The sequence below is a fragment of the Pinus tabuliformis genome, chromosome 8, assembly GCF_031772625.1.
Source record: "Pinus tabuliformis cultivar Carrire ecotype Pingquan chromosome 8, CPIR1, whole genome shotgun sequence".
Lineage (NCBI taxonomy): Eukaryota > Viridiplantae > Streptophyta > Pinopsida > Pinales > Pinaceae > Pinus > Pinus tabuliformis.
In genome coordinates, this window is record NC_142294.1 from 1,871,598,689 (window position 1) to 1,871,742,867 (window position 144,179).

A 144,179-nucleotide genomic window follows, 5' to 3' on the forward strand; every position below is an offset into this window, starting at 1 on the left:
ATGATGAATATGCTCCTCAAATCCATATTAACCTTGCAGAGGAGTCAGAAGCTATTTTGGGAGAAGGCAGAGTTCAAGTTCAGCAGCCTGAACCCAGTGATCAGCTTGCTCATTTCAGCTATGAAGAGGAGGAGGAAAATGCATAGAATTTTGTTTTCAGCAAAGGAACTTTGCCCTTTTGTTTCGAATCTTTTCAGTTTATTAGGGAGAATTATCATGCAGTTTGTAATCAAATGTCAACAAGTTTTGATATTGACCATCTAGAGGAGAGTCAAATCCTTGCTCATAATGCATTACCTCTAGTTTTGCAGCCCCAAAATGCCACTAAATGTCAGATTTCAGAAGAAGACTTGAAAGAAGCAACATATCACCAAGAAGCCCCAGATGATTCCCTGCTGCTTTGTTTTGAATCTTCTGAGTTATCTAAAGAAAAGGAGGAGCAACATGAGCTAATCTGCCAGGTTCCATCTCAGCCTGTATGTAATAAATTGCATGGATCATTCCAGGTTCTGTATAATCCATCAACTGACAGGTTGAGTAATGAAAGAAATCACAATTCTTCTCCATTAACAGGCTGCAAGGCTCAATATCAGGATGTTGGTAACTGATTCCAAAGCATGATAGCTATCCAAAGCATTTGTAAAGTTGTTTAAATCAGCCCAAGAATTATGTATATATTTTGCAGGACCCTTTTGTACAGTTTCTAGATTCAGCAAAGGAGATCAACAATTCCCTTTTCTTCTCAAAAGTTAACAAAGCTATATCTGATTGCAAGATCTCCATTTCAAGCACCAACAAACACAAGTAGCAAAGGTCATTGATGTTTATAATGCTTAAGTGGCTGCATTGGTTGTTCCATTTCACCTAACCAACAAAGAAAGTGCGGATTAGAGTAAGTAGGTAGGATTTCAGTTTTCTGTTTGGATAACAAGCTTGTTGCAGTTGAAGCACGAAGTGAAGGCCCTAAGCTCTTCAAGTATGCTGTCATGTTCATAAATAAGACAACCAGCAAAGGGAAATTTTTAGAGTATTGCAAAAATTGAGTATAAGGCCATCTGACCTGTTGTTCTTGACTTTTCACAAGGAAAAGCCATCCCCAAGTGGAGCCACTGTTAGCCTCCTATTCCAATAGGTTTCATATTTCATGATTGACAGTGGAAATGCCAAAAATGTTCATCTTTTCCATGCTGCAAAAGTTCCATTTTTGAAAGATTTCACAGTTAAGGGAAGGCCAAACAGCTTAGTCTTGGCCTCCCTAGGTTTAAATTTCTTGTTTTAGAAGATAGAGAATAAAGATCTGTCCAAACTGTTTAATCTTGGCAGATTATTAGATAGGTAGAGAAGCTAGGGTGCTCAACAGCCTAATCTGAGCCCCTGGAAGATATAAGGATAGATTTAGATAGGAGGATAGCCAAAAGAAAAGAAGAAAAGTTGGGTTTGCTAGTTCAAATGCACCCAAACAAAAAGAAGACAAAATGCTAGGTAAGTAGGCTGGGTAGTCAGTTTTGAGGTTGCAGAATGATGAATTGTGATAAGTTTTGTGTTTCAAAGTGCTAATCTACTTCAGATCACAAGTGCAAGGCAATTTTCCCTTGGAGCAGCTCAAGCGAGGCATGACTAACTTCCCTTTCTTCCTTTCCCCCAAATCATTCACTAACTTCCCCTAAAGATGTTAAGATCTGCTTAATATCTTTAAAATTCATCATATTCCATAGCATTTGCCTAAGTAAAGATCTGCTTTACTTAAGGATGCTTATATTTCTTCTACAGGTCCTGTTTCCCCTTTAAAGCCTAAGATTTCTATCCTTAGCACTTTCTTCACAAAATTCATATTAACTCCTAACTCTATTATGTAAATCCCTCCTTATTTCCCCTTCCCATACTAAAAATATAGTAAAAATCCCCATTATTTACATATCCCCCCCTCTGGTTGAAATATAACCATAAATATTGTTTAGGAATTACTAAGTTTACTTGAAACTTAGTAAGAACCCTCATTTTGCTCATTTAACCATCTTCCTATGCATTCGGACCCCTTCCGATGCATTAACAACCCTTCCCAATGCACATAAACCTTCCTCCAATCTCAGTTTTCCCTTCTCCGATCATAAAAAATCCTTCAAAGGCATTAAAACCCTTCTCCGATCATTAAAACCATCCTCCGATCTACCCTGACCCCTCCGACGCGATATCGCTGTCAGAGGTCGCAGCAGTGTTGGCCCCCTTATATATATTATGCCCCGATGACAACTCTTCCGATGCGATTATCGCAATTGGCATGTCACAAAGGTTGTGTCCCCGAATACATGCCTCCACTACCTTCCGAAGCGATATCGCTATCGCATCCGAAGCGATATCGCATTGCAAATCATTTCTATCGCAATACCCCTTTTTCACCACATATCTCCCTTTTCTTTGTTTTACCGCAAACCTTGCTTTTATCGCAATTCATCATTTTTTCCGCAAATGCATGCTTTATCGTAGAACATATGTTTTACCGTTAATCCATATATTTATCGTTAATCCCCCCTTTCCCGCTTTATCGCAATATCGCATCGCATATATATAAAGCCACACCCCTTGACCTCCGCCGACGCAATATTGCGATCGCACGGCAGCTGTCCGATCTGCCCTCAGATCAACGACCCAGATCTTATCGCATCGCTCCCATATCGCCATCACATATATAAAAGCCTTCGCTCCGATCGCCCCCCCGATGCGATATGCCGACTCATCCTCAATCGTCCGATCAGCTCTCCCAGATCCGACGTCTATTATTGATATCGGAGCGCCCCCGACGTGTGGGAGTTAGCATCTGATGGAGGGTGGTTTTACCGCTGTACGCGGGGACACGTGCCCTATTTTCATTGCATCGTGCCTCCTCTTACACATACTGCCCCCGTACAAAAGGTGGTCCGATGAAACCACTTACCATCATCTGCCTGCGTCCCCATCCCACTACCGTGTCCTGTGCCACGTCATTGCCCCAGTCAGCTGCCACGTCATCTTGCCGTACCTAGGACCTGCCATGACGTCATGCTGACGTCATCACAAAAAAAGCGCGCCAAAATGCCGCGGAAACCCAAATTTGCTCCGGACAGCGAGCTCGGCCCCAGCACAGTTATCTTTTTGCAGATCTTCCGCCAGTTTTCAGTATTTCTTCATTTTTGTTGATATTTTGATCGGCCAGCGCCGAAACTCCTCCAAAAGCCCGCAAAAGCACCGCAGCAGCTATTTTTGCCATAAAGTGGTGGGCAAGGGCGATTTTGCAGAGTCAAAGTGTATCAGCGGAGAGTTAAAGAGTATCAGTTAAAGAATATCAGTGGAGAATTAAAGCCACATCAAAGGAACATTAAAGAACATCCAACAAAGTCAAAGAGTATCAGTACAGAGTTAAAGGCTATTAAAAGCTAAATCTAATCAGGATCGATAAACATTGAAGCCCTCTAAAAGGAATAGATCAAATTTAAGCTGAGGAACAGTTATTGCAAATAGACAGCACAGAGCTCAAAGGACACCTCAAAGCCTCGTTTTTGATGTTGTTGCCTCCAACGCAGCATTAGATAGATATTTTTTGCATTTATTTCAGGATAAGTTAGGTTAATCACAGTTATTTCCCCAGATCTTCCCTGAGATCTGTTTTGTAGATATTTTTCCTATAAATACCACCCTGAGCGATGTATTAAGGGTTGGTTGGTTGGTAGTTTTCTTGATTCTAGACTTGCGTTGTAAGCCTGAGAGTTTCTATAATCAAAGATTGCTGGAATATTTGCTTCTGAACTGGCTGGTTGTGGTTTTAATGGCTGAAGAGCTTAATATGGAATTCTCGTGCTTCCTCATGGTTCAATAAGTCTTTCCTACCTCTGTTTTTTAGTTTATATGTGTCTGTATCATCTATATATCACAATCTAAGCTGCAGAAAGAAAGAATAGCTCAGAACTCTTTCTATATGCTCTGTGCTCAATTTCTGTGGTTTTATATGTTTTCCTCTGAATTAGTGATGAATATGCATACTTAATTGATCATGTTTAAGCTATTTCTCTCATTTTTGAATGCTGTCTAGGAATCCTTCATTGCTCCTATTTAGCCTTCATCCACTTTCCCTCTTTGGCTGGATGAGAGATCCTTAATTGCCTCTCATCCCCTGACCTCCATTTCATCTTAATTCCAGCATTTAACATTGTGCCATGTGTAGCTATCCTGCTCTGTATTCCTCTCTTCTACCAAAGAAAACACACCTATCAGTTCACATTCATTAACTCCATGCTCAATGGTCTGAATTTCTCATCCTTTACATGCCAACTTTGTCTGAAGCATCAACCATCCCACCAAACTTAATCAAACCCATGTTCATCATAACTAGCCTAAAATCACCCCTAAAACAAAGCTAAATCATAAAGAGAGAGCCCTCTATGATTGCAGGTAGGCTAGGACCTGCAATCCAAAGATTGTTCTGTGGTTACCTCAGCCGTATTCCCTTAGGAGTCAAAGGGAACAACCTGAGTGATAACAGTTGGTAAATGTCTCCTCCAGCTAGCATGTGAAAGGTATCTAGAAGGTCTTCAGGGACTTCTCATAGCAGAACCAGCTTTAGAGATTCAGGGTCAAGTGTGCACCTGACCCGTTTATAGCTAAGTTGGAACCTTTCCTCATAGTCCTCTAAAGACTCATCATTTCCCATGGTCATCCGAAAGATTTCTCCCTTGGTTTCCTTTGACCTACAATAATCCTGGTATTTGTTGTTAAAGGCTTGCTGCATCTAAGCCCAAGTAGTGATACTGTTTCTAGGTAACCCCATGAACCAGCATAATGCTGCATCCTTGAGGGTAGAGGGAAAGAGTTTCAACTTTTGCTCATCTTCTGTATAGTCATAGGTTCGACAAAGGACAACAAACTCAAACAGGAAGGTATCAGGGTCTTCAGTGGTCAATCCATGGAAATGAGGTAAGGCTGAGGGACTGATGTTCTTCATTTTCATGTCCCCATTGGTCTCTCGGATGGGGAAGGTACCTTCTATTCTCTCTTCATCGTCTCTACCATTTCTGTTTTCAGCCATGGTCTCAAAAGGAATGTTTTCTTGCTCTTCTTCTGTTATAGGATCTTTGTATATCTCATGAGGTTCACCTATAGGTTCTTCTGGATCACTGCCACCAAAGAAGAGAGAAGGGTGACTCAGTGAAGTGGTGGGGGTGTTGGGTAGGAATTTTTTGGTATTATCTCTGTTCCTACGAGGCATGAAAGGATTTTTGGTTGCTTTTGCTTTTTTTTTTTTCTGCTTGTACCTGCAAAACTGAAACAGATGGAATTGCAACTAACTAAAATCTATCTTGCAGAAATGGAAATACGGAATTGAAATGAAAGTAGGAAAATACTAATCTACTTTGCTGAAATGAAATTGCTAGAATGAAATGCTAGACTACGCTTGCAGAATTGAAATTCTATTTTACGCTTGCAGAATTGAAATTGCAGAATTGAAAGGCTAATCTACGAAAGTAGGAAATGTCTATTTTACTTTTGCAGAAATGAAATTGTAGAATGGAACTGAAATAAACTATTTAGCAGAAGATTAGAGTAGGAAAATAGAAGAAAAGTAGCAATCACAAATACTCTGACGCTTCCCCGGCAACGGCGCCAAAAAGAGTGGTGAGCTCCAGTATTGTAGCAATAATGTTGTAACTCCTAGGACTCCCTTCTTTACTTTTATCAACCCGGTAGTTCGTAACAAACTTGGAAGCGACGGTGCTGTATGCACAAGTACTAGCTCTTGCCGTAGCTGTCACTTGGTCAGCTGACACAAGTCCGCTAGGGGCTTAAGCCAACTTCTATGAGCTCTGAGAAGAAGCTTTTTAACTGATGGAAGAAAGCTAACTCAAAGAAGGCTGAGGTACTTGCAGAAAGAAACTAGAAAGCTGAAAGGAAACGTAACCCTAGCAAACCCTAATTTTACCAGCTATCCATACCGATGCAAGCTACTGAAAGAGATGCCATTGATTTCTAGGAAGGTAAATACATGTATCTAAGATATTTCTACAGTAACATCTGAAAAAAAATCTTTTTGTATTTTTGAATAAGTTGTCAGAATTATCATGCATGCAATTTGACTGTTTTGACTGTGCAGAGGTGGATTGGCGAGGGGAAATGCTTGGATGAGGTCAGGAAGGTTCAGAGAGGTCCTAAGGGGTCCCTAACATCCTTCCAGAGAGTTTTACAAAGTTTCTCTATCAATAAACCTCATTCGTGAGCTTCTACAGGAAGTCTGCAGGGGTTCTATAGGATGTCTGTGATTTTCTACAGGATGTTCTGTAACTTTCTACAGGATGTTCAGAAATGGGATTTTGGAGGATGGATGGATGGAGAAAGATGAAGGAGTGGGTATGGAGGTAGGATAAGGGTTGGAGGTGGTCCAGGACTTGGTGGATGGAGTTGAGGATAGAGGTAGATGGCTGGATTTGTTCAAGGAGGACTGAAGCAATGATGCACAAAAACTAGGGTTATGTGAGCAAATGGAAAACGTAAGGCTAGAAGCTGAGCTAAGGGATGGATCAGATGGATTTGATGGAGTATGGGTAGGTGGAGGAGTGGTACAGGTGCTCTACAAGTCATTTTTCCAACTGAACCGATGAAGACTTGTAAAATCAAAAACCTAGTTACATTGACCTAATCTGATCTAGCTGTCAGTAAAAAGAATGAACAGAAGTTGAACTGCAATGAAACCATGTATACTAACTCATGCAACTAAGCAAGCAAAAGTCTCAACTTGTAACCAACTTCTATACATGAAAATCAAACACTAGTGGTTGCATGGCAAAGAAAAATCAGTTTTTTGTGGGCAGCAAGGTTATCTTGATCACAGCTCCTGATCCCACTGAGGGCAAGGTGAAACTAGAGATGGTTGATGGCCCTTTTTTGAAGCTTTTCCCTGTAAACAACCTATCAACTAAATCTGAGCATCAAAAGTATTTCTAACCATTAACAGTGACCTAGTTAATCAGCAAGATTTAATCTACTTTAACAGAAATAATTTTGCAAATGCATGAAGAACGAATAACAATACATAAAGGAGGCCTTAGCACTCGGGTTCGGCCCAACCCCAAGAGCTGCAGGCTCCTATAAAGAACTCATATCTGATGCCAAGTAAGACTACTTCTCATTACTCAAAAATAATCATCACAAGAAAGTTTGTACAACAGTAGCTAAGAAAAACGAGCTGAAGAAAGGACAGCACTATAGTGCAAATACCAACAATTCCAAAAGTAAACTACGAAGGCTGAGGTCTTCTTATTTATACAATACGAGGGGGCTAACAGCCCTCCTAGATTCAAGGGACTCGGCTGTTCCAACTGCTAGTAGACAGTCACTCTTCCCAAAGCTGCTTGGCTGCCTTTAGAACTCGTTTTGGTGGCCTATTGAGCTCGGAGTTGAGGGTGGAGATTTCGAGGAAGGGCCATTTAATGCCATAGACAACCTCCCTATGAATCCTCACCTCAAGCTTGGCTGTCACCTAGGCCATAATTGCTTGGTTTTGCTCCAAAATTTTTCCAAAAAACCTGAAATGACCACGTATTAGCCTCCTAGGTAGAGTGACCACCCTTATTCATTCAAATAACATAAACATACTAGAAAAACATGCATAATCTATGAAAAATGGAGGATTGAACAAGGAAAATTAGGCAAAATAATCCCAATAAGTTACCCAATTCGGGGCTCATCAAATACCTTTACCATGAAGTATTTGAAGGCCCTTCTCTCCAACATGTCCAAGCCTTTGATGCCACATCATGGGCTTCTCTCTGGAGACCACTAGATTTTCTGTTCCACTTTCAGGAACCACGAAACTGTTGCACCCATCAACAACAATGCTACCTTGTAGCTTGTACAAAGTTCCAATCTAAACTCCCCACATCAATACCAGTGCTCCCTGAACCATCTTGTAGGTATCCTTCTCGAACACTATTTTTGCACCTGCATCATTTAGCTTGCTTACAGAAATCAGATTTCTAGCCAATGCAAGAATATGCAGAACACCCGGAAGTGTTCTAACTCTTCCACCTTGCAACTTCAACTTTACTTTTTCAGGACCAATGATTCTGGCCTTCCTATCATCCCCTAAGAAGACATCACCACCATCATATTTCTCATACTCGCAAAACCACTCTCTATGGGTGTGAAGTGAAAGAATGCACCTGAGTCAATCAACCATGCCTCATGATCTACATGTGTACTTGAAGAAGCCAAGTACACATCCTCACCTTCATTGGAGGTGGTTTTCACCTCTGCAGAAGGAGCATCATCAGATCCCTTTCCTTTGTCAGGAGCTTTATATTTACAGTGCCTTTTGTAGTTCCCTTCCTTTCCGCATTTCTAGCAAACCACCTTTAAAGGTTTTCCTGGAGATTTAGATCTCCCACTCAATGACTTATTTTTGTTTCTTTTCTGTGACCGTCCTCGTACAGACAAGGCATCACCATTTTGGCTCTCCATATTTTTCTGTCTCATCTCCTCCGTCAGCAAGGATGAGACTATTTCATCAAACTGCAAGGCAGTTGCATTGCTACCTATTGCAATAACCAAACTATCCCACAAATTTGGTAGAGAACAAAACAAACTAATGCACCTATCTTCATCTAAAATTTTAATATCAACAGATAATAACTGACTTACCATAGTATTAAATGTGTTCAAATTCTCTGTCACTGAGTCTCCACCTTTCATCCTTACGTTATACAACTTTTTCCGTAGGAACAATTTATTCACCAGAGACTTAGATTGGTACAAATTCCCTAACTTGTCCCACAAAGCCTTTGTTGTAGCTTCCCTTGATACATTCAGCAATACTGAATCTGAGACACACAATCGTATTATGCTCTTTGCCTTCCGATCCAACTTCTTCCATTCTTCATCAGACACTCCTGTTGGTTTGGTACCCAGACCTACTGCGATCGCCTGATCTTTATCCACCAATAGATCCTCCATCTTGAGTTTCCACAACTCAAAACTCTGACCATTAAATTTCTCGATCTCTATGTTTCCACTGCTCGCCATCTTCTTTCACCACTAGAATCGATCTCGCAGATCTCCCACTGAACAAGGTCTACCACAAGCCTGAGAAAAACCCCTCAGCAACAAAGGTGTCCACTTGAAGCCAAACCAACTCTGATACTATATGTAGGTTTTAACCCCGTACATAAATTACCTACATACGAATTCTAAAACACAAAAAATAAATAATGCGAGAGAATAACACATAAAACACATATACACAGAGATTTTCCCCTGGATCCCAAAACCTGGACTACTAGCTTGATTTTTCATTATATTCCTTTCAATGTTGCAATACATATTTATACATGTCGAAGCATCCAATAACATGGACAGAAAACCATTGCGTCCAAAACCATGTGCGAAAAATCATGCACAAAACCATAGGTAGGTCCACCCAACCTAATATTGGGTCCAAAAATAATCTCCTCGGGGCACTACCTCGAACCCCATAGAGTGGGGTTGCCTGCACCCCTAAAACCCCCTATGACCCACCCTGCTATGCAATCGGCACAATGAAGCGAGGGCTCCGCCCCCCTTCTAACCCCCTGGTTAACTACGTGGGCTAGTAGTGGAAAGAATATAACACAACCCAGCACAACTTCAGATGCTGCCTTCACATAGCCCTATTTGGGGACCGAACAGTGTTATTACCCAAGTCTTTACTCGTAGCTCGATATTAGGTGATTAACTGATTTTATTTATACCCTTTTAGTTATACTTAACAATGTTCACAATTCATATAAGTGTGCGCCGTAAACAAATAGTATAATTGCAAGTAATATCAAACCTGTAATAACTCAGAATAGATACACATGATTCAGATAAAACTTCTCTTTATTATTTTCTTCCTTCTATTATAGACTCAACCTTACCCTGCGCACTCAGCTACAGTGGTCCGCGCACTTAGCTGCGGACTATACTAGGGCTCTGTGCACTCAACTGCAAAGCCTCTTCCTACTACTATGACCCAAGACATTTAGACTCATATTCTATCCCTTCATTCCTTCTTATGCATTTCTTTTCTACTTTACAACTTAGAGACTCGCTCTATTTATACAATCCCATGGTCTACGGACCATGGGTAGGCCGACACTACATTCAAAACTTAGGGTGGAAAACCCTATGACTCTAACATACAATTCGTGCTCTGCGCCCGCAATTCATAGAGTTTTTACAACAATATTACTCAAAACTTGGGCTTTTAGCCCCAAAACATTTTGTGGGGGAACTCCATGCCCAACACTATTGTGTGAAAAGTGGATTATGTGAATACATTAATGTCCTGGGCTACGCGAAGTGGAATAATTTACAAGAACGAAGGTAGTGCAGAACTAGAAACTAGCCCCTTGATTTCACCTCCGCAAGGGAACGAGGAAGAGCTCGCGAAGGTCTCTCCGTGAAGTGCGATCCAATTGATAAGACAGAGGATTCTGCGCATACCACCCCCACCCACACCTCTACTCGTTTCACCTACCTTGCCTCCATCTTGGCCCATACCACCTCCGCCAGCACAACATTTTAATATGGAAATCTCAATAAAGTTTCCTATATTCAAAGGAGTGGGAAATGAAGATCTGGACCAGTTTTGGTTTGTAGTAAAAGTTTTCTGGGAAGCACAAGGAGTAACAGACAATAATATCAAAAAGGTAACATTGGTCAACACTCTCCAGGATCGCGCACTAACCTGGTACATTAAGCACTCAAATGACCATCCGAATGTAGGAATCATGGCGATCCAAGCTGCGCTAACTAGGGAGTTTAGTAAGACGAAGTCAGAAGCACAGTCAATCATTGGATTCAAGGAGATTACGATGCTACCAGGCGAGACTCCTTGGGAGTTGAATTAGAGACTGAAGTGCACAATTTGTGATGCTAACATGACTTTGATGAATGGGCAGCATCACAAATGGTTTGTAGCATTGCTACCACCACATTTGAGGAATGCGTTGTGACAACAGAGATTGAAAACGCAGGCTGAAGCTTTAGAAACCGTGATGAGGTTGCATGAGACCCCAATGCAAGATCCTAATTTAGGAGTTCAGCAAATCCACGTGCAATTGAAAAAATTATGCCTTGAGATGCAGAGTCTGAAACAAGACAGGATAGCTCGCCCAGAAGTGCACGACGAGGTATGGTGCGTAAAGTGCAAAGGTTAGGGACATGACAAGGACCACTGCCCAGTGTTTGCAAATTACCTCGTGGGAGGAGGACCATTGCCATTAAGGCCGGAGGCACAAGCAGGACCTAGCATAGCACCAATGTTGTGGTGCGTGATTTGTCAAATAGGAGGAAAGCATGATATGGACCACTGCCATTTGTTGGAGAAGTACACGCAAAATTCACAACAGTTTTTCTGTAATTTCTATAGATCAGTGGGACATGATGAGTGCACATGTAGAAGTTATGAGCTGATGATGGATAGGACTCCTGCCAATAGAGTTCAGGCCGAAACACAGCCCCTTGACTAGAACGCAGGGATGGCGCAAACTAGATTTTAGGGGTGCCGACGAGGCCAAGGTGGAGGAGGACCTGGAATAGGTTGCGGACATTTGATATGTTACAATTGCGGAGGGAAAGGACATTATGCCAGTGATTGTACAAATCTGAAGCATCCATCATGCTTGTATTATACATTATTTGATCATGACACTAAGGATTATGCCACACTAATAGTGCGGATGTGCGATAAAGGAGTGTTGCAACCTCCCCCAACTCAGAACCTGCAAATGATGAGGTCTGAGCCGTGCAAGGAAGAACCTAATGTGAATATCATGCTCTGAAGTGGAATTACAATAGGAGATGATAAAGGAAAATAACCAGTAGAGGATACCTGGGATCGCAAAGCTCCGACGAAGGAAGCGGATATTGATTTGGAGCACGGTCGAGAAACTTTTATGGAAGCTAAGAAGAGCTTTGCTGATGCCTCCACTTCACGAAGAAAAGATAGACCGAAGCTAGAAATGGACCCATCAATGCTCATGTTGTTCCTGGAAACATGCATGAAGCTACTGCATGACAGTAAAGTTGTAAAGGGATTGCAGGAGCTCATTAATAGATGTGTTGGGACTGCACAAGGAGAATCGCGCATGGTTAGGAAAATCGAAAAACATAAGACAAGAACTGGAAGAGAGATGAGGCTAATTGCATAGATTGGAGAATGCAAAATGGATCAAGTAATTTTGGACCCAGGATCAAATGTGAACGTTCTGCTGAAGCACACATGGGAGCACATGGGGAGGCCTACACTGCAATGGTCTCCTATTTAGCTACACATGGCGAACCAACAAAATATTATACCCCTAGGAAGATTGCAGGGAATTATAGTGGACATTGAAGGAGCGAGCACGCTAGCCAATTTTGAGGTAATAGAGATTGTTGATGACATCAATCCCTACCCCGCGCTCCTCGGAATTTATTGGGCCACTGACATCAATGGGGTGATCAACATGAAGAAGCACAAGATGATCTTTGAAAAGAAGTCTTTGCGCGTAGTGATACATTTGGACCTTGCTGAAGGATCACACTACACTAAGCTAGTGCGTGACTATGAAAGCGATGATGACTTAGACTACATCTACAAGATAACTACATGAGAACAAGACAAGGTAAATCCTACTGCAGATGGACGAATTTCATGGGAGCACGAGAGCTCCTGCACCTGAGATTTAGATGAGGAAATAGAGCACTGGCAGAATAGGTTACATGAGGTAACCAAACTAAACTGTAATATGATGACATGATCGTTGTACTTCGTTTCAATGGAAATGAGGGATCTACCTACTTATGATGGGTTAGGTGAGGTAAATGCTTTCTTGGACAAATTTGAAAGGGAGATACCAGAGTAGCAATGGTTTGAAGCATTGAAATGGGTGTTGTGCGCTATGCCCGCGAGATGGTAGGGTATGCACAGAGAAAGCTTTGAAGACTGGCGCGCCTATAGGAGGGTGATGTGCACATGGTTTGGGAAGCCTATAGTGCAATTAACCAATGAATGCCATGGACAGGATGGCCCGCGCGTGCATCTATCTAGATGTGTACAAGAACACACCAAACAACCTGCGTGGATACACATGAACTCCTCGTTAAAAGATATGGTTAATAAGCATGTGTTTGGGGGGCACAAGTATAAAAATCCCCTCGGGTTGGAACAACAAAGTGAGCGGAAGGTGATCACACAAAAGGTTATCCATGCAGAAGCATTTAGCGAAGTGTGCGAAGCATTGAACAAGATATGTAACATACATCGAAGTGATTGGGACCTGTGCATACCAACAGTCCTATCGGCTTATAGGATGGTGTGCAGGAGACTGATGAAAGAAACGCCTTCTAGGCTGGCTTGTGGAGTAACCACTGTACTCCTAATGGAGTACCACAGGCTTGGTCCATGCGTAGCAGCGCCGTGGAATATGAAGGGTCGTGGCGCCCTGAAAAAAAAGGATCATGCAATTAGAAGATATTGTAGAGGAGTGTGTGGGCCTTGAAGAAGAAATCTAACATGCTAATATTAGGCTCCAAGAACTCATGAAAGAAAGGGTGCGATTAAGGGAGAAAAGCGCTTGGATAGAAGCATAAATCAAGAAGCTTGAGGAAGAAATAAAGGAATATTTTCTCGATAAGAAAACCAGGGTGATAAAACAAGGTGCGCACGATCATGTTGATAAATTTGGGGACTATCACTGAGAGATGATCAACCTGATGCCTTGGATTGGACCAGATATTACTAAATGGGTCAACCATGGTGGCGCGCTACAGATGATAAAGTGCATGACGTGGCCAATAACAATAAAAGGTGGGTATTTTCCAGTAAAAGTAATGAATGACTATATGAAACCCTACACAGGTGGCGCAGCCACCTAACTAGCTGTGGGAAGTACAGTCTTAGCACACTAGGTAGTTGAAAGGAGGTGCGGGACTATAAACTACTTTTCTCAGGAGCTATGTAATGTTGGAGTTTCGCACAGGAGTAAAGTGTCACAAGGTTCGCAACCGTGCAAGGGGGGCTACGCTGCCATGCAGGTTGGCTGGAAAGTGACCATTGGAGTCACTATTCACGATGTGATGCTCGACTTGAGACCAAAGGGGGTGGGCGGAAGGCATTTAAAACGCACTTTATGGGCAAGATTTGGGAAAATATGCTGCCAAGGGAGCATTAATGAACCGAATTTGGGGGGAATGGTCGAATTCAAATTTAAATAACGTTATAAATTACAAAGGGCTTCCCAAAAAACAACACTTGGTCATTTGCGAATTGAGCTATCATATGCCCCACGTATTCTAAGCAGAGACTTGTTTTCCCTGTGTAGAGTGTTGATTGAACCCCTGATTTAGTGTTTCAGATATTTTTGGACCAACAATATGGCCGCATCAGAAGAAGCCAAGGAAATTACAGAGATGACTGCAGAATAGGCCACGCAGGCCCTGACTGTGGAAGATGCCCCTGAAGGCGCCAGGATTGTGGTAGAAATCCCTAAATCACCACGCACGCTAAGGCCAAAGAAGGATAAATAGTCGATGATTCCAGTGTGTGTGTCCTTGCATAACCCATTGCATACCAAATTAATGATGGAGGAGAAAGGAAAGCAATTAACTTGGAAACCGACAAGGAGGAGGAAGACCTGGACGACCTCATAATTGAAGAAGATGAGAATGATGGCATGGAGGAAGAAACCAAGCCTGTGCACCCTCCAACCAAATTGCCCACGTATATCCCTCCATGGAAGGGGAAGGTTAAAGTGCCCAAGGACCTCGATGAGAGCAAGAGCTCTCTCCAAACTTCGCTCCTTTAGGCGACATCATCTTTGAGGGAACACACCTGGGACAGGCGCCTGTGCTTGAAATTTGAAGATTGGGATCTCGCTAACCATGATAAGTTCCCTCATCTAGAGATGACACAGCTCATGAAGCCCAATCAAAACACCGCAGCAGGGGTTATCGAATTAGAGCCATGAAAGTGGTTATGCAGAGTAGAAAAGGCAAGGTTACTAAACCTGCTCTGGGTGTCACATTTCCACCATGCCCCAATAATGATATTCATCATCATGCAGCTACTCTGCCTGGTGCATGGTGGGTGTTTGTGGCTGGAGGAGCCCATCCCCATCACGGACCACTTAATCCATCGCATTACCTGACTCCCATGCAAAGAAGAGGACCCCGCAGACGTCTCAGAGGGAAAGAGCAGTGACTTGGCCATCATAGAAGCCATGAAGAAGACATACAAGCTGGAAAAGAAGAAAAGGGGCTACGCCATATCCAACATCAACAACAAAGCAGTTAAAGTGGAAACCCAGATACTAGCAAGTAAAGTTATACGCAAGTGTCATGCGGATGAGGTACCCGTGCCAGTGGTGGCACTTGCTAAGCAGTGTGTGGAGGGGGTCCAGTTTAACTGGTCTGAGTTCTTATGTAAAGAGTTCTTGGAAAATTGTCACGAGGCCCAAGAACAAGGAAAAACGTTCCACTATGCATGGATTCTACTATCCATAGTGCTGGTGGCAAGGGAACTGCCAGAGGACAGCCAGTTCCCCACAATTGATAGGTATCTGCTGAAGGCCGTGAAGTACGCTTCACTGTGGGCCACGAAAGACATGAACCAAATCCATGACAACAAGATATTCTTGGTGTTCATGGAGATGAACATCAAAATGGGGATTAACTGCAAGCCGCAGTTATCACCCACTATCTACAACAGCCTGCAAAATTTTTCAAAATTTAAAGCAGACTTCCACAACATATATATCAGAGCGCGCAAAGACTTGACCAAAAAATGGAGCGAGCTACCCTTCATAGCCACAGATGACGTAATTTTCAATGTACTGGAAACATGGTCATCGGAGTGGCGCGCCCCAGACATCGCGATAATGGAAACGTCTCCTGCGCAGAAGAAGAAAGACGAGGCCAAACCACTCATGGGACAGTTGGCAAAAAAGAGGAAGCAAGAAGCAACGGCAGCAAAAGCGCAAGAGGCACAGGATGTTGCGCAGGGAGCAGCAGCAGCATAGGAGGCAGTTGAGAAGGTGCACGAGGGCTAGAAGTCACCTTTGCATGGGTAACAGAAAGAGATGGAAACAAAGGAAGAATAGGGTGGTGTGGACCCACAAACAGCATCAACACTACTGAATCACCAGCGCCCGAGCGAGCGAACAGGGCTGCATAAGAAGGTGAAAGCCTCTAAGCTATCAATCAACCTGATCACCCTTACTAAGGGTGATCTACACAACATAGGAAAAATAGTGCATGAACTCACCACCGAGGCCCTCTAGAATTTCGCAAAGGAGAATCAGATTGTGCTGGGGACCCTCAGAGCGCAGATTCAGGAGTTGTAGGTGCAGACTCCTCAAGCTGGTACCCTTTCAAATAGTCTCGCAGTAGGGATAGTTGTAGCCGAGAAAATGCTACGCGCTTGGATGACAAACACCATAGTGTTGCCAAAAGGGCACTGGTTACAAAAAATGAGGCCAACAAGCCTACAGCTAGTGCACTAAAAGGGATAGGGATCAACATGGTTGTGCTCCTGCATGAGATGCTCTATGTGCTATAGGATGGGATTACTACAGAACTGTGTCTAGGGAGAGCCGCACGTTGCAAGTGTTGAGCAAGCAAAAGATCAACAAGGAGCAATAGATCTTGTAGCGCGATGAAGCGATGTCATAGAACAGGAAGATGGTACAGGTACTGGAAGAAGCCTATCAGATGGTCCCTGAGATGTCCATCCCAACAGAGGCGCACATCCATAGATTAGTAGCAGGGATGCACGAGGCATAAGAAGAAATGACCAAGGTTTAGCTGGAGCTAAACCTTTAGATAGCAGAGCTGCAGTTGAAGGCGTAGCCATCCACTCCTCCAGAAGTAAGAGAACAATGCGCCAGCACTATTACATCAGGGATGGAAGAGATTAGCAGTGCAGTAAGGGAATGCACCAGAATGTTGGAGGAGTCATTCCAGGTCCTCACTACTCTGCAGGAGGACCCTAACATCCAATGCTTTGAGATAGAGGTGCGTGATCTCCAGTAGTAGTATGACAGCCTCAAAGGGACCGTGCAGACGGTGGACCTCACTCAGAGGCTCACGCGAATGCAACAGGACAAAGTGCTAAAAGGGTAGGTGACACAACACGGCACAGAGAAGTAGTCTTGAAGGTGCGCGTTCAGCCTTCGATCGACGAGGTCTTCATCATTACAGCAACAATTAAAGGCAAGCTCGCACAAATGCAGGGGACACAAGAGCAGATGCAGGGAAGAAATTCCGACACCGCGGTCTCAGAAAAATGGGTACAGGAGATTCAACAGGTAGTCTTTTAGTGCATTGCCGACCTTGCAACGGTTCGAGCAGAGTTTGAGGGACTCCGCATGAAGATCTCCCCACTGACAGAGTGACTCGAGGGTGAGTCACGATGTTTGTGTTGGGGGCCTATTGGGCGTGGAATCCCCCCAAGGCATGTTTTTGGGCTTAAAGCCCATGTTTTGACCAAGTCCATTGTAAATACTCCGCGATTTGTGGGCATGAAGTGCGAAGTCATAATAGAGTCACAGGGTTGTCCACCCTTTTTTGTAATGTAATGTCGGCTTGAAAGATACCCATGGTCTGCGGACCACGGGATTGTATAAATAGATCGAGGCTCTAAGAAAATAAAAGAGAAGCATGATGAGTCTAAGGAAGTGATTGAGTTAAAGTGTAAAGTGTGTCTTTGGGTTGTAGAGTAGGAGAAGGCTCTACAACTGAGTGCGCAGAGGCCTAGTAGTCTACAGCTGAGTACGCGGACCCCTGCAGATGAGTGTGTAGGGTAGATTGAGTCTATAACTGTGGGAAGAATTAATAAAAGAGAAGTTATACCTTATTTCCGTGTATATTTTCCTGTTTTATGTATTACTGGGTATGAATTTCAGGTTTACTATTTATTTGTTGCACAAACTCATATGAATGTGTTGTATAAATAAATATAACATAAGGCATCCATTTACGTGAAGATAACTAACCGATGTAAGAATAAAAGTAAGATCTCATGTGTGAATTAGGGAAATAGTGCAGAGAGATGCTCCAGCAGCGCGGAAGCCCCACAACCCTTGGTTAGGGTTGCACGAAGATGAATATATCGGGGCGCGAAGGCTAGGGAAGTGCGTGAAGTAACCTGTGCACAGGGACTAATAGTTCGATTGAATCAACCCCTAATATATCTCAAGGGTGCGGAAACCTGGTTCTAGCACCCCCCACACTACCTCGAGTGAGACCTTAGTCTACACTCTGCGGACTGTTGCCGAAAGGGCCAGTAGTACACAGAGTTTTTTGGCTAATTAACTCCAAACCTGGGTCAAGCCCCAACAAGCCAACACCCCTCCCCTTAATTCCACTTTCCCCCTTATTTCATTCCATTTCCCCTTCCCAAAACCCATTTCCCTAGTGTGAAACCCACTCCCATCACAAATAATACCCCCCCCTTATTAATTTCCCTTTTTTCCTTAAAAACCCACTAAAACCCCTTTATCCTAAGTTTGAAACGTTAAACATGTCAGGCCCCATTGAAAACCCTCCCTGATACCATTTAAACCTAACCCCTATGTTATTTTCTAACCCATAGTCCCATTGTATATATTTAACCCCTCATTTTTATAATTCCTCGATACCCTATTAACCCATCTCATATATCAAAATCCCCTAATTACTTTCTAATTAATTACATTTCATTGTAATTAAACCTGGCCCTACTACCCAACTCCGCCCTAGCAACTCCACCGTGCGATAGTCATCTGATCTCCCACCACCAGATCTGATGGCTCATATCCATACTACGCAATCCCATCGTCTGACACTTAAAATCCCAAAAGCACGTGAGATTCACAATTTTGGCCGATCACTGTTTCGCTACATGGCAGCACCACGTTGTATCACATGCTCTCGAAAACTACCGCCCTCCACCAAAAAATGGTGCGATATGGCATAAAACTGCCTCCCCACGTAAAAGAAAACCCCTCACTATTCATTTGTTAATCCCATGCCAAAATCTAACCATTGTTATTTAAAAGCTGAAAAATCCCCCTTTTCACTCTTTTCACTGATTTTTCATTGCGAACACCTCTGTCAACCAATTCCAACGCCCGGAAACCTTGTTCAACCGTTTTCAACCCATTTACCACCTGAAGACCCTGAAGATTGCGAATAGAAGAAACACACAGAAAATTCAAGCTTCAGAAACCTTTGTTGCTACCATACAACCCTGATTGCACACCAAATATCCATTTTCCAAGTATTCTTGAAAGATCTAGAACGACCCTCTGTTTAAAGCTTTGCACACTAATTAATGAAAGGTTAATTAATTAAATTAATTAAAAGACTTGGCCAAACTAGAATAAACCCACTGTGCATCCAAGGGCCCTTTTTCTGTAGATTATATTCGCCTTTCTGACCATTCTAGATCCCCTAAGCTTACTCCTGAGCCATAAAAAGAATAATTCAATAGAGCAAACCGAATTATGGATTCCAAAATAATTCTTAGTGAAAAACCCCTACAAACCCCTCACATGGACATTGACCACCTCCCATTGGTAGACAAATATTTCCAAATTAAAGACCCAACCACCTCTAGCCATCTGTTAAAACTCCACTGCTGGAGTAAAGATAAATTCCTGAACCAGAATGATGACATTCATCTATGGGAATCAAATTTTCACAAATACTTGTTCCCACAGGTATACCTGTTCCTCATCCACTTCTGCCAAGCTTGCTATATCCCAAGTCAAAAGAGCCATAGTCTCTCCTGACCATCATATTTTATTTACAATCATTGCTGAGTCCATAAATCAAATGTTGCAGATCCAGCCAAGCCCAAATGAGACCCCATTTTCCATTGAAGCCTTACTTGACCTTTACATCAAGCTGGACCTTCCCAAGAGGGACCAAATCTTTCAAACATTCATTTTATAAGAGTCTCATACTCCTAAAGACAATCCTCCATACTCTAACATTATCTTCTCTGAAAGAGCCAGACAAATTGTAACCATGATGTCTTGTATCCTAGGGTATAACCCTGATGAATTTGTAGATGAGCCTGTATTTGCTTTCCTATCTATTGTTTTCCCAAGCAAGCCTCAAGATGCAATTTTCAATTTTTCCCAGTTCTTGGCAGATAGGATCCATGATCAATTGATCAGACTACCAAATGAAAGAGTATTCAAATACTCTTCAGTATTGTTCCACATGTTCCTGTATTTCTAGTTAGACAAGTTTCCAGTCAGCATCCAAAAGTTGGACACTAAGGGCCATCCAATATCTGTCATATTTTGGACATCCTTAATTCAAAAAATTTCCACTGTTTTCAGTTATAAAGAGTTCATTGATTCCTTTGTTCATCGCGTTGTAAACATGTTAACTAGTAGCAATCAACCCATAATCAATGATGAGATAAAAACAATTTTGCAGTTATCCAAAAACAATAGAGTAGGACCACATTGAAATACGGATATATGGATGCCAACTCACTCCTTATAAGCTGTGTAAATACCTCCCCATGAGGATATTTGAATTAGAGTATTTCAGGAAGATCATAAACTCGGATGAGGTCAATTTTTTGTCAGCTAGGAAGAAAACACAGTTCAAGATCAAAAACCAACTGGGCCCTTTTATTTGTAATAATAGGGAAGTCGAACAAGAAGCAGACAAAATTTTACAACAAATGAAGTTCAGTAGCAGTTTCATGCGGCAGTATGACCCTAATGGATTCATAAACAAATTAAGGCTCAAGTTCAAATTAAGCCCTTGTATGCATGATTCCAGGCTAGATATTGAAAGATATGCCAACCAGTCAGAGTGGTTGAAAAATACCTTAATAGATGCAGAAAAAAAGATAGATACTAGTTCCTTTCTACAAGTTCCAACCCTATAGGAACATTTGGGTATTAGACCCATTCTACAGACTCCAGCCATGCAAGATAGAAATGTAAAAAGAACCAAGGAAGAAGGCTATAGCTCTGAAATGAATCCTATAGATGACAGGTTTGAAATCATGTATAGGAAGAAGCCCAAGCTTAATCGTATAAATGAGCAAGAGGAGACCATTGAGATAGTTGAAATCATTGATACTAACATAGTGGTTGAAAAGAGTAAAGCTTCTACAATTTCAGAGGAAACTCATCAACCTTCCACCTCAAATACTCACATTCTTGAAAAGCAGCTTAATATTGAAGTCTCTTCATCGAGTAAACTAGTGGATAAAGAGAAAGATACAAAAGATAAGTACAAATAAATCAAGTTGAGGAATGAAGCATTGAAGGCTGAAACATATGCCCAGTACTTCAAACAAACACTTGGAAATCAAATTAGATTAATGTCAGCCTTTGACATTAAAACTGGTAAAATAAAAATGACCTTTTTACAGCCTACAGGCCAACAGCCTAGATCATTAGCAGACTACAGGGAGACATAGTTTGAAGTTTTAGCCAAGGATGTTCACCCTATTGATCAAATTGAATTCCATAAGTAGGCAGGTGAAATGATATACTCAACAATGACCAACAAGGTCATGAGTGTTCAAAAGCTTCAAAACTATCTAGACAACATCACAATACAGTTTAAGCTATAGAAAGCATCATCATAAGAAAAATATAACATAATCAAGTCATTAGAAGACTTATTAATTGAAATTGGATATAATCCAAATGATATCAAGGTTGCAGAAAAACTAATAAAGAAGAAAAATGAAGACATTGCTGCCTTGAAGAAACAACTGAAATTTCCTCCTTCTGAACATCCACGGACCAAGGATGTCCTAGAAAGCCAAACCCAAAAAGATGAGATGATGGACCTCATTCTCCAGCGAAATTCTCAATTAAAAGAAATGGAGAAGGAATTGGATGAGTTAATACAGTTGAAACAAGCCAGCCTTGAGACAGCCACAGCCACTGCTATTCCTACAGTCACTACAGTAGTTCCTTCAACTTTGTCAGCTTCATTGGCCCCAACAGCTTCACCAGCTATAACACTGCCCCTTGCATCAACAACAGGTTCAAAAACAGCAATAGCTCATCCAAGTGATGAAGCAAGTAAACTAGTCAAATCCATGGAGGACATGTCCATTCAGACCGCTAAAATAAATAGACTTAACAAACAGATAAGAACTCTAGAGGATGAGAAGAAACTGGATCAAATTATGCATAAAAATGAAATACAGAATTCAAACAGGTTGGCTGAGAGGATAAAAAACTTAGACAAGGAATTAACATTGAAGGAGCCACTTGCCCAAGAAAAAGAGTAGCTATGGGCCAATATCATTGACAGAGCCATTTATACAAGTTATCTTTGAACTAAATGATTTAGTCAAAGAGGCTGGTGATGCAATTTAGAGGGTTAAGGCCAAACTTGGAAATATTGCAAAATAAGCCTCAAGAATAATCCAATTCCTTAACTCTAAGAATAAATATGAATTGCAGGAGCTTGACATAGCTGACAGAACTAGCACTATACTAGAGGTGAAGAAAGTAATCACCAAGAGGAACTTGATGATATAGCTTGAGGACAAATGCCAAACCATGGAGCTAGCTATAGGCAGGTTCATGGTCAAATTTGATGCTTTGAGGCAGAAAGGTCTTCCAAATCCATTGGTAATAAATGACAGATTAATGCCACATGAAGACTATAACAAGAAAATCAGAGAAGTGGCAAGGGAGCAAGCCAATAGTTCCTCTATAAAAGGGATGCCTACAAGAAAGGTTCTTTACCAGACTTTTGAGAATGTCTTTTACCTCCAGCATGAGGTAAAACATATTTTTGTAAACAAACCCACCTTTGTAAAGTACACAGAAGCTGATGAAGTCTACAAAAGAATGGTAAATATTAAATTACCAGATACAGAGACCTGGGAAAAAATAAATTATTTACTGTGAAAATGCAAGGTAAACAATGGATACAAAGCAGTGAAAGAAAGTAAGTAGGTCAGCTAAGTCAAAGAGTATCAGATGAAAGAGTATCAGTAAAAAAGGTGAAGTAAAGGGACTGCCAGTGTAAAGCAATGGAAAAGGAGAAAAAGCAGCAAAAGATCTGACAGCAGAGCCAAACAAATAGGGACAGCTTGCAACAATTACATATCTGTCTCTATCTTCTTGCATGAAGATTTTTCTTTTTCCTTGAATAATTCCTAAAAAAGGTTTGGGATATTTTGTAATAAGTTTTTGTATAAATACTTCATAATTCAAAGTATTGAGTGTGGATTGCTTAACATTTCTATAGTTGTAATTATCTGAAACCTAAGGGTTCATTGTACCATGTTTTCAAGTCAGCAAATTGGACTGAGTAATAAAGGCATTGCATTACAGAATTCATGTGTTGGGCCACCTCAATGAAGTATTTTGTGTTTGTCAAATTGTTATCTTCTTAAGTGTTTCACATGCTTGCATGTTATCTAAATTGAATGAAATAATTGGAATATTATTACAGAATTTGTTTAAGTACACTCTGTCTTGAACAGTTATTCATTTTAATGTTCTCTTCTGATACCGAGAGTAGGGAATCCTTCATTTCTCCCTAGTTTCAATTGACCTCTATCATTTCCCTCATTATCCGGTTTGAGGAATCCTTAACTTCTCCTTGACCCTGATTCAAAACCACTTCACCATCCAGCCTAAAAGATCTGAATTTACTCATCAACCTTGTGCTATGAACACTATCTTTAGAACTTGATTCAGTCCTTTTTTCTTGACACTTGACCCCATGGCTCAATGGTAAAGGAAATTCTTCTATCCATCTAAGTCAGTGATTCCACCACCAAAACAGAATCAAAACCTAATCAAAGAATAAATAACTAGCCTAAAATCAATTAACTCAACAAAGTTAAATCATCAAGAGAGAGCCTTCTCTGAGTATTAGGAAGGCTAGATAATGATCTCAAAACTAGGTTTGTGGTTACCTCTAATATTTCTTTTGACACAAGATAACAACTATAGGGAAATTTTAGAGTGATAACAGAGGGAATATTATTTGTTACAATTTTGGAGGACTAGGAAACTATGTTCAAGACTGCCCGAATCCGACACGGTTTTCATGCCGCTATTGTACTCAGTTTGACCATGTGACAGAGGATTACCCTATATTTTTAGCCAAAATACGTGAGAAGGGGGCGCAGCCTCAGCAACTAACTGATAACCTGCAGATGATGAGGGATGATCCTTGCAAAGAAGACCCCAAGGTAAATATTGTGCTGCAGAGTGGAGTGACGACTGGTGAGGATAAGGGGAAGCAGCCTGAAGAATTCGAGTGGGTCCGCAAAGCACCAGAAGAGGAGACCAGGTTTGATCTAGAATGCACAAAAGGAACATTTATGGAAGCAAAGAAAAGTTTTGCTGAGGCCTCTACCTCAAGGAGTGAGGAGAAATCGGTTGAAGAAATGGACCCCTCCATGATTACCACATTCTTGGAGACCTGCATGAAACTGCTCCACGATAGTAACGCTATGAAGGGACTGCAAGAGATGACCAATAGGTGTGCTGGCAAGGAAACCACTAATGAAAAACTGCTTGTAGTTAGGAAGCTTGGTAAGCATAAGGAACGAACTAGACGTGAGATGAGACTCATCACACAAATAGGAGAATATGAAATGGACCAAGTTATCTCGGACCTAGGGTCCGACGCGAATTTTTTGCCAAAATAGACATGGGAAAGAATGGGGAGACCTACGCTACAATGGTATCCGATTTAGTTAAGGATGGCGAATCAACATAAAATCATCCCAATGGGGAGGTTGTAGGGGGTAACAGTTCATATTGAAGGTGCGAGCGCACTAGCAGATTTTGAAGTGATAGAGATTGTGGATGACAACAATCCCTACCCTACGCTCCTTGGGATCGATTAGGCCACTGACATGAATGGGGTAAGTAACCTGAAGAAGTGAAAGATGATATTTGAGAAGAAATAGCTCCACGTAGTCGTACCACTGGACCCTGCAGAAGGAGTGTGTTATACTAAATCGGTCTGCGATTATGGAACTGATGACGATTTGGAACAAATTTACAGGATAACGGTGCGAGATCAAGATTGGGTGAATCCAACAATAGAAAGATGTATTGCATGGGACCGTGAGATATCTTTCACATCAGATTCAGATGAAGAACTGGAGCACTCATAGAATCGACTGCATGAAGTATCTACGCAGCGCTATAATATGATGACCAAGTCATTGCTCTGTGTATCATCAGCGGTAAGAAATATGCCTTACTGTGATGGGTTCACTGATGTTGATCACTTTTTGGATGCATTTGAAAGGGAAGTACCAGAGAAGCATCGATTCCAGGCATTAGATTGGGCGTTGCACACTATGCCCGCAAGATGGTGGGTTACACACAAATATAGTTTTTATGATTGATGCAAATATAGGAGGATGATGAGGGTACACTTTGGTCATCCGAAGGTGAGATTAACAAAAAAATATGATGGGAGAAATGATCTACGCGACCATTTAGCCAAATGGACTCAAGTATATGGAGTGAATCCTCAACCAGAAAGGGTCCATCTGTTTTTTCATACATTGGATTTTATACCAATGAATTTGTACATGGAGACGAAACTCTAACATGGCACCGAGGAATGGGATATTTTGCGCCAAGGATTTTTGATGACGTTCAGTTTTGAGGGTGGATATGAACCTATAGACGAAGCATTATAGGAGGTTAAGACAACAATTTTTAGGATACCGCAGGATCCTCTAGATTTGATTCAACATGATTGGACCACCTAGTCGAGCCACGCGCTAGAGTGCTACAATGTCACAGCAGAAGAAGAAGATAAAGACCCGAGGAAGATTAATATTTTGGAGACTGAAGCACACTATGAAGTTGAAGGACCACAGTTATAATATAGGACATAACTGAGCCACTCAAAAACATGCAGGTGAACATTGGCATGGAGGTAGAGCCGAAGTTTGCAAATATTGGGGACTACTAGGATGATGTGACAGTAGATAAGGACACTGAACTACTCCGCGAATATCAAGATCTGTTACCCACAAAGTTTTTAGATTTGAAAGGGATAATAGGGGACCTGGGTGTCATGAAGATCACCCTAAAACCAGATGAAAAATCTATGAAGCAAAGACCTTACCGCCTCAACTGAAGTATAAAGAAAGGGTCCTCTTAGAGTTATACAAGATGCTTGCGGCAGGTATTATTGAACCAATGGAAGAATCTAATTGGGTAAGCCCAATAGTGGTTTAGGAAAATAAGCAGAAGGAAGAAATAAGGATGTGTGTAGACCTCTAAAAGTTGAATGATGCCTGCGTGCATGATCCCTTTCCAACTCCATTCACTGATGAGGTCCTGGATAATGTTGGTGGCCATGAAGCATATTCATTCGTTGATGGGTTCTTGGGTACCATCAGATCAAGATCGCATCGAAGGATAGAAGCAAGATGACCTTCATGACTGAATGGAGATGCTTCAAGTATACAGTGATGCATTTTGGGTTGAAGAACGCACGACGATCATTTCGCGCGTAGTCATCGCAGCGTTCAAGGATTTCATTCATAAATTTTTGGAAGTATACTTTGACGATTGGACAGTGTTTGGACTAGTGAAGCGCCATGGGAAGTCTTCGCTTGATGCTAGATACATGCTGGAGGTACCAGATCATGCTAAATCTGAAGAAATGTTTGTTTTGTGTCCCTTTTGGGATCTTGTTGGGTCATGTGGTATGTAGACAAGGCTTCATGGTAGACCCTCCGAAGATCGCGGTCATAATCAATTTGGAGGCACCAAGGAGTGTGAAACAGTTGTGCGCAACATTGGGGCATACATGATACTATAGGAAATTCATCAAGATCTATGCCCAGGTCACTGTGCTAATGGAAAAAATGTTAAATAAGGATGTTACGTTCTATTGGAATGAAGAATTCCATAAGGTCTTGGATGTGCTAAAGGAGAAAATGGTCACCGCGTTGATCCTAATATTCTCGGATTGGAAGAAGGAATTTCATGTTCATGTGGACATGTCATGTATTGTGCTGGGAGCAGTACTGACACAGGTCGGTGAAGGGGACTTGGATCACCCTATAGCATTCGCAAGTAGAAAGTTGTCCAAAGCTAAGAAAATTTATTCCACGACAGAGCGCGAAGGACTAACTATTATTTGTTGGGAAGACATTTTAAGATGTATACAAACCATTCGGCATTAAAATACCTGTTCAGCAAGCCTGTGTTGGGGGGGAATATATGCGGGTGGTTGTTGTTGTTTCAGGAGTATGATTTTGAAGTTATTGTGAAACCAGGACGCTAGAATGTTAGACCAGATCATCTGTCGTGCATTAAAATAGGAGAGGAACCTATGAATTTGGAGGAAGGACTACCCAACATGGAACTCTTTGCAGTACACATCACGAAAAACCACTTTGAAGATATTATACACTTTCTGATGACAGGTACGGATCCAGAAGGATATACAAGCCAATAGAAGAAGGAACTGGTGGTGTGCGTGGCAGAATTTTCTGTCATTGCAGAGCACTTGTCCAAAATGGGATCAGAAGAAATATTGCGACATTATGTGTCAAAGTTTGAATGAAACAGCATCCTCATTGAGGTTCATGGTAGAGCCGTGGGAGGTCATTATGCCGGAAAAGCAACAGTCCAGAAGATTATACGCACTGGGATATGGTGGTCGACCTTGATTAAGGATTCAAAAGCATATTGTAGGGCATGTAGGACATGTCAAAGGACTGGTAGACCCTCGTGTAGGGATGAGATACCATTGAATCCACAGATATCGTTACAACCCTTCGAGAAGTGGGCTATTAACTTTGTAGGACCAATTCAGCCTCCAGGAAATAAGACGGGTGCGCAGTACATCATCACCATGATTGAGTACTTAACTAGATGGTCAAGAGGTACAGCCTGCAAAGGACCGTACAAGCGCGACAATAGCCAAATTCATATTTGAGTACTTGCTGACAAGGTTTGGTTGTCCAAAACTTTTAATGAGCGATTGCAGTACACACTTTCTTAATGAGACGATTAGCATGATGATAGAGGAATTCCAGGTATACCATCAGAAGAGCACACCAAATCATCCATAGGCTAATGGGATGGTGGAAGCATTTAATAAAATATTGGAGAGTGCACTCACAAAGGTTTGCGATGCTCAAAGAAACAAATGGGATGTTCGTGTGTCCGCGGTTTTATGGTCTTATAGAACGACTTACACGAAGTTGACTGGACAAACGCTGTTCAGACTAGTTTATGGCATGGAAGCTATGATGCCAATGGAGTAAATTGTACCTAGTCTGCGCATAGCAAAATTCACAGGAATGGAAGATCGCGGAGCCTGGGAGCAGAGGCTTGCACAGCTAATAGAGCTTGAAGAAGATAGATTTCTAGCTAGATTCCATTAACAAGTTCAAAAGGAGTGCAAAAAGGTATGGCATGATCAGCACATCAAATTGCAAACCTTCAAGGTAAATGATTTAATTCTATTATATGACAGCAAGTTTGATAAATTTCCAGGAAAATTTTGGATGCATTAGCTGGGGCCATATGTCATCAAGGAGATTACTGATGGTGGAGCAGTTTAGTTGGTAAAGTTGAATGGAGAACCATTTCCAGGGTGGGTGAATGGAAATCGATTGAAGCCATACAATGGCAATCCAACTAGATGACTACATGATGAAAGCACAGTCTTAGCACTCTAGGTAGCTGAAAGGAGGCATGGGACTATAAACTACATTGCCCAGGTTAGGGAGCTGCGTGATTGGGGAACTGCGTGGAATGGAGGAATGTCATAGTGTCAGCTGAAATGTGTGGGAAGCTGTGCTATCCAAATAAGGGACTACACAGGGTAGCTGGAAAGTGACCGTTATGGTCATTATTCATGACTTGACAGTGGGAAAATGGCTAAATGGAGTGGAGGGCCAACATTTAAGTCAAAATTTAAGGGCAAGATCTATGAAAAAATGCCGCCAATCCAGTATTTATGAATGAATTTTAGGGGGAGCGGTCGGATTTGAATTCAAAAATTCCTATAAATTATAAGTGCTTTCCCAGTGAAAAACACTTGGAATTTTGAGAATTGAGGTGTTGAGCTCTCAGGTGCGAACGAACCGTGAGAAATTTGAAGCTTTGATAACAAGTTCAGTGTTTGAGAGGATGCCAAAAGAGATGTAGGAGTTGTTGTCCAGTATTATGTCAGCGCCCACAGAGACTATGAGTGGAGGAGAAGCAATGACAACTGAATGGCCCCAGATGTAGCAATGGCAGCTGAGGGAACTACCCCAGAAGTAGCAATGGCAGCTGCCCCAGAGGTTGAGAGCATCGAAGTACCGTAGAGTTTCCTAAGTCACCGAGGACGCCCAGGCCGAGGCCTACGCTGATCCAAGAGGGTCCAAAATCAAAGAAAGATAAGCAAAAAGTGCCACAGCTAGTGCGTGCATCACCCTAAAGGCACCCGCAGAAGGAAAAGCCTACTATGCAGGAGAAGGGAAAAGCCCACCATGAGGAGATCCCTATGGATGAGGAAGACATTGACATTGGGGTGGAGGATGTTGACGTTGAGGGGTCTGACCCTATCTCTAAGCTTCCCGAGTACATTCCTCCATGCAGAGGCAAGACAAAGGTTCCAAAGGACATTGATGAAAACAAGGTCGCACTACATACACCCTTGCTGCCAAACAAAATCGCCTTTGAAGGACCGCGCCTAGGGTGCATCCCCCTATTAAAATGGAGGATTGGGACTTGGATGATACGAAGTGCTTTCCCCACTTAGCCACATGTTGGGCATGGAATCCCCCCAAGGCATGTTTTGGGGCTTAAATCCCAAGTTTTGACCGAATCTTGTCGTAAAGCTCCAAGAACTGCGGGCGCGGGGCGCGAAATTATGATAGAGTCATAGGGTTGTCTGCCCTAGTGTTGTAATATAATGTCGGCTAGATAGACCTACCCATGGTCCGCAGACCTTGGGATTGTATAAATAGAGCGAGGCTCTAAGTGTAAAATAAAAGGAATCGAAGAGGAGAAAAGGATAAAGAACTGAGTCGTGTCCATAGAGTAAAGTCTAGGTTCGGGTGGTAGAGTAAGAGAAGACTATGCAGCTGAGTGCACAGAGGCCTAGTAGTTTGTAGCTGAGTGTGTAGGACGGAGTCGAGTCTGTAACCGAGAAAGGAATTAATAAAGAGAAGTTTGGTTATAATTTTGTGTATCTGTTCTTGGGTTAATACTTACTTGATATAATATGCAATTATACAGTTTATTTACTCCGCGCATCTGTATGAATGGTTTATGTTGTTAAATATAACTTAAAGCACTCAACTAACTAATATTGGAAAATAAAAGTAAGATCTTGGGTAATAACATAGAGCGCAGCGTTCAGACCTAAGTAAGGGTTGTGTGAAGGTCGAACATCAAGCAGCGAGGTAAAAGAAAGTGCACGAGGGGAGCTACGTGCAGGGTCAAACCTCAGACCAGTTGACCTCATCAAACATCTCTAGGGTGCAAAAACTTGGTTCTAGCACCCTCCCATACTACTTCAGGTAAGGCCTCAGTCCGCACCCCACGGACTATTGCCGAAAGGGTCAGTAGTACCAAGATTTTTTTGGCTAATTAACTATGAACCTGGGTCAGGCCCCAACAAGCCAACAAATGGTTCCATTGTCAGGACCGAGATCTGCATAGAGATGTTGGATCTCGTATCACTGGAATCCGACAAAGAAAGGAATTGAAGATTGGTTGGATAGAAAAATTCACGAGTTTGCAGCATAGGAAAACAGGAATCCATGACTATCAAAAGAAGAGTGGTTAGATTTCTACTTGTATACAAAGATCCATGAAATTTTCTTTGCATCCTTCCCAACTGAGTTGTACAAATGGATCACGAAGCTAGAAAACAGTCAAGGAAGGTGTAGACTCGACAAACCTATTGTGTGACCCCAAAATTGGTAAGCAGACTAGAAGCATTGGAAGATAAGATCACGTGCACTGTGGATCACTGGCTCAATCAAATTATAGGAGGGTTTATCACCGATTTCACAGTAGATACTTCAGTCAACTATAGCGAGGCAGAATGATGCTTCCTCAAAGGACCGCGAGGTAAGTAAGTTAAATATTTGAAAACTTAGATTAAAATGCTATTGTGTGAAAAACGGGTTATGCGAATAAATTGATGTTTGGGGCTACGTGGAGCGGGAGGATCTACAAAAATGAAGGTAGTGCAGAACTAGAAACCAACCCCTTGATTTCACCTCCACGAAAGAGCAAGGAAGAACTCACGAAGGTCTCACCAGGAAGTGCGATTAGTTTTTTAAAGCAGCAAATTCGCGCACACCACTCCCACCTACACCACCGCCAGTTTCACCATCTTCAACCCTATCTTCACCCTACCAACCCCACCACCACCACAAAGAAATATGGCAAGCGCAATAAAGCTGCCAGTATTCAAGGGAGTAGGGAATGAAGACCCGGACTAGTTTTGGTTCATGGTAAAAGCTATATGGGAAGTGCAGGGAGTCATGAATGACAATATAAAGAAAGCAATGCTGGTCAGCACTCTCTAGGATCACGCACTGACGTGGTACATTAAGCATTCTAGTGACAATCCAAATGCAAGGATCACAGATACTCAAGTAGCATTGAACAAAGAATTTAGCAAGTCGAAGTCAGAGGCACAATCAATCATTAGGTTCAAGGAAATCGCGACGCTACCAGGCAAAACCCCATGGGATCTAGACCAAAGATTGAAGTGAAAAATTCATGAAGCAAACATGATGCTAACAGATGGGAAACACCACGTGTGGTTTGTAGCATCATTAACGCTGCATCTAAGAAACGCGTTGTCACAACAAAAGATGAACACTCAGGCCGAGGCCTTGGAGGCCGCGATGAGATTACACGAGACCCTAATTCAAGACACTAACCTGGGATTTCAGTAGATTCACGCATAGTTGCAGGCCTTGTGCTTGGAAATGCATAGTTTAAAACAGGACCGGATAGCCTGACCAAAGGTGCATGATGAAGTTTAGTGCATAAAGTGCAAAGGCCAGGGACATGACGAGGATCAGTGTCCAATGTTCACAAATTACCTAGTGGGAGGAGGACCAATGCCCTTGAGACTGGAGGCACAAGCAGGACCGAGCGTGGCACCTGCATTATGGTGCACGATTTGTCAGATAGGAGGGAAGCATGCTACATATAATTGAAATCTATTACAAAAGTACACAGAATTCACAACAGTTGTTCTGTAATTTCTGTAGATCTGTAGGACATAATGAGCATAATTGTAGGAGTTATCAGATGATGATGGATTGAACCCGCACCTACAGAGTGCAGGCTGAAACATGGCCCCTTGAGCAAAATGCAGAGTTAGCGCGAACCAGGTTCCAGGGGTGCGATCGAGGCCGAGTAGGAGGAGGACCAGGAAGACGTCGCAGACATTTAATATGTTACAACTACAGAGGGCTGAGACATTATGCCCGCGATTGCACAAATCTAATGCAACCCTCATGTGTGTATTACACAATGTTTGACCATAAGGTGGAGGATTGTCCCACACTGATAAAAAGGTTGCGCGATAAGGGAACACTCCAAACTCCTCCAGCACAGAATCTACAAATAATGAGGTCTGAGCCGCATGAGGAGGACCCTAACTTAAATATCGTGCTCTAAAGTGGAATTACAACAAGGGATGACAAAAGTAAGTAACCTGAAGAAAGTACTTGGGTTTGCAAGGCTCCGATGAAGAAACCAGAATTTGATTTGGAGCAAGCTAAGGAGACATTCATGGAAGCTAAGAAGAGCTTTGCAGATGCTTCCACTTCAGGAGGAAAAGAAAGATTGGAACTGGAAATGGACCCATCAATGCTCACTACATTCTTGGAGACATGCATGAAGTTGTTGTGCGACAACAAGGCTATGAAGGGACTGCAAGAAATCATCACTAGATGTGTTGGGACCACGCCAAGAGAACCGCGCATAGTCTGGAAGCTCAGGAAGCACACGACACGAACAGGAAGGGATATGAGATTGACCGTGTAGATCGGGGAATATGAAATGGATCAAGTGATTATGGATCTAGGGTCGGACGTGAATGTCCTACCAAAGTAGACATGGGAGCGTATGGGTAGCCCTGCACTACAATGATCATCTATCCAACTATGAATGGCGAACCAGCAAAAGATCCTACATATGGGGAGATTGCAGGGAATCACAGTAGATATCAAAAGAACGAGCGCGCTTGTAGATTTTGAAGTAATAGACATTGTTTATGACAGCAATCCCTATCTCGCACTCTTGGGAATAGATTGTACCACTGACATGAATGAAGTGATAAATCTGAAGAAGCGCAAGATGATCTTTGAGAAAAAGTCACTATGCGTAGTGGTACTTCTAGACCCTGCAAAAGGATCGCGCTACAAAAAGCCAGTGTGCAACTACGACAGCGATGACGATCTAGACTGTATCTAAAAGATAACCGCGTAGGACCAGGATAGGGTATATCCAACTGTGGATGGCAGAATCTCATGGGGGCACGAAAGCTAATGTACCTCAGATTCAGATGAAGAAATAGAACGATGGCAGAACCAGTTACACGAGGTAACCATGCTCCACTGTAACATGATGACATGGTCATTGCACTGCCTGACCACAGAAGTAAGAGATCTGCCTACATATGATGGGTTGAGCGAGGTGGATGATTTCCTGAACAAATTTGAAAGAGAAGTACCTAAACAATAGCATTTCGATGCTTTGAAATGGGTACTGCACGCTACACCCACAAGATGGTGGGGTACACACCAAAGGATTTTTGAGGACTGGCACGAATACAAAAGGATGATGTGCATCCAGTTCAGGTAGCCTCAGATGCGGTTAACAGATGAGTATGATGGAAAAAACACCCCGCATGCCCACCTTTCTAGATGGGTATAGGCATATGGTGTGCAACTTGCACGAAGACACACCGTCCTCGCAATAGGAAACACGACCGATAAGCAGGAGAGGGCAAGACAAGGACATGAACAACCCCTCCGTTTGGGACATGGAAGTAGGGAAAAACCAAGTGCGGAGAGGAATATCCACGCAGAAGCTTTTGATAAAGTACGCAAAGCACTAAACACGGTCCACCATGTGAAACAGGCTAACTGGGACCTGTGCATGCCAACGGTTCTCTAGGAATATAGGAGCATGTGCAAAATCCTCACCATGTGGGCACCCCCAAAGCTAAGGTATGAAGTAAGGCTTTCAACCCCATGGAACATGAAAAGCCGAGTCCGCGCATAATAGCACCAGTAGACATGATGGTTTGTGGAGTCTGCAAAGAAAAAATAACACAGCTGCCAGAAGCAGAATGCATGAGACTAGAGGAAGAAATCAAAAGGGGAAACCTTAGGCTCTAGGAACTGGAAAAAGAAAGAATACGGTTACGAAGGAAAAGCATTCTGGTAAACGCGAAATTCAAGAAACTGGAGGACGAAATAAAGAAATATTTTCTCAACAAAAAGACCAGAATGGTAAGGCAGGGTGTGTATGATCATGAGAACAAGGTTGAGGCCTATTGCCACGAATTGATCAATCTGATGCCTTGGCTTAAACCGCATATTGCTAAGCATAGAGGCTGTAGTAGCACGTTGTAAGTAGTAAAGTGCGCGATGCCAGCCATAACAAAAAAAGGTGAGAATTCTCCAGGAACTAGGATGGATGATAGGATGGAACTTTTCACAAGTAGTGCACCACCTGAATAACCAAAGGAAGGACAGTATTAGCACTCCAAGCAGTTGGAAGGGAGCACGGGACTATAAACTATTCTACCCGGGAGTTGCGTGATAATGGAGGTGCGCGCAGAAACAAAGAGTCACAAGGTTCGCGACTACGCACGGGGGGTTGCGCTACTGTGTAGGTTGGCCAGAAAGTGACCATTGAAGTCACTATTCATGATGGGATGCTTTACTTGAGGCCAAATGGAGCTGGCGGCAGGAATTTAAGATGCGATTTATGGGCAAAATCTGGGAAAATATGCTGCAATGGGAGCATTAATGGACCAGATTTGGGGGGAACGGTCGAATTAAAATTCCAAAGGCACTATTAAATATAGAGGGCTTCCTAGCAAACAACACTTGGCCTTTTGCGAATTGAGCGATCGAGCAGAACCTTGACTGTCATGCATCGAATGTTGATTGAGCCCCTAAGTTCACGAGTGCCAAATTTCCAGAAGAATACAATGACAATAGCTAGGGATGTTATGGAGATAACATAAATACCGTCTGATGAGGCCATGCAGGCCTTGGTTGTAGGGGATGCCCCGGTAGGTGCTAGAATTGTGGTAGAAATTCTGAAGTCACCACGATCCAAGAAGGACAAACAAGCAATGGTTCCTGTATGTGTGTCCCCGCGGAACCCTTTGCGCACCAAGCTATCGATGGAGGAGAAAGGGAAAGTAGACACTATAGAAACAGACGAGGAAGAGGAAGATCTGCAGGATCTTACCCTCGTAGAAGAAGAGGATAAAGGCATGGAGGTGGATAGTCAGCGTACGCATGTTGTAACAAAACTACCCACCTATGTCCCCTGTGAAAAGGGAAGGCGAAAGTTCCCAAGGACTTGGACGAGACCCAGAGCTCGCTCTAGACCCCGCTCCTCCTAGATGGAATTATGTTTGAAGGTATGCACTTGGGCCATGTGCCGAGCCTGAAATTCAAAGACTGGGACCTCACTGACCACGAGAAGTTCCGTCATCTTGAGACCGGAAATCTCATGAAGTAGAGCACAGCGGGGGGGATGGGGGGTGACAACATTAGAGCCACGGAAGTAGTTGCGCGGAGTGGAAAAGGTCGAGCTACTAAACCTACTCTAGGTGTCGCATTTCCATCGTGCCCCAATAACCATCTTCATCATCAAGAAGTTGCTTTGCCTAGTGCATGATGGATGTTTATGGCTGGAGGAGCCCATCCCCATCACGGAAAACTTGATCCATCACATCTCTCGGCTTCCATGAAAAGGGGAGGACCCCGCGGTAAACAGTAGCTCAGTGCGCTGCAGACCTCCGCGCAGTTCGAGAATAGTTGGCACGACTCCACGCAAAGATCATTGCAGTAACAAAGTGACTCGAGGGCGAGTCACGATGTTTGTGTTGGGGGCCTATTGGGCATGGAATCCCCCCAAGGCATGTTTTGGGGCTTAAAGCCCAAGTTTTAACCGAATCTTGTTGTAAAGCTCTGTAAACTATGGCGCGAGGCGTGAAAGTATGATAGAGTCACAGGGTTGTCTGCCCTAGTCCTGTAATGTAATGTCAGCTGGCTAGACCTACCCATGGTCCACGGGCCATGGGATTGTATAAATGGAGCGAGGCTCTAAGTGTAAAAGAAAAGCAATCGAAGAGGAGAAAAGGATAAAGAACTGAGTCGTGTCCATAGAGTAAAGTCTAGGTTCGGGTCGTAGAGTAGGAGAAGGCTCTGCAGCTGAGTGTGCAGAGGCCTAGTAGTCTGCAACTGAGTGCGCGGACCCCTACAGCTGAGTGCGCAGGCGGAGTCGAGTCTGTAACCGAGAAAGGAATTAATAAAGAGAAGTTTGGTTATAATTCTGTGTATTTGTTCTTGGGTTAATACTTACTTGATATAATCTACAATTATATGGTTTATTTACTGCGCGCATCTGTATGAATGGTTTATGTTGTTAAATATAACTTAAAGCACTCAACTAACTAATATTGGAAAATACAAGTAAGATCTTGGGTAATAACACAGAGCGCGGCATTCAGCCCTGAGTAAGGGTTGCACGAAGGTTGAACATCAAGCAGCGAGGTACGGGAAACTGCACGAGGCGAGCTGCGCATAGGGTCAAACCTCAAATGAGTTGACCTCATCAGGCATCTCCAGGGTGCGGAAACATAGTTCTAGCACCCTCCCATACTACTTCGGGTGAGACCTCAGTCCGCCCTCTGCGAAATGTTGCCGAAAGGGCCAATAGTATCGATATTTGTTTGGCTAATTAACTTTGAACTTGGGTCAGGTCCCAACAAGCCAACACCACAGATCAACTCATGCACCACATCTTCTACAAAGACTCCAGTGTGACCATGTTGGAGCTAAGAAAGTGGATAAAAGGGGTGGATAAGGCGGGTATGTTAAACATGTTGTAGGTACTGCATTACAACCGCACACCCATAACCATGATAGTGATCAAGCAGCTATTGTGATTGGTGCGCAATGGGTGCTTGTGGCTAGAGGAGACGATATCAATCACTGACATGCTGATCCATAGGATCACTCAGCTGTTGCACACAGGAGAAAATCTGGCCATGGCGTTTGGAGGAAAGACAGGTGAGCATGACCTCTTCGAAGCTATAAAGGATAGATTTAAGCTCGCAAAGAAGTCATGCGACTACTCCATCACTAGCATAACCAACCCTCTGGTCAAGGTAGTTGCTTAGATCCTGGTAGGCAAGATTATGCGAAAGTGTCGCACAGATGAAGTGCTAGCACCAGTAGTGTCTTTAGCGGCCCAGTGCACATAGGGTGTACAGTTCAATTGGGCACACTACCTCTGCAGTGAGTTTCTTGCTAACTATAGAGAGGCGCAGGATCAAAGCAAGACATTTCACTACGAATGGTTATTGCTATCCATAGTGCTAGTCGCGTGGGAGTTACCAGAGGATAGTCAATTTCCTCCAGTGGTGTAGGACCTACTCGAAGCGGAAAAGTTCACTTCCCTCTGGGCTACGAAGGATCCCCAAAGGGTCAAGGACAGCAAGGTCTTTTGGATCTTGATGGAGATGAATATACACATGGCCATCAACCGCAAAATGCGGTTGTCACCGACTGTTTATGATCAACTGGCAAAGTATGTGGAGTTCAAGGCAAACTTCCATCGGGTCTCCATCCACGGGTGGAAGGATCCTAAACAAAAGTGGTATGACCTTCCATACCTAGCCATAGATGATGCGATCATAATGTTCCTTGACCCCTAGCCAATAGATTGGCGCACCGCTTCAAACTTGACAGTTGGGTCTAGCAAGCCTGCAACATAGAGAAAGATGGAACAACTAGCAAAAAAGAGGAAGAAGTAGGCTAAGGACAAAGCTAGGGCAGAGCACACTACCGAAAAAAAATCAGAGGAAGAAGAGGAACATGACTCTGACAGGAATCATAAGTCACCTTCCCGGAAACAGAAGAGGAGGAGGAACAACAGACAGGGCAGGGAGGAGTGGACCTGGAGACTACTCTATTCTAGATTAAGTGCAACAGGGAATCATAGAAAGTAGGGCCATGGAAGAAGTCCAAGGCCAGCAAGACTTCCCTTGACCCAACCACCTTGACAGAAGGTTTCTGAATGACATTGGTGATACGATGAGTGATGCCACTATGGAACTCCTACAATAGTTCGAGAAGCAGCAGAAGCAGGCCTTGGGTGCCATTCATATGGGTATGTGCGAGCTGCAGATCTAGGCATCACAAGTGCAGAGCAGTGTGGGTTGAAGTAGTGCAGCATCAACCGGCTTGGTGTGTGGTATAGTTGAAGTAGTAGAAATGGTTCGCCCCTTGGAACCTTGATTTATCATGCTGCCAAATGGAGCGCTGACCACGGAAGCCGAAGATGATGAGGCTATTATTTGCACCCTCCAAAGGGTTAGGCTAGACTTGGTTGAGCTTCCACGAGAAGCCCTTCACAACCTGTATGATGGTGTGATCGCAGAACTTCGGGCTCGAGAACAATGAGCATTGAATGTCATCAGTGAGCAGAAGGTGAAAAACACCCAAGTGTTTGCTGAGAATACTTATGCCATCGAGCTCTTTAAGGCTATCACAACAAATAATGAGCACACAACCAAGGTAGTGGCTTAGGCATGCAAGTCTATCCCCAAGCTAGATATGCTTGAAAATGCACCTGTGGATGAATGAATTCAGAAGCTTGCTGTCAGAGTGCATGAGGCAAGATCAGAGTTTGCCAAGGTTCAGTTAGACCTGAACCTTAAGATCACAGAACATGCGTTGAGGGACTAGCCCTCGACTCCGCCAGAGGTAAAGGAGCAGCGCAAGGCCACTGCCAGAGATGTCGTAGCCACTGTATATAGTGCAATGAAGGAGTGCACAATGCTCTTTGAGCAAGCGCTTGAAGTGGTTTACAATTTACAGGAGGATCCCACCTTGCAAAGGTTGGAAATAGAGGCCCGGGAGCTACAGCAGAGATATGGTGAAGTCAAAGCGATGATGCGCACCGTGACCCTTATGCAGAGGCTAGCAAAACTGCACGAGGCAAAGGTGCTAAAGGAGCAGGTGGATGCAGCGCAATGCAAAGAGGGAGTCCTCAAGGCCAGAATAGGGCCTTGGATTGATGAAGCCTATGCGCTCACAACCACCATCGAAGGAAAACTAGCTAGTGTCTAGAGAACACAACAGAAGGTACATGCAGATGTCACAGGGCCAGTGACGGAGTAGTTGGTTGACCATATGAAGCAAGAGGCAACACAGTGCACCACTAAAGTTGCAGTGCTACAAGTGGAGCTGGGAGGTCTTCGCGACAAGATATCCATGCGAGTAGAGTGACTCAAGGGCAAGTCACCAAATTTGTGTTGGGAGCCTCCTAGGAATGGGTCCCCTAGGGTAAATTTTGGGGTTAAAAGCCCAAGTTTTGGGGCTAAAGGCCCAAGTTTTATGTAAAGAATGTGAAGTCTCCAAATTTTTTTCTTGCAGAGCACGAATATGTAACGAGTTACTAAGGGTTTTTCGCCCTTCTCTTGTATAAGTCATGTTAGCTTTAGAGATCTACACATGGTAAGAAGGGAGTCCTAGAAGAGTCTAAGGAAAGTCAGTTGAGTCTTGTTACGCTTTATGCATGGGTCTATGAGAGCTAAGTGTGAAGAGTCTTAGCATAGGAAGAGGCTCGACAGCTGAGTGTGCAGAGGCCTCAGGTAGAAGTCTGCAGCTGAGTGCGCAGACCCTTGCAGCTAGGTGTGCAGGGTAGTCAGAGTCTATACTAGATATTGGAATCAATAATAAAGAGGAGTATTCTGAAATTACCTGTGTATTTTAATTCAATTCATTGCATGTGCTTATGTTATGTTGAATACTGGGTTTATGTTTTAATGCTACTCTAATGCATGAATATATATGTTTCTTTGTTTTATATGACCGCAAGTAGAGATATATGTTTACGCGATGCTAACTGTAATGCATGTTAAAGTAACTAATCCTGAAGTGAATCTGGGTAGATACAGAAGTAAGAGTAACTACAGGGGTGTGTAAATTCCTTATCTATCTATTTAGGGCTCACGAAGGACGACCAGAGACTTTTGCAGAGGCTTTGAGGATGAATAAGAGAAGTAATTTGATGAGCCCTAAATGTCTTATTGATCTATGCAAAGGAAGGTTAGGGCAATTAGCCAACATCACAACCATCGCAGGGTGTGTAAACTTGGTTCCTACATCCCCCCATACTGCTTCGGGTGAGACTTCAGTCTGTGCTCCGTGGATTGATGCCGAAAGGTCCATTAGTGTAGGGATTTGCTTGGCTGCTTAATGCTGAACTTGGGTCAAGGCCCATCAAGCCAACAGTCAGCTCACTAGAAGTGTGGACTGTGCTCTAGGAAGTTCTGGTAGTTAGTTTCCCATCCTCCCAATGAAATTTGCTCAAATATTCCAGTCAGTCACCTAGGTGTGTTGCATGTTAGTCCTCAAGTTGCTTTGGTTTTCAACTGACAATTTTTTTTCCTTGAGTGTTGCTCTGTCTCTAGGTATCAAAAGTGTTGATCAGTCTCTTAGCCATATGGGTACAATGGCTTCCAAGAGGGAAGGGTCAAAGGACACCAGTGAGAGCGTAACTGGAGATGTGGTTGAGAAAGTGTCTATGAGCTTGCCCATATATGAAGACAATAAATTGTTCATAGACAAAGAGATCCAGATGAAATAACAGGAAATCAATGAAATATTTTTAGGAACCTTTGATGAAAATATGGAGGATGCTGAGTCTATGTCAACATTGTTGGGTTGTGTTATATTCTTTCCACAACTAGCCCACATAGTTAACGGGGGGTGGATCCCCCACTTCGTTGCGCTGATTGTGTAGCGGGGGGGGTGTGGTCACAGGGGGTTTGAGGGGTACCCGTAACCCCACTTTATGGGGGTCGGGGCAGTGCCCTCGAAAATTTTGGTTTTGGGCCCTATGTTAAGTTGGGCGGACCCACATATGGTTTTGTCCATGATTTTCACACATGTTTTTTGGACGCGATGGTTTTCCGGTCCATGGTTTTGGACGTGATGGTTTTCGGTCCATGGTTATGGACGTGATGGTTTTTGGTCCATGGTATTGGATGCTTTGGCATGTATAAATATGTATTGTAACATTGAAAGGAACATAATGAAAAATCAAGCTGGTAGCGTCGGTTTTGGGATGCAGGGGAAAATCTCTCTGTATATGTGTTTTATGTGTTATGCTCTCGCATTGTTTATTTTCTGTGTTTTAGAATTCATATGCAGGTAATTTCTGTATGGGGTTAAAACCTACATTTGGTACCAGAGTTGTTTTTGGCTTCAAGGGGATGCCTCTATTGCTGAGGGGTTTCGCTCGGGCCTGTGGTAGACCCTGTTCAGTGGGAGATCTGCGAGATCGATTTTGGTGGTAAAAGAAGATGGCGAGTAGTGGAAAGATAGAGATTAAGAAATTTAATGGTCAAAGTTTTGAGTTGTGGAAACTCTAGATGGAGGATCTATTGGTGGATAAAGATCAGTGGATCGTGGTAGATCCATGTACTAAACCAACGGGAGTGTTCGATGAAGAATGGAAGAAGTTGGATCGGAAGGCAAAGAGCACAATATGATTGTGTGTCTCAGATTCAGTATTGCTGAATGTATCAGGGGAAGCTACAATAAAGGCTTTGTGGGACAAGTTAGGGACTTTGTACCAATCTAAGTCTCTGGTGAATAAGTTGTTCCTACGGAAAAAGTTGTATAACCTGAGGATGAAAGATGGAGACTCAGTGACAGAGCATCTGAACGCATTTAATACTGTGGTAAGTCAGTTAGCATCTGTTGATATTAAAATTTTAGATGAAGATAAGTGCATCAGTTTGTTGTGTTCTCTACCAGATTCGTGGGATAGTCTGGTTATTGCAATAGGTAGCAATGCAACTGCCTTGCATTTTGATGAAATAGTCTCATCCTTGCTGATGGAGGAGATGAGACGGAAAAATATGGAGAGCCAAAATGGTGATCCCTTGTCTGTAGGAGGACAATCCCAAAACAGAAACAAAAATAAGTCATCAAGTGGGAGATCTAAATCTCCAGGAAAACTTGTAAAGGTGGTGTGCTGGAAATGCGAAAAGGAAGGGCACTACAAAAGGGACTGTAAATCTAAAGCTCCTGATAAAGGAAAGGGATCTGATGATGCTCCTTCTACAGACACGGTGAAAACCACCTCAAATGAAGGTGGGGATGCGTACTTGGCTTCTTCAGGTACACATGTAGATCATGAGGCATGGTTGATTGACTCAAGTGAATCCTTTCACTTCACTCCCCACAGAGAATGGTTCTGCGAGTATGAGAAATACGATGGTGGTGATGTCTTCTTAGGGGATGATAGGAAGGCTAAAATTGTTGGTCGTGGAAAAGTAAAGTTGAAATTGCAAGGTGGAAGGGTTAGAACACTTCCAGGTGTTCTGAATATTCCTGCATTGGCCAGAAATCTAATTTCTGTTAGGAAGTTGGATGATGCAGGTGTAAAAACAGTGTTCGAGAAGTTTACCTGCAAGATGGTTTAGGGAGCACTGGTATTGATGCGGGGAGTTCGAATTGTAACTCTATACAAGCTGCAAGGTAGCATTGTTGTTGATGGGTGCAACAGTTCTGTGGTTCCTGAAAGTGGAGCAAAAAGTCTAGTGGTCTTCGGAGAGAATACCATGTTGTGGCATCAAAGGCTTGGACATATTGGAGAGAAGGGCCTTGGAATACTTCATGGTAAAGGTATGGTAGAAGGTATGAGTAATAGCTCTCTAGAATTTGATTTCTGTGAAAATTGTGTATACGGGAAGTAGAATCGGGTGAGTTTCCCCTCTCGTGGTAAGAGGGCAAAACAAATATTAGAGCTTGTGCATAGTGATGTGTTTGGACCTGTGAAGGTTCCATCACTGGGTAAGTCTATATACTATGTATCATTTATAGATGACTTCTCAAGGAGTACATGGATATATTTCCTTAAAAAGAAATCTGAAGTCTTTGACAGGTTTAAAGAATTTAAGGCTCTGGTGGAAAACCAGATAGAGAAGAAGATAAAGGTGCTGAGGACAGATAACGGTGGAGAGTTTTGCAGTAAGGAATTTGAAGAATTCTATAAGAAGTGTGGTATAGCATGATAGAAGACTACTCCATATACACCTCAAAAAAATGGATTTGCAGAAAGAATGAACAAGACATTGATGGAAAGGGCAAGAAGCATGCTCAGTGGTGCCGGGTTAGGACAGGAATTCTGGGCAAAGGCAGTGGAGACAACATGTTACCTGGTCAACAGATCACATTCATCAGCGTTGGAAGATAGAACTCCACAAAAGGTATGGACCAGTAAGAAACCCTCTCTTTCACATCTCAGGGTATTTGGATGTGATGCATATGTACATGTTCCAAAGGAGAAACAAACCAAGTTGGATAGTAAATCTGAAAAGTGCATCTTTATTGGGTATAAGGATGGTTTAAAGAGTTATAATCTTTGGAACCAGTAACAAGGAAGGTTGTGTACAACCGGGATGTGGTATTCAGAGAGGTGAAAGATGTTATTAAACATGAAGTCCAACCAAAGGAACCTGAGAAGATAGAGTTTGAGCTAAAGGAGGAAGAATCAGACTCTACAATAGAGGAGGAATTAGTAGATGAAGAGCCACAAACTCCAAGAGTGAGAAGATCAGTTCGAGAAAGAAGACATCCAAAAAGGTATAGTCCATCTGCTTTATGTTTAAATTTTGCTTTATGTATCACTGATGATGATCCTAGAACTGTGAAGGAAGCAGTAGATTCAGAGGATGGAAAACTCTGGAAAGAGGCCATGGTTGATGAAATGGCATCTTTGCACAAAAATGAGGCTTGGGATCTGGTGGAGTTTCCGGCTGGAAGGAAACTCATTGGTAGCAAATGGGTGTTCAAGAAGAAGACAAGTGCAAAAGGATAGGCGGAGAAATACAAAGCTCGATTGGTAAAAAAAGGTTATTCCTAGGTGCCAGGAATTGATTTTGGTGATATTTTTTCTCCTGTTGCCAAGGTAGGTTCTATTATATTGTTATTATCTGTTGTTGCTGCTTTTGATTACGAGGTAGAACAGATGGATGTGAAGACAACATTTCTTCACGGGGATTTGGAAGAGGAGATCTACATGAAGCAACCTAAAGGTTTTGCAGTGAAGGGTAAGAAAGAACTGGTATGCAAGTTAAAGAAGTCTCTGTATGGGTTAAAATAGTCATCAAGGATGTGGGATCAGAAATTTGATACATTTATACAGGGACTTGACTTCACCAGAAGCAAAGCAGATCACTGTGTGTATTTTAAATTAATTGGTGACTGTGTTATTTATCTGGTCTTGTATGTGGATGATATGTTGCTAGTTGGAAATGACAAATATATTATCTAGCATTTGAAGACCCAATTGTCCTCCAAATTCGACATGAAAGATCTTGGTACTGCAAACTATATTTTGGGCATGGAAATTAAAAGAGATCGCCCAAAGAGGAATCTCTGGTTAAACCGAAGGAAGTATGTCAAGACAACACTGCAGAGGTTTAATATGCAAGATAGTAAACCGGTGAAGGTTCCTATTCCTGTAGGTGTGAGGTTATCTGCTGAACAGTGTCCCAAGACACAAGAAGAGGAAGAGGACATGTCCCATGTTCTATATGCAAGTGCAGTCGGTAGCCTGATGTATGCAATGGTCTGTACTAGACCAGACATTGCACATGCAGTGGGAGTATTAAGCAGCTTTATGTCAAAAACAGGGAAGGAGCATTGGACAGTAATGAAGTCAGTTTTTAGGTATTTGCATGGCACTAGTGATTATGGTTTGTGCTACCAAGGAACACTAGGATTGGATGGAATGTTGGATATTCGTGGCTTTGTTGATGCAGACTGGGCTGGAGATCTGGAACAAAGAAGATCTACAAGTGGGTATGTGTTTAACCTATTTGGAGGTGGAGTCATTTAGATGAGTAAGAAAAAATCTATAGTGGCACTATCAACTACAGAGGCAGAATACATGGCAGCCACTCATGCAATCAAGGAAGTAGTTTGGTCACAGAGATTGTGTTCAAGTATGGGGTTAGTACAGGGAGCTATAAGGATAGACTGTGACAGCCAAAGTGCAATTTTCTTGGCAAAGAACCCCACATATCATTCAAAGACAAAGCACATTGATGTTCAGTATCACTTTGTGAGGGATATGATAGAAGACAAAAAGGTGTTGCTGGTAAAGGTGGACACTTTGAAGAATACTGCAGATGCATTGACAAAATCTGTGAGCTCTGAGAAGTTCTCTTGGTGTAGAGAAACAATGGGTGTTTCAGGGCTGGAAAAATGACTAAGCTCTCTTGTGGCCCCCTATGGAAAGAAAACAACAAGTGGGAGAATGTTGGGTTGTGTTATATTCTTTCCACGACTATCCCATGTAGTTAACGAGGGGTGGATCCCCCCCTTCATTGCGCTGATTGTGTAGCGGGGGGTCACAGGAGGTTTGAGGGGTACCCGTAACCCCACTCTATGGATTCTGTGGCAGTGCCCCAGAAAATTTTGGTTTTGGGCCCTATGTTAGGTTGGGCGAACCCACCTATGGTTTTGTGCATGATTTTTGTACATGTTTTTTGGATGCAATGGTTTTTCGGTCCATGGTTTTGGACGCGATGGCTTTCGGTCCATGGTATTGGATGCTTCAGCATGTATAAATATGTATTGTAACATTGAAAGGAATATAATGAAAAATCAAGCTAGTAGTCCCGGTTTTGGGATCCAGGGGAAAATCTCTGTGTATATGTGTCTTATGAGTTATGCTCTCGCATTGTTTATTTTCTGTGTTTTAGAATTCGTATGCAGGTAATTTCTGTACGGGGTTAAAACCTACATTTGGTATCAGAGTTGTTTTTGGCTTCAAGGGGACGCCTTTGTTACTGAGGGGTTTCGCTCAGGCCTCTAGTATACCTTGTTCAGTGGGAGATCTGCGAGATCGATTTTGGTTGTAAAAGAAGACGACGAGCAGATACACAAGTCTGGCTTGTACCAGATTGCATGCAGGTATCCCGTGTTTCCATGCACAGACATGATCCAATAGATTGTCTCGCATACTGATGCAAAGACAATGGTGTTGAGTAGTTTCAGTGGAACAAAACTTGCTACCTTCAGGGAAGAGAAATTTTTGTAGATGGATCACTTACCACAATCGGTGGTCACAATGGATGCACCCTTCACCAGACCCAACATCAGTGCAAATTCAAGAGACATCTTGAAGAGATGGGTGAAAGAGCCATCTAAGTTTAGGAAAACACCCAACCAAGTTTACAAGACAAGGCTATTATAGAAGGCCTCTCATTTCTTGGTCATCTTTGCATGCCGCTTATATGTCTAGGAGAGTACATAAACCTTCCTATAGAGTTGGGTGATTGTGTTGAATCAAGTGCTGAATGAAGGAATACCTTTAAATTGGTCTGAAATGTTGGCTCTCTAATTGAAGGGACAAGTAACAGATGCCCAAAATCCACCCAAGGGTCAGCAAGTAAATTTATTCATTTCCGCTTACATACTTGATGCAATCTATGCTCATCAGCAGTTCCTAGGCTTGGGTTGGGCATGGAAACCTTGAGAAACCTTTGTGCGCACCTATTGTAGGTTGTTCTCTAAATGCAACTTCCATGGAGTTATTATACAACTATCAGACCACTTCGTCACCTTGATGTACAGGATGATCTTTGAACAGGATCTGCCTTGCATTTCACAAGCAACGATGGAGGCATTGGTTAACAAAGCAGATCGGTATGCATCATCCCTTGGCACATTCACCCATATGTACATCGTGGAGAAGGATCCACATGTTTTACGAATTTTTCCATGGATAAACTAGTCATGCAAGAGGTTTCATACCACATCTCAACAGGGTTGTCAACAAGATTTCACAAGAAGAAGAAGGCACCTTGGCCCGCTCTTCCTTTTTGGATTGGGATGTATGATATCCAAAATCTCAAGCATGATGAGGCCGAGACAGAGGAATTCAAGAGGTTCACCTTTGGTACCAGACTTTTTAATCCATATGACGCACATTTCGTAGTGAAGGACCATTGTGCGAGAATGTATCATCCTTGGATCCATAGGGCGTGTCATTGGCCTAAGGAAGACCCATGGAGATATTGCTATAACTTCTCAAGGCTCAATGAACCGATCGGAATGGTTGTAGATTGGTTAGCAATGCAAAAGGCAACGACATATGAGATAGAAACAACATCAGCAACAACAGAGGGTAGCAGACCTGCGCTTGAAAAAGGCAAGAGGAAGGTTGCTGAAAACGCCAGGGCGGAGCAAAGCTTCAAGTTCAAAGAAGTTCCATTTGTGTTAAGAGAAACTTTGGTTATTCAATCAAAGAGGTAGCAACGCGACAGAAGGATTGCACAAAGGTAGAGGGAGAAGAAGAAGCTGGAGGAGGCAGGAAAGGAGTTGCAGGTGTCGAAGCAACAATTCAGGGAAGAACAAGATCTGGGCAGAAGAGAGAAGGAAGTGCAATAGGAATAGGAACAATAAGAGGTGCAACATATAAACATTGATGAAATTGTGCCCATCTAGGATAATGATTCATTCGAACAGCTGGAAGATAGCAAACAGGGTGAGCAGTCGCAGGAGCAGGACTTTGCTCAGGAGATTGAACAGATGTTGGAACAGGTGGACACGGATGTGGTTAAGCCAGATCTATATCAAGACATTAACCTCATGCCTAAGTACCAAGAGGTCACCCCACTGACTTCACTAGATCTGGGAGCATGGCAAGTCCCAAGTGATCAAGGAGACACTAAAATCCTTGAGCACAATCGAGAAGAAAATTTGCACAGCATATCCTTCGATGAGTCACAACATAGAGTTGTGAAGTCACGCAGAGTGCCTACTCTAAATATCCATGTATTTCTTACGCAGTTTGAAGACCGAGTGATCATGTCCAATATGCACAAACATCTAGTTGCATTGGTCGATTCTACCAAGGCATATGTTGAGGCCACCAGCTCAAGTGTTAGATTCTTGATAGTTGAGAATAAGTGCATGGCTAAGGAGCTACAAGCGGCCAAGCAATGAGAAGAGCAAGCTATAACATCTGCCCTAGCAGAGTTGAAGAAAGTGATACTTGATGAAGTATCATCTCTTGAGATAGTCATGCGGAAGTTGTACTTCAAGTTCGTCACCATGCATAAGCCAGTTGTCCATCTTAATGGTTAGCAACAACAATACGCTAGGAGAGCTCGCATTTTTCAAACATACACACTGTTGTCAATCACATGAAGATATGGACAATGAGGTACAAGGGAGCGTCGTTGCACTTGCCAAAGATAATGAATCCAAATGAAGTGGAGTTGAAGGCACACATTTGAAGTTAGATCCAGAACTATGAGAAACTCCCACAGCTCATCACCAGGTTACAAGCTTCACATGCATGAGTGTTTAGGAGCATGGATGTCATTTTGCGCACGTATGCAATTCCATCCATTTCCACACTCACCGAGGTGAAAGCAAAGAACCAAGTCTGACTGGTGTTGGACATGTACTTCGATCAATTGATGCACATAGCCACTAGTGCAGACTTGCAGATGATCGCAAACACTATTCACTAGTATGTCGCTAGTCTGGCTGGACTAAAGACCATGATGCACATGTTATCTGATAAGTTGGACAGAGGTGCCAAATCAGTGTACCCGGATGCAATAGAGGCAAGAGTTCTCTTTCAGAAGGATGTCACCACGGAGTACACGGACACCATAATAGACTACCAAGCTTGGCATCAGTTCACTACCATCAATCATCAAGAGGATGTCGACGAGTTAGTCTTCCCACAGTTGTCTAAGTCTTAGTGATGTCTTGTATGGCTTACTCAAGCCCATTTTTGTCTCACATGGGTACATGTGCAGATTGTATTGTAAACATGTTGTAAAGTGAAAGACCAAGTGTCAATAGTAGAATTTAAAAATCATGTGTAAGTTGAAGAGTCGTGAAGGTAGGTGAAGAGTCACAAAGGGGAATGTCAAGTGTCACCCCATCTTTCTCTATTTACAGAACCTCATAACTCATTGTACAAGCTTTTGGGAGCCAAGCTTCCTATAGGTATAACTTAGAGAAAGCTTGGAGTGTATTGTAACGAGCCTTGGCTTCTCCACAGTGCAGAGCTAGTACATTTCTTTAGAGGAGCAGGCAACAATGACTGTAATGTTCTGTTATTGTGGCTAGTGGTTGTCATGGTTGTATGTATGATTGGATCTTTCACTCTTTTAATATAACAGAGCCAACAAGTTTCATGCGTATATTGTTATTGTAGTTCGGCTATCCTGGTTACTCTAATGATATATGTAGCTGTAATTTACGCATGTATGTATGGACTATTCTGTATGTCTTTGTATGAATCTTATCAAAGCGTGTTGTTGGTATAACTCATCACCTTGGATTCTCAGCTATCCTGCTTTCCATCTCGTGAAGTCTTGTAGGTTGTGTGTTCCATTTCAAGTTGCGTGCTATCATAGTCTTCTAAGCGGTGCACATTTCCCCCCTTCCGTGTGTTAGAGCCTTTCATGCACCTTCCTTGACTCGCTGCAAGGTCACACCCTTGCTTCCAACAAGGACATCTTACTTACCTCTACGCACAACCGCGATCAAGGCGATGTCGTACTACCCATTGTTGGGACTCCTATTCCAAACGGTCTAAGGTCTAGTTGGGACTTCTTACAGAGGAGATCCCCTGACATGTTGGTGGGTCCAGCACCATCAACAGTATCATAAAACGTTGTGAGACTCTTCTCTAAATGGTTGATGGTATGTGTCTACATTCATATTTTGTAAGGAAAACAAACTATTTCGATATCTCTAACTTACATCTTATTTGAAATTATATGTCATTTATGTATTAACGATCGTTGTTGGTTGTAAACTATTTTCCAATCAATAAACAGTTCTTTTCTTTCACATGTATCTTTATTAAAATAACGTTGACATTCTTCTTATAAAGATTCAAGTAACTTATTTTTCTTGTGACGGTGTTTTGTGTGCATTATTTGTAAGTATTTCACAAAGCTATTTTTACTTGTATTATCAAAAGTTATATCGATTTTCTTAACCATATCATAAAGAAAATGAATATAATTTTCTTAAGCATATAATAAAGCAAATAAGATGGTAGCCAAAGTATATACCAAATGAGACTCCTATTCCAAATAATGTAGGTTCTAATTGAGAAATTACACCAAAGCCCTATACGAAACATTTGGCCATGCTATCAACCGATTGAATTTCAATGAGATTGAATGCAGCGTTGTGAGGACGAATATAACAATCTTCAAATGTCATGAGACCCAACTAACTTTTAATCGCACATGAATCAAAATTTAAAATAATACTTCAAATAACTTTTAATATCACATGAATACAACTTCAAAATAATACTTCTTACCTCGATCTTTAGGCTTCGCTGGGGTCCACAACATAAATTTTATGTGGATGATCTGGGATCCGGATGATCCAAAATCTAGATGGATCTGGATGTACCACTTTTCCTTTGTGCCAGATGCATTTGGAGCCGGACCTAGATGTGCATGTCCCGCATGTGGGTCCTACACCAGATGCCACTTCGTCTAAACTTTATATCTGCCAGTGAGGGAGTTCCGGTATTATTTCCTTCTACACAATCTGGTACATGTTGGATGAAAGATTACTTCAATTAACGGAATTCACAATGGAAATCTCCACGATTTCGTTTAGCGACAAACTTCATGTAAAACTTGAATTCAATCCTTATCTATAACTTAAACCATTCTCTTGATTCCATGAAAATATTGAAAGCTATTGCACGAGGGTTTTAGAATTAATCTATGTCTGGTTAAAGAAACTAACACTTCAGCCCAAGCTGAAATCTAAGACTTCAAAGAATCTAGAATACAAAGATTTATAAACACATGTTTAGTGCGCAAGGGCTTTTGAAAGAAATCACAATTCCAGTAATTTATCAAGAGAAAATTACAATTAGAAAGTTACATGTTTTATTTATAAAAGATAGGAAATATGCAATAACAAAATAGGGAGGTTTCTTGCCCGCAATGCCTCTCTTGAAGTTACACCTAGTAAGCATTTTCTATAAGCCCTCTAACCCACTTATTACATGTGTCCCAACAAAGGAACACATCAACACAACAAAACACCATTTAATAGTAAGAAACTTTTACTAGGATGTAATCGCGTGATAGTTTCTTTCATCAAAAGAAATCTAAGGTACATTGAAAATATTATTAGATCCATTCACATAGAAATAAACAAATCAGCTTTAGGCTTATGGATGTATCATTGCATTTATTTTTCATTTCTGATTCACGACTTTGGATAAAAGGCTCGAAACCTCAATTAATATAATGGTAATTGCCACTTTACTAAAAATAAATATATGTTTTTTTTTAATTAATATATATTTCTATATGATAAGCTTTGGTTTTATTACTATTATTATAAAAATGAGAGAGAATTTGGGAGCGGCAATATTTTAGAATGGAAAGGTTTTGGGATTTTTTTTTTTAAATCAAATTCTTATTCATAGTTTCAAAAGGAAATACATCAGAGGAAAAACAGACGTAGTCTCACCTTGACCAGGTTTGATGACTACCACCAAAAGCATATGACAATGAAACAAAAAACCAAAGAGAGACACATTCCACAATTTTAAAGGCCATAGGCCCCAGTAAACAGATAGAACATATAAAACACGTATCCATGTTGGTCGTCAAATGTGATGGAGGATAGGTTGTCCATAGTTGTACCAAGAGGTGGCAGAGGACGAAAGGAGCATTGGACATGCTCCTCGAAATGGGCTATCTAGGCCTCCAGTTTCTTGACCTTCTCTGATAGCAAATTCTGCCTACGCAAGACCACCACAACATGCTCTCGGGTATGACATTGGAAATAATGCATTTTGTTCAGAGTTGTTATCAACTCAGTGTGCTCCTCATGTGTAACTAGGTCTGAACTCTCGAGACGATCCATAATTGATTAAACCACATCTCGTAAGTGCTCCATGCAACATCCTTGTCGCTGACTGCGACCACCCTGATGCACTGACACACAGCGCCCAAAACCACCACGATGAATTGAACACCCTCATTAGAGAATGGGCAGAGCGAGGCGACCCTGACTCCTAAATGTTCTCCCGCATCTACCACCTTGAACTACTAACTCCGCACATCTAGAACGCCCTGACCAACCACCACCTCTACCTCCTGAAGTCGCGCAACTCGAACCCTCTCCACTTAGACCTTCCGGACTCCCTCCACCGATACCAAACACTTGCTCGAGTCGAGGATGGGACTTAGCCACACCTGGCCTGCTCGAATTAGGGTGCACCTGGGTTGAGGACCGCCCTAAGTGAGGAACCAACTACATGCTTAAAACCCCAACACCACCTAAGCGAGATGAAGACAAACCTTCCAATAACTCCCAAACAATCCACGCGGGGGTCAAGACCACCAGCTTTGGTTGAGCCTCCTCTCCCTCCAGTACCAAGCACTCACAACTTACAAAGCTATTTCCCACCTCGAACCAGCAGTGTAACCTCCCTTGATGCGACCCGTCACAATTCTAGAAAACCAAAACCCACGACAAGCTCTCCATTGGCACCACCCCATAGCCTAGGACCCTGTGAACTAGCTGGGGAGGTGCACCTCAATAATCCTGCTCCACCAAAGGAAAATTGGCAACCAACCTAGACTAAAACCACACCAAACAAACTAGAAGCCACAAAAAACCACCCCTGTCAAATGCACATACACCACGTTCCTTGCAGACTTGCTCTTATAAAGCCGAATTTGACAATTGAGAACTACCCACACCCACCAGCAGGGGTGGAACCTTCTACGACAATTCCGACCCTTCGGTCGACCCAGAAAAACTCTACATGACCCTCCTTTTCTCCCAGCACTCCACACACAGACTCCAAAACACTCTCTGTTGCAGAATGACCATTGAACACCCCCGTCACTTTCCATTACGTTAATGTGCTCACCACCCTTCGCAAGACCCAATGTAACTTGAGGTTTCCCACGCCGGTATTTACTGTCACTCATACTCAAGGTAATATGGGAGGGTCGTGAGGCCAACCTGCCATCTTGTAGCCACGTGCTTTCCATAGGCACCCATGCCTCTTCTCAGGAACATCCTCCTCTCCATTCCTCACCCTATCAGGGATAAGGCTCTTGAAAATTTAATGAGTATAGAAATACAGTGAATTGTAGTGGGCAATGAGAATGTGAATAGATTAGTCATCTTAGATTATTATTGATTAAAGGACTTGTGGACACATCCTGAAACTAGTGAATGAGGAGGGAAAAAATTATTCACTAATGGCTACTCAAAAGGATAGGAAATTATTGTGTATTATATTTTACGATTTTTGGATTTAATTTGTTTATTATCATTAATGTTTGTGTGTGTGTTTTTTTTCATTATAGATTAAAATACTTGTGGACACATCCTGAAACTAGTGAATGAGGAGGGAAAAAATTATTCACTAATGGCTACCCAAAAGGATAAGAAATTATGGTGAATTATATTTTAAGATTTGTGGATTTAATTTGTTTATTATCACTAACATTTGTGAGCGTGTTATTTTTAGCATAGATTAAAAAACTTGCGGAAACATTGTGAAACTAGTGAATGTGGAAGGAAAAAATTATTCACTAATGGCTACCCAAAAGAATAGAAAATTATGGTGAATTATATTTTTGGATTTTTGGATTTAATTTATTTATTATCATTAACGTTTATCTGTTTTTTTTTTTAACATAGAATTAAAATTTTAAAAGATAAGTAGATAAAAATAATAGAAATTAAATCTTAAAATTAAAAAAATCAAATTAATCCTAAATTTTATTGTTTGATAATAAAAATATGTAAATTCAATAAAGTTGATTAAGGATAATTCTATTGATTTATTTTTTTCATCCGTGGATATTGAAGTATATTTAATAAGTTTGTTAGGCTTCATTTCCAACATAGTTTCTTAATATTGTAGTAGAGCTAGAATTTTGTAAATCTTAAAAATTTTTTGTAATTATCTCTAAACAAAATGAACATCATTCACTTATTTACAATTATGTTTAGTATGAAATACTGTTATCTAAAATTTATCCCTGAAAAAAATTGACACTCATACATTTACATAAAACTTAAAATAATAAACTTAAAAAACGAATAACAATCATCAAAATTTTACTAAAAGTTGAACGAGCTTGAAATTCCAAGTCTAGGTTTGTTCATACTTTTCTCTATTTGATACCAGGAACCAGTGACAAAATAATTATATCTTTATCTTAAAATGGTGATATATGAGAATTTTTCCGATATTAATTCCATTACTTTTGATATATATAATCAGATAATGATATACAATAATTTTTCCTATATTAATTTCACTAGTTTTTACATTGAGTGTTTTATTTAATTACATAATAATAATATTTTTTAATTAAATATATATTAATGATTTTTGAAAAGTTAATTTATGTAATTTATATATAAAATGTTTTGTTCCATTAAACTAACTTAAATTTATTTTAATTATGTTAATAAATTAGTTCATTTTGAAATAGGGATTTTATTATTTTAATTGAATTTTTTATTTTAATTATGTTAATAAATTAGTCTATTTTGAAATAAAAATTTTATAATTTTAATTGAATTTTTATTGAATATTTTAATAGTGGTCATAAATCAAAATTAATAATTTTTTACATATTATTTAAATGTATATATGTTTAATTTATATATTAATTTTTTATAATTAAAAATAAATCTATAATTTAGTTAATTTTTAGGATTTTTTTTGTTTCAAATCATGAGAATGGGATGGCCATTTAATTTAGATAATTACACTAATTTTAAATGTATATAAAATCTCTATACTTTATAACATTTTAATGTCATTCTTATTGGTCATTAAGATGGAATAATAGAATGTTTATAGTTACACATTATTAACTAGTATTTTTAAATGTACTTTTATTGCATTTAGATTTAGTGAAAATAATTTATAAATGAGTGATATATTTATATATTTAAAATTAATTTAAATTTGTATTTTTAATCTAATTTATCTTAGTATTTAATAAGTTCACATAAATCTAAATTAATTTAATTGAACAAAATACCTAACATATAAATTAATCAAAAACATTATTATTTAAAAAAATACTGTAATTATGTGATTAAATAAAACACTCCGTCTAAAAACAGTGAAATTAAATTAGTATTATAAAATTATTATCTATCAATATTTGTCGTTAATTGTATCTGAAAAATATTCAAATTAATATATATCACCATCTTAACATCAAGATATATATATTTTTTATCAATAATTCTCTAATCAAATAGACAAAATTATGTATAAACATATCAATTATAATAAACAAATTAAAATGACAAATAATACAACATAATTCCCTGACCTTATGGGAGAGCCTTCAGTGAAGAATCTTTTCCCTTACATCAACTCACTACTTTCACAAAGTGTACACAACTCTTTCTATTTATTAGATTTTTTATTTGGGAGCTGGTCTCACCTTAAGCCGCGGGCCAGCCCAAGCTCAAGTCTTTCGATTTATAATAATGTATTACCGCAGTCCATTCACCATCGCAAACTGCTCATTAAGTTTCTAGGAATCTTCCTGTTCTAGGATATTGCCGCGTCCTGGAAATGTGTGGACAAATTCAGGGTAACTCCGGATCCGCCCATTAAAAATCGTGGAATCTTCTTTCCTCTGTATTCCCAGGATATTACTCAGTTCCTTCCATTTCCTATATTTCCAGGATATTACCGAGCAACAGCTTCATGACATGGTGGGAAGAATGGGGAAAATACAAAAGAGATCATTCCCCTTAATGGAGCTCTCCTCTCGTTTATACCAGATAATAGAAAGGGAAAGTTGGAATATATATTCAAGATATACTTGAAATTTGAAATCCTACTCTATGTGTTAATATTTTATTTATTATTTTGTTTTTATATTGTATGTTAAACTGATAAATGATATTATTTTTAAAAATAATAAAAATTTTAGAATTTCAAAACAAATTAATCACCTTCCAAATATAATAACGTAGGAAAAGAAGGTTCGTAACTATAACTATAAATTTATATTATTTATTTTTTTAAAGTTAATTTTTCCATTTATATTTTACAAAATTACAAATGTCATAAATTGTTATTTATATGTGGCTTGTAATTTGAGAAACCAGAATGTTCAAAAATGAACAAAATCGTGAACCACTAGACTATAGAGGATTAAAGTTGCTCTTAAAAGGGGGAAACTAACAGAGTATGACAAAATTGTAGACCTAGTTCTCAAATGCATACTTAGAGTAGAGAACAATAAACCAAAGAAGCATATAGTTGTTCCAGAAGCAAGAAAACTAGCAAAAATCACAACAACAAGATCAGCCTAAGTTTTAAACAACAAAAATTCTTCCATGTTTCTTCATGACAGGAACAATGTTTGACACCCAATCAGTTAAAGGTATTGGGTAGATGAAACCAGCGCAGAGAAGTTTTTAAACTTCAGCTCTAATCACGGCAAACTTCTTGGGATGGAATGAATGGAGGTGCTGCCAAACTGGTTTAGCACCAGGATACATCTTTATTTCATGCACAATGATGTTTGGAACGATATCTGGAATTTCCTCATAAGACCAAGAAAATGCATCTCAAAACTCCTAGAATAGGGCTTTACAGGTTTTAACCTCATCCGGAGTGAAAGACGAACCGTTATGTAGATTCTCGACAATGTCAGGTTTGATCGCGATATCGAGAGGGATAGTCTCTTCAATATTCGACAGATTCTTCTCAGAATCGAATTCGTGGGGACATACACGAGTGAAGTGATCCTCATTACAAATCAAACATGGATAACGAGGTTTCCTCTTTTCGTTAGAAGACTGATTGTTTTGTTTATCCTGCAGAGGAGAATCTTTCTTCTCTTTACCTTTACCTTTATTCTTACTTCCTGGTTATTGCTGAGATTTACCTTTATTCGATTGAATGACATCGATCTCGAAAGTAGAATCCACGGGAGGAGTGGATGGAGGCTTTTGGGCAGTGATGACAAGAGTAGAACTAGATGGTTTACTCTTTGCCTGCGAGCTAGAAGAACAAATCATGCCATCAATAGCATGTGATTCTTTACCAGTAGGTTGGGGAATAGTATTGGAACGTCACAGATGATTTGGTATTTTCTCATAAAGTGTGCTAGATTTGATATAAATGCGATCCAAATACTAGGAACAAGAAATTAATTTCTCTTCCATCACAACTTCACCCTTAGCTACATATTCTATAATGGATGGTAACAGATATTTAATAAACCATTCTGCTAACAATTGATCAAGAACATACGTTTTAACCAACTACCAATGAAATTGCCACACATGAATATGATCGAAAATGTGAGTAGCATAATTTTGTTTGAAATTGGTCAAAATTTATGTCCCATTCTCATATCGTATAGGTAACTAGAAATGTGTTAGGAATGTAGTGGCTAAGGAGCTGAAATTATTGAATGAAGCTCTGAGTAATTCAATATACCATTTTGCTACCGAACCAGTAAGTGTACACTGGAAAATATGCAAATGAATAGAATCATCATTGAGGGAGTTTGAAGAACACCAAAAATGATAAGTCATGATGTGTGTAGACGGGTCTTCTCTAAGATTTCCATTCAATTTTTGGATATCACTGGGCAATTTCATGGGAATTATCGGCCACCAAGGAGAATTAGAAATAGGATCATTGGTGAGCCAAGTCAAATCTAGAAATTCAAGAGTTGCTACAAATGACAACTTCCTGTTAAAGTCTTGTGGAGGATACCGAGGATAAGATGGGATGGCCTGAGCAACAAGTATTTGTGCTCCATGATAAGGAGGGTTCTGATAAAGAGGAACCAGGGTGCTAGAATGTAGAGGATTCTGATAACCAAAATACACATAACCTTGTTGTCCAGATCAAGCATAACTTTGCAAATGATGAAATGGTTGGGTTTGGAATTTCTGGCCTTGACAAGGCACTTGAGGGATACCTTGATAAGGTTGATATTATTGCCCTATGGGATTTTTGCATCATCCCAAGATAAGGTGGATTCGGTCATGGCTGTGGCATATCATACACAGTTTGTCCTACTTAAATTTGAGGGATGCCATGTCCAAGCGGTTGAGACTTTAAGGTACCTTGTAAAGGTTGGGTAAGGGGAACCTGGGAGATATCAAATATCAGTGGAATAGATCGAGTCATAGATGTAGCCTATAAAGGTTGACTTACATTTATTTGAGCTTATTGAGGTATAGATTAACAGGTAGGTATATGGGATGCAGATGGCATGGGTTGAGAATTTAAGGATGGATCCACAATCAACCCAGGTTGTATGGGAAATGTAGGTTGCAAAAATTAGCAACCATCCTAGGATATGGATAACTCACATAAGGCTTAGCACTAATCTATGGTATACAAATGGCAGGTTTCCTTCTGCCGAAGGGGGAGGGGATGCTGGAGGAAATTTCCCCCCAAGTGGAGGGTTCCCAACATATGGAGGATAGGAATGGTGTAAGTGTCCGTACCCACTAACATAAGGGCCAGCGTGTTGTTCAATTGTAGGTGTAGGTGGAGGATAAAGAGAAGAATATGTAACACTCATTAAAGAATTACCAGATGGAATTCCAGAAGTAGAAGACATGGGAGAGGTCCATGGACTGGATGCTGCACCAGAGAAGGTACCAGACAATAATTGATAACTAAGTAGGATGGACGAGCCACCATACAAATGTGCCTCTTGGCGATGTTGCAAACATGGATGAGGTGGCAACATTGGTTGTCTCAACCATAGTGGTGGATACAACTTGGGAAACCATAGCGGATTCAATGATGGTTAACTATCCCAAAAAGGATTTTCGTGAGAAACTCATGGGTGAGTTGAAAGGAAAAGAATCATACAAAGGATCTTGTGATGGAGTTTGAAGAGGAGGAAGAGGATAAGCTTGATAAAGATGAAGCCCTCTCAAAAGAATAGGAGAAGAGGGGCGAGGTTCTTCCTATGGAACCTATTCAATACTCACAAGACCAAGTGGAAGTGGTTCACCGTCAGGTCCAAGATATATAGTTGTTAGTTGTGTCTGAGACAGATGAAGAGAAGAGGATGGTACTGAAGAAATAGGTGAATATGGTTGAGTTACCTCAGGTTGTAGGGTCTTTGATTCAATATAGTTAGGCTCAATAACCTCAGGTAATAAAGTCTCAGGTGCCTCTATTTCAATTGTGTCAGATTCACCAACTAATGGAGAAGTAATATCAGGCTTAGTACTCACAGGAAAGGATGATTTTGGTGGATCAATTTTAGGAGGAGGACCAGAAGTAGTTCCCGAAGTTCTTGATTTAGTAATTTGCGTCTTTTTGTTCTTCTGGAGATGGACAGGCATTGCTTTTGGTGGAAGAGGAGGCTTATTTTGCATTATACGTGAATGATAGAGATGAGGAGTTTTTTATTCCACGTTGGATTAATAAATTTTAACAATTAACACAAAAAATAAATCAAAAAGGGGTAAACTAGGAATAAAGATTTACCAAGAAACTGCGAACTTTAATATACAACCTTGGAGAACCAAGGATTTACGTAGGGTCAGGCAATCTCCTTGAATGTTGTGTTTAGTGTATCACAATATACAAGGTTGCCAACTTGGTTACCTATGGCAAGGATAGCAACCTATGGTGGACTTTCAAAATATACTCGACGATACGTGGAAATGTTATCCATTTTAGTGTTGTCTAATGCATAACTATACGATGAGAGAGTTCCCATATAATTTTCATGCGTAGAGCACCATCCAATGGAGAATACTCTGATACACTTACGTACGTGGAATGGGATATCACCCCCAGGTTGCAACATTAGAAAAAAATGACAGCTCTTATGTTTATAGACACTGGAACATGTCTTTAGCCTAGACCTCCAGATGTTTGTGTTAATGTTTCAAATGCTCCTTAAGATTAATTCAATAAATTTTAAAGTTTTTTATTAGGTTTCAGTTTTTAGGGATCACCATGAATTTCACCTGAATATCCTAAAAATGCAAGCTAACATGATGAAATGAAGCTTTCCTTTTCAATTAAAATCTATCTATGGAAGGGAAGAGAACAAAGAGTATGTAGCATACAAAGTGAAACAAATGTAATTCCACTAAATGCAATTGTTCCAATTCCAATTCACACACAAAACCCTATATAAAAGCTAAAGAGATTTTTCTTTTCAATTCCATTTAATTTTCAAATGTGATGAAAACTAATATTCATGTCAAATCACTCATAAAAGAAATTATTCATAACGATGACTGGAACACCAATTATTTCATGCACTCAATGATCAAACAATTCATTTTTCTAATGACCTAATGACAAGAACAAAGAAAAATCTAAACAAATTCTCATCAAAGGCACTCAAAACCAAGAGAAAACCAAATTAAGGCTTCTGAGAGACCAAAAGACACTCATCGATTCAAGGAAGAGTAGTTAGAACAAAGCTGATCCACGATCAAATCACAAAAAGGCAATTTTTTGCATCAAATAGGATTCAACGGAGATGTTGGAAGGGAACCAATGCTTTGCAGCATAAGTGTAGAGAGGGATGCGGTGCACTGCAATGCTCTATCTCTAGACCAGAGGGAGAGTCGATCAAGGAAATCCAAGTTCCGACACAAAAAATGCAACTTAAGCTTAATGAAAGGTCTTCCTAGGTCAGTTCAGGATTGAGTGAGACAATGAAGGTATGAACAAGAGGAAAAAAAGTACTCAGGATACGGAAACCACCAAGGGAATGAATCAATTCCTAGTATGATTGTCAATTTGTTATAGATAATCTACAATTGCCGACAAAAGTATCTTCCCTAGACCCAGTGGCTGGGTCAAGAACAAAAGAAAGCAAAGAATATAATGTTTTTCTTAAAGTAATTGAACACTGGGATGAGGATTACTTGGAATTCGTCACAAGCTTCACTCTCCTCTTGGCTTGTACGCTCCAATCTTAGCTATGATCATTATAATTAGGACCTTCACATTCAATCAACACAAGCCAAATATATATGACATCTATGTAGCATAATCCAATTACTCTATTCAATGGATCAACAAGGCATTGAAATATATGATTGTAAACATAACATCACATATAGGAAAACAATGTACTCTTTGTATTAATAGAAATGGAGAGAGTTACAACCAAATATAGAAGTTGATCTTGTAGAGAACTCCCCAAGTTGACTTTTCCTTCATTGTCATAAGGCACGCCTCTATGTCACCTTAATGCATGAAGATAATGACTCTCTTTTATCCAAAGAAACAACATGAGGGCATAATCAATCTCCAAAAGCCAACCCCTAGCTTGTGGATGGCAGTAAATATATAGGAGAGGATGGTAGTTTAGGAATTATTTTCCATTTACCAATATGAGCTTGAGATAAAATTGAGATGGGAGGATGAGCTCAAGGGATAAGAGGTGAAATCTCCAAGGTTGGATTAGATAGGATTCGAAGTTTTATCCAAGGTAAATACTCAAAACAACCTATCGAAGATTATGGAAGAGGAAGCTTAAGCATTATTTTTCTTTTTCTTGAATTTCTAGAATCAACCCACTCCCAGCAAGGGACAACCTATTGTTGATCAACACAAGTTCAAAATGGAGAAACTTGTTGTTGAACATAGGTTCCTAAAGGGCCAGGGTGCGCTGGGTCTTAAAAGCACTTCAATGAGGTAGTTAAGCTTAGAAACTCAGGGGTTTAGGAGAGTCATGCTTAGGGCTTTGTGTAGGGGTGATGAAAAGGAGTTCAAGGATGTGAATTGATCCTATATGAAGGCATATTGACCAAATGTGATAAAATGGCCTATAACAATATTGAGTTAGGAAAGATCTTAATTAAGCTCGAAATTTGAACTTCACATTTGTTCCAATAAACTGACACTAACCAAAACACTCACCGAAATAGGTAGGTTGAACTAAAGTAGGTCAAAAAGTTGGTTATAGCACCAAATATATGTGTGAGCGTAACACGATTTTCGTTGAAGTCGTCAAGTGTTCATGTAGAGGTAAAATTAGTATTGTAGCTACATGGAAGCATTATCCATACATGAGCCCAACAGGCTGCAGATAAACACCTATAAGCGTAAAATAATAATAATATAAATTGAAATAATTAATTAATTATAATAAGTTTATAGGTCCACGCCCTTACCCCCATATTAGGAAAAGAACTCTTTCCCTCACACCCTCTGTCACCTCCACCAAGATACTTATGTTTTGAACCCTCTATCACTTCGACCTAGATAGAATAGTAACCCAGGCCCAATTCAAATGATCAAGTCATGCCATAGAAAAACCAAATAACGTTCATATTCATGGAGGAATTACACCTCCATCCAGAACCACAGAAGCACTAACTTGACTCCAGAAGTGAAATCCTTGTATGTGAAATGAGGGAAGTGAAGACCTTGTTTATAATAGAGAAGGATGGCTCACTGCAACATGTTGTGACTCTAGTTTTTTGTAGTATGGATATGTTCCCAGAGTGAAATATGTCTAATTTGGCTAGTAGCATCCATTTGTTTTTTCATGTGTGATAGATATATCGATCCACACTCCAGTAATTCAGTTGTGATCGTAGTTTCAACCTTATGCTACCTTTTCTAATAGCTTATGCCAACAATTGACACTCTTTTATTTGGTCGAATGGAGAAATGATTGATAATGACAAGGAAAAGTAAATACTCTCTTCCCACTAATGGCTGTTAGTAAAAGATGCAATGGAGTCCCAAATAGAATTTCATTTCAAGAAATTAGGGAAGGAACCCAACAAGAAGGGATTCTATCGAGTCATGTTGGAATGGATTTCTTAAGAAAGCTAGTCCTTCCCCTTACATTATTTCCTTTCATGTTCTCCTCTTCTGCCTGTGTTTCCCTTCCTATGTTTCCTTTCTTATGCTCTTGTTCCACCTACATTGAAGTCTTGACCGAAATGATGAGGAAACATTAAACCTATATTGACAAATGGATGATAATATTAGATGGCAAGAGATGATATGGTAATGCAAACAAATCCCTAGTCAAACCCTCGAGATGGACACATGCACTGCGTGCAAGCCCTGCATGCCTACCCCTTCTATTTGTTCATTTTCCAATTTCGTTGCTTTGGAATCATTGTGTTAATTTATTCCTAACTTTAATGTACTTTGATGCCACATTTTTACATTCAGTTAAATAAAAAATGAGATAACAACTATCCAAGCAGATAAATCAGCTTGTCCCTATCTCCATTGAAATGTTCTATAATACCTTCCTAGTAACCCTTCCTAAAAGAAAGACCGATATTAATAATTGAAACCTTTGCTACAAGAGATACATGTTGCATCCACTATATATCGTATAGGCTAGGTGCAAGGCTAAGAGATATTATATGAAGAAGATCGTCTAATCCTTGCTAGCTAAACCATGATAAGTTACACCATCAAGTTTCTAACATCTAACAAAGTTACAGTCAAGAACAAGATAACCAAGGTGTGGTAGCTAACATGCTTTATTGTTGTTTGAATGTTTTGTAGTGTGGAGAGGAATACTTTTGGAGAAATAATTAATGATTGAAGTCAAAGTAATAATTTCATAGAACTAGAGTATTTATGTCTCTTAATATCTAATTTGAAGCTAAAGTGGAAAACTATTCAAGAACAAAAGAATATATTGCATAAGTGTTGCAAATATTTATTGGATATTTGACAATGGTAAAGTATTTGATAGTTTGTTGAAATGGTTCTAGTGATTTGAAATTGTAAATGGTATCACTAATGTTGAAAGTGAGGATGAGCCCAAGAATAATACTTCAATTGATGAAAACAAACAAGGTAAACATATATTAGAAACTATGTATTTTTCTCATTCATCTATAGTGATTGTATCCTATGATGAGACCTACGGATGGTAGCACCAAAAGATAGTTATGGTGCAATTTGAATGCTATGGTTTGTTGTTTGGATCTTTCTGGCATTTTGACATGCTTTCTTTCTCAAAAAAAAGGAGTTCCCGAGTTTTAAATCACTACAATGAAGACCAATGAAGTGCCTTTAGTATAGGTGAAAATTTTTCCTTTTTTGTTTGTCTTGGTTTAATTTTCCATGTTTTGGTTAGTGCAGGAAACAATGAATGTCTTCTCTATTCATGTTTTGTTTTAAGTAGAAAATTTTATGGAATATCTAATTATTTTCTACCACTTAAATTATGTCGTCACGTCAACCTGCACCCAAGGTGAGATAGATCTTCTATTTAGGAATACATTTTCCATTACTTAGACGTTAACATTGAATGATTAATGTTGATGGTTCATTTTTACTTGTTTCAGAAGCGCACCTAGTGGAGAGCAGCCTATTGAGTGCAAGCAACAAAGTCATTCTATATTACCAGGCAATTATGTGTGGACGTATATTTGTCCTACTTTCATTCTCTTACTAAACGCTTTTTCTGGATGTCTCTGGAAATGAAAGAATTTGTCAAAAAAAGACATCATTTTTTCAAATAAAATATGTTTTTTTTTTTTTAAATAAGTGAAGTTTACTTATCTCTTTGAAAACAAGGGTTTTATGTGATGTTTATTCAGATTAGTGAATTTTCTTGGATGTGGATATTCCTATATATATTATTCATATTCTTGAAATATTATTAGTGTATAGAATCTCATGGTATAAGATTTTTTATTAAATTATTGTGTTAATTTGATTATTGGCCATATTATAAATATTTTGATATTTTGAATATTAATATTATTGTATTGATTGTTTTATGTTTTTTTATTTAAGTTTTTTATTAAATTTAAATATAATTATAAAAAAATTAATTTTATTTAAATCAGTATTCAAATTGTATTTTAATATTATCTAATATAATTTTTTAAAAATAAAATATAATATAATTTATATGACATAGCAAAATCTATGTGGTGGAAATGTGCAAAAAACAAAGGCAGTGACATTGCCACCATGTAGCTTTTGTTACTAGAATTGTATCGATGGCTACCTAGACCATAGTCAAATCACTTTCGCCGTTCTTATCTTTTGTAATCACATAGGCTTTGCCAAAGTTTGTAGGAATCAAGTTGAATTTTCAAGGAGAACTATGCTATAGAATTATTTTGCCAATTACTATTACATATTATATGTCATTTACTATTACATATTAGATATCTTATCGATACGGGTTTGATTGAGTATTGGAAGGAGATTGTATTTTTTTAAACAATGGGAAAAATCTGTCATAATTCAATTTTCAAACCAGCAAGGGGGACAATCATCATTCCTTGTTGTTGGCAAATGCAGGCTAACTTATCATTGTTATTCAAGGAAAACCACCCCACTTGTAACTACCCGCTAGTGGTCCATAAGGGGATAGGCTTTCACTCCTACTATATGCTTCTAGGTTTTGGGCCTTTAACCTATTTCCATATGTGGAAAAAAAGCTTTTAGCCAAAAAAAATAGGCATACTCTACTACCAAAAGAGAGATTGTATTGATATGAAATATTGATTTAAATTTTATCAATTAATATAATTCTAAATTTACTTTTAAATTAACTTAATTTTTTATTAGTTTTCAATATAAAATTATGTTATATTAATATTTCACAACATTTCGAAGAAATCATAAGATGTTGAAGAGCTTTGGTATGTGAAAGACAAGAAAACCACAATCTATAAGGTTCTGAAGCCGCATGGAAACTTCTAGAGGGGGGAGCTTTGCACCCTCTTATCACAATATTTTGATTAGCAGGGGGAGAGGCATCCAAGGGGGGACTAGGAAGTCTTCCAACAAGTGAGGCAAGATTGGTATTGGTACCAGTCAGGAAAAGGAGAAAAACACGGAGTCAGCTGACACAAATCTCGATGAGGAAAAGACGTAGAGGAAGAAGAGGAAAGGCAGTATGCATAGTCAGGCCCAAATGGAGGTTGCAGACCCAAGTCAACAAAGACACCAAAGGTTGTCCTAATAGACTTGCAAACCCAAGCTCACAAGGACCACATGAAGATGTATGCATTAATATGAAAATTTATGGGGATCTAGCCAATGAGAAACTCCTACAGTCCTGGATTACTTATGTATGGAAGCCCAGAGGGGAGGTTGACATTCACCTAGGATCTAAAGGTTCCTTTACGGGTATATTTTATAATTTTCAAGATAGAGATAGGATCATTGTGGGAGGACCCTATTTTCTGTCGTCGACGGGGTTGTGTATGCATCCCTGGAAAGAGAATTTCACTCCATAACAAGAAACATTTACATCCATCCCAATGTGGATCAAGATAAATTTGCTACCCCTAGATTATTAGCTCCCAAAAACCCTTGAAGCTATAGTAAATTCCCTAGGACACTTTCTTAAACTCCCAGAGGCAACTCAACAAGGAAAACACACCATGTATGCTAGAATTTGTGTGGAAATGGACATCTTTGGAGCCCTCTGAGAGGCTATAATGCTTGAATTCTGGGACAAGAGCTTGACTCAGAGCATTGATTATGAGAATATCATGTTCTGATGTCGATGATGCCATGAACATGGACACCTCTTCAGAGAATTACCTCTAAACATCAATACCAAGAAAGAAAAACCCCATACAAAAGGAGATTTAGAAGGATCCACTAAATTTGGAACCAGGGGGAAAATAGGGAGGAAGCTACAATGGAAGTAAGGAATCAAAGAACTGATATGAAGTTATAGTTGAGGAAACGACTCAGATGGAAACAAAGCTTCATCCTAAGCATGGGATCCTAGAGAAGGAACCAAAAAAGAATGATTCCCCTGCAAACAAAGAAAGATTGAAGTCACCTTCACAGACCCTAGTGAAGGAAGGAGACCTAATCCTACCCCAACAACAGGATAAGGATTTGGACATGAAACCTAACAAGGTAGGGACAAAAGACACTAATCTGAATGAAATATTGGAGAAGGAAGGACTCGATCTCCCCAGCTCCTAGACCAATGGAAAACACGAGGGATGGATGTGATACCCAAGGAGAAAATAGATTGGATGCAATACCTATTCCTTACTAGGGAAGACACCAGAATGAGAGGCACTAAATGAGAACATGGAGAAGAGAAATGCCTGGGAGTCAAGCTTAAGACCTAGAGCAACCAAATCCTTAAGCAGACCTAGAGGAAAAGATGAAGGAAAAAAATAGTGCAACACTCCAGGAGTTGGGAGCTCTCCTAATAAATTCAGGTAAGATGAAACCCTGGAACCCTAACTACCTCCCTCCTCTTTTCAAAAGAAAGTCCTAACATGGAATATAAGGGGTCTAAATAACCTCCAGAAGAAAATAATCGTGAAAGAAAAAATGAAAAAAGAAAACCATGACATTTTGTTTATATAGGAAACTAAATGCACTGCAACTCGCATGAAAATAAGCAGTGGGAAATTTTGGTCTAAGTATGAATTTGTAGACATAGATTCTAGAAATGTGGCTAGAGGAATTCTAACCCTTTGGAACCCCCAAACAATTCATATTATTTTCTCAAAGGCCACCCAATATTCTTTGTCTTTGGTTTTACATTACATAGGCTCACTAGATCCTATTCTCTGCACCAATGATTACGACCCTCAACGAATAGACGAAATACTCAATCTTATCGAGTCTTTAGAGACCCTTCATAGGAGGTTTCCAACAACAAAGTGGATTATGGCTAGAGACTTCAATATGATTCTTTCTCTGGAAGAAAGAAAGGAGGGTCCAGGAAACTGGTTAGGGACTTTGAAAGTTTTCATAATATGATTGATGGCATGAAACTGGTGCACCTAGAGACCACAAATGGTATGTATACATGGGTGAAAAAAGGGGGGGAAACGCATGGTGGCTTCGAGGCTAGACAAATTTTTAGTCTCAGAGGAATTGATCCTAAATGGATTTACCCTGCAGAGCAACATCCTATATAGTATTGTCTCAAACCATTAGCCAATAAATTTGATTGCACAGATTACAGGAACTCCAAAAAACATACCCTTCCGGTTTGAAGGATTCTGGTTGGACAACCCCAATTTTGTAGACAATGTGAAGTAATGGTGGCAGGAAGCAAGAGCCATGAGAGGCTCCAAGATGTTCAGGCTACAAGAGAAGATGAAACTAATTAAATAGAAACTTAAATTGTGGAACAAACATGAGTTTGGCAATATTTTCTAGGAAAAAAAGATATAGAAGTAAAAATAACAACCCTTCAAATATCTGCAGTGGAGGAAGGTGTCACAAAGGAAAAGAAAAATCAAGAGCTCTCCCTACAATGGGAATGGGAAGAAATATGTAAACAAGAAGAGAAACTATGGAGACAAAAATCAAGGGTGTGGTGGATTCAAGATGGTGAGAAGAATGGTAAATTTTTTTATCATACCATGATATCTCATAAAATAGGATTTTGAGATTGAAAGATAAGGAAGAGAATGTAATCAAATCCCATTAATAAATCAAGCAAACTATAGTCCAACATCTCAAAGATATCACTAAAGAACTGTCATGAGACAGATCGGAGTCCATAAGGAAAATCCTAATGAATATCCACAAAATAATCACAGAGGAATAGAATGAGAATCTCAATAGGCCAATTTCGATTGAGGAAGTGGAACAGGTTGTGTAAGATAGGCCCAGTGGAAACTTTCCTGGCCCTGATGTATTTACAGTCAATTTTTTCAAATCATGTTGGGAAATTGTGGGCCGAGAAATTACTAAGGTAGTAGAAGACTCTCACAAATAAGTTATGGTTCTAAAGGCCCTGAATGCTACTCTCATATGTTGATCCCAAAAGAAAAATAATACAATGCTCCTAATAGGTTCCAACAGATTTCTCTGTGCAACGTAATCTATAAAATAATATAAAAAATAATTGCCAATAGGTTAAAACCCATGCTTCCAATTCTAGTCTTGGAAGAATAGGTTCATTTTTTGGAAGGAAGGCAGATCCTTAATAATATAATCCAAGCCCATGAAATCATTTACTCCCTTAGAGCATAGAAAAATGAGAGAATCATAATGCAACTAGATATCACTAAATCATATGATAAGGTAAGTTTGGGAATATTTGGAGAATCTTCTGAAAGATCTAAGATTTCGGCATAAATCGATTCAGTGGATAATGTCTCTAATCACTTCCACCATATTCTCAATCATGGTCACTGGGGCTCCAGTGAAACCCTTCTCCCCCACAAGAGGCCTGAGGCAGGGAGATATGTTATCCCCCTTTCTATTTGTCTTGGATATGTAGGGTCTTAGTGGAGCTATAAAAGTCACAACTTCCATAAGTTAGATTAAAGGAGTATAAACTTACTCTGAATCTAAACCAACTACCCATCGATAATTTGTGGATGACACAATACTTCATGGATTTCCCTCGATAAAGGAGGGAAGAGCCTATAAGAAAATCCTCGAGGATTTCACAACAGCCACAGGTATGAAGGTCAATCAATCCAAGTAGATGGTTTTCTATTTTAATACTCACATTGATGTGTAGAGAAACCTCACAATTATTTTAGTCTTTCAAAGCAAATCCCCGCCATCAAAGTAATTTGGATTTACTTTAATAGATAAATCAAGAAAGAGGACAACCCGTGAATCCCTAATATCCAAATTACAACATAGGGTCAGCAGTTGGACTTACCGAGCCCTAAATCTAGTAGGAAGACTGGAGCTTGTCAAAGAATTCTATAGGAAATCAATATGTTTTTATTATCAATGCTACCAACTCCCAAAGGCATTCTCAATAAAATCAAAGAAATCCACCAAAATTTCTTGTGCTAAGGGGTAGAGGAAAAAAACAAATAAGCTCTTGCGGGTTGGGATAAAATTTTCAAACTAAAGTCCAGGGGAGGGCTAGGCCTCTAGGATCTAGAAAAAATGAATGTTTTCCATGGAGAAAAATTATGGTGGAGATAGATTAAAGATATCAACGTCCCCTAGGTAGCATTTTGGAAGGAAAAATATGCACCACAATGGCACCCCCCAAGGCTTGAACAAATTCAATGACATGATGACAGGATTACTTCATGGAACCTGGCCCAAAGAAACAAAGGATTAATACATGAACATTATTTTTAGGAGATAATGAATGGAAAAACATCGTTATTTTGGGACGAAGCATGGAAGTAAGAACCAAAACTAGTCAGAACAACAAGAATATCCCTCCATGAGACACTTCAAATAGAAGGAAAACAGGTGGTTCAACAGTATTGGGAACTTGGGTGATCCCACCAAAAATGGAGAAAATGGATCATCCTAAACCATTACGAGCAATAGTTGTTAGCCCAGATTGCCCAAAATCTGGACAAGGAACTTCAACAATGAACGATACTCCACTCAAAGGACAAGGATCAACTATGATGGGGAAGGAAGGAAGGTGGACAATTCACCCTAAAGGAAGCCCGAAGATATCTAATGGAGGAAAAATAGGATATAACAACGCTGAAGTGGAATAAGATTTGGTCATCCCCTCAGTGGCAAAAGATAAAAAAAAGTATTTGGTTGGTTATGCACATTAAAATTCTTACTTGGGAAAACCTCTATCATAGGGGATTTTTAGCTACCTCACATTGTAGCCTCTGCCAAAAGCACGAAGAAACCATCAACCACCTCCTTAATAACTATGAGAACACGACTCCACTATGGGACTATGTTTCTGAGGTTTTTTGGCAATCAGATCGACTAAGAGACAACATTCAAGATACATTAAACAAATGGAGAGGATAAATATTAAAAGATGAAGTGGTCAATGTTTCCTGGAGTTTAAGTTCTAGATTTGTGATTTGGGTAGCCTAGAAGGAGAGAAACCATCTTACATTCTAAGAAAAATCCTCCTTGGCCTCGTACTTAATCACCCAAATCCTGCAATAATTATAGGAAACAATCCTAATTAGCGGCTAGGTTCGTATTGGAGATAACAATCCTATAAACAAAGAAAACAAAATTTTAAAAACATTAGGTCTAAAAGGTATACAAGCACATCTTCACAGGATAAAGGATCTATGAGTTCAGTGGTTTGTGACGACATGGTCACCCCCAGTGGTAGGGTTTCTGAAGTTGAATTTTGATGGCACCTCGAAAGGAGCCTTAGTCGAGCTAGAGCAGGGGGGTGATTTAAGAAAGCATTGGTAAGATCCTCAGACTCTATTACACTCCTCTAGGTTTAATGACTAAAAATGCAGTGGAGTTCCATGTTCTGGAACAAGGTATAGAGATATTGGTTGAAACCAACACCCACCATTGCACAATATAGGGAGACTCAACTTTGGTAATCAGAGTGGCAAAGAAAATTTAGTGTGGTACCAATATAGGGAAGGTTACGAAGCATTAGCACCTTAGCCATATCATTCAATGAATTCAAGGACACTTGGCTAACATGCAGACCATCGAGTTCAACCTCATACATAGAACAACCAACAAGTTGGCAGACATGTTGGTGAATGAGGACACTAAAGAGATCACAGAAAATTATGAATATGAATGGGAGTAAGTATAGATAGGGAAGCTAAAGGATGACTATGACAAGCTAGCTGATTTGGACCTGAGGGTGAGAAATTATACTCAGACGAAGATCGGAGCTTAGATGACAAAACCGAGGGGGGGCCAAACCCCAAAAAGCGATAAATGAACTTCGGGAATCAAAAACCATGTCCAGATATAACAAACATAAGGGAAGACCATTACAGCAAGGTGGAATTGGAATCATCCTAATACAAGGTACGTGGAGGATAATGGTAGGTAAGGTGACAACAAAGGAGGGTACATTCCTCAATACAAATTCTACTTCCCCTAAGGGTAATATTGATTATCACTCGAAGTGCTAGAGTATTATATTAATTCCCATGTCAAATCTCGTAAAGAAGAAAGGATATTGACTGAAGCAAAATCGAGTAAGTGAGTGGTGTGCATGAATGAGTCTATGAAAATTATCACACCTTGATTAGGAAATAATGGCTAAAATTGGAAAGTTGCAGAGTAGTGGGAGCTCCAGACTTTAGGCACTCTGTGCCATAACCCCACTAACCGTATTTTCCTTCAACATGATCTGAGGTGCCATAAGGTTGGGAGAACCCATCTGCTGCTGAGTAGACTTGTGGTTCACATTATTATGGATCGTTGCAAGTAGGTTTATTGTAGGGAGAGGTCGCGAGGAATGCCACAAAAAGCCACCCCATGCAAGCGGAAAAGGATGGAGACCGCAACAAGGGAAGGTGTTAGGCATATGTAGACCTTCTCTTGGAGGAGGGAAATGCCATTATGGAGGGAAAAGAGAAAGAATTCAAGAAGAATAGAGAAAATAAGTCTAAGGGTCATGTGGCCGAAGAGGTGGATTGGGTGATTGATATGGGCATTACCAGGACCCCTGAAACCCTCTATCATAATATTGTGTACACAATGTGGCACATGAAGATTCTTATGGGGAAATTCATAGCGAAGATAGGCACTCAGTCGAGGCAGCTCAAAATTATCCAGAGGTGGGTGGAAAGGATGAAAAATCATCTACAAACATTGGTGGATATTAAACATCATCAGATGGACCACATCGACACCATCGAAAAAAAATTGATATTTTCTTGTACTATGTTCATCACCTAGACATCACTCCTAGAAATGGGGAAGACCATTCGTCTATAGCATGACGTGTCTATGTGCGCAACACGAAAGGGGATCCCTTGCATTATGACAATGACCAGGAGCCACTCAAGAAAGCAGATTCCTCCTATGACAAAGACTCTCATCATTAATCTAGTTTTTGAATGTCTTTGTTATGTTTTTGGGTATGGTTTTTAAAAGTCCGTTATGTTCCTGTTATGTCTAAGATTGATCATGGTTTAAAGTTTGTTAGGGACAAGCCACTGGGTTGGAAAAGAAGGGTTGTTAGAGGTTACATGGAGGTCTGAGGCCACATTTCTTTTTGTAAATTTTGTAAAAGTTGGTATATGAAGAAAACAATATGTAATGTCATAACAAAATGTCTAATGAAAACATGGCTATACTGCAATTGGTCTGGTTTCCAATAAGGCACACTAGCTGCAAATGACTATGAATGTAAAAAAAAATTTGAATGATGAATAGAAATCCTACTTATTATTTACCGAAAAAAAAAATCAAAATATTTCTCTAATACTACATTGTGAATATCTCTTCATTCAATAAATTACTAGAATTTTAAGTTGTTTTTTGTAAATCTAGGATCGATGACTGCAATCTAGGGTTTGGTGACCTTGTCGAACTCAGACAAACCTTGAAGTCCCTGTATGGATACATGAGGCATGTATCTGATAGGGGAGATGCAAGCACCAGAGCGGGGGTGAGGAGAGATCCCCTCCTACTGTAGTGTAGCTGCCGATGAACGAGCGAAGAAAATCGCCACCAGTCCAGCGCCCCTAAATCCGCCGGGCCTAGTGCCGGTCTTGTTCTTGGAGCTCGATGCTAGGCACATAGCCATCAGAAATGCTTGCCTTGTGCAACAGAGAAGCCCCGCTTTGTGATCCCAATCAATAAACTGGAGAAATACCAAATCTACATGAAATACCATGCTATGATATGCAAATTTATTGGAATCTGGCCAATGGAGAAGGACCTTATAAAATTGATACAGCATAAATGATAGCCAAAAGGTCATATAGAACTAAAACTAGGGTCCATAGGATTATTTATTGTAATCTTCTCGAACTTGCAAGATAAGGAAATGGTTTTAAAAAATGGCCCTATTTCTACCATAATGTGGGCCTCTTCATGTGATACTGGGAGGAATTCTATAACCGAGACAAGGATAAATTTCTGGCAGCTCTTATTTGGGTTCACCTCTTAGGTCTTCCAATGGATTTCTTGGATCATAAAATACTAGAAGGTATTGGCTACTCAATTGGTAGATTTGTAAAAATAGCAGAATGTACTCGTAGGTGAATATATACCTCATATGCCCGCAGCTGTATCTATATGAATATCTCAGAGCCCATCCCTGAATTAGTGGCACTGGAGTACTAGGAAAATATTTGGCTAATCAAGGGTAGAGATAGGGAGATATGGTGGAGCAACTAGGCATGAAATTGGATAGCTCAAAGGAACAACATATCTGAAGCAAAGGGGGGAAGAAAAGGGGATGGAGAAACCTGTAGGAGTCAATACAAATGATGGGAGAGATGCTAGTTAATATGAGAAGGGTAATATCTCTCTAAGCGATATTCCAACAACTCCACAAAGTTTCCCAATGATAGTAATCTCCTGGAATGTGAGAGGCCTCAATAGCCGAGGCAAGCAGAGATACTTACAAGACTGACTGAAAAAGGAGAAGCCTCAGATCGTGCTTCTCTAGGAAACCAAGGTATCAGGGGAGAAAATAGAGGATATACTTAGAAGAATCAAACCCAAATATGAAGTAGTAGCACTAGATGCAAAAGGAAGTGCAGGAGGAATTTCTATACTGTGGAATCCCATGGAGGTAATGGTAGATTATTGGATGGGTATGCCACGAATCTTGTAAGGGAGTTTCCACAACATTGGAACCAGGTAATGAATTCTTATCTCAGCGCATATGGCCCTCACACTCTAGGGTAGAAGGAAGGCTTCCTTCAAAGTATAAGGAAATTGAGTCAAATGCATATAAAAAAATTATGGTTGATAAGGGGAGACTTCAACCTGATAACTTCACTTGCAGAGAAAAAGGAGAATAAGAAGAGAAGAACTGGAAAAGGAGCTGTTAAGGGACATGCAAGAGGACCTGCAGCTGGTTGACATCACAACCATTAATGGAACACACACCTGGAATAATAGAAGGGGAGGAGCTCGTCACATGGCCTCAAGGTTGGATTGGTTCTTAGCATCTGAATATTTGATCAACATAGATGTTTACTATGAAACCTCGATTTTTCCATGCCTGGTTTCCAAATCCGACCATTGTCCTATTTGGCTAGAAGTAAGCCTGAAACAAGGGCAACGGAACCAGTCTTTTCAACTTAAAGCTTTTTGGTTGCGTGTTCCCTCCTTCCTTGACAAAGTGAAGGGCTGGTGGACCTCAAGTTCTGAACAGGGGAGAAATGTTATGCATACATTCGAGCTGCATCCGAAAGTGCTCAAGAGAAAGATGAAGAAATGAAACAAAGAAGAATTTGCTAACATCCAGCATGATCAGGAACAACTTCAGGCACAGATGCAACAAGTCCAACAGCAAATGATAATGAATGGCTGCTTGAGCTCCTTAGTAGAGGAAGAGGGTAAGCTTTTGACTAGGATTGAGGAAAGGAGGAAACAAGAAGAGATTTTATGGAAGAAAAAATTGAGGTTTCAATGGCTTCGGGAGGGAGAAAGAAACACTCGCTTCTTCCATAAAGCCATGATACAACATAGGCAATATAATCAAATATTCTCACTGATAGACCCATGAGGAAACCGATTGGTGCAGTATGAAGATATGGAAGATCTACTGGTTAACCATTTCCAAAAAATCTTGTTAGAACCACTTCCTGACAGATCAGAAGCTATTGACTAGATAACTAGGAATATACCCCAATTGGTTAGTAGAGATTGGAATTGAGCACTCATGAGAGCTATCACATTGGAAAAGGTGGAGGATGTGGTCAAAGGAATGGCATAAAACGAAGAAATGAGACTGGACAGATTCACAACATAATTCTTTCAAACTGCTTGGCCAATTCTGGGTAATGACATCCTAGAAGTGGTAGAAGAATCTAGAAGGATGAGAAAGGTACATCCAACCCTCAACTCTACATTCATATCTTTAATTCCTAAATTTGATCACTCTGAAGAGCCTCAGGGATTTAGGCCTATAGCCTTATGTAACATCATCTACAAAATCCTCTCAACTATTATGGTAAATCAACTTAAACCAATCCTCCCAGCTCTAGTCTCCCTAGAGCAAACTGGATTTTTCAAGGGTCGCCAACTACTGGACGGCATAGTTATAGCTCAAGAAGCCATTCACTCCCTCCAAAGCCTCATATCGAAAGGTATGATTATTACGTTTGATCTATATAAAGCCTATGACCGCGTGAGCTGAATCTACCTTTTGTGTATCCTACAAGCCCATGGTTATGATCCCTGCTAGATCCATTGGATTTCCTCCGTTATATCCATCCCATTGTTCTCTATCCTCCTTAATGGAGCCCCCAATCAAACCCTCAATTCCACTTGGGGCTTAGGCAAGGCGACCCAATTTCCCCTTTCTTGTTTATCTTAGCAGCTGAAGGCCTGGGGTGATATGTCAAAGTGAAGGCTCAAGAAGGGAAATTTAAAGGGTTGTGCATGTGGGGGAATGATCTCCCCTTAACACATCAACAGATGACATCATGATGTTCTGCCAAGATACCCTTAGAAAGGCAAGGTCCCTCCTGTCTATCCTTCAAGACTTCATGAATGCCTCTAGAACTCAGATTAATAAAGAAAAGTCATATATTTTTTTCTTTAATATTGTTGTTCAGTCACAAGCTTTCCTAGCTAGAATTATGGGCTTTCGAATAGGCACCCTTCCCTCAAAATATTTGGGTATCCCCCTTAGCTTCAACTCCCTCAGAGTGTCAAACTGGAAGGCTCTCCTTGACCGACTCCAAGGCCACCTACAGAAATAGACCTTTCAAGCCCTCAATATGGCGAGAAGAGTCATCCTTCTGAAAGTAGTGCTTCAATCAATCCCCGTATACCGGCTCTCAGCTCTATCCGCACCCAAAATATCATGCACTAAAATGAAAAATATCTTTAGGAAATTCCCATGGAAAGGGGCATAAAAAGCCAAGAAATGGGCCCTCCTATCATGGAATTGGTTAATCAAGCCCAAATTAGCAAGGGGTTTGGGTCTCAGGGATCCCTATACTCTAAACCAAGTCATGGGAGCAAATCTATGGTGGAGATGGATCCAGGGAGGAAATGGCCTATGCAAGTTAATATGGGAAAGGAAATATAGAATGTCAATGTCTACAGAAGGGAGACTGGGAACACAAGAAATAACAAGGGGATTGAGAATATGGAACCTAGCAGTAAAAAACCGAAATCTGATAAGGAACCACAACTTCTGGGAGATCGAGGGGGAGACAAAACAAGGTTTTGGCAGGATGCATTGAAACAAAGGTAAAAGGTCTTCAGTCGACAGGACCTTGTGGAGATATTCCTATTTACAAACTAACTAGCAAACCTGACTGTGAAGAGAGTATGGGATGCAGATGCCATATCCACGAAGAGAGAGTGGAAAAGGAGACAACATTGGCCCAATGCACCAGACTCCCCCCAATGGGCAACATATGATAAGGAGGTCAATTCCAGAAGACTAAAAATCTCTGAAGGCACGGATATCATCAAGTGGGGATACAAGATTAAAGGCATGTTTACAATACAAGAGGGATATCAATTGAAAGAAGAAAACCAACAACAACATTTTCTACCCATCTAGGGTAGAATATGGATGGGACAATTATGGCTGAAGGTAGCCTTCTTCCTCTGCTTGGATCACCATGGTCGAGCCCTTACGTGAGACCAATTACAAAAACAAGGTGTTTAGGGACCTTGAGCATGCAATATGCGTGAGGCACAAATGGAAACGATGGAGCACCTCCTAAACTCATGTCCCTTTAGCAACCAACTATGGAAGATTCATGAAACCCTCTTTGTTCATTCAGACTGAGATAGTTCAAGCATCAAGGCAACAATGGAAAATTGGAGAAAGAGAATATATAAGAGCCCCATTCTCAACAGAGCCTGGGACATTTCTATAGGATTCCTCCTTTGGGAAGTGTGGAAAGAAAGGAACTAGAGGGTATTTAAAGACGAAAAAAAGATTGTAGTGGTTGTCTATAAGACGATTAATCAAAACATCCACAAAACCATTATGGTAGAGAAATGGTATCCAGAGGATTGGGAAGCCTCATCTCAGGAAGGTCGTATCCTGGCAATGCTCAACTTGTCTCCACAAATGCTAATGCCCAATTCATGGAAATTAGAAACCCCTCCCATTGAATCCCCCTCACACTTCACATGCCCTCTAGAGGAATTCATAAAATTGAACTTTGACAGAGCGCCCAAAGGAAGTCCTAGTGAACCCAGATTCAGAGGTATATTCAGAGATCACCAGGGTCGAGTAGTCTAGTTGTTCGCATCAGAATATGGAATTGCAAGAAATAACGAGGCATAATTCAATGCAATCAAACATGGATTGGTAATTGCAAGAAGGGAAAGAATATAGAAACTGGTGGTGGAAGGAGATTCCACCCTGGTGATAGATATTATTAAAAAGCTACAACAAGGTACACATTGGGAAAAAATTAAGCAATAGATAGAGAAAAACGAGGTTAGTTCAGGAAATAGGAGATGTCATCTCCGATATAGCATACCTCATCCTGGCACATGTATGCCACTTAGGGAATGTTGCAGCTGATTTCCTAGCAGACTGGGGATGCAGTAACCAGGGAAAGAATTTGGACATCTCCGAGAATGGGATAGACTAGGCAGAAGGCATGGAGGCTTTGAGGGAGATTCTAGAAAAATACAGGGGCAGAAGTCAGGGACCCTAATCAGGGTGTGATGGGATAGGAGATCCCCACGTGGATCGTTGACATGTGTAAGAGGACGGAGGACAGGGCAAGTGGGGGACCCACCCAACGACCCCACATGCGCATGGTAATAAACACCTAGAGAAGATGGCCACAAGTGGTAGCTACATTAGGAAGACACGCGACAAAGGAAGGAGGAATGCACTTGGGAAAAGTGGTGAGGGTCATCATTATTTTCATGCACAATCTATGTAGGAGCTTGCTTGCAGGAGTTGATACTAGTAGCAGGTTGGTGGAATTCGCCTGTAGAAGGAGAGATAGATGCCACTAGAAGGAAGATGCCAACAAAGTTTCAGATAGACAAGGACACCGCTATATATTTAAGGCCCTCCTTTTTCTATAAATAGAGACTATGCTGCAAGAAAGGAGGTTGGATTGGAAAAGATTGGTGATGGTTCTACATGTTTCTGGTAGAATTTGGTTTAGTTCACTATTGTTGATGTCTCACATTTTAATTTTAGTGTCATATGTAAATTTGTTGGCTCAAAGGGGCATGCATGGAGGGTTTGGGTCTTCTCTTGGCACTTGGGTTATAAATGTTTCCCTTGCATTCGTCAAACGTAGGTGTCTTGGACTTGGATGGGGCCGAGGTAGTTCTGAGAGCCTGCGGTTGCCCGGAAAATTTATTGGCCAGAGATGGAAGAATGGGGAGCCTGGGGTTCATATTACCTATATATTTGTTCAGTACGTTATTGTCTAGTCTTCGGGGAATCTTTTGGTCCAGTGAGTTAGGAATGGGTAGTCATGGCCCTCTAAAATCAGTGTGTCTGAACAGTCGACCATTTTTTGGTCTCCTGGCAAACCTTTTGCCCAATGGGTCATGAAAGGGGGATCAGGGGACTCTAATACCATGCACTGTCAATTCTACAATGGTGTGGTTAAATTCTTGGAGCCAAAGGCGTGGCTAGGTCGGGGGGTAGAATGAAAAGACAGAGGGAGGGAATGTATTCAAACCTAGGCACACCCTTTACCAACCTGTCTGTAAATCCCATTAAGGTTGGGTTTTCTATCAGTTTTAAGGTCCATAGGGGCATGAATGGTGAGTCGAGGTCACCAAACACCAACGGGTCTATCAATTCAATTAGGGTCTAGTATGTCACCTGTATCATAATACCTAAGTTTCCCAACACCTATGGGTCTATCAATTCAGTCATGGCAGGGATTAATCCATGGAGCCAAAGGTTTGGCTAGACCGGGGGGAGAATAGTGAGCTATAGAGAGGGAATTCACCTAAGTCTGGGTACAGAGAGGATGAAGGCAACTGATGAAGGGGTTGGGGGGGAATTTGGTTTCACTCCTCATACCAGGAAACACAACATAATAACCACGCTCCAAAAGAAATGGATTGTAGGTTTTAACCCCGTACAAAAATTACCTGCATACAAATTCTACAACACATAAAATAAACAATGCGAGAGCATAACACATAAAACACATATACACAGAGATTTCCCCTAGATCCCAAAAATGGGACTACCAGCTTGATTTTTCATTATGTTCCTTTCAATGTTACAATACATATTTATACATGTCGAAGCATCCAATACCATGGACCAAAAATCATCGCGTCCAAAATCATGGACCAAAACCATAGGTAGGTCCACGCAAACTAATATAGGGTCCAAATTTTTTTTTCTAATGGCGCTACCCTAGACCCCGTAGAGGGGGGCTACCTGCCCCCCTCAAACCCCCCAGATAGGGGGGGCTTTCGCTTCCCTTATGAACCCCTCGCTGTGCAATCAGCACAACGAAGGGGGGGCTCTGCCCCCTCTAATCCCCCGGTTAACTACGTGGGCTAGTCGTGGAAAGAATATAACAGAACCCAACATTCTCCCACTTATTGTTTTCTTTCCACAGGGGGCCACATGAGAGCTTAGTCATTTATCTAGCCCTGAAATGCCCATTGTTTCTACACACCAAGAGAACTTCTCAGAGCTCACAAATTTTGTCAATGTATCTGCAATATTCTTCAAAGTGTCCACCTTTACGAACAACACCTTTTTTTCTTCTATCATATCCCTGACAAAGTGATACTGAACATCAATGTGCTTTGTCTTTGAATGATAAGCAGGGTTCTTTGCCAAGAAAATTGCACATTGGCTATCACAGTATATCCTTATAGCTCCCTATACTAACCCCATACTTGAACACAATCTCTGCAACCAAACTGCTTCCTTTCTTGCATGAGTGGATGCCATGTATTTAGCCTCTATAGTTGATAGTGCCACTACAGATTGTTTCTTACTCATCCAACTAACTACACCTTCAAATAGCTTGAACACATACCCACTTGTAGATCTTCTCTGAACCAGATCTCCAGCCCAGACTGCATCAACAAAGCCATGAATATCCAACAATCTGTCCAATCCTAGTCTTTCTTGGTGGCACAAACCATAATCACTAGTGCCACGCAAATACCTAAAAACCCGCTTCACTGTTGTCCAGTGCTCCTTCCTTGGTTTTGACATAAACCTGCTCAATACTCCCACTACATGTGCAATGTTTGGTCTACTACAGACCATCGCATACATCAGGCTACCGACTGCACTTGCATATGGAACATGGGACATGTCCTCTTCCTCTTCTTGTGTCTTGGGACACTATTCAATAGATAACTTTACACCTAGAGGAATAGGAACCTTCACCGGTTTACTATCTTGCATATTAAGCCTGTACTCTATTGTCTCGACATACTTTCTCTGGTTTAACTAGAGCTACCTCTTTGCCCACTCTCCTTTAATTTCCGTGCTCAAAATATAGTTTGTAGCATCAAGATATTTCATGTTGAATTTGGAGGACAATTAGGTCCTCAAATCCTAGATAATTTCTGTCATTTCCAACCAACAACATATCATCCACATACAAGACCAGATAAATAACATGGTCACCAATTAATTTAGAATACACATGGTGTCTACTTTGCTTATGTTGAAGCCAAGTCCCTATATAAATGTATCAAATTTCTGATACCACATCGTTAGTGACTGTTTTAACCTGTTATCACTCAAGTTGTCCTTAAGCTCGTGAAAGGTTACAGCCGAGGTAACCACAAACCAATCTTTGGACTGCAGGTTCTAGCCCACCTGCAATCAGAGAGGGCTCTCTCTTTCTGATTTAGCTTAGTTGATGATGATTTTAGGCTAGTTATTGAGTTCGAGGGGTTTTGTTTTGATTTTGGTGGGAATATTGATTCCTTCAAGTAGAGAGGCGAAGCATAGTGTGGTAAGTTTCAAACCATTGGGCGTGGAGTCATGGAGTAAGACTGCTAGTGCGTTTTCTTGGTCACAAGAGAGGAAAATGGAGCAAGACAGTTGCATATGAAACAATCATTTAAGGTAAAGAGATGGATTGAAAGGCTAAGGAATGAGAGGCAATTAAGAATCTCTCATTCAGGTTAGCAGGGGGAAGATAAATGAGCCCTATCTAGGAGCAGCTAAGAATTCCTAGATAACAGTCATTCATATGTGAAATAGATCAAACATGAGCCATAAAAGAATTCATATTTATGCCTAAATCAAGAGGAAAAACATTAAGAAGCCACAGAAACTGAGCATAGAGTGCAGCTAAGCAAATTCTAAACCAATCCTTCATTCTGTAACTTGAGCATATATGAAATTGAAATAACAGAGATGAGGAACACTTATTGTTTCATATTGCAGCACAACAATTCCAAATTCATCATTCAGAAACCATCAACAACACATCAAACAGTGCATTCTCCAAGCTTTCAGCAATCTTTGATTAAGAAAAACATATCGGATATACATTGCGAGTCTCTCGTGAGGATTATCAACCAACCAACCCTTTAAATAGTGAATTAGGGTTGTTTATATAAGCAAAATATCTACACTAATCAGATCTCAAACATATCTACTGTAATAAATGTCCTAAAACTAACACATGTCTGAAATAAATGCGGGAAAATATCCTCGAGCTGCGCTGGGTGCAGCTGTAACAAAAAAGGAATTAATGCATTGCCTTTATGGCTCTGTGCTGATCACTTAGCCATAACTGTGCTTTGGGTTTTGATCCATGCTCTTGAGTGGTTCTGAGGTGCATTAACTGTGATGGGAGAGCCTTGATTAGAGCTCCACTGTTTTCTTTGACTTTTTTGGAGGTCATTTAATGTTCACCTGCATCGGGAATAAAAGTTTTCATTAAAAACATTCGACTGATACTCTTTGCCGCTTCCTATGGTACACTTTGGAGCTGAACCTGGCCTCTTTAATGTCTTCTGAGTGCTTTAGACTGTCTCATCGACCTTTCACGATAGCCGTTCGGTCCTCTGTTGCTTTAAAAACTGTGTTTGCCCCTTTCTGTATGCTTTGCGAAGAAATTCTGGTCATTTTGCGCCTTTCGAGCTTGCTGGAGGCCGAGTCACGAAGGGGCTTTCCATTTTGGCCTATTTCCTGTAGCTAATCGCGCATGAAAAACTGCCTCAAATTCTGATTCCGGGCTTCCTAGGCTGCGATTTGCGCCTTTCGCACTTTTGACGGTGACGTCAGCATGACGTCAACAGGCGGGTCCCAGTACGGCGGTGATGTGGCAGGGTGACGTCAGCAGTATGGCCGGGTGACGTGGCGGTACGGAGGAGGAGGTGACGTGGTAGTACGGTGGCAGCTACGTGGCAGGTTCACGGTGGCAGCTACGTGGCAGGTTCACGGTGGCAGGAGGCCGACGTGGGATGGTGACGTCAGCATGACGTGGTGCTGACGCAGGAGGGGGGAAAAACAATATCCGGTTTCGGGCACACCGCCTTTGAGCAGAAGTGGTTTCGGCAGAGGGGGCTCCGCCACAGTCGAGCGGGCGACGCATGGCAGGAGTAAGACGGTAAAACTGCCCATCTCCCAGGTGCTAACCCTCGATAAGTTTGGAGGGGAAAGGACCCGCCCACCGTAGATCTCGGGCGCGAGCGATCGAACGGCTGGCGGAACAGATGAGGCGACGGAGGGATAATGGACGGGGCCCGCGCGAATATTCGAATTTGTATAATGCTGCCGAGGGTGGGGGGTTAGACTTTGGTTTAGTGGGTTTTTTGTGGGTTTTTCATGGTTTGAGCGCCGGGGTCATAATTAATCAAATATTTTTAAACTAAGCCCGAACCTGTGAGCGCGAGAGGTTAAAAAGGATGAAATGTTATGGGTAAAGGGGTGAGAAAAAGGTTATTAACTTAACTAGATGTCAAGTTAATCCCAGGGTTAGGACGCGGAAGGCTAATGCGGAGTTCCAGATGAACTCAGCATTTCCCAAACTGATATTTATAGGGCTATAGTGCCAGGAGATGGGAATATGTACATAGGGGGATTTATTAACATATTTTTAGTAGGGGAAGGGGGAACAGATAGGGAGTTACATAGTAAGAATTAGTAGTTAATATGACAAGTGATAAGAAAGCGCTAAGTGTGTGAATCTTAGGCTATTTTGGGGAAAATGATTCATAGAGGAAGTATGAACACTCTTTGAGTAAAGCAGATCTTTACCAAGGCAAATGATATAAAAAAAAAACATATGAAACTAAGAGGTATCAAGCAGATCTTGACCTCTTCAGGAAATTATTGAGTGATTTGTGGTATGAGAAGAAAGGGGAGTTAGCCATGCCTCGCTTGAGCTCCTCCAAATGAAAATTGCCTTGTACTTGTGATCTGAAGTACAATATCACTTTGAAACACAAAATTGATCATAGATCCACATTCTGCAACCTCAAAACTACCTACCCAGCCTACTTACCTAGCATTTTTTCTTCTTTTTGGTTTGGGTGCACTTAGACTTGTAGACCCTGCTTTACCATTTTTCTTTTGACTGCCTTCCTATCTAAATCTACACTTATTTCTTCCAAGGGCCCAGATTAAGCAGTTGGGCTCCTTTGTTTCTCTACCTATCTACAAATCTGCCAAGATTAAGCTGTTTGGACAGATATTCATTCTCTATATTCTAAAACAAGAAATTGAAACCTAGGGAAACCAAGATTAGGCTGTTTGGAGTTCCCTTAACAGAAAATTCTTCAAAAATGGTTAACTCATCAAAATTTGGAATACAGTAGTGGCATTTAGACTGGCACACTTTCATGGTCTCTTTTTTGACCTCTTTCTGGAAATATGGAGCATTGCAGCATGCAAAGTATGACATATTTGGCATGTAAAACTGTCAATCATGAAAGATGAACACCTGTTGCAACAGGAGGCTAACAGTGGCTCCACTTGGGGATGGATTTTCCTTGTGAAAAGCCAAGAACAGCAGGTCAGACTGCCTTGACTTTCTATTGTTGCTGTGGATTGAAAAAGATTCTTTATGCTGGCTGCTAAAAGTGTGAAACTTGGAAATATAAACAACCCTCTACTCAACTGCATTGTCATGAAAAGTGAAGCACTGCCTGCTTTCTTCTGCGTGCTTGATATTATATACAATGTCGCTTGAGAATTGCCTTTGAAATAGATCCAAAACATGGATCAAAACTTATGCATTTCCTTAGCCTCTGATCTAGAAACAGTTGCTGATGTGAAACTAAAAATATTTTCTCCTCTCTTATTTATATTGTTTGACTGAAGACTGCAAGCTGCAAACAGTTTCTTTTTACCATGAATTTCAGTGATATGACAGTGCTATTCTTGCTGTTTTTCTGAGATTAATGCTAAGACAGAGCTTTAAAAATGGAATACTTGCATTGGTTGTGTCTTCACAAACTTTGCTGCTGCTCCTCTAACACTCAGACTGCTTATACAAAAAATAAAAACAAAGTGCTGATATATACAAATATCAATGTACAAAGAGATATATACAGAGCTGCATTGTATCCCTTAAAAGCGGTCATGGTAATGTTTTAACATTCGGCCATTTACAGGGCCTTCTTCAGCCGTGCTGCCCTCTACAGATTTGAGAAAATATGTGTTATTTCCATGAACAGCATAAATAACGAATGGCCCTTTCCATAAAAAATCAAATTTTGCATGTTTTCCCTTGTCTTCTCTTTGTGAATCACACCTTAGAACTTTGTTGCCAACACAGAAATCTTCCACCTTAGCTCTTTTATCAAACATCTTTTTGAGCTTCTCTTGCAAAATCTGAGCTCTGTCATAAACTTGCTCTCTGGTTTGCTGAAGATGAATGGTCTGATTGATTCTTCGTTGAATATCATTTGGTTCAGCCTGGATCTCCTGTAACAGTTTGATAATAGGGATGCCCAAAGATGAAGGAAATCTGGCCTCCATGCCATATACTAGCTCATAAGGGCTCATCCCAATGGATTTCTTTGTTGAAAGTCTGTCTGCCCATAGGGCATTTGTGAGCTTTCTATGCCAGTTCTTCTTGTTTTCTTCTAGCACTTTCTTTATGATATTAATTAGGCTCTTATTAGATGACTCAGCCAAGCCATTACCTTGGGGGTAATAGGCTGTGGAATGCCCCAAGGTGATGTGAAATTTATGGCAAAAATTGATCATCCTTTTGGATTTGAAAGCAGCGGCATTGTCAGTAATGATCTTCTCAGGGTAGCCAAATCTAGAAAGGATATTGCACTCAAGGAACTGGATAATGATGGAGTCATTGGCCTGTCTGCATGGGATGGCTTCAACTCTCTTGGTGAAATAGTCGGTGGCTATTAGAATCCACTTGTGCTAGCCTGAGGAGGAGGGATGGATTTCTCCAATGAAGTCAAGACCCCATTGTTGAAAAGGCTTTTCAGTTGAGATGGGTTTAAGGGGAAGGGGAAACAGCTTTCTTTTGCCCTCAAAGATTTGGCATTTATGACATGAAATGGAAAATTTCCTTACATCTGCAAAAGGAGAGGGCCAATAGAAACCAGCCCTTAAAATTTTATCAGCAGTGGACTCCCAATATAGATGTCCTCCATAGTCACCTGCAGGGAATTCTTTCATGACATTGTTAGTTTCATTCATGGTTAAACAATTAAGCAATATACCTTCATGATTTTTCCAAAATAAAGCACCATCTATGACACAAAACTTTGAAGCCTTCATTCTTAAAAATCTTTTCTTAGTTTTGGACAATCCTGGGGGAGCAAATAGGTTTAACAATACAAAGCATATATCAGCATACCATGGGGATTGCAAAAAGGTTTCACTGATCTGTGGAGTCGCCAGCTCTTGTTCATTGTCCAATTGGTTAATGTCTAAGGCTTGAAAGTTCGTTTCGGACATCAGTTTGGCTAAACCTTGTCCCTTTATCAGTTTGGTTGGTTTTATTTCTATGTCATACTCAAGGATGTCAGCAATCCACTTGCCTCTTTTGCCCTCTAATCCCTCTTGGGTTAATATGTCTTTTACAACAGCATTTGGTACATAAGCAATCACATGTGAATATAAAATGTAGACTCAGAAATCTTTGATTGCTTTGACCAGGGCATAGGCCTGCTTCTCCATGATTGGGTATTTCAGAGGGGCATCTCTTAAGGCTCGGCTAAAAAATGCAATTGGCTTTTCAGCTCCCTGGTCATCCTTTTGCAAAAGGACAGCAGCTATGGAGTGCTCTGATGCAAATGAAAATATGATGAAATCTTTGTCAAATTGTGGACTGGTGAGGACAGGGGCTTGGGTTAAGGCAGTTTTGATACTCTCAAAGGCTTGCTTGGTCTCAAGAGACCATTTTACCTTAGCATCCTTTTTTAACATGTTACTTAACAGTCTTATTAGCTCGGCTAGATTTGGAATAAATCTCCTCAAGAAGTTGATTTTTCCAAGGAATGCTTGCAACTCTTTTATGTTTCTTGGATATGGGACTTGGAGGATGGCTTGGATTCTTTCAGGATCAATTCTAATCCCGTCCTTTGATATGATATGGCCAAGAAGTTTTCCTTCTTCAAGGCCAAAGAGAGACTTCTTGGGGTTCAAGGAAATGCCATATTTCCTACATGTCATGAATATTTGCCTCAAATGTTTTAGGTGCTCTTGATCAGATTTAGAGAAAGGGGTTAAGTCATCAAGGTAGACAACTAGGAAATCATGTATTTCCTTGGCGAATGCAATATCCATTGCCCTTTGAAAGGTAGCACCAGCGTTTTTAGGTCCGAAAGACATCTTCACATACTTAAATTTTCCCCAAGGTGTGGTATAGGCTGTCTTGTCTTGGTCATCCGGGTGAACCAATACTTGATTAAAACCTGAAAAGCCATCTAGCAAAGAGATTCTAGATGACCCCACTACTCTTTGTAGGATGTGGTCCATTTTTGGCAAGGGGTAGTGGTCTTTTGGGGAGACTTGATTTAAATTTCTTAGGTCTACACACAGCCTAATCTCACCTGTCTTCTTTCTTGTAGGAACAAGATTGGATACCCATTCCGAAAATCTGATGGGTGCTATGATACCTACTTCAAACATTCTTTTCACTTCCTTTTCAATCAAAGGGAGAAGCATAGGACTGATTCTCCTCATTTTCTGTTTGAAGGGCTTTTGGTTTGGTTTTAAAGGAATGGTGTGTTGGATCACTGAGGTATCATAGGACTTCAAGTCCTCATAACTCCAAGCAAATACATCTTGGAATTCTTTGAACAAATCAACATATTTGGGCTTCTGATTGGGTGGCAAATTTTTGGATAATTTGATCATTTTGGGCTTCTCTACTGTCCCGATGTTATGTTCTTCTATAGCAATGTTTAAGAGCTGCATTTTTGGTTTCTTGGGAACATCATTTGCATCAAACATATCTTCTAACGGAGTGAGGCTAGCAGGGAGAAAGTTATCCTTTAGATCAACGATCTCCGCCTCTGTTTCGGCTATTTCCTCCAAATGAATTTGTCTCAGCTCTTCTATATTGGTTTTGTCAAAAACAGTTGGGTTTAACATTTGTTTGGTTATTACAACAGTTATAGCCTACTGATTTTCGTTCGTTTGTTGTTGCTCATCTGTCATGGCATCCATGTCAATGTTAATATTTGAAAACTCATGCTAAAGAGTGAGGAAGTTGTTAATCTGGGCATCATTTTCGAACGCTTGCCAATCTTTAACATTATTTGGGATAGAAGGCCTATGTTTTATCTTAGTAGTAAAATGGTGATTTGGCTCAAAAGGGAGCTTGCATGTACTAGCAAAAGTAGCTAGTTTGTGTGCATGAATGTTACGCTCTCTTGAAATCTTGGCAAGCTTGGATTCAGTGAATACATTGAGTATATTAGTGGCAGCAGTCCTATAGGCCCTCATCCTATTGTCATTGGTAACAAAGTTGCCTTTCATTTGTTGTATGATTAAGTCAGAGTCACCTAAAATGGATACTTTCGCAGCTCCTAGAGCTTTGAGCAGTTTAAGGCCTAACAGGAGAGCCTCATACTCTGCCATGTTATTGGTGCATTTAAAGTTCAGTCTGTAGGCATGGCCTTCTACATGATTGTTATGTGTATTGTGAATCCAGACACCTGCCCCTACTCCTAACTTGTTAACAGAGCCATCAAACTCTAGATACCATGTGATTTCCTGCTTGTGGTTAATATCAAGAGTTTCAGTCACTTTTGTAGTGGACATATTTGAAAATTTTATTTGGGGAGGTTCTTCTTGTATGCTGGTTGCATCTGTTGTTTTGCCGGTTTCATCAGTATGGGCAATTGGTTCTTCATTGACGTGGGTGTTCAGTTCTAAAGCCAACGGCTTGTCATGAATGGGAGGACTTATTTCATCATTAAATAAAATAAAAGAATCCATGTCAGAATGGATTGAGTAAATGGGAAAATTTTCAGGCTTTCTCTCACTAGTTACCACATATTTCATCAGTGTTTCTCTACACAGTCTCTTTGGTTGCCCAAAGACAGATATAGTGGCGTAAGAGAGATCTAATTGGAGGGATCCTTGGAGTTTTTCTCCCCAAGATCTTGAAAATAACATGCCATACTTTGGTGGAATGTCAGCAACCACCACATCCATGAGGATTGTCTTGTTAGGAGATTGGACTAAGGAGACACACAGGTCTTTGATGAGGCCTAAACACTTGACTTAACTTGAGTCAAAGGAGAATAGATCTTTGTATGGTCTTGTAACATCAAGGTTCAGCTTTTCCATTACAGCTTTGGGCATAAGGTTGTGTGAGGCACCTGAGTCAAACATGGCATTGTGTAAGACTTTGTCATGTATGTGCAAACTGACATAAAAAGGTAGAACAGATCCATATGTTGATTTTCCATTAACTTCTGGACCGAACAGTAGTTCAGGTTGATCATCAAGAACATTCACATCATCCTTAACCTCCGGCATTTGAAGTGACCTTTGAATTTGTTGCCTATACACATCATGTTTGGCAAGTTCAGATAAGGGGATGGATATCTTCAGTTTACCTATTTCTGCCTCTAAGTCAAATGATTTTTCAGATTGGGTCTTAGTATTTTGAGAGGCAAGCTTCCCTTTTTCCATTGGAGTATCAGCAATTTGGTCTTGTTTATCAGTGTTATGGGAAATAATTGATTGCGATTTTTCTGTTTTAGGAGGGCTTTTTGGAGCGCTGTTTGAATTCTCTTTTGAGGAAAAAGGTGGTAGAGGCTGATCATTAGAAGGTTGCATTTCTGTTACGTCCTCTACAGTCACTTGATGCGAGTTTGGGACAGGTATATCTGCTGGATCTGTTATGACAACCTTGCCTTTAATCTTGTTGGGCTGTTTGCCATCCTTTGGTTTGCTAGGTTCAGAAATGTCAAAGGTCCTAGTTCTCAGCTTATATTGTTTGTGGACCTCATACACAACAGTATCATAGCCTTGCTTAAAATCAAAAGACTCACCAGACTTGGTCTAAAACTGATTAAAGTCATGTTCATCTTGGTCTTGTTGAGTTAGGAAAATTTGTTGCTCAGCCCTCGAATCCACCAAGTTCATGCGTGTGTCCTCTGGGGGTTCACTAGATGTAGATGCTTCCACATAATTTTCATGTAAAGGGGGTCTTATATCATGGTCTGGGCTAGACCTGCCAACACTTGTGTTTTGAGTTTTCCTGAAATTTGGGTTCCTTATGGCATTAGGTTGTTGTGCTTCCCATGAAGACTTCCTCTCAGCACTTTCTACTCTGTCTCCCGGCCTGTGCATGCCACTGATAATAGCATCAAGTTTTTGATCTAAGGTTGACGGTTCTTCTTTGAAGGTGGTTCTTCTCTCCATTCTAGCTCTGTTTCTTTTGGCAATTAGGTTGGCCTCTACGCTAACAGCAACAATTTTCATGTTTGCAAGGGTTGGAGGGGCTCTTTCTTTTAACTGGTAGGCCATATCCGGGTCAAATCCATCAGGGAATTTATACAAGGCAAGGTCAGGTGGAGGTCTTAAGTTCTATGGTATTGCATTATAAACATTATTAAATCTTGCACAATAATCCAAGACAGACTCTTGAGGGCCTCTTTTTATTGTATCGTATTTAGCTAGTATGTGCAAGGGGTCTTTCTTTTTCTCCCATCTGTTGATAAAGGATAGATAAAGCTCATCCGGATTGGTTATGGAATTTGCAGCAAGTGCTCTGAACCAAGTCCTGACATCACCTGTCAGACTTTGGACGAAAATTTTCATTCTCACACTATCATCATCTATCTCGTAGTTCTCAAAATAGTCTTGCATTTTCTTTTTATGCTGAAGGGTTGTGCAAGTACCGGTTCATCCAAAATATGTGATTTTAGTTTGATAATCCTGAGGCATAGCCCCAGGTTTTGCAGGTAATTGCAAGGGTGCATATCTATTGGCCATGTTTACAGGGATAAGTGGAACAACAGGAACAACTGGGACAACAGGGACAGCTAGAACAGCTGTAACAACAGTGGTGGTAGTGGTAGCATGTGCAGTGAATGGAGGTGTGGAAGGAGTGCTTTGAGAGGTGGATGATGAACAAGGGGAAGTCGGGGTTGACCGAAATAAAACTTTGACAGGGGTTGGAATACTGATTGGGTGAGCTGCTTCAGGACTATTATCAGCAAAATCTTGGTGTTTCCTCATAATCTTTGGGATTAAGTTGGGATTGCCAAAAACAACTAGAGGGTCTGGGTCAGGATTTGACCTAGTATAACGAGTTTTTCTCTTTGGAGCCAGCTTCTGAATTTTGTTTTTGGTATTTTCGTGGGAATGTTTGTAGTTTAAGAAGGCATTGATTAAATTTTTCAGACAGTTGTTTAGAGCTTAAAGCTAGAATGAAGATTGACTGAAGCAGCTTTTATTTAATCCTGTAAATGCAAAGCAAGAACAGTTTCAAAGGCTTCCTAGCTGACATTCAGACTTCATCTGTAGTTTTAAGAAATAGACAGCAATCAGAAAAATTAGTTCGAGTTCCCTAATCGAGCTTTCCAACTTGATTCGTGAAATTATCTGAGGAGTTCCCCAGTGGAGTCACCATTATGTTATCACTCAGGTTGTCCTTAAGCTCGTGAAAGGATACGGCCGAGGTAACCACAAACCAATCTTTGGACTGCAGGTTCTAGCCCACCTGCAATCAGAGAGGGCTCTCTCTTTCTGATTTAGCTTAGTTGATGATGATTTTAGGCTAGTTATTGAGTTCGAGGGGTTTTGTTTTGATTTTGGTGGGAAGATTGATGCCTTCAAGTAGAGAGGCAAAGCATAGTGTGGTAAGTTTCAAACCATTAGGCGTGGAGTCATGGAGTAAGACTGTTGGTGCATTTTCTTGGTCACAAGAGAGGAAAATGGAGCAAGACAGTTGCATATGAAACAATCATTTAAGGTAAAGAGATGGATTGAAAGGCTAAGGAATGAGAGGCAATTAAGAATCTCTCATTCAGGTTAGCAGGGGGAAGATAAATGAGCCCTATCTAGGAGCAGCTAAGAATTCCTAGATAACAGTCATTCATATGTGAAATAGATCAAACATGAGCCATAAAAGAATTCATATTTATGCCTAAATCAAGAGGAAAAACATTAAGAAGCCACAGAAACTGAGCATAGAGTGTAGCTAAGCAAATTCTAAGCCAATCCTTCATTCTGTAACTTGAGCATATATGAAATTGAAATAACAGAGATGAGGAACACTTATTGTTTCATATTGCAGCACAAGAATTCCAAATTCATCCTTCAGAAACCATCAACAACACATCAAACAGTCCATTCTCCAAGCTTTCAACAATCTTTGATTAAGAAAAACATATCAGATATACAGTGCGAGTCTCTCATGAGGATTATCAACCAACCAACCCTTTAAACAGTGAATTAGGGTTGTTTATATAAGCAAAATATCTACACTAATTAGATCTCAGACAGATCTGCTATAATAAATGTCCTAATCCTAACACATGTCTGAAATAAATGCGGGAAAATATCCTCGAGCTGCGCTGGGTGCAACTGTAACAAAAAAGGAATTAATGCATTGCCTTTATGGCTCTGTGCTGATCACTTACCCATAACTGTGCTTTGGGTTTTGATCCATGCTCTTGAGTGGTTCTGAGGTGCATTAACTGTGATGGGAGAGCCTTGATTAGAGCTCCACCATTTTATTTGACTTTTTTGGAGGTCATTTAATGTTCACCTGCATCGGGAATAAAAGTTTTCATTAAAAACCTTCGACTGATACTCTTTGCCGCTTCCTCTGGTACACTTTGGCGCTAAACCTGGCCTCTTTAACGTCTTCTGAGTGATTTAGACTGTCTCATCGACCTTTCATCGCAGATGTTCGACCCTTTGTTGCTTTAAAAGCTGTGTTTTCCCCTTTCTGTATGCTTTGCGAAGAAATTCTGGTCATTTTGCGCCTTTAGGGCTTGTTGGAGGCCGAGTCACAAAGGGGCTTTCCATTTTGGCCTATTTCCTATAGCTAATCGCGCATGAAAAACTGCCTAAGATTCTGATTCTGGGCTTCCTAGGCTGGGATTTGCGCCTTTCGCACTTTTGACGGTGATGTCGGCATGACATCAGCAGGCGGGTCCTAGTACAACGATGACGTGGCAGGGTGACGTCAGCAGTACGGCCGAGTGATGTGGCGGTACGACAGAGGAGGTGACGTGGTAGTACGGTGGCAGCTACGTGGCAGGTTCATGGTGGCAGGAGGCCGACGCAGGATGGTGACGTCAGCATGACGTGGTGCTGACGCAGGAGGGGGGAAAAATGGTATCCGGTTTCGGGCGCACCGCCTTTGAGCAGAAGTAGTTTCAGCAGAGGGGGCTCCGCCACAGTTGAGAGGGCGACACGTGGCGGGAGTACGACGGTAAAGCCGCCCATCTCCCGGGCACTAACCCTCGACAGGTTCGGAGGGGAAAGGACCCGCCCACCGTAGATCTCGGGCGTGAGCGATCGGACGGCTGGCGGAACAGATGAGGCGGTGGAGGGATAATGGACGGGGCCTGCGTGAATATTCGAATTTGTCTAATGCTGCGGGGGGGGTTAGACTTTGGTTTAGTGGGTTTTTTGTGGGTTTTTCATGGTTTGAGTGCCGGGGTCATAATTTAATCAAATATTTTTAAACTAAGCCCGAACCTGTGAGCGCGAGAGGTTAAAAAGGATGAAATGTTATGGGTAAAGGGGTGAGAAAAAGGTTATTAACTTAACAAGATGTCAAGTTAATCCCAGGGTTAGGACCCGGAAGGCTAACGCTGAGTCCCAAATGAACTCGGCATTTCCCAAACTAATATTTATAGGGCTATAGTGCCAGGGGATGGGAATATGTACATAGGGGGATTTATTAACATGTTTTTAGTAGGGGAAGGGGGAACAGATAGGGAGCTACATAGTAAGAATTAGTAGTTAATATGACAAGTGATAAGAAAGCGCTAAGTGTGTGAATATTAGGCTATTTTGGGGAAAATGATTCATAGAGGAAGTATGAACACTCTTTGAGTAAAGCAGATCTTTACCAAGGCAAATGATATAAAAAAAAAACTGATGAAACTAAGAGGTATCAAGCAGATCTTGATCTCTTCAGGAAATTAGTGAGTGATTTGGGGAATGAGAAGAAAGGGGAGTTAGCCATGCCTCGCTTGAGCTCCTCCAAATGAAAACTGCCTTGTACCTGTGATTTGAAGCACAATATCACTTTGAAACACAAAATTGATCATAGATCCACATTCTGCAACCTCAAAGCTACCTACCCAGCCTACTTACCTAGCATTTTTTCTTCTTTTTGGTTTGGGTGCACTCAGACTTGTAGACCCTGCTTTACCATTTTTCTTTTGACTGCCTTCCTATCTAAATCTACACTTATTTCTTCCAAGGGCCCAGATTAAGCAGTTGGGCTCCTTTGTTTCTCTACCTATCTACAAATCTGCCAAGATTAAGCTGTTTAGACAAATATTCATTCTCTATATTCTAAAACAAGAAATTGAAACCTAGGGAAACCAAGATTAGGCTGTTTGGAGTTCCCTTAATAGAAAATTCTTCAAAAATGGTTAACTCATCAAAATTTGGAATACAGTAGTGGCATTTAGACTGGCACACTTTCATGGTCTCTTTTCTGACCTCTTTCTGGAAATATGGAGCATTGCAGCATGCAAAGTATGACATATTTGGCATGTAAAACTGTCAATCATGAAAGATGAACACCTGTTGCAACAGGAGGCTAACATAACCCATACAGAGACTTCTTTAACTTGCATACCAGTTCTTTCTTACCCTTCATTGCAAAACCTTTAGGTTGATTCATATAGATTTCCTCTTCCATATCCCCACAAAGAAATGTTGTCTTCACATCCATCTATTCTACCTCAAAATCAAAAGCAGTAGCAATAGATAAAAGTAATCTAATAGAAGTTACCTTGGCAACAAGAGAAAAAATATCACCAAAATCAATTCCCGGCACCTGGGAATAACCTTTTGCTACCAACCGAGCTTTGTAGTTCTCCACCTTTCCTAAAGAATTTGTCTTCTTTTTGAACACCCATTTTCTACCAATGGGTTTCCTTCCAGTTGGTAACACCACCAGATCCCAAGCCTCATTTTTGTGCAAAGATTCCATTTCATCAACCATGGCCTCTTTCTAGAGTTTGCCATCCTCTGAATCTACTGCTTCCTTCACAGTTCTGGGATCATCATCAGTAACAGATAAATCAAAACTTGAACAGAAAGAAGATGGACTATACCTTTCCGGCTGCCTTCTTTCTCGAACTGATCTTCTCAAACCTAGAGTTTGTGGCTCTTCATCTTCTGATTCCTCCTGTGATGTAGAGTCTGATTCTTCCTCCTTTAGCTCAAACTCTATCTTCTCAGGTTCCTTTGATGGGACTTCATGTTTAATAACATCTTTCACCTCTCTGAACACCACATCTTAGTTGTACACAACTTTCCTTGTTACTGGGTTCCAAAGCTTATAACCCTTTAAACCATCCTTATACCCAATAAAGATGCACTTTTCAGATTTACTATCCAACTTGGTTCTTTTCTCCTTTGGAACATGTACATATGCATCACATCCAAATACCCTCAAATGTGAAAAAGATGGTTTCTTACCAGTCCATACCTCTTGTGGAGTCTTACCCTCTAACGCTGATGAAGGTGATCTGTTGACCAAGTAACATGTTGTCTCCACCACCTCTGCCCAGAATTCTTGTCCTAACCGAGCACCAGTGATCATGCTTCTTTCCCTTTCCATCAACATCTTGTTCATTCTGTCTGCAATTCCATTTTTCTCAGGTGTCTATGGAGAAGTATTCTACCATTATATACCACACTTCTTACAGAATTCTTCAAATTCCTTACTAAAAAACTCCCCACCATTATCTGTCCTCAGCACCTTTATCTTCTTCTCTATCTGGTTTTCCACTAGAGCGTTAAGTTCTTTAACCTGTCAAAGACTTCAGATTTCTTCTTAAGGAAATATGTCCATGTATTCCTTGAGAAGTCATCTATAAATGATACATAGTACACAGACTTACCCAGTGATGGAACCTTCACAGGTCCAAACACATCACTATGCACAAGCTCTAATATATGTTTCACCATCTTACCACCAAAGGGGAAACTCACTTGATTTTGCTTCCCATATACACAATTTTCAAAGAAATCAAAATACAGAGAGCTATTACTCATACCTTATACCATACCTTTACCATGAAGTATTCGAAGGCCCTTCTCTCCAATATGTCCAAGCCTTTGATGCCATAGCATGGTCTTCTCTCCAGAGACCACTAGATTTTCTGCTCCACTTTCAAGAACCACAAAATTGTTTCACCCATCAACAATAGTGCTACCTTGCAGCTTGTACAAAGTTCCAATCCAAACTCCTTGCATCAATAACAGTGCTCCCCGAACCATCTTGCAGGTATCCTTCTCGAACATTGTTTTTACACCTACATCATCCAGCCTGCTTATGGAAATTGGATTTCTGGCCAATCCAGAAATATGCAAAACACTCGGAAGTGTTCTAACCCTTCCACCTTGCAACTTCAACTTTAGTTTTCCGCGACCAACGATTCTAGCCTTCCTGTCATCCCCCCAAAAAGACATCACCACCATCATATTTCTCATACTAGCAGAACCACTCTCTATGGGGAGTGAAGTGAAAGGATGCATCTGAGACAATCAACCATGCCTCATGATCTACATGTGTACTTGAAGAAGCCAAGTACAAATCCCCACCTTCATCAGAGATGGTTTTCGCCTCTGTAGAAGGAGTATCATCAGATCCCTTTTTGATCCAGATTTAGACAGGAATGCAACAAATTACAAAGATAAACATAAACACAAAGATGCAGCGAAATAATACTTCATTTCATTAATGTAAAATACTGAGATATGCTTACAAATAGAAAATGGAAATAAACAGCTAGGGCAATGGTAGCTTATCATTGAGAAGAGATGTGGTGGCTACATGCCTCTGAACTATGTTACAATGAGGCTTGAAGGCCTATTTATTGTTGAGAAACAATGGAAAACCCTTCACATCCCAGAACCTAACCCTAGAAGATGAAACACCAAATTGTGGGACTCGTTTGGGTAAATTGGTACCTCAATTTCCCGGGGTCGTAACCTTGGCATACAATCTCTGTTTGATGCGTACAATTGATTGTTAGAAATATCTATCTGAGCACTACAACTTTGGGAAGGAAAACATCATTCCATGGACCCATGCTGCCCCCATATATCTCAAAAAATGCCGTTTAGGGCCTCAAAACGGCTCTGGAAGTTTAGGACCCGAAAAACTACTAAAAATAGCAAATTGTGCTACAAATAAGGAAACTGAAAATCTAAAAGAGACAGTTGCAGGGGTCCAAGTGGGATAGGTGGGTGGCCACCAACATCCACCTGGATCATTCCTCCACCCTTAGGAAGCAATGGTCCCCATTGCGTTAAGTTCCTCCATCTGTTGAACTTAGTCCCTGGTGAGCTGTTCTGCAATCTCAGATGTGTCCAGTAATGGTGAGAAGCATGGTTGAGGGTGGTACACATTGAACACGTGGTGTAGGAAAAGGAATGGAGGAACGTTGTGCTCCAAAGCATTATTTCCCACAGCCTTAGTAATGGTGTAAGGACCATGTCGGCATGGTCAGAGCTTCTGATGGTCTCTTGTAAGGCATTCTTTCTGCAGACGCAACCAGACTTTGTTGCCCACCTGAAGCTTGTGTGGTACCCTTGTGGGTGAGGAGAAGTTGTTCCTATGTTCTGTCATCACCGTATTCCTTTGCTATTGTCATTGCGTGGAGGAATCCTTCACGAGAGTCATGTATGTGGTGACAACCTTCCCCTTACTTTGGGAGCAAATCAGACAGAAAATGAAGTTCCTAGTCTAGGAGATGAGCTTGTTTCCTTTCTTAGTAGAGATCAAAGAGGTGGCGATAGGTGGGGCTATCTCTAGTATCCTGTATAATGAATTATCCAAAGAAATAATGGCAGTGCGAGGCCTTGACTCATACACAACATGTCACCTCCACAAGTATGGCTGGCCTAATAGTACATCACAAACATCCAGAGGTGTAGCATCACACAATACATCGTTTGTGAAGGGCTTGATGCTGTAGGGAAGGTGGCATTGTTGGCGGACTTTGAGATCTCATCCCTCATGAAGCCACTCGATACTGTACGATTGTGAGTGTGGTGTAGTCGGTAGGCCTAACTGTTATAGACATTTTTGTGCCTTACAGCATTGAGCATGAAATGTCCATAATCTAAGGGATCCAAAGTCCCTAAACATGTTGTTCCTACCCCTAGAGGAACAAGGCCAATAAACCACAGCAATTCAGAGAAGTTCTCCACCAAAAACTGATCAAAACCAAGTCAATTCAGGATCATTTCAGTGGCTACACTAGCTGCCTGCGCTGAATGTCAAAGCCAACACTGGCTACCTGTGCTGAATGTCAACTGCAACACTAGCTACCTGCGCTGAGTGAGAAGGGACAAGTGGCAAGCTCATTTCTCAAGGTGTCAGAGTCCAGGAAGCTTCCAAAATGACACTTGCCTCAGGGAATTCGACTGGTGATGAGTAAGAGGTTCCAAATCTCCAAGTGGAAGCAAGAACCTCCAAGTGGAATCAAGAACTGAAAGAGGGAGAGGACACTAGTCACATCTCAGGCTGACTCATCCTCTCTCCAAACATATATATATGGATCTCTCCCCCATGAGATCTAGGAGGCTGGAATTTTGTGAATGCAAAGAATTGTTGTTGGTTTGAGTTTAGAGCTATTGGGTGATTTGCTTTGAAGGAGGTGAAGAGGAGATTCCTTTCTGCTGGGAAGGTGATGTTGGATTGGGCCTCTTATGGTTGTATCACTTCCTGAACTTTACTTCTTCCATCAATAAAGCCATTTGAGTTTCTTCTATATGCATGTATCTCAATGATGTTTTGTTGTATTTGCATATTTAGTTTACTCTAATCCTTAAACTAGTTATAAATGTATGCTTCTTGTAGTTTCCCTCTCTTGCCATTTTGCAGGAACTTGGTGTAGCTGGGCCAGTGAAAGAGCAAGGAGCTGGGGGCAAGCAGCAAGGAGTGAGATTGGATCAACAAACTAGCGGAAGACATCGGTTGGTTACATCCTTCTCCTCTCTTTACATTTCATAAAGAAGAACACTTAGATAGTTTTGTCTTGTTTGTTGCTGAGGTACTATCACTCCTTAGAGTGGGATAGGGTCATTCCGTATTGGATACTTTTCCCAACAACAAATTGGCGACTCCGCTGGGGATCGTATCTTGTTGGTTTGTTTGTGTTTTTGCTATTCAATTCATAAACTCAAAGAGTACCGAATCGAACTGCATTTGGATCTTTCAAATGCAAAGTAGAGGGAAGCTACTCTAGTCCAATAAATGGGCCTGTTTATGATCTGAAGAGCTGATCCACAAGTACTCTAACAGCTCTTAGTGATATATCTTCATCCTCCTTTGAATCATCCCTTAGTTTGTACTTGATTGCTAGCTTTGATTTGGCCAAAAACTGTGATTTTAACTACAAACCGTAGCTCAAAACCCAGGAACAATTCTCGTTCTTGCTTCAGCGCAGACCCAGTGAAGAGGTTCTGCATTTCAACGCAGGTCCCGTGAAGGCTACCTGCGCTGAATGTCAAAACCTTTGTGTTAGACCTGCGCTGAAACAGTCCTTGCCTTGTGCAGCTGTGGTTCCCTGTGTCTTTTGCTCAATTTTTATCTCTGTTTTTGCAGCCTGTTGTCAGTCAATGTACCTATCTGAAACCACCTTTCTTTGCCTCTATTCCGCCTCAGTTGTGTAAAGAAACTGTATTTGTTCTTTGTGTATTTCTTACTTCATTTGCAGTTTCCCATTACGAAAGTGAACTAGTCTTACTATGGCCTCTTAGATCTAGACCTGTCGTAAGTGTCGTTTTGATCTTAGGAGTAAGTTTGTTTGCTGTTCACAGTTGTTTAGCTTTTACTTTCGTCATATGGTTTGAATTTATGCATTTCCAGTGTCGAAACAAGTAAATCATAAGGTGTCTTTTGATTTTGGACTAAAAGCTTGTTTATGTTTTCACTTGAAATCGAATTCAAAGTTATACAACAGCTTTCTTTATATAAACATCAATATTAAGAAAGAGAAAAGAAATACCTACATTGTGCATTTGCATCTTGACAGCTTGCATGTTGATTTAGGAAAAAGTGCATTAGTGTGTGCTATATGCTCTGTGTGAAAAGATGATGTCTTTCTTTTCCCTCAGTAGTTAGGATTTTCATATGTTGAAAAGATAGAAAAAGCTTGCTTATCATCTTTAGACTGCATTTAGGAGTTGTACCATACATCTCGTGGTGATCCATAAAGGCAAACTTCTAAACAAGATCAACCTAAAATAAATTGAATGAACATAACAACGCTTTGAAACACAACGCACACATAGAGGTCCAGGCTAGAGACGTGTTCCGGCGTCGTTAAACCTGATATCTTACCGTTGAGTGGTTGGGTGATTCCTCCACGGTGAAGCGATAAGTATCAATACGGACTTGTGCTCCCACGTACCGTCGCGTATATATTGGGAGACCCCTATAGGAATAAAGCCTTTATCCATAGGAAGCCGTGTCGACCGCCCTACTGATCGCAATGCAGTGAACATAGCATTCACGAAGATCGACCGCCCGTACCTTAAAACGTATTCTGCGGTTTTGCGAAAAGTTTGGCACACCCTCTGCCTAGAACTCCAGAGCAGTTCCTTTTGGCCTTTTTCAGACTCTATAACAAAAAAATTCCACCCGAGCATTTGTCACTGCGGGCTCGTTAAAACATCGAAGGAGACTAGAGTCATCTTTAGCTTTTTCTCGACTCTTTAAAAGTGAAAAAGCAAGTTGTGTCTAAAGCGTCGTTAAAAATTTATTTTAAACGGAACAAAATCACCTCCTATTCCTGCGTTGATCTTTAGGTTGAGAAAATGGAACACACCAGCCAAGGAATTCCCCATGATCGAAATCCTAGTCCCTTCTCCTCTTGGGGAGATGTTGGTGCGCCCCACATGGCCACATTGTCGCTTCCAGGACTGACAATTGGCCTGCCAGTCTGGCTCTTCTCAACCAATGTAGTTCAGAACACCACGGTTCCTGAACAGTCGAGTCGACAGTTAGATCAGTCTAGAGCTGCCCACCAGCCTTCTACTTCCTATAACTCTTCCTCCCCTCCTTCCTCCTCGCAAGGTAGAGCCGGCAAAAGCCAAGCTCCCAAAGAGAAGAAGGAGAAGAAGAAGAAGGAGCCAAAGGCGACTGGGGGCAAGCAAAAGACATCTGACAAAAATCCACACACAGCACTGACCGGGCCTAAATCACCATGTGTCATATGTAGAGGAGACCACTTCCACAGAGATTGTCCTTGTATTCCCCGGATACTAAGGGACTGGTCTCCTCGTTTGCACAATTCGGGAGCATCAACCTCTGATAGCCATGTTGAATGCTTACCGTCAACCAGCAAAAGTGAAGGTTCAAGACAAAGAGGGGGAGCAAGATCCCCCTGCAGACTGTGTGAAGGCGATCACGCCATCCACCGTTGTCCCTTCTTATACGATGCGAAGAGAGTTTTGGAAGATCGTCCGGTTTCACCGTTACGACTTCCTCCTAGATATAATAAACTCGTGCCAAGTCCTTCGTTAGTTGAGAAACCGGCTGGCCCGCTCAAGTGGTCAGCTGAAGCGTCAGTCATTGAAAATGAACCTGCTGAATCCGGATCGCACGAAAGTCCAAAGGTCGAGATGGCAGTGGACCCGGTTTTGCCTTCAGAGGATTCATCTTCAAATGACACCGTCACAGAAGAGAATAAGGATGACACCATCCAGATTCTTTTCATCAACACAGACTCTGACGAGCATCAGGGCAATGCACCCATTCCTTTATCGCAGGAAGGAACATCGTCAGGGTCATATCCGGCCGTGTATTCGGTCCCACCACCAAGCAACCTGGTTGTGTCCTTTGACTGGAACCAACTAGGCAGACCCCGGTTGCCAGCCAGTATACCATTCAGAATTATCGTCCAAATATACAGAATGGTAATGGTTGGCACTATCATTGATGAAGGGGCATCTGTGAGTATCCTTTCCTCTATTGCTTGGAAAGCACTGGGTTCCCCAGCGCTTTTTCCTGAGATGAGAAATCTATCGGGCTTTGATAAAGGAACCAGTCGACCTTTAGGGATCCTCCCCAATGTGCCCATAACATTGAAAGGGAAGACCGTTCAAATGAATGTGATGGTCGTTCAAGGACCCTTGGATTATAACCTACTCCTTGGACGAGACTATATATATTGCATGGGAGCCATCGTCTCCTCACTCTTTAGAGTAATGTGTTTTCCACACGAAGGAAGAATGGTCAAGCTCGTAGACCAACTTTCATTTCCGGGATCACGCATCGCAAATAGTCACATACCAACCCTAAATGGTTTGTTCACTCAAGAAATGTCTCCACCCCCAGTCCTTCTTCCCGAAGAGTGCGAGTGATTCGGAAAGATGTGACTGGAACCCAGGGGGCATGCATCCTGGTCTGCTTCGGGCAGAGAAAACCTTGGGTATAAGGTAGGTTTCCGCGGGAGAATATGACTAGTCCGTACCCCGTCCGTCTAGGAAGTGGGGTTGTTCTAGAATAGGATTCTTTTGTCAAAGTTATGTGTTTGACGGAACAGGGTCATTCACCTTTGTCTACTTCGGTAGACACCGCCAAGGAATGTTCTATTTAATCTGCTAATGGAACAGTCTTTGGGTAACCTGAAAGAGGTAGGCCTTTCCTGGTAGAACAAATGTTTTACTTGCAAATTGAGAGGTAACCTTGAAATTGCACTTTATGCCTGGGGGCATGCAAACCTTTTGGAGTGCAAGCAAGGGCGGCTATTTATTTTTTTAAATTTTTAGGTCCTCCCTTTAAACCTGTAGGTCTAACCCTTTAAACTCGTAGGATTAGTTGTAGCCGAACTTGCATAAAGAAAGGACGTGGGGCAAAAATCTAAAAGTTGCCGTTTTTATAGGAGACATTCTTATCTTATGACTGGTATAATCGAGCAGTTTTAGCACAAAGTTCATGCTCGTTAAAAAATAAACGCAAGATTCGAGCAGTTTTAGCACAAGTTCATGCTCGTTAAAAAATAAACGCAAAATCGAGCAGTTTTAGCACAAGTTCATGCTCATTAAAAAATAAACGCAACTGTGAGCAAGCTTTCCCCTAGATTTCAAGCTCATCCAGAAAAAATGAACCGGTAAATAACCATTGAGATCGTAAATTCATCAGCCATAAAATCCTTGGTCGTGTTTGCACCGCCACCTCCACTTTTCATTTGGCCGATCATTCACCTCCATTTGATTGTTTACCTATTTTGAGGAATAGCTGCGAAGAGTGATTTCACCTAGCCATCCTTGTGACACTGCCGTGATTGGAAAATTCCAACCTGTACCTGGAATCTGCTGCTATCCCTGTTTATCACTCGTTCCTCAGAATACGAGTCTTCTTTGAGCTCTTTTCATCTGACTCGTAAAATATGAAAAGTTTGCCGAGTTTTGGCCTTCCAGCTCGTTAAAGCGACCGGAAGAGCTATCCCTCATCTAGATTTTAATCTTTTTGGACCTAAGGGATTATTGCACAAAAAGATCGAGCGCTTGTTTAATTCGGCTCGTTAAAACTATCGAAAATTCATCCCTTCTGTATTGTTTTATATTTTTTCGGACTTAAGGGATTAGATGACGAAAAAGGACCTTTGGAGTTAACTTTACGTACCTTTTCAGACTCTCTAAAAATGAAAAGGACCGAGTTGTCTTTGTCGCTAGACTCGTTAAATGCATTAAATAGCGACAAACTTGTCTTTAGACGAGAACGAGTTTCCCTATCACTAGGCTCGTTAAAACATAGCGATGGGCTTGCCCGAAGGGCAGGTTATAGAACAAGCATATGTTATCCTCCTCAAGCTTGACAAAAATAAAGAGGTACTGGTCAGCAATGACTGGGGAAAAATTGGGAGAAACTCAAAACTTTGATGGTAGCAAGTCGCTCTTGAACATGACACTTTTCCTCCGTACCACAATCGGGTTGGGTTGTTTCATTCACCGGTCACATCACCATGGTCTCGCCATACCATCCATATTTGGGGTAATGCTACCGATCCATCGCATCAGTGTCGCCATATGTTCAAGAGATGTTGTTCAGAAAGAGTCAACCGTGTCCCATCCACTGCCGTACATTATCCTTCATCCTTTCATGACCGCCACCCTGAATCATATGTCACAGATCGTTTTCACCTCCATCACAATCATTAGCTCCGTTCCGTGTCACTGATGTGGGATTCATTAAGGCCCTCCTTTGACGGATCGGTTCTTGTCGACATCAGCTCATTATCCAAGAAGTTGATCTAGGAACACCCCCCTCAGTACTTTGAAGCTTGCATGCCAGAATGGCAAGTTTCTCACTTCCGGCGACAGGTATACATCAATGACCTTCGACCGAAAGATTTTGCGTGGTGTTCGACGCCAAGTCCTCTATTCACACCACGTGAATTGTACTGTAGTACCTTGAGGGTCATCATCATTATCGGTGATTCCTCTCGTGCTTGTTAACAGTTTACATCATTGACTGGTAATCAAGCGATGTCTTTCCACGTTCGACTTCAAAAAATTCTCACGTGGATCTACTTGTACTTAGAGTGAAGATCGGACGAGATTGAAGACCCCGGATCTAGTTTCATCCATCCGGGCTGCGATATATGTTCAGGAAATAAAGACATTGACATGTGCAGCAGATGATCATCCTACTCAAAGGATGATAATTTCATCAAAAATTATCAGCCTACCATCAGACGATTGTCTGTTCTATGTACAGAAAAATGAATTTATAAAGTTGAGCATGGGAATGCCCGCCTCAGCTAGATCATGAAAGCAGTATGAAAATTAATGTATTGTATTGTATCTTATTACAGGTCTCCTCCCAGCATTGGATGAACTTCGGATCCTCCTGATAAAGCATTTCACTCGATAAACGGCCTCATACTTTAGGGGGCAACTGTTATAGACATTTTTGTGCCTTACAGCATTGAGCATGAAATGTCCATAATCCAAGGGATCCAAATTCCCTAAACATGTTGTTCCTACCCCTAGAGGAACAAGGCCAATAAACCACAGCAATTCAGAGAAGTTCTCCACCAAAAACTGATCAAAACCAAGTCAATTCAAGATCATTTCAGTGGCTACACTAGCTGTTTGCGCTGAATGTCAAAGCCAACACTGGCTACCTGCACTAAATGTCAACTGCAACACTGGCTACCTGCGTTGAGCAAGAAGGGACAAGTGGCAAGCTCATTTCTCAAGGTTTCAGAGTCCAGGAAGCTTCCAAAATGACACTTGCCTCAGGGAATTCGACTGGTGATGAGTAAGAGGTTCCAAATCTCCAAGTGGAAGCAAGAACCTCCAAGTGGAATCAAGAAATGAAAGAGGGAGAGGACACTAGTCACATCTCAGGCTGACTCATCCTCTCTCCAAACATCTATATATGGATCTCTCCCCCATGAGATCTAGGAGGCTGGAATTTTGTGAATGAAAAGAATTGTTGTTGGTTTGAGTTTAGAGCTATTGGGTGATTTTCTTTGAAGGAGGTGAAGAGGAGATTCCTTTCTGCTGGGAAGGTGATGCTGGATTGTGCCTCTTATGGTTGTATCACTTCCTGAACTTTACTTCTTCCATCAATAAAGCCATTTGAGTTTCTTCTATATGCATGTATCTCAATGATGTTTTGTTGTATTTGCATATTTAGTTTACTCTAATCCTTAAACTAGTTATGAATGTATGCTTCTTGTAGTTTCCTCTCTTGCCATTTTGCAGGAACTTGGTGTAGCTGGGCCAGTGAAAGAGCAAGGAGTTGGGGGCAAGCAGCAAGGAGTGAGATTGGATCAACAAACTAGCGGAAGACATCGGTTGGTTACATCCTTCTCCTCTCTTTACATTTCATAAAGAAGAACACTTAGATAGTTTTGTCTTGTTTGTTGCTGAGGTACTATCACTCCTTAGAGTGGGATAAGGTCATTCCGTATTGGATACTTTTCCCAACAACACTAACCGCTTCACGAACTCTATTGAAATGAGGTTCTTTTGGTTGCCACTGTCGACAATGAATTGCAGCGGCAAACCCTCACTACAACAAAACCAGCGATTAGCGTCCCTTTTTACTTCTTTTTTTGCATCTAGAGCCCATTTTTGGTGCTATTTGCATCCATTTATCAAATATGGTGCAAAACTTGACACAAAATTTGCATCAAGTTTTGCACCAAATCTTACACCAAGTTTAGCACCAGGTATTGCAATAGGTTTTGCACCACGTTTTGCACCAAATTTTATGCCAAGTTTTGTGTCATCCTTTGCACCAGGTTTTGTTCCAGGTTTTGCATCAATTTTGGCATCTATTTTTGTTTGACATACTTTTGCATCCTCATTTTCATCCACTTTTTGCACCTACACTTGCATCAACTTTTGCATCGACTCTTGCATCCTTTTTTGTATCCTTTTTTAAATCATTTTTTGCATCCATTTTTTCATCCATTTGTGCATCACTTTTGCCCCACGTTTTACATCGAGTTTTGTGTCTATTTTTGCATATAATTTTGCATCTAGTTTTGTTGCATCCACTTTTCCATCTTGTTTGGCATCCATATTTACATCCTCTTTTGCATCTATTATTGTACCCACTATTGCATCTAATATTTTTGTGCCACAATTGGCGCCTAGTTTGGCACCTCCTTTTGCACCCACTTTTGATTATAATTTTGCATCCACGTTTGCATCCTCATTTGCATCTAGGTTTTCATCAACTACTACATCTATTTTTGCATCCCTTTTTGTATCCAATTTTGGACCAGGATTTGCACCAGGTTTTGTGTCTCGTTTTGCATCTACTTTTGCATCGACTTCTATTGCATCCACTTTTGCATACAATTTTGCATCCACTGTTACACCCATTTTAAATTTCACTTTTTGCATCCCTTTTTACATCTTCATTTGCATCATACTTTGATTCTTTTTTTTCATCTATCATTACATCCACTTTTGTTATGCCATAATTTGCACCATGTTTTGCACTCACTATTGTATCCACGTTTGCTTCCAATTTTGCATCCATGTTCACATCCTCTTTTGCATCAAATATTGCATCTATTTTTGCATCCACTTTTGTGTCAGGTTTATGCATTAGGTTTTGCATCTCGTTTTGTATCTACTTTTGCATCTACTTCCATTTTATCCATTTTTTTCATCCAATTTTGTTTTGCCTGTTGCATCAATGTTTGCTTCCACTTTTACATCCATTTTTGCATCTTATTTTGCATATTTTTTGTCTATTGTTACATCCACTTTTGTTGCACCATATCTTGCGCCTACCATTGCAACCACATTTGCTTCCACGTTTGCATCCACATTTGCATCCTCTTTTGTGTTCAAGTTTGCATCAGATATTGTGTATGTTTTTGCATCCCCTATTGTATCCACTTTTGTTTCATCCATTTTTGCATCTACTTTTGTGTCCGTTGTTGCATCCACATTTGTTTCACCACAGTTTGTGCCAAGTTTTACACCTACCATTGGACCCATGTTTGCTTCCACTTTTGCCTTCATGTTTGCATTGACAACTGCATCTACTTTTGCATCCACTTTTGTGTTAGGTTTTTCATGTTGTTGTGCATCTACTTATGTTGTATCCACTTTTCATCCAATTTTACTTCTATTGTTGCCCCCATTTCTATGTTCGCTTTTGCATCCCTTTTCCAACACTCATCATATTTTCTGCATTGATGATATTCCTTATGGAATTGAAAATTATGAACAATTGATGACAATGTCAATAATATTGACAGTGATGAAAATGAAGATGATGGCGATGACATGAATTGTGATTATGATGATAAAGACGATAGTGGTTACAATGACATTAATGATGATGATGGCAATGATTATGATGATGACGACGCTAATGACCTTGGCGAATATTCCCAATTTTAGATGTTGTCATTGTCATAATCATAAGCATTATATTTGGTGTCATCATCATCATTTTCATCTAGGTCATCATCAAAAACAATAATGGCATGAATGATGATGATGATTACAACAATGTTGATAGAAATTACATTAATGATGATGATGGGGATGATAAAAATGACAATGACGACGATAATGGTGGTGATGATGATGATCATCGATCATCTCTCAAAAATAGAGTTGTTATTTCTCTTACGTATATCAATGTGTCCTAAACAACCCTTTTCTAGCACTGATCACATTTTTTGGGTTGATGATATTTCTTACAACGTCTATAATTATAAACAATTGCAAACAATGTCCATAATGATGATGATGATGGAGCTGATGATGATGGCATGAATGGTGATTACGATGATAATGTAATGATGGCAATAACGATGACAAGGATGATGGTGATGATGATGACAATGATTATGATAATGAGAATGAACAATTACTAGTTTCACTACCATCTTCTGGATACATATTACTATCATACTTTTTAAATTTTCTGTCTCTCTTGAGGTATCTTACTATAATGGTGTTGTCAACACTAGAAAGATATCTTGTTGTAATGGTGGTTCTAATGTTAGCACTAGCAAAGTTTTTGTTAAATTTTGGTTAAAAAAAATCGATTTATGCAATTATTTTGACAATCTATGTAAAAAAGTAAATAACATCCAATTATTTTGACTGTAGTCCCATTGATTATCATGAATTCACCAGTCTGAAGACCATCTTCTACATACATATTATTATTAAACTTTTTGCATTATATCCCTCTTATATCTTGTTGTAATGGCAGTATTATCACTAAAAAAATATCTTGTTGTAATGGTGATGTTAGTATTAGCACTAAAAAAATCACTAAATTTTTGTAAAAAAAAGTTTATCATTTATTTATTTTTAATTTGGGAAATTTTTGTTTTTATTTTTTTTGTTTTTAATTCTATTTTTATGCAGTAATATTTTTTTTGGTTGAATTTTGGTAGTAACTAGTTTTTGGTCGAATCATATGTATTAAGCATGTACTTTATGCTACAAGTCTAATTGTTGGGACAAAATTGCTCTTTCAAATAAGTTGCAAAAGCTATTTTACATCCATTGTTGCACCCATGTTTACACCCACTTTTACATCCCTTTTTGCATCCTATTTTTCATCTTCATTTGCTTCTTTTTTTGCATCTATCATTACATCTACTTTTGTTGTGACAAAATTTGTTCCATGTTTTGCACATACTGTTGTACCCACGTTTGCTTCCAATTTTGCATCCATCTTCACATCCTCTTTTGCATAAAATATTTCATCTATTTTTGCATCCACTTTTGTGTTGGGTTTTGCATCTCATTTTATATCTTCTTTTGCATGTACTTCCATTTCATCCATATTTTGCATCCAATTTTGTTTCTCATGTTGCACCTGTGTTTGCATCCACTTTTACATCCCTTATAGCATCTTGTCTTGCATCTAAGTTTGCATATTTTTTTGTGTCTATTATTACATCCACCTTTTTTGTGCTATTATTTGTGCCATATCTTATGCCTATCATTGCAACCCACATTTTCTTCCACTATTGCATCCATATTTGCATCCTCTTTTGTGTCCAAGTTTGCATCAAATATTGTTTATGTTTTTTGCATCGCATTTCGAATTTAATTTTACATCCACTTTTGATTTGTCTAGTTTTGCAACTAATTTTATGTTCACTATTGCACCCATGTTTGGCCCATGTTTACATCCCTTTTTTCATCCAAGTTTTCCTCCTTTTTGCATTCAAGTTTGTGTCCCTTTTTTTTTACATTCATTGGAGTATCCACATTTGTTTCACCACAATTCATGCTAAGTTTTATGCCTACTGTTGTGCCCATGTTTTCTTCCACTTTTTCATCTATGTTTGAGTCCTATTTTGTGTTCAAGTTTGTATGAACTATTGCATCTACTTTTTCATCCACTTTTGTTCAATTTTTCTGTCTTGTTCTGCATCTACTTATGTTGTGTCCACTCTTCATCCAAATTTACGTCTATTTTTACCCCCATTTTTTGTTTACTTTTGCATCCATTTTCCAACACACATCATATCTTTTGCATTGATTATATTTCTTATGACATTGAAAATTATGAACAACTGATGACAATGTCAATAATTATAACGATGATGATAATGAAGATGATGACGATGACATGAATTGCGATTGTTATGATAATGACAATGATGATAAAGACGATGGGAGTTACAATGACAATGATGATTATGCTAATGACCTTGGCCATTCCTCCCAATTTTTAAATGTTATCATGGTAAAAATCATAATAATTATCTTTGGCGTCATCTTCCAAGTCATCATCATCTGATCATCATTATCATTATTTTCATCTTGGTCATAATCAAGAACAATAATGGCATGAATGATGATTATGATGTTCATGATGAAGATGACAAAAATTATGATAAAACTTATATTAGTTATGATGATGGGGATGATGACAATTATAATGACGATGATAATGGTAGTGATGTTGATGATCATCAATCATTTCTAAAAAATAAAGTGGTTATTTTTCTTTCATATATCATGTGTCCTAAGGTTGGTGATATTTCTTATGATACCTATAATTATGAACAATTGACAACAATATACAAAATCATGATGATGATGATGATCATGATCATGAAGAAGACATGAATGGTGATTATGATGATAATGAAATGATGACAATAATGATCACATTGATGGTGGTGATGATGGCAATAATGAAGATGATGACCCTCCCTCTAAACTAGCGAGGTACTCATAATGAGACAAAAAAGTACTCTCAAGTTGAAATATTCATATAAGAAGGGATCTAGATTGATAAGAATCAATGATGATTTACATCATCATAGCCAAAATTTTCAAAATAGTAAGGCCTTGACTAACAAGTTTATCTCTCCATTAGATCAGAGCACAATGTTGGGAGGCATAAATTTGGACACCACTGCCTTTCAAGGCACTTACCCCACCAAGATGTTTACCAGGTATGTCCTCACATGATCATTTCCTAATCCACTATCATAATATTTGACACCAGAAAATGTCAATCCTCATGACTACTCTTATCTTGGATTAATGTACTTGACTTATGGCGATTAGTCCTAGTCAATGTCCAAATTCTCAAAGAATATTGGTCCCAGATGTTTATCCAATCCACCATTATCCCTACTAGTGCCTTTACTAGGCTTACAATTGTTAATCCTAGCCATAGTACATGACACATGGATAACATGGTGTCTACCCTCACTCCCTCTCAACCAGGGAGGAAACATCCACAAGCATAAGATTTTCTCAAGAATACCCATCATTTTCGTAGAGAATAACATCATTAATTTGTTTTCATCACATGACAACTTTATGATTAAGCATTCATAGATTTGTGGCAAAATATTTCCCCTTTTGTATTTGTGATGAAATACAATAAAAAAGTGAAAGCCAAAATCATTAAACATACACTATATTGATTTATCTAAGTCTAAACTCTAAGGTTGAAGTGAAAATTCATGTAAATCTTATATCTATGAGTTGTGCCAAACTTATGAAAACCTTATTCCCTAAGTCCTTTATATAAGAAAATGAAAAAGAAAGAAAAATAAGGGCCAATAAATGGTAACTCGTGTATTCACTCCCTCTTTGGAAAATATATGAATATATACACTCCTAGTCACACTTGATCACATGTATGTGATGGTTAAATCATGAATTATTCTTTTCTCCTTGCATTTTCACTTCATCATTTAAGCACCTAATTGAGGATCTAAGGAATGTTTGTTTCCTAAGGCTTTCATGTCTACTCTTGGTTTACTTATGTCACACTACTGTCAATTTATGTGACAGAGTGAAATACATAAGTTTGTGGAGTTATTATAGAGGTGTATTGAGTTCGTAACCACACACACATGTATTACATCTCATTGATCCACATGTGTGGGTTGGAGACTCATTTCTTGACAACTTTAATGGAGACTACTTTGTGGCTTTAATGGTATAGCTTACAAAATATCTTGTTAAACATTTCAATTCATTCTTTCTTTTCCTCGAGACACTTATAATATTGAAGTCACTCCCAACAATCCATGGAGATGGGGAGTATAAATTACTTGTGCTAGAAATAGAATTGAGAAATAGAGGTTTTCCATTTGCAATATTGGAGTCATAGACATTGGATACATGGTAGTAGTCCTCAATGTCAATTAACTAAAATTGTCTTGTCATAATGCGAAAAGAGGTAAACATATTGGTAACCTTGATGTCTTAATCATTTCAAATAATAACCATTCCACCCAAGTATCTCTAAGCATCAATCACTACTACTTGGAAATTCCTCCCCCATTTTCTAATTATATGAGGTTGAACCTCACATAATATTTTTGCTTCTTATATCAACATTATTTATGGGTGCTTTGCATACCATTTTTCTTTTAGGAGTTTGTTTTCGCTTACTATTGATGCCCCTCATGTTCCAAGACTATTTTCATGAAAAATTTACATAGAAAGAAAGTGTAAAGTGACTAAAAAGAAACATGTCTCAAGATTTAAGTGCTTGGACAATTCCACTTCATGACTCCTATATTTCCTTAACCTGGGACCAAATGGTGAACTTGATGGCCTTAAGGGAAATTGATCAATGAAAATCTAAAAAAGAGGTGATTTTTGACTTTATCACATGCAATTTAATATACTAAAAAAAATATCCATAACAAATTCATTAATCAATGAATCATTAAAAAAAATATCCAAAACAATTTCATCAAGCAAAGAATCATTGCATTATAAAATACAATCTATAAACATTTTTGGAAAGTTTTGCTAAAACATGCTTAAAAATCAGCATATTTAATATTAATATTTAACAATAATATGGACAATAACACATTTTAATAAATTAAATAACATATTATCAAGCCTAAAAAATGTCACTAACTGAAAACTACAAAGCATGCAACTAATGGAAGTGACCACTCAAGGCCACCACAAGACAATTAATCTATTAAGACCAAGATTAATGGGGACAAAGATCTATAAAGGACAAAGGAAAACCTATTTTAACTTTATTGTTTTATTAGCCTGGTTCAAGATGAACATTTCAAGATATCATGAAGAACATAATTAGTTTTATTGCATTAAGAAAACCCAAGCACATTCTATAACTTAGCAAGAAAGAGATGTATAACACCCATCTCAGCAACACGACACATGACATTAAGTTACTTTACTATATATAATTTAAACTCCTATCATAAAATCACAAATTTAGCATGAATGGAATGTTTAAAATCCATTTTTATAAAAACAAAATATAATTTTTCTTATAGAAAAATATACCAAAAACTAAATATATTTTTCTAGAAAAAAAAAAATACTAAAACTAAATATATATTTTAAAAAAAACTAAAACATAAGCAAACTAGAATTCGAATTTGACATTCTTGGTCACTTTCGGAAACATATGGTGGAATGTAATCTCTTTATCGTCATCTTTAGCTTTTTCCTAAAAAATAAAAGCATACAAAAGTGGGAAAGAGCCATAAAGCATGGGGAAGCTTTTTCCTAAGCACAAAAGCATCTAAAAAGTGGAAAATTCCTTTTTTATATGAGGAACCATTATTCACCCAAAAGATTTTTCCCAAATTGAACTAATGAGGAATTTTGGAAATCTTCGTAGCCTCCATTTTCCTATATATTAGAGGCTTGGCCATTGAAAAAATGATGGGAATTTTGTATTGTCACGCTCTTGAGATCTGTCTTGAGAGGGAGAGTTTTGGAGCTATGAGTTGGGGGAGGTGATGTTGCAACTATATCTGATTGTTGTAACTTTCCTCCAACTCCTTTATTCATATAGATCAGTTGTTCTTCCTTCCATATGTTTCTATTCATTCTTTACTTCTTCTATTTAACTAATGTATGCATGGGTTTTTGGTTTATATTTATTTATTCAATAATATTTATATGTTTTTTATAGTTTTGATTATTAAGATATTATGTTGTGAAGGTTTCTTTATTCTCTCTCTTATGTGTAGGACCAAGATTTGGAGCTAGCTAGGAGCGCTTCTTGGCTATACGAAAAATTCCAAGAAGACCTGCATGCGAGGACTCACAAGAATTCATTCTCTTTTTCTTAATCTATACTCTACATCTTGATCTACTAATAATCCTAAGCCTTAGAACAACCTTTCTCTTAATTGGTTTGTCCTAGGTTTCTGAGATAAACTGAGAGGGTTTTGTTTTCCTCTAACCATGCATTAAATCCTACAGCAAGATGATATTTAGAAAATTTAATATATTTCACTATGTAAATGAACTTAGTAAAATGAACCCATAGAGGTGGTCATAAATGGAAATAAAAGTAAAACTCTAAACAAGAAGCCAAAAGTGGATTTAACCATGGATGAAAAATTGGGAGTAGAATTGGATGTTAAACTAGCCATCAAAACAATATGCAAACAATGACACAAAAAGGTTTTTAAAGTAAAATTAAAAAAGGGTGCAACACTAGACACAAAGAAGGGAACAAAATAGGGCATATGAAAGGATACCGAATTGGGTGCAAACAAGGATGCAAAAATGGACACCAAAATGAGGATGCAAAGAATGGTGTAAAATTAGGATGCAAAAAAGATGTAAGAAAAGACACAAAACAAGATGCAAAATGGGACTAAAAAATGGTGAAACCAAGGATGTCAAAGATGATGCATAACTAGATGAAAATTCCAACTAAAATCTAGGTGCAAAATGAGATGCAAATGTGGACACAAAATGTGGCAGAAAAAAGGATGCAAATTTGGAAGCCAAAAAGGATGAAAAACTAGATACCAAAAAGGATGCAAATTTGGACATAAAAAATGGTGCAAAATTGGACACAAAAGAAGAAAAAATGGTGCAAAAATGGGCATAAAAATGGCTCAATTTTGGATGCAAATTGAGATGCAACATTGGATGTAAAATGATGCAACAAATCATTCAAAACTTGGTGCAAAAACAAATGCAAAAGTAGACGAAAAAATGGCTCAAAAGTGAACGTAACAATAGACACAAAATGGGATGCAAAGGTGGATGCAATATATGGTTCAACATAGGATGAAAATTTAGATGCTCAAAAGGATGAAAAATTGGATGCAAGAAATGGTGTTAAAAATGATGCTAAATTGGATGCAACAAATGATGCAAAATTAAATGCAAAATAGGATGCAAAAAAGGGAGATAAATAAAATGCAAAAGTGGATGCAAAAAATGGTGCAAAAATGCATGCAAAATTTGGCACTAAATCAGATTCAACATATGGTGCAAAATTGGATGGAAAAGATGGTGTAAAAAAAGGCAGAAAAATTGGCACAAAAATAGATGTAAAAATAAGTACAAAATTAGAAGCAAAAGATGGCATAAGACCAGATGCAAAAATTGGCACAAATTGGATGTAAAAAAAGGTGCTAAATAAGATGTCAAAGATGGTGTAAAAATCGATGCAAATTATGACACAAAAATAGAAGCAAAGAATTCCACAAAAGAGAAAGCAAAAAATGATGCAAAAATAGATGCAAAAAAAGGCACAAAACTAGAAGCAAAAACAGTTGTAAAACCAAATGAAAATCTTGGTGCAAAATATGATGCAGAAAATGATGGAAAATTTGGCGTAAAAAAGATGCAAAATTTGGTGCAAAAAAGGACGCTTTAAAAATTGTACAATAGAGCCGGATTTAGCGTCAGGTTGCTCATCCCAATTGAGAAAAAAATGCACTAGAATCTGGTGCTAAATCTGGCGCAAATTGCCTGTTTTGTTGTAGTGCCTTCACCCACATCTGTGAGTGGAAAAGACGCTCCCCCTCCCCTGGATCTTCAGGTTCATTCTTCTGGATCTTGGCAGTGGCAACAGTGGTGCCGGGATCCGCATCAATGATCTGCTTCCCTTTGCCATTCCATGTGTTGGGTTTTGGCTCAAGGTCGGAACATGCATCTGATTCGGAAGCCTTCAACTCGACCACCAGCAACTTCTTGGTCCGACACTCACTTATGTTATGAGTGGGACTCTTGTGGAATGCACACCACTTTCGTGTGTCCTTCTTCAGCTTCACGGTGCTGTTCTTTGCTTGCAGCTTTGGTTCTACGGTTTGAGGGCACCTTTCCCTTGCTTCAGATTTGCAGATCCAAAGTCTCACTTGTTCTGTTTAAAGTTTTTCTCGACCTTGACGACATATCGGTATGCTATGCCAAGCGAGGAGATGTTCAGGAAATCTATTTCTTCCTGGATGTACTTATGCAGGCAGCCGCGATATTTGAGTATCAAATGCTGCTCCGAATCCTTGATACCCAACTTTGTGCGAAGGGTATGGAAAATATTGATAAACTCTGACACGTCTTGGTCCCTTCCCTGCCACAGCATGGTCCACTTTATGTATTAATCCTCATAGCTTCCGACAGGGTAGTATTGCTCCTTAATGGCATCCCGAAATGAATTCCAAGTGGGTACGGCTGAAAAGAGTGAACTGGTACTTTCATCCTTCTGCACATATTAGGTTTCCCACCAGTCCTTGACGTGGGAGGCTACTTTGAGAAGAGAAAATAAATCTTTTCCCGACTGGAAAAATCATGAATAGAAAAATAACCCTCTAGCAGATTTAACCATTTATCAATGGCATTTGTATCTATCTGACCCTCGAATATGGGGATTTCAAAATTAACTTGTACCTTAAATGGTGTGGCGTTTCCAGAGTAGTTGTGGGAAGCTGATGCATCAACCATTGAAGGATCTAGGAAAGTTGTCCATCATCGCGTTCCTTTGTCGCTCGAGGGCTTCTTCGAGCAAGCTTTTGATAGGATCTCCTACTCCCTTGTCTTTCTTTTCATCCGCCATGGGAGGCCGTCGGGTTTTGCGAGGCTAGTCTTGCAAAGGTTCGACTAGTTCAAGCCCTAACTCCTTATATCCTGACCTCGTTGGGGACATGCAAAGAAAAACAGAGAAAAAGCAGATCGCTTTGATACCACTGATCCGGATTTAGACAGAAACGTAACAAATTAAAAAGATAACCATAAACACAAAGATGCAGTGGAATAATACTTCATTTCATTAATGTAAAATATTGAGATATGCTTACAAATAGAAAATGGAAATAAACAGCCAGGGCGATGGTAGCTTATCTCTGAGAAGAGATGTGGTGGCTACATGCCTCTAAATTGTGTTACAATGAGGCTCGAAGGCCTATTCGTTGTTGAGAAACAATGGAAAACCCTTCACATCCAGAAAGCTAACACTAGAAGATGAAACGCCAAATTGTGGGCCCCGTTTGGGTAAATTGGTACCTCAATTTCCCAGGGTCGTAACTTTGGCATACGATCTTCGTTTGATGCGTAGAATAGCTCGTTAGAAAGATCTATCCGAGAACTACAACTTTGGGAAGGGAAACATCGGTCCATGGACCCATGTTGCCCCTAGATTTCGCAAAAAATATCGTTTAGGGCCTCAAAATGGCTCCAGAAGTTCAGGACCCCAAAAACTACTAAAAATAATAAATTGTGCTAAAAATAAGGAAACTGAAAAGCTGAAAGAGACAGTTGCGGGGGTCCAAGTGGGATAGGTGGGTGGCCACCAACATCCACCTGGATCAATTTCCTTTTTCAGGAGCTTTAGTTTTACAATCCCTTTGTAGTGCCCTTCCTTTCTGCATTTTCAGCACACCACCTTTACAGGTTTTCCTGGAGATTTAGATCTCCCACTCGATTATTTATTTTTGTTTCTATTCTGGGACCATCCTTGTATTGACAAGGCGTCACCATTCTGGCTCTCCATTTTTTCCGTCTCATCTCCTCCGTTAGCAAGGATGAGACTATTTCATCAAACTGCAAGGCAATTGCATTACTACCTATTGCAATAACCAGACTATCACACGAATTTGGTAGAGAACACAACAAACTAATGCACTTATCTTCATCTGAAATTTTAATATCAACAGATAATAACTAACTTACGATAGCATTAAATGCGTTCAGATGTTCTGTCACTGAGTCTCCATATTTCATCCTCAGGTTCTACAACTTTTTCCACATGAACATTTTATTCACCAGAGACTTAGATTGGTACAAAGTCCCCAACTTGTTCCACAAAGCCTTCGCCGTAGCTTCCCCTGATACATTCAGAACTATGAATCTGAGACACACAATTGTATTGTGCTCTTTGCCTTCCAATATAACTTCTTCCATTCTTCATTGGACACTCCCGTTGGTTTAGTACCTAGATCTACCATGATCCACTGATCTTTATCCACCAACAGATCCTCCATATTGAGTTTCCACAACTCAAAACTCTGACCATTAAATTTCTCGATCTCTATCTTTCCACTGCTCGCCATCTTCTTTCACCACCAGAATCGATCCCACATATCTCCCACTAAACAAGGTCTACCACAGGCCCGAGCGAAACCCCTCAGCAACAAAGTCCTCCCATTGAAGCCAAAACAACTTTGATACCAAATGTAGGTTTTAACCCCATACAGAAATTACTTGCATATGAATTCTAAAACATAGAAAATAAACAATGTGAGAGCATAATACATAAAACACATATACACAAATATTTCCCATAGATCCCAAAACCGGGACTACCAACTTGATTTTCATTATGTTCCTTTCAATGTTACAATACATATTTATACATGTCGAAGCATCCAATACCATGGACCAAAAACCATCGTCCAAAACCATGGACCAAAACCATAGGTAGGTCTGCCCAACCTAATATAGGGTCCAAAAAGAAATTTCCCAGGGCACTGCCATAAACCCTGTAGAGGGGGGCTACTCACACGCCTCAAACCCCCCAGATAGGGGGGCTGCTACTTCCCCTGCAACCCCCCTGCTGCGCAATTGGCACAATGAAGGGGGGGCTCCGCCCCCCCTCTAACCACCCGGTTAACTATGTGGGCTATTTGTGGAAAGAATATAACACAACCCAACATGGATGGATGAAAAAACTAACATTTGGTTTGGTTTTAACTTTTCTACATACATTACTCTTTTAGGTCCGTCTAATCTTCATCTCCCTCCAACTCCGACACTTCTACTCGAAGACAAGGCAAGAGCTTGAGAGTTCCTGTGGTTGAAGAAAATTCTATCGAAGACAACATGGTTAAGAAAGAAGTGGGGCCAAGGAAAAGAGGGCATCGCCGCAACTATAAACAAAACGTCAACAAAAGGAAAACTTCGTTGGCCTCGACCAACAAGACGTAATGGAAGAGCGCTAGGAAAATAAGGGAGGAGAATATTCAAAACCTCATGCATGCCTATAGTGGGGGAACTCTAGCATAGGTCAAGTCCCTAATTTCGTCATAGGAGCAAAAATTGAATGCCAAGGCTATGGAAAGGTCACTTCCAGTGGAGGATTGGGAACCCTTGCTTTTGGACCTGGGATACACCCAAGGTAGGAAGACTCTCTTCAAACAGAAAGTCCATATCTACTGAGTTATGAAGAACTTATTGGAAAAAACAATGACAACTACCACGAATTTGGAGGATTTGCCACAAACCCAACAAGAGGGGCTTGGCTTAAAATATACTCAATAGGAGATCCAGGTAGTACAGGTGCAACAGTACCACCACAATGTCTGTCTTAGATGCATGGAAAAACAAATTCAAATCTTGTTACAAAATGAAATTTTAGGGTCAAGTGCTAAGGACTCGACTCCCATAGAATCATCAGATGACTAAATGCTGAGAATTTAGGAAGTTATGATTTTTTTGTTGTTGTTTTGTTACAATTATCTCGTCGGATAACATTTTCATTGACAATAGTATGTTTAAACATATAGTAGACACAATAGCTTATTTAGCCTTGATGGACATTCTAAAACTCTCTGTGTTTTTGATGGCATATGATGTTTACCAGTGGCCAACAGGCGTGGTTTCCTTTAGGCAAGTTAAGATCACTGGACATAATTTTGTTACCTACCTTATATATGATTAATAGAACAGAAAGGTACTACCAAGATTACACAGAAAAATAAATTAATGAATTTTATATTCTTTAATTTCCCTAGCATCCATGTCAAGGGATGAGTTTCCTTCATGTAATTAAATATAAGTAATTAACACAATTAATTGTTTTGGTGTTTGATAAAAGGAAAATATAAAAGGTTATGTGATAATTATTACAATTTTATGTTCTTTAATTTCCTTAATATCCATTGATGAGCCTCAGTATTGCAACAAGAACGCTGTAACTCCCAAGCCTACCAACTTTAATTATCAACCCAGGATTCATACAAAATTAAGAGGTATCAGCACTATATGTGCAGCATGAAATGTGTCATTATTTTGATGTCATGATGCAATGGAATGAATGCAATAAAATTAGATCCTAAACTAATTACAGAAAATGAAATGCTCGAAATGGAAACCTTAACATATTGTAAGAAAGAAAGTACAAGGAAAGAAAGCTATTCTAATTGCATAAAGTAAATCTCATGAAGTAAATTTCAACAATTACATTTGAAAGAGTTTAGGTCCATTAACAAAATTCATTGGATGTGGCAATCATCATTGTATTATCCATTTCATAAATCTGTCCATTAGCCCAAATCGCTGAAACGTTTTGCATGGGTAAAGAGGCAAGTCCTAAGTGTTCTTTAGTCTTCCCTAATCATTGATTCAAAGCCCAGGGGTCTTGATTCAACCGTAAGGGACAATAACTAATCTTCTTGAGTGAATTTGGGCAAGTATGCACATGTTGGAAGGTTGCTACAGGAGATCCTCCTGTTACTACAAGAAACGAAAAATTTACTACAAGAAACTATAATTCATCGAATGACCAAGCAAATAAAATCCAAATTGGATGGGAAATTTTTTTTTATGGATGAGGATGTCTGATGTGTTCATTCCAAGTGGAATGACTCAAAAATAGCTCTGTTAAACCATGTTAAAAAATAACAAAAAATTACTAGTCTAAAATCTAGAAATTCGAGAACTAGTGAGCTAGTAAATCTATCAAATACCTAACCTAATCAACTGAAAATAGAATGGTATGATTTTTGTTATTAACTAGAATTTTTTTGTGATCTAATGCAAGTGGAATTAACTCAATTGAAGCTCGTTAGCATGCTTTAAAAAATAACATAAATTTATTGTTATTTTTTACAAAGGACTTCCAGAAATCTAAATTTTGGAATAAGCAAACTAATCCAAGTAACTCAATGATTACTATGACCTTCCAAATTTGTTCCAAAGATAAAATGATGCTTGTGATCCTGAAAAAGAACTTACTACAACCATTTAACACAATCTTACAAGAAGAAATCATAAATACTAAATGCAGAAATAGAAAAAAACAATAATAAGAGATGCATGTGAATAAGAAGTGAAAGGAAGAAAAGTAAATGATACAAAAGGGCTCTAAGGCTCTTGAGATAGAAAATGCTAAGGAAACTTAGAGTCCTATGAAAGAGACCAAGGTTTAGAAGCTGAAGATGGCACCAATCTTCATATTTCCATCAATACAATTACATCCCTGCAAGAAATGAAACTGGAGCTGCAAAAATACGAGTTCTCTCCACAAGATGACCAATAAAACTCAACCCCTAGAGGAAAATTCAACTTGGTACTTATACAGAATGATTAGGAGCATTCCTCGTGATAGGAGGAAGCTTTCCCCACTAAAATCCCTTAATTAGTGGACTTGGTTCCCAATATTAGGAATCTGCATTAAATGACAAGGAACACATTACTATATTTTCTCAATCATTAGAGCTCGAGAATATGCGCAATTATTTCAAAATATCTTTTTGATTTATTATTTAATATTGATCCTCCTACAGTCGAGAGCAAGTCCCTAAATTATCTCCTCCAAATGTTCATAATCTGTGCAATATTCTCACAATATACCACAAAAATAAATAATATTAGGCACAAATATGCAATTATCCATAAACATTCGTAATGAACATGTTAAATTTAAAAATGCATTATCTAATGCAAAAAAAGAGGTTTAATGTGCCGAAGAATAGTCAGATGGGCTTTAATTTATGTTTAATTTAGAGGCCCATCATATCCCCCTGTTGAAAATGTTTCTTATCCTCTGAGAAACTTAGTGACCTCATTGTGCCTCATTCATGGCCCTATTGCTCTTTCTTTTGTTCATTCCTCGGTCCTTTCCCTTAAGAATTTCTGTTGTAAGTTCTGAAAGGACAAGCACAAGAATGTATTTTCTTTTCATGATTCTTTAACACTCTTTCAACAACAACAAAAAACATAGCTTTTCTCTTTGCAAGTGAAATATGTTGGCTTGTAGATCCATTTCATTCATATCATCTCCCTTAAAACCTTCATTCCATTTTCACTCATTTTTTAAAATTGTTTGTGCATAGAAAAATCACAGTGTTTCTTGAGACCATTAGTCTACCTTCTTTCCCTTACTCAAGATGAGTTCTTGAATTATTTTCAGTTTGGAAAGATCTTCCACATCCTTTTCCAAGCTCCTGCCACCTTTTTCCACCATTTGGACACCTATAAAACCTTCAAAACCCCTTTAGATGAGAACTAGGACATCCTATAGTAATTCTTGTAGTAACTACATGAAACCCTGTAGTAATTCCTGCAGTAATTACAGGAAACCCTGTAGCAACCTGTTTAAATATTTTTTGAGCAGAAATGATAGTCTGAGCCTAGGGTAGGCCCTCAGCATGACTTCCATGCCTTTCTCCCCATTCTATAACATCTTTTCGGCCTTGGAAAAAAGCTAGAAAAAGATTAGAGACCTCTTGGAAAGCCTCTTTTCATCACTGGAGTTTGAGTTCTATTTTGATGGTGAATGATTTCTTTACTTTATTGTATACTTCTTCTATTTTTTTGTCTAGATGATTTCTTAATGGCCTTCGAGTTCTTTGTTTTGATTAGGTCTCTCTTAGGCACTGCCATTTTTTTTATCACAATCTATTCCTTTCTTCCTTCTTGTAGTAGCATTCTACCTTCCTGTAGCAGTCATTCCTCCTTTTTCAGGGTCTTCTAATTGTTTGAGAGTGATGAGAAATGATGCATAGGGTTTGGTGGATGATGCTAGGGCTCAGAGGGAGTAGTGTAGGTTTGTGAAAATGGAGAGTATGTGCTCTGTGTGTTTTTTCAAGAAATTTTCAGGGCGAGATAGAGTGTAGGGTTTGTTCTTGAAAAATATTAATTTTTTTCCTATGAAATGGGATAGATGAATGATGGATAGATAGTGGATATGAAGTGGACGGAGGTCTTGGAGTGTTGTGTTGACTTGACCTTTGTAAAAATTTCTTCTTTTAACTGTTGTCCCCATTCATCGAAATCATCACCCTTCCCAATTTGGCTTTTCCACATTTCATGAGTGAAGGAGTGAGTTGCAGTTAACTATTTGAAGGTGGCAAAGACTACTAACCCATCCTTATCTTATAAAACCTCATCTCTCATGCATTGACAACAAATTTCTAGCTATAATATGCTCAAGAGAAGAGGTCAATAATATTGCATACATGTACCTACTTGATGGTTGTTGGAGAGGCATGCATGCTGTTGCTGAGTTGATGATCGATACATGGTCCTCTGCAGGTGATAATTTTCTTTGTTTTCTTCTGCATAGGTCTTCATATCTTAGTGATTCTAAACCTTTGTCTTCCAATTACCATGAGCAAGCTATCTTAGTCATATCCAACATTTTTGGAGTGTTGGGCTCAACCATGGGTGATGTTCACCTTCCCCACACTTTTAACAACTGTTATACCCCTTCCCACCACTTCATTTCACCTTCCCTACATTTCTATAGCCTTCAACTAGTTTCCAGTAGAAAACTAGGACATCCTGTAGTAGTTCTTGTAGTAACTACATGACACCCTGTAGAAACTTGTTTAAACCCATATCTCCCAAATGGTATACTGGATTGACCTAAACTTTTTTGAGCATGCTACCATCATCCTTATACACCTTCCCATAAAAAAAAATTGGCCAATGGATGCATGAATCTTAAGAAAAATTAAAAATAGTTGTAGATGATGAAGGTCAATTTCTCGAAACCTATGCATTGGAATTTGTCGAAATTTCTTGGGCACGTTACCATCATCCATATGAATCTCTCCATGAAACAACTTTACAAATGGATGCACGAATATGGAAAAAAATTTAAAATGGCTATAGGTGATGGAGATCAATTTATCGAAAAGTGTGCACCAGAATTTGCTGAAATTTCTTAGTCATGTTACTATCATCCACATGCATCTCCCCCTGAAACAACTTGGAAAATGGATGAATGATTTTTAAGATATGACAAAAATATTTTTTTTCTCCATGTATTCATGTTTCCTGTAGTAACTACATGATCTTCCTGTAGTATTTCAAGACAACAAGGAAAATGAGTAGTAAAATCTTGGGAATGATGAGTGGATGGTGGAAATATTTGAGGGTGATAGATTGGCATGGACTTGGTCCTGTTGGAGCATTTGAAGAAAGGAGGAGAAAGTAAAAAATTGAATTCTTTTGACTAGGCTTGTGATTAACTTTTCATTTGGTGGCTAACTTGTTTTTTGTTGCTTGTAGAGGTTGGAGAGCATTTGCATTCGAGAGAGAGATACATAGAGCGAAGATTTTTATTTTTTTCTTCTACGCCTACTAGCCACCTCAATGAGGTTTTCAACTAGTAGGTCTACCTAGGCGCCTCAAAGGAGGTTTTCACCTAGGATATTTTATTTTTCTCGTTTTTCTCTTTTTTTCCAACCCATTGACTGCATCATGGAGGTTTTCAATAAATGAGCCAATCTCAAGCACCTCAAAGGAGTTTTTCACCTGAGATTTTTTTTTTCTCTTGTTTTTTTTTTTTTTCCTATCCTACTCTACATGAAAAAACAAGACCCTTTTCAAGTGTAGGAATACCTTCAATGGAGCCACCCGCATAACTAGATGAGAAATAAAATCATGTGTAGGTTCGAAACATATTCTTTGACATGTACCTGAATGTAAGGGACCAAATGCTTTAACTTTGATGATATCAAGCACAATTGAAGAAGAGAGTATTGATGCAACTTAGTGACTGTCCGGAACCATATTTCAATATAGTTGTGATGCCCCTAGTCCACTTGCTCATTTAGATCACCTTGGATGTCTTCTTCTTCCATGAAATTTAGGTCTCCTTTTTTTGTTGGTTATTCTCTTGAACACATAGAGGATCTGATGGTAAACATGAGGGACCTTTCTCAATCTTTGATTCTAATGTCTGATCTTCATCAAGTGCATCCCATGATCCTTTGGTCTTCTCATTTGAATCTTCTTCTTCTGGATGTGGTCCTTCAATTCCATCAATAGAATCTCTTTTTTGCAATAACTTTCATGATCTAAGATGAATACCATTTAGATCAAGAGGAGATGTTTGGAAGTTTTGTGCGTCAACATTGTAAGTGGGATGAGCTACTTCCTTATGTGGTTTTGGAAACAATGGTATAAGTAGTTGAGTGCGAATGGATATTTGAGATGGATGTGGTTAGGGTTGGGGTTGTGGTGGAGGTGGATGGTAGGGATAACATGGAGTTGGGTATCGAGGATATTGAGGAAAATATTGAGGATATTATGTATGGCTCCCATAAGTTCCTTTCTGATCTTGTTTCCAAGATTGGTTTTGGGGTAGAGATGGCTAAGGTCACCAAGGAAAGGGTGTGTTCCAATTACTTTGAGATGGATGTGAATAAGCTTGAAATTGTGAACTAGGTTCTTGCATCATATTATGTTGAATAGGCTACCATGGTTCTCTTAGAGCCACATAACATAGATTCATTGGAAATTGACTTGCTCCATTGTCCTCTTGATAAACTTCCTTCAACCTTAGGAATGAGGGGAAATATTTAACATGTGATTCTGCATGGACAACACAAATATCATCACCTTCTTTTTCCTCATATTGCATTCTTAACATTTCTACTTGTTTGGTTAGATTGCTAAGAATTTCTGTTTTAAAGTCATCAAACAAATTTCCATGTTTAGCTTGACTTACCAATCTTGATGTTGATTTACTTACTCTTGCCCTTCCTCTTGAAATATGTTTGCATGTTTCACAAATTTCTTCAAATTATAATTGGTATACATAACCTCTAGTCATGAGAGAATGGAGATCAATCCACTCATCCCTAATTGTTCTAAGTAAGATGGTTTTTAGTGTGTCAGATCCTAAATGATGTAATTTTTCCCTATTAACATTATACATGAACCTCTCTATTAGATCCTCGAGTCTCTAATCTTATTTTTTATTCCTTATAAACATTTATTCTTTAAGATCATGATATTTATATTTTCCTAGAAATATTTTTTTCATATCATTCGATGATCTTATTGAATTATTCCCTAAAATCATGAACCATTTAAGAGTTATATCCTTCAATGTTGTCGGAAACAATCTTAGTTTTTGAGTGTTTAATAAGTAACGATAAGATCTACAAAGGATTTCAAATTCAAAGAGAAAGGTTTCTGGATCCTTTGACCTTAAAGTTTGGAAGAAAAGATGGATTGATTTTCTTCATATGCACACTAACATCAGTATCTTGAATGGGAAATCCAAGAGGATCTTATTCATTATCATCATTTCCATCAATTTATTATTCCTTATTTTCTTCCTCTTCTTCTTCTACCTGCAAAAATGAATGGTGATATGGCTCTTACTGCACCACGTGATCAAATGGGGGGGTTGGTGTTGGAGAAGTATTTTTATTTTTATTTTTTGAATAAGAATACTAATGGAATGCAATTTTCAGTTTTTGAAATGAAATATGCCTAATGCAAATTTTATGTTTATGCAAAAAGTAAAAGAAATGAATCAACTAGGAAAGAAAAAAATACATACCTTGAAACCTCCCTAGAAATGACACCAAAAAGTGATGAGCCTCGGTATTGCAACAAGAATGTTGCAACACCCAAGGCTACCAAATTTAATTATCAACCCGAGGTTCGTACAAACGTAGGAGGTATCGACACTATATGTGCAACATACAATGTGTGTTTCCTTTGATTTCATGATGTAATGGACTGAATGTAATAAAATCAGATCCTAAACTAATTGCAGAAAATGAAATGCTAAAAATGGAAACCTTAAACTATTGGAAAGGAAATACAAGGAAAGAAACATATTCTAATTTCATAAAGTAAATATCATGAAGTAAATGTCAATCATTACATTTTAAGGAGTTCAGGTCCATTAACAGAGTTCATTGGATGTGGTAATCATCATTGTATTATCCATTTCATAAATCTGTCCATTAGCCCAAATCATTGAAATGTTTTGTATGGGTAAAGAGGCAAGTCCTGAGTAGTTTTTAGTCTTCCCTAATCATTGATTTAGATCCTAGAGGTCATGATTCAACCTAAGGGACAATAACCAAGATTCTTGAGTGAATATGGGTAAGTATATACATGTTGGAAGACTGCTACAGGAGATCCTCTAGTTACTACATGAAACTACAGATTTACTACAAGAAACTATAATTCACTGAACGAATAAGAAAATAAAATCAAAATTGGATGGGAAATTTATTTTTATTGAATAGGATGTCTTAGGTCTCCATTACAAATGGAATCGCTTAGAAAATACCTCTATTAACCCATACTAAAAAATAGCAGAAAATTACTAATCTAAAATCTAGAAATTCGAGAACTAGTGAGGTAGTGAATCTACCAAATTCTTAACATAATCAAGTGAAAATGGAACATGGTAAATTTTTTAATTAACTAGAATGTTTTTTGATCTAATTCAAGTGGAATAAACTCTATTGAAACTCATTAGCATGCTCTAAAAAATAACAAAAATTTATTGTTATTTGCCACAAAGGACTTCCATAAATCTAGATTTGGTTATAAGAAAACTAATCTAAGTAACCAAATGATTACTATGAACTTTAAAAGTTTTTCCAAGGATTAAATTATGCTTTTAATCCTGAAAAATAACTTGCTTCAACCATTTAACCCAATCCTACAACAAGAAACCATCAATACTAAATCCAGAAATAGAAAAAAACAAAAACAAAAGATGCATGTGAATAAGAAGTGAATGGAAGAAAAGTAAATGATACAAAAGGACTTTGAGGCTCCTGGGATGGTCAAGCCAAAGGAAAATTAGAGTCCTATGAAGGATACCAATATTTAGAAGCTGAATATGGCACCAATATTCATTATTTCCATGAATACAATTACATCCCCGCAAGAAATGAAACTAAAGCTGCAAAAATACGAGTTCTCTCCACAAAAAGACTAATAAAAATCAACCCCTAGAGGAAAGTTAGACTTGGTACTTATAAAAAATGATTAGGAAGCATTCCCCCTAAAAGGAGAAAGCTTTCCCCACAAAACTCCCTTAAATAGCGGATATGGTTCACAATATTAGGAATCTGCATTAAATGACAGGGAACACATTCCTAGATTTTCTCAATCATTGGAGCTCCAGAATCTGTGCAATTATTTCATAATATCTTCTTGATTTATTATTTAATATTGACGTTCTTGTAGTAGGGGGAAAGTCCCTAAATTATCTCCTCTAAATTTTCATAATCTACCCAATATTCTCACAATATTCCACAAAAATGAATAATATTAGGCACAAATATGCAATTATCCATAAACCTTCCTATTGAACATATTAAAGTTAAAATTACATTATCTAATGCAAAAACAGAAGTTTAATGTTCTGAAGGATAGTCAGATCGACCTTAATTTATGTCTAATTGAGAGGCCCATCATCCATGTCAAGGGATGAGTTGCCTTCACGTAATTAAATATAAATAATTAATGCATAGTTAATTTTATTTTTTTTTCCATTTGATTATATATATATATATATATATATATATATATATATATATATATATATATATATATATATATATATATATATATAGATATATATATATATATATATATATATATATGCGAGTAACATTTATACAAATTGAATCTATTGAAATGTATAACCATGATTTTTTTAAATGAATATAGACACTATTACACAGAGGGGGGTTTTAAGACAATATTTGAGATCATTTTTGGGTGAATTTTCTTCACTTGAGACAAAAAAAAAAAAAAAATATTGTGTATTGTCTTAAATATTTTTTTAAGCGAACATCTCAAATTAGTGTCTTAAAAAATTGCCTCTATAAAAACAATATATAGCACAAGTATTATTGTCTCTTAGGAGACAATTTCATTTTTGTCTCTCAAGAGACAATAGTTGGGATTGAGACATTATTTTTATAGAGACAATTTGTCTTTAATCCTAATTTTTTTTTTCTCTCTAGAGACAATGAAAAAATATATTTAACAACAATACGATATCACTTTTGACATTTTAAAGACAATATTAAATAATGAATCGAGAAAAATATCTCACCATTGCAATAAATCAATGTCAAAAGTATTTAATTAAAAATAAACTACAATATCATTAATTAATTCATGTTAGGGCATAGTGGAATGAAACCAACATCCTCTTGATTATAAGGCATGTGCTATTACATTGAGCTACAACCATTTAAAGAATTATGTGTGGAGTTATTGAAGTCCTTGAAATTGCATGTATAAGGATTGGTTTTAAAAAAATGCTAGATACATAATGGCATAATCTTTGTAAAGTCTATAATCATGTAGCCCTTCTTTTAACTCAATAAAAGACTACTTATCTATGCCTTAAATAACTTATCAGATCCACAAACCAACAATACATCACCATGTTGGAATTTTGTTTCACATTAATACTCACCTTTCTGATCCATTTTTTTTTTTACAAATAAGTTTGTGCATGCACAAGGACTTTTATTTTTATATTAACTTTGATTTAGAAAAATGTAAGATTTGTTTGAAATTCCAAAATAGGATTAATGAAGATAATCATAATTATGAATTCCATGGGAATAAGTAAAAAATAGGCATAGCTTTTACAAAAATACACAAGTGAAAGTGTTGGGTAGAATGCAGAACAATGATATGAAAAATAGTTAAATAATTTCATTATACAATATACTTATTTAAGTAAGTGTGCATATTGAGTGTAGACATTGACATAAAATTGAAAACACTTTTATAAAGCAAAGTAACTTTGCCCATAACTTGAATGGGCATTTAACCCATCTCTGTAGTTAGATATAAAATATACATATTGGTTATCACCATTGTGAAAGGATAGCCACCCCAATCTTAATGGTTATGAAATACTTGAAAAATAAAAAAGTATAAACGTAATGGTGAGTCCACACTTCTGTTTGGAGTGGATCTATATGATATATGCCCAAAAAAATATTCAGAAATTTTAAATTGTGTGGGTCAGAAAGAATTGGTCATTTTGGCCAATGGATAAATAAATGTGGGATGCCTTAACATGTATTATAAAACACAATGATTGAACTCTTCAAATAAATAGCGAATGCAATGATGAATCAAATGTTACAATCTGTAAGATCATGAAACATGTGAAGGAACCAACTGATTATGGCTTAGGAAGCAGTATTATTTATTTTTTTGCTCCAAGTAATAGACACAACATCAAAGTGAAAATAAGAAAATAAGGCTACTTTTTGGCACTTAAGATGATATATATTAAATAACGGATGGAGCTGACTGAATATTCACTTGATAGGAACATGCTTTTAGCATAACAATGAGTAGAGCTTGTTAGTAAGTTTCACTACCAAGACATCATCAATAACATTGCCTAACTTTGTTGACTTTGTTGCCTCATCCTTATCACAAGGGTTTCACTAAATGTACTTCTGATATAGCACGTTCATTCATCACATACTAAACAATACCCTTAATTTGACTACATATTGGAAAATACCTCTAAAAATCACATTATTTAACAATACGAACACAATACACCTTCCCAATTAAAAAAACCCTTACTTTCACTAGATATTGTAGGTATCCATTTTTCATTAAATAAAATTATATCTGTTTATATTTTTCATTAAATTTGAACTCCATCTTTTATACCTGCCAATATAAAAATCCTTTACTGCCTATTATATGCTCAATATATTATGTCATTCTTTCCTCAATATATATCCCCCAATATGGATGCACGTGGTACAGTATTTCTCCACTAGTGACGCCCTCGTGATCCTTATGAGCATTGCAACCCCATTGATCTACAAAAATTGGAGGAATTTGTGTTTAGAAATGAATTATACCAATCAATAACATGTTATTTTTATATACCCCATAATTCATCTATGTCCAACTTCAACATTTCAAACAAATGCTTGATCAATAGAATGTAATATATGAGAAAGACTAGATTCTATGTTAGGTCCCTATAATACTAGTGATTCCCCCATTACTATTGTCATTGTATCTCTTATTGTTATTGTTGTGCCCCTATTGTCCCCATATTGTTATTATTGTGCCCCATAGAATCCCTCGATTGTTATTTTTGTGCCTTTATATTATTATTGTTAGGTCGGCTTGGTTATATTGTGACCCTTTAGACTTCTATATATAGAAAGGAGGTTTTGTCATTTAATTCATCCAAGAATTGTTCATTTATGTAATGTAAAGGAGGTTGCCTCCTCAAAGAGGCTGAATTCTAAAGCGTTGATCTATCTTTTCTATCTTTTTGTGAGCTAGTTTCATAACATTTGGTATCAGAGCTTTGGATTCTAGGGTTTTGCTGCTCCAAACAAGTCATCGTGGAATTTTCGCTCTAACTTTTTTTTCTGCAATGTTTCAGAAGCTAAAAAAAAACCCCATTTGAGAAGAAATCAGTCTGAACCTCGGCTCTGAATTTCAGATCTTGTCTCGCTATATTTTCGGAGATATAATCTAAGGAAGTTATGGTTTTGTAAACACCCGAATACATTCCAAACAGGTCACCTTGGGAAAATCGTCATAACTTTCGCTTTGAACATCAAATTGAATTTTTGTAAGAAGTTATAGAAAGAGGACCGACTGCAGTTTTTTTGGGTGTCATTTTAGAACCTAAGGTTGAAACAGTGACCCGCGACACGTCATACAATTTCTCTCTACTAAACCAGTCTATACTCAGGTCATCATGGGAGATTTGACATAACTCTTCATTGGAGAATCCAATCTTGATCAGACTTGCAAGGTTAGAAATATTACTCAGAGGGTTACCACAGGAAGCAATATCAGACTTGGGAGATCCAAAATTACAGAGATACATGAGATTCAATATTGAGCTCCTACAAAGTGAAAATAAGTGTGTAGTTTTTTTTTTCTTTTTTTGCATAAGCTTGGTTTGAAAAATTAGTTTGAAGGAATTCAAAGGGCATAGTGAAGCATTATTATTGGTAATTGATTCCCTGAAGAAAGAAAATGGAAACACCTAGTTGTTGGGTGCATATAAGGTATCTTTTAGAACTCCTAATTGCCTCACATTAATTATCAACCTAGGTAAGTCTTTTTGTTTCAAGAGTGTACACAATATGTGCAAGTGATGGAAATCATTATATCTATAGAGAGTAATGCTTTAAGATAAATTATCAATTTCAATACAAGAGTAAACGGATCAAACCATAAATCTTAAGCTTATAACTTCAAGGAAATTAACATATTCAAGCTTCAAAAATCAATCTTAATCTAAACCAAACTCAATCTTAATCAAGAGATTCTAATTGTGATGACATCAACCAAGTGCACCATAGAAATAACAGAACTCTTTAAGCTGAATCTAAACTACTGCATAGAAATAAAGCATCTGATCTAATCAATAACACTCTATCTTTTAATTAACAAGAAATAATTCTCATCTAATAATTAATTTAATCCACAACATAAATAAATGAAATCAATTGACAGAATTACGAATTAATGAAATGAATACACGAAATCCACACTGATGAAAGTAAATCAATCGTAAAGCTACAAAATAGAATAATCAAACTTGCAGTAAAAGAAAAGAAAAAGTATAACACATGGAATAGCAATGAAATCCACCAGTGATCGAGCCAAAGCCGCTAGTGATTACCGCTTAACTACTTCAGAATATCGCCAATGAACAACAACATGAATTATGTATTATTCATCAGATCCAAATGTCATTACAAAACAATGTCTTTCAGAATAATGCTCTGTATATTAAAATAACGACTGAAGTAAACAGTGAAAAAGTTCTCCCCATCGTACCCTCTCTTTGATCTCCGTTTTCATTTAAATACACAGAGAGCAAAGAGAAGTTACAACAAATCTGATTACAAAATGATTTTCATTACAAATTTGGATTTTACAAAACAAATTGATCAACAAGATCATATCTAAAAGATCTCCCCATCAACATTCAACAGGAACAAGTCAGATTTGGTATTGCAACTGGAAGAAATTGGAAAACGACCGCAACAACAAATCTGAGAAAATCATCTTCGAAGAACCTTCTATTTCTCCTAATACAGACCGAGTTTTGGAAAATGTTCATTACAAAACTAATTCGGTCCGCTCTGGATAAAACCAATGTTTCGGGTTTTCCAAATTCCCCTTCATTTGTCCGAAACGTCTAATGCAAAACCGTCACTTCTTATTCCAATGAATTTCTGAGTTGGAATATTTAATTGTGAGTTGAGATCAAATTTGCAATCTAGAAAAGATCTTTGAGGCTAAAATCATGAGTGACGTTACAAAAAATCCATTAATGATGATGATGATGATGATGATAAACCATCATCGGTAAAATCATGCATAATAATCATCAATTTATTAAAAATAAAGGAGAAAAATAATATTCATCCATAAGAGCATAAATAATTATAAAATGGAATAATATGATAAATTATGATAAATGACGTGATAAATAATGGTATAAATTAGTGAAATGAGAATCAAAAAGTGATAATTATAATGACAAATTAGTAGCCCAACATACCCCCAAACTGAATATGTTGCATGTCCTCATGCAACCCCAAAGCCTCTGTATTAACCAAGCTATATGAAATGTTCATCCCATGTCATGAAAGTGATGGAACAAATAGGTTCTTCCTCAAATAATGAATATTCAATTTTAGCAATGTTGATGAAGGCATAACAATTTTCACATTGACTTTCAACCATATGTATATGAAGTTGCAGTAAAATATGATATAAGTAGCTACAAACTTCATTAACCATTTTCTCAAAAGCTACAAACCAGATTTTGCTAAAATTTGGCAAGAAGTTTTCTACTATATTAATGCTTCTCTAATCCAAAATCATATCATTTTGATGCACGTAGCATGAGATATAAGCAAAATGGTTGTAGGTGATAGTGCGTGATTTACGAAATTTTACAAACTAATTTAACTTGAGATTTTCTGGGTTTGTGTATTTTCATGATACCTCTTTGCTGTCCAACAATCACAAGAATTCAGTTCATAGTTTTAAAGGTATGCACAAATTAATTTCTGCACTGTATAAAAATGAAATTATATGCCTTGAATGAGAGAAAAAAAGTAGAAAACATCCAGCATGTGTAGCAATTCCTCCCCCAAAATGGAGAATTAGCATGCCCTCATGCAATACTAGGAAAAAATTGAGGTGGTTGCTATAATTGTGGTTGAAATCTATGCTTGGTGTAAAACAACATGGAATAAGAAAGGTTTTGAGTATGAATAAGGGGATCAGTGGATGATGGCATGATCATAATAAATAAGTGAATGAAAGTAACACTCCCCCAAACTGAAAGATTCTATTTCTCTGAAAAATGGAAAGTGGTAAAGATGTGGAATGAATGATGATAAATAATGCTCAATGGATTTTCATGAAATTCTCCTAAATTTTTAATAAATTAGAAACTTATGCTATTTTACCTCAAGTTTTACCTCGGGAAAAATGTGGAATAACGTGTATGTGCTTCTAAGAAAACTAGTGTCTTTTTGATCTGCTAGTCCCACTAAGACGGGTAGCTATCTTAGAAACAAACAATTCAAAGCGATTCAAGATTTCCTTTGTGTATGATAGATAAGAGACAAGCAGAGAGCACTAACCTGTATCTTCCGCTTGGCTCCTTGCTTTTTTCCTCTATCCCTTGATAGAGCTTGCCACTCTTCTCCTACTTGTCCCACTTTAGAGAATATCTGTAGAGGCAAAGCAACAACACACCATCAAAGCATCGATATCTATGATATCGTAAATAATGCAGAATCAGAAATACATTAACCATACAATTGCATCCACAAATACAAGATTTACAAATACACAATTATATGGAGGAAAACGCAAAGAACTTTATTGATAGTAGAAGTAGAAGAGAGGATTACAACCTAGCTATCTAATCTAGCATCATCCTCCCAGCATGAAAGCCCTCTTCACCTCATGAAAAGCAAGATCACCCAACAATACAATGTTTCTTCTCAAAGAGAAACCAATAGCACTTCCTTACAAATTACAAAATTTTAGCCCCTGGATCTCTCAGATGAGGGATCCATTTATAGATATTTGCAGAGGGGTGAGTCAGCTTCTGGGTTTTTGATTGGTGTCATTTCACTGATAGTTCTTGGTTCCACTTGGATATTTCATGATATCTTACTCATCCCTGGGCGAATTCAGAGAGGCAAGTGTCACATGGGAAGTTTCTAGAAGATTCCCTGGGTTTCCACTTAGCAAAATGTCTCTGCCATTTGTCTACTCTCTCCCATCATAGCCCACAGAAGGCTCTTTCAGTATGCATCGCACCTGGCTAGTGTAGCAGCCAGTATGCATCACACCCTAAGCATGGAGCAGTCTGTATGGTCTAGTTTTGGCCAGTTCTGAGTGGTTTTTTAGGTCGAACTTTTGGGAAATGATGCAATCAGTTGACCATGATCATTTAGGGTGTGAAAAAACACTTTTAGGGGTTTGAGAGCCCTTGGTTTATCGACATATGTGATTGGGGTTGCAGTGCCCAAATATGTCTATAACAGTATGGAATGGTATTTTTTGAAGCTGATATTGGCTGAGATGATGTTGAAAGTGATGCAAAAGGTGGAAGCCATGCAAGCACATCCTGTCGACGAGTTGCTTGAGCCTCTTCTCTTAGTTGCAATAGTGTGGACTCGCTTTGAATAGAGTTTCCCCCCATACTTGATGTTCTCTTGTAAAAAATTAACTACTCTGTATGCAATTTTCTTGAATTCATCGTTTTAGTTTTGAACAGCAACAGATAAGGTGCATGAAAAAATTTCAATCAGAAAAAACCATTGTATAAATGCAATAATAATATTTTGTCAAATTAGCAAGTTATGGCGGAGTTTGGTAATTATTACACACATTATTCCATAATTCATATCTTCCCCCCTCAAATACGATAAGGGTGTCCATGACCATAAAGCATAGGAAAAAGGGAAAGGACGTTGAGGATGCATAAATGCAGCAAGAAAATCAATCACAGTGGCGTAAATATAGCAAAAGCAATTAGAGCAGTATAGGTCAAAAGATGTGAAATGCTAGTAAAATAAAACAGGGATTTAGATAATTATGTAAATAGATATTTACCTTAGGTGGAAAAGCATGATGAGAGCATGACCGGTGATAAATGTTAATGACTAGTGGTAGAGTATATCGACAATAATGATATAATGCGTACAAAGATATAGTTTATCATGCATGTTGGCTAATTGAATTAGAAATGTTTTCCAAATGGTAGATTCTCCTTTAGAAATGAATCCATAGGGGGTAATAGTATAGAGAGTATTTGGCAGTGTAACATAGTACGTCAATAACACAAGTAGAGCCACTGCTACCAGCCGATATTCATAGCCTCGACAGGGTTGCTTTTTAACCCCAAAAATGAGCTAGAGTCCTCCATTTAGTATTTAGATTGTTTTTTGTTTTTTATTGATATAAGGAGACCACTATGTTAGCATGGGAACCAAATAATCGTATTGTCATTCACTAGGACATAACAAAGTGATCAGGCTGGCTCGTGATGAGACCCCCTATCCTTCTGACGGTTTTAACCATTAAGAAAATCATTACCTTGGTGTGGTGGCCATAATTGAATGTCACTTGTTAGACCCTTATGGTTATGGTAGGCTGGCTCGTGAAGAGACCCCTTATCCTCTTTAAGACAATACTTATAACATTTTCATATTTTTATAAATTAATGACTTTATTGTAAAGAGAGGGAGACTCATTTACTCCTTAAGAGTCAGGGATGGCGTAAGTAAAAAAAATGCCAATGAAAGTTATGCTTTTCCCCCCATATCATTATATCAAAGGGATTTATCCTTTTGAAAGAGTAAAAGATAAATTAGTATGGTATTAGAATAATAAATCATTTTATGATGTGTCCAAAGAGAAGGTATTCAATCAGTCATTACATAGGTGCACCATGTCAGCTTCGGAATATAGATGACCATCAAATTTTTTTATAAGTCATAATGGTATTAATATTACTGTTTTTCTTTACCTTATGTACAAATCCAACCAAATGGTTTCTTTTATTAAAAACATAAAAGAGAAAGAAAAATGACAAAATGACTGGCGATGAAATAGTAAAGAGTTAAATACGCAAAAAGTGTTTTTCGATTGATTGAACAACAATCGCTCAATCATTTGAACAACAAAAATAAAACACGCAAAAGTGTTGTTCAATTGATTGAATTGTACTTCATGCGATGAAAAGAAAAAAAATGAAGAATAAAAAAAAATGGGGCTGAGAAAATCTAAGAGAAATCACATAAATTGGAAAAGAAGTGTTGTTCAATAAATTGAACAATAACTGTTCAATTAAATGAACAATAAACAATGCAAAAAGGAAAAGAAGTGTTGTTCAATAGATTGAACATCAGAATCATGCAAGAAAAAGGTGTTGTTAAAAAGTTTGAACAACAGCTGTTCAAAAGTTTGAACAACAAAATACACAAAGAGTGTTGTTCAAAAGTTTGAACAGCAAAATACGCAAAAAAATGTTGTTCAAAAGCTTGAACAATAGCAAACACACTAGAAAAATTGTTTTTCAAAAGTTTGAACAGCAAAACACTCAAGAAAAGGTGTTGTTCAAAAGTTTGAATAGAAAAATACACAAAAAAAAGTGTTGTTCAAAAGTTTGAACAGTAGTTTAAAAGTTTGAACAAAAAAATACGCAAAAAAAGTGTTGTTCAAAAGTTTGAACAAAAAAACATGCAAGGAAAAAAGTGTTGTTCAAAAGTTTGAACAACAAAATACGCAAAAAAAGTGTTGTTCAACAGTTTGAACAGCAAAACACACAAAAAAAGTGGTGTTCAAAAGTTTGAACAGCAAAACACGTAAAAAAATTGTTTAAAAGTTTGAACAACAAAAATATGTAAAAAAATGTTGTTTAAAAGTTTGAACAGCAAAACATTTAAATAAAAAAGTGTTATTCAAAAGTTTGAACAACAGTTGTTCAAAAGTTTGAACAGCAAAATATGCAAAAAAGTGTTGTTCAAAAGTTTGAACAGCAAAATATGCAAAAAAAGTGTTGTTCAAAAGTTTGAATAGCAGCTATTCAAAAGTTTGAACAACAAATTACATAAGAAAAAAGTGATGTTCAAAAGTTTGAACAACAGAACACGCAAGAAAAAAAGTGTTTTTCAAAAGTTTGAATAGCAGCTGTTCAAAAGTTTGAACAACAAAATACGCAAAAAAATGTTGTTCAAAAGTTTGAAAAGGATCTGTTTAAAAGTCTGAACAACAAAACACATAAAAAAAGGTGGTGTTCAAAAGTTTGAACAACAAAATAAACAAAAAAAATGTTGTTCAAAAGTTTGAACAGCAAAACACATAAGGAAAAAAGTGTTGTTCAAAAGTTTGAACAGAAGCCGTTCAAAATTTTGAACAACAAAATACGCAAAAAGGTGTTGTTCAAAAATTTGAAAAGTAGTTGTTCAAAAGTTTGAATAGCAAAATACGCAAGAAAAAAATGATGTTCAAAAGTTTGAACAGTAGAATAGGCAAGAAAAAAAGTGTTGTTCAAAAGTTTGAATAGCAGCTATTCAAAAGTTTGAACAACAAAATACACAAAAAAATATTATTCAAAAGTTTGAATAGCAAAACACGCAAGGAAAAAGTGTTGTTCAAAAGTTTGAACAACAAAAAACACAAAAAAAAGTGTTGTTCAAAAGTTTGAATGGCAGTTGTCCAAAAGTTTGAATAGAAAAACACGCAAGAAAAAGTGTTGTTCAAAAGTTTGAACAACAGCTGTTCAAAAGTTTAAACAGCAAAATACGCAAAAAAAAAAGTGTTGTTCAAAAGTTTGAACAGCAGCTATTCAAAATTTTGAACAACAAAATACACAAGAAAAAGTGTTGTTCAAAAGTTTGGACAACGAAATACGCAAGGAAAAAAGTGTTGTTCAAAAATTTGAACAACAAAATACACAAAGAAAATGATGTTCAATCGCCAACGGAGCGAAAACTACAACTTTGAAGGAAGAAAAACCTGAAACACAAAAATATAAGAGAAATTAGAAGAGAAACAACACTTTATTTAAAAACAGCAAATAAATAAATTAATTAAGTTACAACAGCTATGATTTTAGTTCCTAAGGAAATATCAATTTGTCAATGGAAAAAAATGATCTCTTGGAAAAATGGTTTGGCAGTAGTGACATGAATCTTCAAATGGAAATCAATTCTCCATTTCCTCTATTATGAATCTGTTAGGTAATAAATTGGATGAGATGTCCTTGTTTCATTAAAATTCTTTCAAGAACTGCTCGTTCATAAATTGACCTTCTATATTCTCCTAGGACTTGCAAAAAACGAGTGTCTACCTGCAATAAAACACTAAATCATGGAGGAAGAGAGGTGATCGAGCTCCCCTAATCCAAGAATTACGCAAAAAAAATAACAAGTAGTTACTCTGTAAAACAAATCCACAAAGAAAATAACAAAGTAAAAATAATTTATTACTTGTGGGAGAGCAGTGACCAATCATGCTAACCTGTAATGTTTTAATCATAACTTCTTTGTTTTTCATCCGATTTGAGTGATTCCAAAGCCAAATGAAAGTGAATTCAGAGGGATATCTCTAATAGAAATATGTTTTAAAAATTCCATGATATGATATGTCAATTTTACTTAGAACGACCTGCATAACATAGTCATTTTCGATTTCCCAGCTTAGACCAACAATTGATATTTTAAGCATACATTTTTCGTTTGATGACAGATTGAGCTGATTCAAATTGGAAATGAAATTATATTCATTTATTTATCTCCAATAGAAATAGGTTTTGAAGACAAGAATAATTGATGGGTCAAATACTTTAATGAACAACTGGAAAAACAGAGTTTTAAGAGTGTTGATTTAGGATAGACAGTCAGTATTTGGGTCATAACGTTCTCATACGATATCGAAATCGAGTGATTAAAATTTCCTTGTAAAATATATTCATAGAAGAATATACCATAGAAATAGGTTTTAAAAATATAGTCATTTAGGCCTCCAAAAACTGACTGTCCCAACTCTGTTCCTGAGCTGCCTACTAGACGCCCTGTCAATGTTTTGGTTATAAATTTTTCGTTTCAAATCCAAATGGAGTGATTCAAATTGGGTTGGAAATTAGACATCAAGGGCTACTTAGGATAGAAACAAGTTTTTAAAATATTCACTTTTGGTCCCTCAAAACATGACTGTCCCGACTGTGTTTTCAGAATTTTCATCAAGCTCGCAAGCCAAAAAAATATGATATTCAAGAAATTTTTCAAAATTGGTGATAAAAATGAATATGAGTGTTTGTAGAGCTATTATTTTCAATATAATACATCTACATATAGAAATAAATTAGAATATTTATCACCGATGTTGATTTCCACAGCGTGTTGCAACAAAAACAACTATGTTTACATAATAATAAAAAAGTGTATTTATTTATTTATTTTGTTTTCTACACTAACCTAATATGCTTATGTATAAGAATAATTCCAGTGGAGCCATTTTCGAAATAAGGCCTCCAGTATGTACATACCCAAATTTGAAAAATGCATGTTAATAAATAGTAGGATATGTCCTTTGAAAAGATGGTGCCAAAAATTGTTGAAGTATGGAGTGAGGCTGCAAATAAATGATAGAGTGAAACCAATCTTCAATATATCCCTTACTTTCCTGATTTCCCATAACCGTGATATCATGAAGTTCTTGAGTTTTTAAAACGGCTTGTTGATGTAAGCTAGAAGAAACCTCATTTTTTATCATAACTTCTACAATTTTTGGATTTGAAACATTCCCAATCTCAATATAAGTTTTTTGCAATGGTGAATGTGAGATAGAATGGGTGGGAAGGGTAGGTAAATTTTGTAGTTCAACATTGTAAGCATGTTGTACTGGTTTATTATGATAAGGGCGTGGAATGAGTTGAGCAGGAAATTGTGTAGGGCATGGAGCATTTTGATGATGTGGTTGATTGGGTTGTGTGGATGATTTTGATGAGCAAACAAGATGTTGGGGAAGAGCTGGTGAAGAATATGGATGATGTGTTTGTGCTACAAGATGTGAGAGAGTATTCATGTAATCACAAGACGAACCGTGCCAAACTTGTAGACAAGATTGGTTATATTGAGATTGACATGGCTGCTCTAAGACATGAGTATTCCATAATGGATTATGCAAGTAAGAAAATGGAGAGGAAGTTTTTTGAACCATACATGTAGGCCACGATTTCTATGGTTTTTACCTTGTTGCATCTTCCCCATCTCTTTGATATGCTACTTCCATTCTAGATAAGAAGAGTGAGTATCTATAAGATGCTCCTTTTGGCAATGAGGGAAAAACACTTCTTCAATTTCTTGATTTTTCTGAACCTGCAAAACATCCAATTGTGAATTTAGAGAGCTAATAAAATCAATTTTAAAATGTTCAAATAAATCATTGATTTCAACTCCTATATCTCTTGTTATTGTAGTAGATTTGGAAAAGAAAGAAGAAACTTCTCTAGAATTCTTACCAACCTTAAAGATTCCTCTTGAATACCTTATGCATAATTCACAAACATCATCATATGATAACTGCAAAAGGTCACATTTTCCCATTATATTTAAGAGTTCTAAAAATTCATCTTTGCTTCCTTTAAGAATGAGTTTTTTAAGATCTCTTTTTTCAAATGCTTATGCTTTTATTTTTGAAGGTTGTAATGAAATCGCTCTACATAGTCCTCCAAGTTTTCATCTTCCCCTTGTATCATTTTGAAAATATCTTTGTCGACCTTGCAATAGTCTTGGTACTTCTTCAAGAATATTTTCTTCATGTCCTCCTATGTTTGGATGCAATTCCCACCAAGGCTCATGAACCATCAGAGAGCTGCTCCTTTTAGAGTAAGAGGAAACACTTTCGACCTTTGATCATTATTACAATAACCATATCCTCTACAAAGAACTTCAAACTCAAATAAAAATGTATCTGGGTCTTTGTTTGCCAAACCATGAAAATTTGGTAGAGAAGATGGGGAAATTATGTGCATTTATGTCACTCCTCCTAGATATTTGACAGGGAATTCAAAAGTATAAATGTGAATCATTTCTTACCATAATAGAAGACGTTCTTCATGTGTTTCTTTGAGGCTCCTCCTTCAAATGTTCCTGTCAATTGGTTAGTGAAATGGGTGGTGCTTACATCACCACTTAAGTGAAATCGTGAGATTTGTTTTTCAAAATTCTACCTCTACAAATCCTATTTATATCGAAGTATATCTTTTTCTGCTCTTTCCTTCTGAGTCATTCATGCAAAAATACAAACATTCATTTCTACTTTAATTCCTACGCAATTTTGCTGAAAAGTGGGCAAGGGAGCAAGAAATTTACTTACTCCTATGAAAGTTCTTACCTTCAGTTTTTAAGACCCAATTATTTCACAGCAAATAAACAACAAATTTCTAGTTATACTTCAATTCCTACACAATTGCGCTGAAAAGCAGGCCAGGGAGAAAGCACTTTACTTACTCATACGCAGGTTCTTACCTTCCGTTTTTAATACCCAATTCTTTCCCAACAACAACTATCAAACATACATCACTTCCTATGAAATAGAAACACTCTCCCCGGAAACAACGCCAAAATGTTGGGTGCATATAAGGTGTCTTTTAGAACTCCTAATTGCCTCACATTAATTATCAACATGGGTAAGTATTTTTGTTTCAACGGTGTAAACAATATGTGCAAGTGATAGAAATCATTATATCTATAAAGAGTAATGCCTTAAGATAACTTATTAATTTCAATACAAGAGTAAACGGATCAAACCACAAATCTCAAGCTTATAACTTCAAGGAAATTAACCTATTCAAGCATCAAAACTCAATCTTAATCTAAACCAAACTCAATCTTAACAAAGAGATTATAATTGCGATGACATCAACCAAGTGCACCATAGCAATAACATACCTCTTTCAACTGAATTTAAACTACTTCATAGAAATAAATCATCTGATCTAATCAATAACACTCTGTCTTTTAATTAACAAGAAATAATTATCATCTAATAATTAATTCAATCCACGACATAAATAAATGAAATCAATTGACAGAATTACGAATTAATGAAATGAATACACGAAATCCACACTGATGAAAGTAAATCAATTGTAAAGCTATAAAATAGAATAATCAAATTTGTAGTAAAAGAAAGTAAAAGTATAACACAGGGAACAACAGTGAAATCCACCAGTGACC